This window comes from Nannobrachium achirus (assembly GCF_963921795.1).
Source record: "Nannobrachium achirus genome assembly, chromosome: 6".
Lineage (NCBI taxonomy): Eukaryota > Metazoa > Chordata > Actinopteri > Myctophiformes > Myctophidae > Nannobrachium > Nannobrachium achirus.
In genome coordinates, this window is record NC_137815.1 from 34829770 (window position 1) to 34955786 (window position 126017).

The 126017-nt window shown below is 41.9% G+C and overlaps 1 protein-coding gene across 1 annotated transcript; it reads left to right on the forward strand.

Moving 5' to 3' along the window:
- Positions 1–357: 357 nt before the first annotated feature.
- On the forward strand, positions 358–62867 carry rad18 (RAD18 E3 ubiquitin protein ligase; the record flags this gene model as incomplete). Its single annotated transcript, XM_080728169.1, has 13 exons — positions 358–490; positions 9959–10037; positions 10515–10576; positions 11953–12023; positions 18134–18552; positions 20080–20179; positions 24140–24339; positions 27891–27961; positions 28589–28649; positions 36365–36496; positions 38541–38637; positions 48010–48054; positions 62759–62867. The coding sequence occupies exons 1-13, from the start codon at positions 446–448 to the stop codon at positions 62865–62867; spliced, it is 1491 nt and encodes a 496-aa protein (XP_080584295.1). The 5' UTR covers positions 358–445.
- Positions 62868–126017: the final 63150 nt, after the last annotated feature.

Here is a 126017-nt window from a genome sequence, read left to right on the forward strand (position 1 = left end):
AACGAATGGGGGTAAATTTATTGTTATCACATTTTTGTCTTAGGAATGCGACAAAAAACTAAAAATATTATTGAACTCTAGTCTCCATGGCGTGACTAATCAATAGAAAAAAAGTCATTTTGGGCTTGAACTACTCCTTTAAGAAGACAAGTCTTGCTTCTAAATTCCTAAATTGTAAATTGACAAGTAACCATGATTAGAGAACATACTCTTTTTTATTATAACTAACTGAGGACCCCCATAGGGGTCTCGGGCCCCTTGTTGAGAACAACCGGATGTCACGAGGTCTATAAGGGAAACGGAAGTTAGTTGGCGCCGCCGGCGCGGGACTTTGGTTGTTGTTATTGTTGATGAAAATCTAATTCGACTGCTCTGCTTGCTAAGAGTCAAACGTTACCGCTGTTTGCCAACTCAAACAGCCTATTTTGGCAGTAAAGCCTTTACCATGGCTTTTCGAATGAATGAAGCGGAGACCCCGCCATGCCTCAAAGTAAGTTTATAATAACAACGATAGCATAGTAGTCAACGTTTGCATGCTAAGTGTTGCTAACGTTATGTATTGTTAACGGTTAACAGAACGTTAGTGAGATGGTTTTTGTGTGTATGTGAAAGGCGTGTTGCCGTTTGCTGTTAATTGGTTGTTAAATTGAGTGTATTCAGTGTTAAATGAAACACACTGTGTTCAAACTGTCTGGGATATCGTTTAGATAACCACGATATTAGATAACTTGAGCTATAGCGTGCAGCCACTGCTGCTAGTCAACAATGGGTATTGGGCAGTGGTGTAAAGTAACTAAGTAGATATACTTAGTACTGTACTTGAGTACAATTTTAAGTATATTTGTATATTCGGATTCAATTCAATTTCAATTCAAATGAGCTTTATTGGCATGAGAAAACATGATACGTCATTGCCAAAACAAGTTTCAAAACATAATAAAACTGTTGAAAATGGCGAATATATACAGTTGGAGGGGGTACAGCATTGTGTAAACAGAGCTATGTCACATTTTGTCGTTATGTATATACAGGCAGGGTATGAAACTTTTTGGAAAATATATCAGCATTTCTTTATTTCTCAATACAATTTCAATTGCATGCAAATGAAGGAAAAGAAAAAAGCTTCAAATTTAAAACGTGTTTAAAGGTAGCAGCTCTGTTTAATTATACTGTATGTGCAGTAGCTCTATAGTTGCCTTCTCAGTGGTTTGGATTCAAATATTGTACTTTTACTCTCTGATTTCATACTCTGCGCTGCAGTCCGCTCACAGAGTGGGCGGGTCTATGGGCTGGAGCCAGGCAACTTTTACTCAACTATTTGAACACTTCAGTATAGTTACTTTGTAGATATTTGTTATTGCAAAACACACATTAACCACTTAAGCCATATTATATCAATTTTAGTGATGTGACGCATTGTGAGCTTGTAGATCTGCTATTTTCAAAAGATGTTTGTCCATTTGAAAGCTTGAAATGGGACATGCTGCATAATGAGTACTTTTACTTTTGGTACTTTAAGTGCATTTTGATACCAATACTTTTGTACTTTTAGTCAAGTACATTTTGAATTCTGGACTTGAGTACAATAACAATGGCACATTTTAAGTAGGTCTTGCATTTACGATTCTCCTTTTTTCGTACTACTTTAAGCACTCAAGCCCAGGCAGGGTTCATCGCCATACCGGGCTTGTGGTGGACATCTTTGTCAAAATTCTATTTTTGCAATGGACATGTACAAATATTAACCAGAAACAGAGCTAGCCCTATATGTACTTGTACAGTATACTACTAGTGCTGTGGTCCTCGAAGTTGGTTGAGGAGTAGCCCTAGAATGTCTGTGATCATTACATACAGACTTCGTCAATATTCCATAAAAACAGTCAGCCATAGATCGGTCCTATTGTGCGGCGTTTAGCATAGAATCTCCGCGGCAAGTGATTCGTGTTACTTGTGTACTCACCCCATAATTAATTCCTCGGCCTTGGAGTCGGACATTGTCCTCTAGTTTTATATCCCTTTGAAAGTTCTGGCTGAAAACGTGTATTTAGTCAAATATCTCCACTTTACCAAGAGCTTTCCACACGGACGACTTTCCGATGGGCGAGGGGCTCGGAATGCACAACGCACCTGCCAATTGTGTGCCCCGGACATTTGTGCTTCCCTAAGGAAGTTTTGATATATTCAGTCCAGCAGTCATTCCAAGCCCCTCGCCCATCTGAAAGTCGTCCGTGTGGAAAGCTCTTGGAAAAGTGGAGATATTCGACTACACGTTTTCAGCCAGAACTTTCAAAGGGATATAAAACTAGAGGACAAATGTCTGACTCCAAGGCTGAGGAATTCATTATTGGGTGAGTACACAAGTAACGCGTATCACTCTAATGCCGCGGATATTCTCTGCTAAACGCCGCGCAATAGGACCGATCCATGGCTGTGTATTTGAAACTTGTGAAACATGTGTAAGATCAGACATTCTAGGGCTAGTTGAGGAGCTGTAATAGTCAGCTGTAATAGTCAAAGTAGTGGAGTCCACTAATTGGTTCTCGAGTGTATAAATAATGGAACCAAATGGACGCTACGTGTCCATTTGTACACACTCAGAGTTATGGGGGTCCTTGAAAATAAAAGAGAACCACTGTACCAGACCAGTGGACTTTACTGTGCCATGCATGGTGTCATAGTGAATTAGTGTCATACATATTCTGAAGAAAACCTGGAGACTGACATTCAGTAACTGGCATGGGTCTTATGATCAAAATAAGAACATTATAATGGGCCGTTAACACAATCTACGTATATTGCTGATCCTTGCAGTCAAGAAACCCTCCTGTCTTAGTAGTAAACTAAACCTGAGTTGGTAATCTGTACTTAAACCGCTTTCCCCCCGTCTACACAAAAAATCTCTTCGGCAACATAACCGATTTGAGCTTGTAGATTGGCTAGATTAGTTTAATGTCCAACATTATCTTCTCACTCAACAGTAAACACACCAGTATAAGTGTATAGGTACTTTGGGTAGCATATCTGCACTTTTTTCCCCCTTCTTTTAAGATTATTTTGGGGCTTTTATTTAATAGGACAGTAGACTGAAATGGGGGGGGGGGAGATGGGGAGTGACATGCTTCAAAGGTCGTCCGGATCGGGAATCGAACCAGTGACGCCACCAGGCATCAATGTCTATGTGGTATGTGCCTGGACCAGTAGGCCATCAGGCGCCCCCTATCTGCACATTTCTAAAGTTAGAATTGAATGACTTTGGCCAAATTGGCCAAGAGGCAATAGGCCAGTCAATCTAAATCTCAAAAAAAGGCCCAACCCAATTATGAAATGTGAAACAAAGCATTCTGTGTTCGTGTTTTTTGCCACCGTAAGCCTTATATAGACAACGATGTCATTTGTCAATGTATTGTAATGTCTCGAGTAGTGTCATCTTGGAACCTGGGGGAAGGCAGGGGGAGGGATGAAAGAGAAAGTGGAGAGAAGGTAGCCCTGTACACAATCATAAGGCAAGAGATATAACAGGCAGGACTCAATTTGTGGACGTATTTTCTTTTGTTTCTTTGTGAAATTTTTATTTTATGTTCTACATCTGTAACCTGTATCTGAAATGGTATCGATGATGTGAAAAAGGGGCTGCCCTTTTCAATGAAAAATGAAAATGAATAAAAATTTGGTCACAAAAAAAAAAAAAAAAGGCCCAACCCAAAAGAAATTGCAATAGTAATGTGACATAGTTTTTTGGGTAAAAAAATACCCTCCTGCATCATATGTTAACACTTATGTTGCAATGATTTTTTCTCTTCAATGTCTCGCGTTGCCATGGTTACCATAGACTTCCATGTAATTGTGCAATTGTGTAAAAAGTGCACGCCCATGCCTAGATGATGCACCACGTGTGTAGATGCTGTTCACAGCTTTCAAACAAAAAAATCCGCTTGGAAATCCGTTCAGGCATTCATGATTTATGGGCCATTATGTTTTCTTCAGATGTAAACAAACATGGCTGCCATGTTTGAAAGAATGGGTTGGTATGGGGGTTAAACATGCAATTTCGCGATCGCGATCATGCCTAATACATTTCTGGAGGTCCAAAAAAATGTTTTGAAAAAAAAAATTTGAAAAAAAAAGATTTTTTTTTTTTCAAAAACGGCCCAAACTCGGGAAACTCGGGGTTGGCACAGCGTTGGTATCAATACAAACTCGGGAAACTCGGGGTTGGCACCAGATGTGTTAAAAGTTGTGAATTGGGTATATGCATGTACGCCATTTTGTTCTACTTCCAAGTTCCGGGTGTCTTTCGACTTCCTTCACAGGTGTTACTGATGATACTAATTAAGGCTCTGTTTGATTTATTGTACAGTGGTTCTTTAATTTCAAGGACCGCCATAAACTCTGTACAAATGGAATCAACAAATGGAAGCAAATAGATCCTTGCAGGTCCATTTGCTTCTATTTGTACACTCCCAGAGTTACACACCTGTATGGGGACATTTGGAACCCACTCAAGGACACTTTGAGACCCACTGGTGTAGCAGAGTGTTTCCAGTGAGCCAACATGCACAATATCAGCACCTCTGTTTGACCAGAATGGAACAGACCCTTGATTAGTATCATCAGAAACACCTGTGAAGGAAGTCAAAAGACACTTGGAAGTAGAACAAAATGGCGTATGTGCAATTATTTAGTGGATCAAGGTAAATTCAGGGGGTTCGAGTCTTTGTCCCATTCACTTACAGTATAGGAAAAACAGACCCCCTAAGAAATCTTCTTAGCATGTGAGGGGTCTAACTAGGGGTTTTTCATGATTCTGAATCCAATGCACGCATTTGTTTTGCTTGGAAAACATTCCCAAGGAATGTTTTCCAAGCAAAACAATGCTAAGAATGGACCCCACAAAACTGTGAAAAGTGATGACTCATCACTAAACCTAGTTTTGTGGGGCAATTTTTAGCCCAAGGAATGTTTTACATGCTACACAAAATGCTTGGAATGGTTTCAGAATCATGAAAGACCCCTCACATGCTACTTAAAGAAGATTTTTGTTTGTATAGTAAATAAATGGGACAAAAACTTGAACCCCCTGAATTTACTTTGATCCACTAAATATATAATTCACAACTTTTAATCTTATTTGGATAACTCAAAGGATCATACAAAACCCTGAATGATTACTATTTATTTTGGGTCAAACCACAGATTGACTGGACTTGAGTATTGTGAAAATAGCAGTGCAAGGTAGTATTTGTCCTAGTCAGGGGTGATGGGCAGGAGCTGTTTGGAGCAGAGCCCCAGTGCCATGCGGAAAAAGCGCTGTGGGTTTGTCTTGGTAGACCACTGTTTCTTGCTAGATGGTAGTTGAGGTGATGTTCAGAATGACAAGGTCTTGATATCTTTCCTGCAGTGCTCGCGTCTTGGTAGTTGTACAGTTTGGAATCGAGATATTTATATTATATCCAGTTTCTTCTGGTTTGCCGTTTGACATGAATTGTGGCCTGATTGTGATGGTCCAAATATGAGTAAGCAGACAGGCTCTATTCACTGGTAAGGTTTTCATATCAGGCGTATAACAGGAGGAAAGTTACATTGATCGATGCACAAGGCACCATTATTTTTGTGTGGATCATTGAAGATCTTTGAAGATTGCTTGCATGCTGCTCGGGGGTGTGCTATTATTATATTATGATGTGTTCTTGAGTGTGAGCTTAACAAAACCTTTAACACGCTAGCTAGAAAAAAATATGCTATGCAAAAGTCTAAAGGTTAAAGTTGACAGTAAAAAGTTCTAAAAACTATGCATTAATAGAATGGAAAGAGCACTGGGTTCATCCTACTCCGTTTCGTCAATGCAAAGCCGTTTTCTCTTGTCTGTCCAGTGTCCATACACTGTATGACCAAACGTCAGTCGATACCCTTTCTAATTAATGTTTCTAATGAGTGCCCTTTGTCCCAGGAAATGGAAATCTTAATGCTATAGCTAGCAGTCACCCACAATGACGTTCATGACAATTGTGTGTTTTTCCAATTTTATGGAACAGTTTGTGGATGGAAGGCTGGTTCCTGTTAAAGAATGACAATCCCCATGTGCTCCCCGTACAGAACTGCCAGTGCTTTGTTGAGATGAGTGAGGGAGAACTTTAATTGCTTGCTGGCTCAGAGCCCTGACTGTAACCCTATCAAATACCTTTGGCATGAATTGAAACGGCATGTGTGAGCCAGGTCTCATCCCCCAACAGGAGTGTCTGTCTGACCTCATTTATGGTTTTGTGGCTAAATGGAAGCAAATCACAGGAATTGATATCTGTCGGTCCCCACTTTGCTACGATAACATTCTACACTATTCTTAGGACGTCTCACTAGTTGGGAATATTGCTGCTGCAAATTTGCAAATGTCATTCTGAAATAGCATTTAAGATTGCAATACCTGGCTGGAATAAACAATAAAGGGACATAGAAACAAGGCTGTCCATGACTATGGTACACTATGACTTTTGGTGCACCGCGTTGCTTGATTCATGGTTGTCTGTGCCTGACTATCATTTGCTCAAAGTGGATACAAACTGTAAGCATTCTTCATGTGGGGGTAGATTCTCCATTTGAACATTATAGCCTATATCTGGCACTGTCAGTCTCCGATATTCTAAAATCACCCACATAATTTACTGGGCCAGATTGTATTATCCTGGTTGTATGCTAGGAGGTACTACAGGCATTGACACTAAGGGTTGCCCAAATAAAACTTTAGGGCAGGTGAAGTTTGCTTTCAGGTTGCCCGACCGGGCAAGTGTTCATTTGAGAAGGGACACAATCGTCTATAAACACAACACCAGATATCTGTCTAAACACCTGAACGTGGCCAGCGCGCTCAGTCTTCTGGTCTGTGGAATGTAAAATAATAGCTCTACCTATAATGTGCTGTTTTTACTGCTACACTTATAAATGTAAAATAACTAGTGTGACTGTGAAACCATAGACATATTCAATCATAGCTATGTAGATATTTGGATTTGGAAGTATTGAGGTACAGTATGACTTTTTTTTTTTATCGCAGACCCAGAAAATAAAGAAATGTGTGTTAAATTGAGCGTTAATTAAAATCTTACCTATCATTTTATAATGGACGATTAAATTTTCGGGCAAGTAGAACATGACCTGTACTTGTCCGACGGGCAAGTGCCTCTGAGACCTTAGTGTCAACCCCTGTACTAGCAAGCAATTTAGGTCCTCCCTACATGTTCCCATCTCTTCTCCCTTCTGCACTACTTTCACTGGCTTCCAGTTGCTGGCCCCATCCATCCAAAACACTGGTGAATACTTGCAAGGCTATCAAGGACATGTCACCCCTTTACCTTTAAGGTAATGGGGTGACATGGCCTTGATATAGCCTGTTTGTTGTAATTGGTCTCCCTGCTCTTCTACCGAGACCAAAATCTGATTTCTCCCCAGAGCAAGTAGGCTCTGGGGATCTCAGTTGTTAAAAATGTCATGGTGCAGCTTTCTCCATTACGACCTGCGGTAATGCTCTGAAAGCTTGTCTTTTTAATGACTGTCATCCCGTAACCTTTACCCCCACAGTGATTAAATGCTTTGAGAAGTATGTCATGACGTAGCTGATCAATTGCAGGTTACCCCCCTACCCGCAACCACCAAATGCTCTGCTGTCTGCTCATTGCATGACAAGCTGCCAACCAGTGATGGAAAAAGTACTTGTATGTTTTACCTAAGTAAAAGTATCGATACTGCAATGTAGAAATACTCTTGTTACTCTTAAAAGTCCGGATTTCAAAATGTACTTGAATAAAAGTATGAAAGTATTGGCATCAAAATGTACCAAAAGTAAAAGTACAAATTGTTTGAAGATGGCAGATCTACAAGCTCACAATGCGACGCGTTGTGACTGAGCTTGTACTGTAGATCGACTATTTTCAAATAGCCTAGGTATAAAATGGGACTAAGTGGTTTATGTATGTTTTATATTATAAATTATATCTGCAAAGTAACTAGTTACTAACGTTTTCAAATAATTGTAGTGGAGTAAAAGTACAATATTAGGATCTTAGATGTCGTGGAGTAGAAGTAAAAGTTTGGGAAATTAGAAATACTCATGTAAAGTCAAAATACTTACAGTACTTAAGTAAATGTACTTAGTTACTTTACACTACTGATGACAAGCTGCCAGCACAGTAAGAACTACATCACTTTCACTGCAGCACTAAATCGTTACGGGAGCAGCAGGTCAAGCATGTTTATTTCAGCCCCATTAAAAAATTGTCTTTGGTATTTTATAATTTGTTAAATGGGAGAGCGTAAAGGTTTGAAAATAAATCTGGATCTTGGCACGTCAACATAATTAGGCCAACTGATTTCACTTCACCTAGTGATGTAAACATTCCATTCCTTTCCTGGACACATTTCAAAACCCTTCCAGGCGCCACTGGAAAGAATGTATTTTTAGGCCAATATTGCTTTTTGTCAAAAATCAGCTGAAGCAAAGAGGTGTAATAACTTAGGCAAAAATACTAGTTGGGTAGACGACGACGTATTGGGCATTTTATTTTCTGAAACTCATGTGAGATTTTTCTTTTTCTTTTTTTTTAAGATTTGTTTTTGGGCCTTTTATGCCTTTATTGATAGGACAGGAAATGGGGAGAGAGATGTGGAGAGACATGCAGAAAATGTTGTCGGGAACGGGATTTGAATCCGCAACACACTGTCAGGCATCGGATTATATGTGTATGTGTTATGCGCCTGGACCAAATACCACATTCAGCTAAATATATATATATGAATATTAATCTGCGTTAGTGAAATGAAAATTATGCCAACGCAAAAGTTATAATCAGGAAGTTGTTCATATCAAGGTCTGTTATTTATTCTGCATTTGAGCCACAGACCGTTTGATGAGATTTAGCACCTCAGACCCAACATTTCTTTTGTCCCCAATTCCATGCTTTATTGATGTGGTACACTGGTACCATAGGAGAGATGACAGGCAACTTCTACATTCTCTAATGTAAATTAAGTAATGCAGATGTTGACAATAATTTTACTCTTGAGTGTGCGTGAAATGAAACCAAATCCATTTGGTTTCATTTTACACTCATGAGTTAAAGATCTATCTATAAGGGTCCATTTGGTTACCAACTCCATCATTTAGCTGGGGACCACCTGGCTGGAACCCCCTCAAGGATCACTGGTGGTCCCCGGAACACGGGTTGAAATATCAGCTGAATAGTTAGTTACCACATACCACTGTGACCACTTACATATTATTCCAGTTGTTCGGAAAGGTTACAGTGTCAATCGAGACGTCAATCGCTCGTGTCTTGTATGGTACACTTGTATTATGTATCTATTATTACATTCCTTTAAAAGACGAAACAAGTCTTTGTTTCATAAAAGTCCACCATAGACATTGACCTACTTTCTGTCAATAAATTCCATGCAGTGATTAGTGCTCATGTTTGGAAGCACCCATTGGAAGTCTCTCTGTCCTGCGTCATCTGAATTGATAATGCAGGAGGACATGGATTGCGTTATGTAAACGAGTGCTTCCAAACTCGAACGCAGAAAAGTTATCGCTGCAAGTTGACATTGATCTTTTATGAAACAAACAATGACTTGAAAGAGACAAAGAGGACAAGCTTTCCATATAGGTGCAGCTACTGTCTTTTTACCTGACGATTAATTGTCACTCAAATAATTGTGATTAACGATTTAATTGTGTTTTTGTCATTGACAATTACATTTCTGTTTGGCTTGTAGGCTTTGAAGTTGCACTTGGCAGATATGCCAACCTAAATATACACAGAAATTACTGACATATTTGACAACTTTATACTTAAAAAATAACATTGATTGTGGAAATAGCCGATCAGACGATTATGTAATAATTGTGACAGGCTTACTTGCTGCTATGTTATTTGTCTTTTTTGTCTTTTCTTTTTTTTCTTTTTTTTTACAGAATATGGATGTCCTCCTCCGCTGTCCCATTTGCTTTGATTTCCTCAATATTACAATGATGACAAAATGCTCCCACAACTGTAAGTACAAGTAGTCAGTCATGGTTATTATCCCATCATTTTTGCGAGGTCTTGATGGTCATGCATAGACATGACCATCAAGATAAATAATCCATTGGGAGAGTTTAAAAGTTCCTTACACACCAATTGTTTCTTGTACATCCACACAGGATGTAAATATTAAGCAGTGACAATTTTCATTTGGAATGAGGTACATTTTTATACAGCGGCTAATGAAGGCATCACTGGTGATTTTTGTATAATTTATTGATCATGTCTCTGGTGTGTAGAGACCATAAGCAAGCATGTAAAAGTATTTTTTCAGGAAGAAACAACCTTTTGGGGATGTTAATTTTCCTTTTGGTGGGACTAGGACTCATTAAAACACATGGGCCGTATCAAGGGAATAATGAACTAACATAAAATCATGAATTCACCCAGGTTCGGCCTAACTGATTTAAAGTAATGGAAATCTTGTGTTTTTTTTTTACTTCCCAGTTTGCTCTTTGTGCATCAGGAAATATCTCTCCTACAAGTTGCAGTGTCCAGTGTGCAATTCAGTAAGTATGAATGTTGCTTGAACAAACAAACCTCATTTTAACTTCTTAAAGCTAAAGTGCCAGACATTTCCCCATAGGGCTTCGCTATAACATCCGGGTACCCAGGCACAAGTGCCTTGGGTTTTCACTGCAAACAGTGTTATGAACGTGAACCGGAGGAAGTGAGCTAACAGTTAGCTATCGGCTTTTTTTTTTTTTTTAGAAGCCCGATTTGAGGCTATAGCCGCAAAAAAAACTTTTTCGCTGCCCTAGGAACACAGTTCAGAGAAGAAAGTCTCTAAAGATGTGACAATGTATTGGATTAGGCGGCGCGATGCGGCCGCGTTACCCGATTACGGGCCGGTGGAAAGAGCTCGCGGTCGGCGGCCTGGATGAAAAAATTGAGTAAGGCTTCGTCGAGGCCTCCGATTATTTAATTCATTTTATTGAAGAAACCGGAATTGTTCGGTTTTGGTTTCCGGATACGTCGCGCAAAAATAGTTTTTTTTGGGGGGCTCTAAACTTTATTCTAAACCATTTTCAATGGAATAAATCGTTGGAACTTGTAGAATGGCTTGTTGGAAAGCGATGGACGAGCCAGGACCACCCACGCAGCTCAGGGTGAGTAAAATAGCAAAACAAATATTGGATTGGATTGAAAAAAAGAACCAAAATTGTTCCTCACTTATGTTCCATTCCACATTGGCAGTAAATGTTCTAGAGCAGGGGTCTTAAGTGTTTTTCAGGCCAAGGACCCCTTGGGGGTGTCTGTCCCTGTTACAGATGTTGTCCAAAAATCATGCAGATCGGTACACAGTATCTCTGTAGCCATTAAACGAAACGGGTATTTCTTACATTGATGCTCCTACATATTATCATGCAAGCACCAGTTAAAGTTACTTTCCATCCCTCATATACTGTGTGCACAGTGCACACCCCATAACCCCATTTCGGAGTTCATATCTTTGAACGGGTAAGGGCTAGTAGTATAAAATCACAGATTAAATTCACAGTATTTCATAGATGGCTTCATATACTATCAGTGTTGTGTGAATTAATGTTTTAGTTTATTTCAGACATTTAACCACTTAAACCCTCAATACTACGTAAACTTGACCTTTGGTTTGGTATTTGGTTTGCTCTTTCTTTTCCGTCTACACCAAACCTCTTTGCCTAAAATAGCAGATCTACAAGGGCACAATGCCTCCCGGTGAGCTTGTAGATCTGCTATTTTCGGGTGATACCCCCTCAGAATAGGGATTCTAGGGTTGTAGTAACTCTGAGGACACCCTTTGGGGTCGCAGACCCCCTGTTGAAGACCCCTGGTAAAAGCATTTCTTGCTTGAGGCCTTATTTGTTTATTTTTCTTTAACCGTCTTCTTTTCCCTTCGCTATAGCAAATGACAGAACAGGACCTCCAGAACAACCGGATAGTGGATGACATGATTGTGAACTTTCAAACTGTCAGGTAAGTTACCATTTGAAAACGGCAGATTTACATGGGTAGCCCCGTGCAAATTGACTGTCTTTCCTGTTTAACTATAAACAGTCTTTCCTGACTGTACATCACCATGACCCTGAGAATCCCAGAGAGGAAACTAATGACACGGATTAGCAGATTATTTCACAGGATATATGCCAATTTCTTAACTTTTAAGTGCATTTGAGAAACACTTGTCATCATTATACCTCGATCCACCCTGGGATCCAGGGTCTTATGTGACTCAAATGGGGATTGTATTTTCATCAACCGAGGTCATTCAGTGTTGTCTCTTGTTTTTTTTTAAGCTTAGGGGCCTGTTCTTTCTATACCTATCTGGACCTCTATATCTATCTGGATTTTAATTTAAAGAAATTGGTGAATGTAATTGAATCCAGGGCTTGTGTAGTGGTTAAAGGAATGCCCTAGTATTTTAAATTATAGTTCATATGATCTTCCTTCATTAGACCCTTGTCTAATGTTTGTCCTTGTGGAAAAAGAAGCGCAACTCGTTTGAGCCTTGCTATCCATAGTTAAATCAGAGACCATCTTAACAATAAATACTGACTTTCACACACACACACACACACACACACACACACACACACACACACACACACACACACACACACACACACACACACACACACACACACACACACACACACACACACTCTCTCACTTTAAGTCCCCTTTACGTCCTATTGTTGGATGCGATGCAAATGATTTCACACAGACCCTAGTCCTCCACAATGTTAACCCATTTGGCGACCGCTGTTGAAAGCTCTACAGCCCACCTTCTCCAAAACGTATCTGGTCTGGTAAATTCCTCCAACACAGTCATTTCCGTTTTCTGTATCCGGCAGGACCGGCTGTGAGTCTTGGATCCCGTCTATCTGACCGCGACGTCTGTGATGAAAACTACATGTAAAATGTATTATTCTGCACCTCGCCTAGTATTCTGCTTTGATATCCACGGACGGCTTTGAAATCAGCTGTAATTTCCACAGATTGCGGAATCACAGATTCCTGGGGGGTCTTTTAAATGAGTGTGCTTTCCGCAAGCACTCCTCAATGACAGCAGCAGGGGGTACATCCTAGTGTAATGTCACATGTTGTGTCCGACTGCTAAATATAATGACTCACAACATGACATGTTCTATGAAGAAAAATAGCTGGCTGCACATCATATTGTCCTGGTGGCCCTTTTAATGCTCGAGTGCTAGGAATCAAACTGTAATCTGTGTTGCCTGCCGGCCAAGGGTCATCCCTTCAGAAGAATATCTCCCATGCCTCTGCTTTCTGTGGAACTATTACAATAAAACAGGGGTCTTTTTTTCAGGGCAAGGACCCATTCATTGATTAAAAAGGGAACATTCTCCGCCATTGAAAAGGGTGCCCTGGTGTAATGTTCCCCTCAGAATAGGGATTCTAGGGTTGAAGTTGTTAATGTAATTCTTTTTTTTAATAATTTCCTATAATACAAAGATAATGGCAGCCCCAGCCACACTGTAGTAACACTGAGGACCCCCCTATGGGACCCAGACCCCCCTGTTGAAGACCCCTGCAATAACCTATTAGAGAGTTGTCATCTAATCTATATCATATGTTGCTCAGTGCCTCATAATATACCATACAACACGGATAGTACCTTTGTGACCTCTCGTTTTATGAATGGACGTCAGAATCCTTTCTTCAATGGAGTTCTGAACCGTTGTCAGATTAATCTCCTGTAGTGTTGTCGGCGGTCGGTACCGAGGCTACAATGCTGCGCCCCTGAATCAGCAATGAAAGGTCTCCTTTCAAGTTGCAGGATTTCTGATGACCATCAGTGCTGTTCGGGGTGAGTGCTTTATGGAGCTGCTCTTCTTCCCGCCGTCCTTTAATTTCCTGTTGTCTAGTTCTCTAGTGAGTTTTAAAAGGATTGCCATCGTGGACACACTTCTTCCCAGACATTGCTCCTGCTTTGATGTGTAGCAATACTAGCAAATGTTGCTGCTCTTAGTTTTTTTTTATATTGGTCACCTTGTAGATTCACCTTTTAATTTAATTTCCACAAGTTTCCTAGGCCACTCGTAAAAGAGACTATAGTCTCAATGTGTTTTTTTACTGGTTAAATAAATAAGATAAGTGGGACTTTTGTACATGTAGTACATGACACGCTCACAAGTAGTCAAGAGGTTGTATAGCGATAACCTTTCCACCATTAAAACTGTTTTAGGGTTAGATTTTTTAATACATATTGTTATTTCAATACTCGTTCGTCGCCCTGGCGATACCACTTCCTATGATGAAAGTCAAGAAAACAACCTGCGTTTTTCTGGCACTCTGACAGCAACTGGAGTAAAGCAAGCATTTCATTTCAGTCAAGTCAAGCTGCACAAAATTAAGGTGAAATCCCTAGAGTTCATAGAATTTAGAATTCAAAGGTCCTTTTTCCCCCTTTCCACTTGTTTAAAAGTATTATAATATTAATTTCATGACAACTTTCTAGCCAGCAGCATTTGCCACCTCCGGTCAGGTCAGCTCTTTAGTGCAGCTGATTTGAGCTGAAGGTTCAACGTTGTGGGTGACCAGGTTCCAGTGGCGTAGATCAGTGGTTTTTCAACCCTTTTCAATACCAAGGTCATTATTTATTCAGCATTTGAGCCAAGGACCACCATTTGATGAGATTTAGCCTCTCTGACCCGAAATGTAAAATATTTAATCGTTGGATGCGATTTTGTCCACAATTCCCTTGATGTTGGTACCATATGAGAGATAACAGGCAAACGTTGATCAAAATAACAATTCTTCTACATTCTCTAATTGTGTAGACTTGTAAATTAACTAATGCAGATATTTAACAATAATTTAATGCTTGAGAGTATAAAATGCAACCAAGTACGGGTCCATTTGGTTTCATTTTACACTCTCGTACCACACTCTCAAGGACCACTGGTTCCACCCGGAACCTCCTCAAGGACCACTGGTGGTCCCCGGACCACTGGTTGAGAACCACTGCTGTAGATAAAGAGGGTGCCGCGTGGGGTGGGGGACCCGGGGTGGATTCCCTGCCCTGGGACCACCTGCTGTGCAGAGAGCTGGCCCTTTGCCATCACCTCCTCGAAAGTACACCGGTGTCAAAGACGTTAACAACTCATTAAAACTTTTATGCTGCAGTTTGCTATTTACACCCTTGAAAGTACAAACCCATCACATGGGTCATGGTTTTAATTGTTTTAGAAAAATAGTCTGATGATAATTAAGTAATATTACACGAGAGGGTGTGTGATATCGTGAATATTGGCACGCCTGCGTTGCTGCAGGAACGAGCCAGAGGAGAGTTCCGTAGGCAGCGCAGAAGTTTCATCTTTTGGAACAAACAAAATGGCAAAAATGTATTGTATAAATAAGACAAATAGTTTCCTAGTGGTTTTGTAGAGAAACTGAAAATGACATCAGAAATGATTTGTCCACACTGAGAGTAGAAAAATATATTTGTATTGGTATGACCATGATGGGATGCTGCAGGTTGAATAGCGCTGTTTTAGGCTTAACACTGACTCCATCTCATCGTTACGGGAAGCCTTTTATGTCCTGAGTGCTGTGTGGCAAATTGGCAATACAAAAAGAGAGAGAGGGTAGTCATTTAAAAGTGCTTGATGATAGTAATGGCTCTCGAGAATTACCATCTCCATTATTTAAATGTTTAGCCTGCAAATTAAGGCAAAGAACTTCAATTACTCACTTTTAGCTTTTTTGTCTGACCTATTTAATGCAAAAAGCAAGAGGATTTTCAAAAGAAGTATAATATATTAAATGAGCAATATGGAAGGGCTAACAAGTTACTGAAATACCTGTATCCTCACAGAGAACATTATGTCAACAGTCTGGCCTTAATAAATGTCTAATAGGCTACTCTGGTTCTAATCTAGGCCCTAGATTGCTTTATTGTATATTGCATTTATATTGTTTTCCCCCCATTAGTCCTGTCTTTTGTCATCTAGTAGTGGTGGAGGAATTTTCTTTGAATCTCCACAGACTGGGCCCAAAAGCCATTGATATTCCACATTGCCTTGCTTGAGAGCAACATCCTTAAACTTATAAGTAGTGCAATTCCACATGTACTGAAGAGATCTGGCCTCGGCTTTGCCTCGATTGCCTGGGGAGGTCCAGGTGCGTAATACCCTTTGTAACATCTTATTTTAGGGCTCTATTGTCCATCTGAAGCCATTGGGAGATTTGTTTTTTCTGTGCCAAAAAATGCCACTGTCAAATCCATGTCCTCACAGAAACATTGGCAGAGTTGGTCTACACATGAACGTTTATCCGGTCGGATTGTGCCTCACATGGATAACAGTGAAGGGTCTATTCAATTTGGACTACAGCCTCATTACTGATGCCATGAAAACAGCTTGAATTAGCTAGACACCCTTTACTCTGGTTGAGATAAATAATAGATTAACTTGTTTAGGCAAGCTGTGGTTATGTTGACAAAGACGATCTTAATTCTAAATGTAATCTATCTGTAAATTACGGAATTCTGTGCGTATCTGTGCTTTGCGTAATTCGAGAACCCTTTGACTCCATACTTTTCCGTGTGTGACGCCGTCGAGGACCCAGGGAAATGTGGTGCCCGGGTGAAGTCTGTTGGATCGGCGGTGCTCTTGTAGATCTGCTATTTCCACTATTTTAGAAAATGTTTTAAAATACATGAACATTTTTCATCATGGAAATGAGTGACCTTGATTATACAAAGAATAATTGCGATTAGGCGATTATGTAATAATTGTGACAGGACTAGGTTTTGTTTTATGTAACAACTAAAGGAAAGCTTGGGCGGTGTGTAGAGGCAACACATGCTCCCCCCACCCCCCTGTATTTCCACTACACTACATTATTTCAGGAGGTGATCCATGGCATGCAGGTATGTGTGTGTTTGTGCAGATCTATTCTAATGGCGAGGGATAAGGACAAATACAAAAGTTTTCAATATGGAAAGCAGAGCATTGCACACCTCGTTGGCTCCATTTTATGACCCAGTAATGGCCCTTCTGCTGCAATCTGTTTGCTTTCCACCTCTCCGAAGATGGTGGCCAACTGCTCGCTCTATTCTTCTTTCTCGTTTCGCACAGTTAAGTGCAAGATAATTTGAACATGTGTAGTTTACGTCAAAGAGCTCACATTACTGTCGTGTCGGCAGCATTTATTGCCGGATTCTTGCCTCTTTTTAACAGGACCAGAGACTGTGTGTGTGTGTGTGTGTGTGTGTGTGTGTGTGTGTGTGTGTGTGTGTGTGTGTGTGTGTGTGTGTGTGTGTGTGTGTGTGTGTGTGTGTGTGTGTGTGTGTGTGTGTGTGTGTGTGTGTGTGTGTGTGTGTGTATATGTGTATGTATGTGTATATATATATATATATATATATATATATATATACGCACGCACATATATATATATATATATATACACAAAATATTTTAAGATGCGTCCAAATAAATGTTGGGGTTCCTTGGCATGAAAAGGTTTGAGCACCACTGATATGGAAACATACGTTTTTCAGAAACCTGTCAGGGTTTGTTACCAAGTGGGATTGTAGAGAGGCTTAAAAGTCAGTGAAAACCCATAAAAATGTCATTGATTGGACATGAGGCAGGCTTGCAGGTAAAATAAAGGTATTTATTACATTCCAGGCCTGAACAACAGAAATAAACTATAACTCAAAATATACAGAAACTCAAACAACACAACTTAGAACAAGGCAACTTAACCTTTAACAGAGAGACTAGGTGTCTGTTAGCCTCTCCCCCATGGCAGTAATGAGCTGCTGTATATTTGTGAACGGTAGAATTAGACTGACAGAGGCTGCTCTGTCACAGTTTAAAGGACATGTTTAGAATTGGCCTCTGTTCGAGATCATTTGTATTTGTGTATTTCTATCCACTACAGTTTGTGTGTGAATCTGTTTGAGTGACAGGCAGTTAATATCAGTGAATTCGCTTCATTTGTACAATTCAACTTTGAAAACGGATGTGGAAGAACATTTTTTACTGTCTGGAATACGCACGCACGCACGCACCACTCTAACTAAATGAATTTCCTGTTTTATCTTCATCTTCCAGACAGCAGTTGTCAAAAGCCAGTTGTGACACCCCTCCAGTGTCCCCAGAAACTTCGGCTTCGGCTTTCAAAAGCAGAACGCCTGGTCAGAGGGACCCCACCCCCAAGAAGGACAGCTCCATTCGGAGTCACTTTTTCCAAAAGGGGCCCAAAACCCTTAACACTACAACCGCTCCCTGTGTTCCGCAAGGTAAAGGGAAACCGCACACCCAAATCCCAAGTAATGGCGACCTACATAACCCAACTGCCCCACCTACTATAACTGTGGATGAGGATGAGCCAATGGAGGCAGTGGTCATCCGCGCTCCAAACAGACGGATCGCTGCGAAGTTGGAGAACGTGGACGAACCAATCTCAGCTCCACAACCATCCGAGGCTGAGGCCTTCTCTTCATCAGAAGACCAGAAGCCAGGGACTAAAGGTGAATGTTTGCTACAGCAATGGTTCTCAACCTGTGGGGCAGGTCCCCCAGGGGGGGTCCCCATATTATTTTGGGGGGGTCCCCAGATGTTTAGCTAAATGTTAACATTGTTTTCTCACTCAACAGTAAACAAACCAACATACATTTTAAGTGTATAGAGGGTGTCTGCACATTTCTAAAGTGACAATGTAAGGACTTTTTAATACCTCTGAAATGGCAAATTAAACATTTACCAAATTGTCAAGTATTATAGGCAGACATTGTGAAAATAGCCGTTCTACGAGCATGTAGATTGGCTATTTTCACAATAGAACCATGTTATAAAAATGTAATGCCTCAACTCAGCTCATCAGGGTGTTGTTCAACTATGATTATTTTGGGGGTTGCGGCCTGAAAGTTAGAGAACCACTGTGCTACAGCACCAAGGCAGGAGTGCAACATCTGACGAAGAAGTAAGTAGGTCGGGAGTGGCTTATTGTCGGTATCAGCCGGTAACACGCGGGAGTCTGTCCCCGTTACAATGCGCTAGACCCCTGGGAGATGGACTGCTGAGGTGGAGCGCCACACCTACCATCAGCTCCCAGTACTTGCCGCACGACTTGCCAAGCCGTGCTACTCATACGCTGAGTTGGCGGTGTTCAGGCCAGGGAAGTCGAGCGGGCGGGAATGGGTCATCTTTATTCACTGCATGTGCTCCTATCTGCTGGGGGCCGGTGCCAGTAAGTGGCAACACAGAAATGTGTGTGCGGAGCAAATAATTGGTAAAATGACTAAATTGGGGGATAAAAGGGTTCAAAATGTTTGGCTAATGGCTACACTCCTACGCTGCGAGCTTGTAGATCTGCTATTTTTGAAAAGTCGTGAAAATGTGTGAAAATCTTTGAAAATATGTATTTTTTAAGCGAACATTTGTAACTCAAATTTTGCTTCTGGGGGGTCCCTGGAACTAAATATTTTGAGATGCAGGTCCGTGGCCAAATACATACCATATTGGGGGTCCTTCACATGAAAAGGTTTGAGCTCCACTGACATCGAAACATAGATTTTTCAAAAAACCTTAGAAGGATTTGAAATATTCAAAGGTTTTCATGATTTTTCAAAAATAGCAGATCTACAAGCTCACAGCCGCGCTGTGAGCTTGTATATCTGCTATTTTTCAATGGTTAAAGCACAGGGGCCCCGCAGTGAATCCTTGTACCCGGGGCCCAGAATTTGGTGCGACACCCCTGAGCGTGACCACCTCCAAACAGTGCAGATGTGCTAGTTATACAGCATTGACATACTCTTAACTCTAGCATTACAGATTTCATTCAAATGATTTATACATTCAAGTCCTGCATTTAAGTTAAAATTCAAATTTACATTATGAAAGTTTGAGTGCTGTTGAGTGGTCGGCAGTGGGTGAGTGCTTTGGGAGGTGAAGCCCAGCATCAAAGCTGATTAAAATATTTTTATACAAGAGCTCTAATTTATTGTGTTTATATCTCACAATTTAAATGTTCTTTTGTCTTTTCCCTTTTATTCCAGTGGATTGCCCTGTGTGTTCTGTGGGCATCTCTCCAAACTTCATCAACAAGCACTTGGACGCTTGCCTGACCAGCGGACTGAAGAAGGAGGGCTTAAGGAGGTATTGAGAGGAAGCACTTAAACTTAGTTAGACATTAGCCAGTGGTGGGAAAAGTACTCAAAGTTTTACTTAAGTAAAAGTATCAATACTGCAACGTATTTAAGTACTTAAAGTAGAAGGTACTCACTATGTAGAATGTCCTGTTTCACAAGTATTCAAATATCTAATATGTTTAAAGACCTTTTTGAAAATGGCAGATCTACAAGCTCACAATGTGTCGCATCACGAGTTTAACGAATAGTGAGTTTGTAGATTTTCTCTTTTCAAATGGCCAAATGTATACGGTTGTCATGGGTATTGTATGTTTTGTAATAATCAAAATCTTTAGTTACTAGTAACTAAAGTTAATTGTAGTAGAGTAAAAGTACGGAATATTTAAAATACAGCAATAAAGTAGAAATTCCTTAAATTTGGTACTTAAGTACTTGAGTAAATGTGTTTAGTTACTTTACACCACTGGCATTAGCAGACACTGATGTAAGATCAGATTTGGTGGCGTGAATGAACCCTAGTCGACCAGCCACAGGGTAAATGAATGAACCCTAGTCGACCAGCCACAGGGTAAATGAATGAACCCTAGTCGACCAGCCACAGGGTAAATGAATGAACCCTAGTCGACCAGCCACAGGGTAAATGAATGAACCCTAGTCGACCAGCCACAGGGTAAATGAATGAACCCTAGTCGACCAGCCACAGGGTAAATGAATGAACCCTAGTCGACCAGCCACAGGGTAAATGAATGAACCCTAGTCGACCAGCCACAGGGTAAATTAATGAACCCTAGTCGACCAGCCACAGGGTAAATGGTCAAGCAATTAACACAATTAAACAACACGCTGCCAGGTATTAATTAATTAATTAATGAATTAATTAATCCGCCTCTGCCAGGGTTTTTCAGTGTTTTTGCACCACGTGGACATGATGCAAACAAAAAGCACATGGCCGGGCGGACGATCGTCTTTTCTTTTGCCCGGAAAAGAAAAATTGGATATGCCATCCGTTCTTTAGTTAGGGTCCGTAGAAGAAAAAAAAGCTTGTTTTGACCAAAAACACATCTGGGAAAGGAATCTGAGATAAATGGATTTTTTAAATCTGATAACGTTTTATTAATAGGTTTGCACAACAGCAGAAGCAGTCTATCTAAAGAAATCTAGATAGACTGCTGCTGCTGTACAAACCTATTAATAAAAGAACATAAGAAACTACTCAGGAGAGTGCGGATAATCCTTTCATTGTCGTTTTGCTCAAGTGTGTCATGCTCAAGTGTGGGAAACCTCGCCCTGATGGCGTGTAATTTAACAGAAGCGCAAAATGGCTGCTGTGTGAATATGGTCAGCGAAAATCTGAAATACCCTACGAGCATTCGCTCGTAGGGTATTTCATAATCTAATCCTATAATAAAGCAAGCGGCAGAGAAGCAATTATAACAGACTAGCATATTAACAACAGTTGACAAACGGATAGGGTGTTTTTAAAAGGAGATCAAAATGAACTAAGAGTGCCCGCCGACCTGGCGTTTATATAATATAAGTAGACTATAAATATAATAATTGCGTTGCCTTGATATAGAACTACATTGGCCTACTATGTTCTCATAGCAAGCACTAAGAGGGCGAGATCATTTAGCGACCTCCAACCGGGTTGCGACCTGGTCGGTAGTTTTCAGCGACCGGGTCGCTAAATCTACCGACCGGGTCACTAAATCACCGGCCGCAAAATCACCGACCGGGTCGCTAAATCTACCGACCGGGTCGCTAAATCTACCGACCGGGTCGCTAAATCTACCGATCGGGCCGCAAAATCACCGACTGGGTCGCTAAATCGACCGACCGGGTCGCTTATCCACCGACCGGGCTGCTAACCCTAACCCTAACCCTAAATCACCGACCGGGTCGCTAAATTAATGCCCAGCTCCCTAATTACCAACCGCCGGTCCGGGTCGCGTCCTGGGCGCTAATTCTACCAACCGGGTCGCTAAATCTACAGACCGGGCTGCTAAATCATCGACCTGGCCGCTAAATATACCGACCTGGCCGCTAAATATACCGACCTGGCCGGTAAATCACCGACTGGGTCGCTAAATCTACCGACCGGGCCGCTAAATCACCGACCTGGTCCCGGTCGGTGATTTTGCAGCCCGGTTGGTAGATTTAGCGACCCGGTCGGTAAATCTAGCGACCTGGTCGGTGATTTTGCAGCCCGTTTGGTAGATTTAGCGACCCGGTCGGTAGATTTAGAGACCCGGGCGGTAGATTTAGCGACCCGGTCGGTGAAAACTACCGACCAGGTTGCGACCAGGTTGGAGGTCGCTAAATGATCTCGCTCCTACTGGCCGTGGGGGCATGTTTGGACAAACCGATGTCACTGAAAACGGCCGTGGGGGCGTGTCCGGCCAAAACCTCCGGTTACTTGCAAATTTACACGTCAGCAAAAAGTTGTAAATGTCCTGTCGTCACCATTATGTGTTACTATAGTATAGATTAGGTCCTACTGGAATAAAGTTGTAGAATACAATTACATTCATAGGACATTTATTTCAAAATCACTAGTGTTGATAATTATTATTGTATATTTTGGAATCTGTTTTGGAAAGAAGCTTGCCAGCAGAACACATGGAAATAATATCGACTTGAGCTCCAAGTATACCCTGTTAATACTCACTCAGTGCTAAGACTGATGAAACATTAATAATGTTTGGATGTTTAAAACATTCCAAGTCTTCAACCCATCCAATATTTTCCATTTATCAAGATTATTAAAATCACTTGATTGTATTAGTCCATGCCAGATGTCTTGATGTATTTGCATTGAATAATATCGTTTTGCATTCATCTTGGTTAAGAGGCCGCCTGTGCTGAATTTTCCAGGGAGATTAAATGCGTTCTTTGTCAATTTGAGGTTCGGGTGATGATTGGGCATGTTTGCGTAACGGCACAGCGCACTTGATCTACGGTGGACCTTGATGTCATAATGATGAATCGCACAAGTTTCTGCTCCCTTAAACTGTCTTAGAGGAAGGCATCATTCCAGACAGCACAGAGAAGTTCTATGCTTCTTCCAACCTGTCGTGTAGAGTGCTTTATTCTCTACTTGGACTAGATAACTGAAAAGAGGGCTGCAGACCATTATAAGAAAACCCAAGGGTGGCCAGTGATAATTAGTAGAGCTTTTGTTGTTCATGACTGTCAGAACATCTGGGTTTATATGCCCTGAGTAGCAGTTGAATAACTTAGTTTTCACCACTGATATTAAAAGTCAACAATTTTTATACTTCTGCTCCTCTACATCTCGGAGGTAAATGTTGTACTTTTTACTCAACAATAATTATTTGACAACTTCAGTTACTAAAGTTACATCGCAGATTTACTTTAGTTATTACAAAACATACATTAACCACCTTAGCCCAGCCAACGCATTGTGAGCTTCTAAATGGACTATTTTTGAAAACGTTTAAATAAAAAAATAAAAAAGTGAAGAGACATTCTGCATAATGAGTCATTTAGTTTTTGCTACTTTAATATTAATACAAAGGTAGGCTCCAGGTTGTATTTAAAGTACAATTTTGAAATACTGGACTTTTACTTGAAACAGAGTATTTTTACATTGTGGTATTTCTACTTTTACTTAAGTAACCCATCTGAGTACTTCTGTAACCACTGTTTTAATACTACAGCACATAAATACATTGTTGGTTGATATGATGTGGTCCCGTGTTTTATTTATTATTTAGTTTTAGATGAGCTCAAAACCTGAGGCTTTGTGAGCATGCAGATCTGCTATTTTCACAATAGAACCGTGTTACACAAAATGTAATGCCTCAACTCTTAGTGCTCGTCAGGGATGGGGGGGTCCCCAGTTAAAATATGATTACTTTTGGGGGTCGCGGCCTGAAAAGGTTGAGAACCACTGTTCTAGTGGATGAAATGAACACTGTGCCGTGGTCTTATCTTTGTGCTGCAGCTCTGGAGGTTCCAGGATGCGTCCCAAGGGGAAGCTGGTTTACGACCTGCTGTCCCTTCAGGTGCTGAAGAAGAAGCTGAAGGAGTGTCACCTCTCTGTCCACGGCTCCAGGGAACAGCTGGTCAGGAAGCACAAGGCGTTTGTCCACATCTACAACGCCCAGTGCGACGCCCAATGCGACTCGTTCACTCCCAAGTCAGGTGAGAGAACACTGTCCACAGCGGGGTGTAAAGGGGTTAAGATTAGGGTGACCATAAACTGTATGGGTGTTGCAGCATATAAGCAACCACTGATTAGGGCTGTCACAATTATTACATAATCGTCTAATCATGATTATTACCCGGCTTGGTTGAATGCTTGATTCTGATTGGTCGAGCGCTGAAATCAGCTGTGAATTATGAGCGTATAATGACCGCTCCGCTCTATAATTCTAATCAAAGGCTCAGAGCAGCTGCTGTATTCAGGCTGCACTGCATGGATTTCGTGCCGTATCCAACATGTCAGCCATGTAAACAAACACACAGCGACATTTACAACCAAACGTTGCTCTGAAGAATGTCTTTAAAAACATTTGAGGCGAGAAATAGACGACGCAGTAACAGAAATGGATTCTATTTGATCAGCACTTCCTTGTTTTCCAAGGCGACCGTGTTGCGCTCGGGGGGACGCACTTTCAGCCGTCTGTAAACAAGGAAACACTTTGTTTTGATTTTAGTTTTGAGTCAAATTATTAATTTTATGTATTAGCCGGGTAATAAGTGCTATAAGGTCTTGCTGCTTGGTCATTATGGCTTATATGGACACTTCGGGCTGATAATTCCCCTCGGCTCCGCCTCGGGGAATTATTACCCCGTCGTGTCCATATAAGCCATAATGACCGCGCAGCAAGACCTTATCGCATACTTATTTGACATTATCGCAATTATTTTGTCATAATCGTCATAATCGTGAATGTTGAAAAATGTCAGAAATAGTGGAAATAGCAGATCTACTAGCTCACAACGCGTCGCGATGAGCTTGTAGATCGGCTATTTCCACTATCAATGTTATTTTTTAAGTAGTAAGTTGTCAAATATGTCAGTAATGTATTTGTATATTTAGGTTATGTGTCATATCTACCATGTGCAACTTCAAAGCCTAAAAGCCAAACAGAAATGTAATTATCAACGACAAATACACAATTAACCCTCTAAGGCCCGCATTAAGAAATACTTGAAATAAAAAATTGAAAAAAATCAGATGGTGTTGTAGGAGTCCTATTAAGAGGAAAATGTAATGTTTTTTTCAAAAAAATGTTTTTGTAAGATTTTATAGCCATAAATCAAAAATCATAAATCATGCTCTAATTTACATATGGGGGATATTTTTCACAATAATAACATATGTACATGTTCTAGACATTCTAATGATCACCAAAAAAAATAGTACAGGCATTTTACTTATGTTTTTGTGAGGTATAGCTTCCATGAAAAAGTGAGATGTTGTTCGTCAAAACTCTGGAATTTCAGCGGGTGTGGCGGGTGTGAATGTCAGCCCCTGTGGGGGGTATTTATATGCAAATATTGTGGCCAATGGCATTGTAATACTAAACAATAGAATCCAATGGTGGTGTTTAGGTGGTAGGGGGAGGTAAAATAAAATAATTTAAACCTTTTTTTGGATAAAATACAAACGTTGTAATATTACAACTGTGGGCCTTAGAGGGTTAAATCGTTAATCGCCAATTATTTGAGTGACAATTAATCGTCATGTAAAATGTCATATCGTGACAGCTCTACCACTGATTGACAAAACATCAGCCTCTGCGTTGAATTCGCACACACAATGCATTTGCTCGAAAAGACTGCTTCTTGATTATTTGATTAACCTACATCAGAGCCATCTATTGGAGAGTTGTGCCGCCGTTGTTCATTTCATCAGGCTAGGTCTTCTACAAAGTAGTCTTCTATTGGTGAATAGTGATGAAGCGCTGAACCGGAAGTTCACGTAATGCATTGGAGTCTATGGGTGCTTGACCGTTTGTCACTGTTTCGAGTTACATGAACGAGTTGGATGTCTCTGACCTACATGAGCAAATTGAAACCGTTAAGACCTGAGGCCGATTCTACCAATACCTTCTAAATCAGTAGTTCTTTCAAGATGTACTTTCAAGAGGTTTCAAAAATAGCAGATGTACAAGCTCGCAGTGACGTGCTGTGAGCTTGTGTATCTGCTATTTTTGAATAGCCAATGCTAACCTCTAAAATGACACAGATGTCTTTCCTTTTTGAGCGGTGGTAATAAACCGCGCTCCATGAGAGTGGCTGTGCGTGTGCCTGTAGACACTTTTCCTCGGGGTTTTGCCATAGCAATGTGTTTTCCTCAGCGTTTTGCCATAGCAATATGTGTGTGTGTAGCCATATTACATCACCAATTACCAATTGAAGACGTTATGCAAGCACGACCAGTCACCCACCACTCACTTCACATTGGTGATTTTTATTTTTAAGAGTAGTTTTCTATCAACTGTACACCCCATGAAGCCTTGAATTCATGGAGCACCCAGAACGGCTTGTAAATATTTAAGCTTTGGCCAAAGCTGTAACTTCCTGCTGGGTGAAAAATACATGCACGAGCAAAAAAGTGCGCAGCTGCCATGGTGTTCAGTGGGCGACGTTCGTGACGTATTTACGTCTCGACGTAACAAAGATTGGCTCATCCAGATGAGCCAATTTCCCCCACAATGCACCTGGATTCTGCTTCTTCCGGGTGCTTCAAAACACCACTGAGCAACTTGCATTGAAATGAATAGCTCGGGGTGGGGCTGTCCTTCCTCTATTTTATATATGGTTCTAGCTTATAAAATATCGATATATTTGGTTAATTGCCCAGCCCCCCAGTTTGATTAATTTCTCTTCGACAACAGTAGAATATCAGTGCACAGGCTTGACTAGGAGAGAAGAAGAAGAGGGTACATTCATTGTTAGAACATTGTGTATGTCTGCTTCTCTAATATGTGATTATGCAATCACGGAAGCCCTGAAACTGCAGAGCGTGAACTTAGATAAGAAGAGTGACGAATGTGTGAGTGAAAATCAATCACTCTGTGAAATGCACATTAATCTGTCTCTCAGTTCTGAAGGGAGAAAGTTCCTCTCTCTTCATGTGTTTTTGCTCAGTGATGCTAGGAATTCAAGAGCAGAGATTCTAGAGGCCGATGCCAGGAAACCTTCTCCTTACACCTGATTTATACTTGTCTTGTGCATTTTGTCACACCGTGAAAATAGCCACTGCACGAGCCAGCACGTCACATGCGTTGTTGTGAGCTTGCATATTATGCCCTATTTTTGGTGCGTGACATCGACGCATAACAAAGTATAAATCACGCTATGCGTGCTCATATCAGTAGCTGACGATAAACCCCCCTGTTGCATACACATTTTACACTTCACAGGACCCCGAGTTCTTCTGCGTGCTGCTGGGAATATTCAAATTCTATTATGTCCAGAGTGTGTATGTGTTTGTATAAGCCAGGAATCCGCAGGTTATATGCACAGCTTTTTGAATTTGATCTCGCGGCTTCCTGTTTTTCCTACGTGCATCTCCTGGGATGCCTCATTTCCTGAGCAGTGACCTCGTTGTGGGGTTAAATCCTTTTTGTATGGAGAAAAGCGCTGCCCGATACATACAGTACAAACAGACAATATTTGTGGGTTGCAAGGATCATAAAGCTCTCCTCATACTTAAGTTCTTCTCATACTTTTGTCAACAGCTGAAGATATTGCCAGAGAAGTCGAGGCCAACGAGAAGAGCAGAAGTGAACTGCAGAGGAAAGCCAAGCCTGTGTGTATTTTACTGTAAAACAAACACACCTTAAAGGATTACCATGACATAGAAAAAAAATCTGTTTTCAAATTTCAAGCAAATTCTTTCTTAACATTTACCTTTTTGGATCTGAAAATGGCTCCTGATCACAACTACAGAGCCAACTTAGACCCAAAATGTATGATTTGACAGGACATTTTGATTTAGTTTAGTCTCTTTTGAATTAAAATGCAATTTAGTTTTAGTCATACTTTGGTCATCTGAAAAGTTCTAGTTTTTGTCGTTTTAGTCGACTAAATATATGATTTTAGTTGACTAAATCTACAGCTGATCTAGTCAACTAAAATGTATTTTGGCAGGCTGTGTTGGCATCGTAATGCCTGACATAAACTTAGATATGTACTGAAAATAGCATCTAATCTACAATCTCACTGTGAGCTTGTAGATCTGTTATTTTCAGAGCGCAACCAAACATAAAATCAAATGACTTGTCTATTCTACTGGATCTCTTCTCCACTACCTACTACCTAACATTTTAGTCTAGTTTTTATTTGTCAAAATTGTCAATATATTTAGTCATGGTTTTAGTCACCTGGCTTTTGGCTAACAAGATGCTCTCTTTTTTGTCCTTTCATTATTTAACAGGTCATGGTTTTCTCCAAGAATCAACCTGAAGAAGAAATTGACAGCATGCATTCAAATTATAGTGAGTGACAGTCACATTTTTATCATTGAGACATTGGGGCTTTAATTTGTGTCAGAGAATGATGGATGCAACGGGCATGATTCAATAAGGTGTGCATGCCTATATTTAACATATTCAGCGTAAAGAAATTTACGCAACTTCCACGTTAGTAGTCTGATTCACTAATCTAATTTAATTGTCTGAATTCTGCGGGAGGTCTGCTCTTTCTCATGTCTGCTTGAAGGCTGACTTACATGGAACTAAAGCTTGCATATGTCTTTACAATCCCTTATTCGACATCAATTTCAACAGTGCCAAACCTCAAATAAAATGTGTTTGTACAACACATATAAAAATAAAAAATGTCAATGCTTGGACTATAGACATGCAAATTCAAACTTTTTTTTTCTTTTTTGTTTTTTAGTCAACGCATTTAGAGCCAAATGATTTAGTTCCCTTGGCGTGTTTGACGTTTTTGCAATTGGGATTTCATGCCAACTATTGTGCTATGACCACATCACATGATGAAGCAGTCTTACCTTGATGAGGATGCAGTATGGATGACTGTCCATCACTGCATTTCCATTTCCCGTTCAGTGGAGCGAAGGGTTCGTCCAAAGGCCAGAATCCCTGCAGTAATCAATAAAGCTCTGAACAAAATTATCGGATATTCCACCATCATCTTTTTACCTTGGCTAAGGTGAGTGAGCCATTCTTCAGTAGAAAGGGTTATAATGTCCATAAGTTGGTGAATTTCAACACATTCACCAACCTGCTCATCTGGAACAATTAGGTTCAGAGTCCTGCTCAAGGACTCTTCGAAACTAACTCTGGGGTAGCCCAGGATCGAACTGGAACCCTTTGGGAATCCTCTGTGTTCTAAGACGGCCACTCTACCACTGAGCCTCTGTGCATACTGTAGCTGTTAAAATGCTACACTTAAAGTTCTGAAACTCAAACAAAGAGGCTGATGCTGGGCCAGCCAGGGTGGGTAAAGATAATGAGAATACCAAATATGTTCTATATACTACTTTTGGGAGTGCTTTTTGGTTTGTTTCACATCAAAGGATGAAAAGAATGTTCTATTCTCTTAGGCTACAGTAAAGCATTTCATTTCAGATTTTTCAATCAGTCTACAAGATTATCTTGTGAAATTGGAATTGGACAATTGATGTGAATAGACTGAAAACAGTTGAGTTTTAAATCTTTCTGGAGGAAGACTAGATGGGGGGGGGGGGGGGGGGGGGGGGAAAGAAAACGAGGAAACAACATCCCAAGCCAGTGAAGCCACCCAAAATAGTGTTTAGTTGACATATTATTTTGAGTTCTGGGAAATGTGTAGTAGGTCCTAAAGCGCTGTATATTTGCTTTGGAAGCTTTAGCATCGTTGGAAAATGAAGAATGGTCTGCTAGGATTTTCTGTTCCCCACTTCCCCCTTGAGTGGTGCTCCAGCTTATATTTAAGAGTGCTTCCTTACCAAGAAGCAATTTACCATGCACATTGAGATTGCTAATCTCCAAAGAGCTTACCCAATCGATACTCTAAGGTGGCTCTCTAGATACAACAGGTCCTTGTATTGATCTTACCTCCTTCATTATCAAGCCAACCTCCAATACCCTTTGCAGTGCAATTGCCAAGAACAAGATAAGGCCTTGCTATACTTCTGAGAACTTCACTGACAAGAAAAATAATGGCTTGGTATTACGGTCAATTTATGGTGGGACGATTCACTTATCTCCCGATGCGATCTCGATACCTTGGCTGCTGATTTGATTTAGATTGCGATTTTTAATTGTGTTGCAATTAAGCGGTTGTTGTGATTCGATATTACAATTTTTTTTCATGAAGCCGTCTGCAACCTTACATTTCTTCATAGGTACACAAAATTGTCTGCGGACATCATTGTGCAACATGTGGTGGGCCTTGAACCCTTTAAGACATGGAACACATCCGTGTCACTCTAGATTTGAACCTTTTTAACCATTATTTTATGCTTTAACCATTAAAAAAATAGCAGATATACAAGGTCACAGCGTGGCACCGAGTGCCGCGCTGCAAGCTTGTAGATCTGCTTTTTTTGGAGACGGTACAGGCCATGTGTTTCTTGAGACCAAGCCACAAGAAAATGAAAAGGAAAAAGCCATCCGAGACTTCTGAAACATTTGTATGATGATGATGATCCATGGTGATCTTGCATTGGAGTGTTTTTCTTGGAGGCGGTCGGCCAGGCCACCATGGCTCCGTGACGCTCACAGGACACCTGATTACAAAATCGGTAGGAGAGGGGATAAGGGAAAGGGGGGGGTGCTCAAAAAAAGCTTGCCTAGGGCAGAAAAAAAGTCAGATCCGGGCCAGCACAGTGAAATGCATTTGAGAGTGTTTAATGAGGTGTTTTAGGGTCATTTAAGTCTCTTTAGGAAACTACTAGTTTTGGGTTCATAGGTGTGCACTCAGGCATACTCAGGTTATTGTTTTTTGTCCTCAGGCAGAGGTTGAGTCAGGGCAAGGAAGTTGTGGAACAATATGCAAACTAAGTCCAATGACATGGTTAAGAACTAGCAAGCAAATGTTATTAGGAATACCATGTCTCCTTGACAACAGCTGTTCAATGTTTGGGTGGCAGTTGCTCAGTAGGTAGAGCGGCAGTCCGGGTATCGGAAGGTTCATGGTTTGAACCCTGGCTCCCACGGGCTTATTGTGGAGTTGTCACTAAACAAGGGAATTGCTCCCGTGCGCTCGGTTGGACTTGGAGCAGAACATTGGTCCTAATAGGATGGGTCAAAATTAGAGAAGCAATTTCCCTTCAAGGATAGTCTGGGATCAATACCATTTTTGGGTTTCTGATCCGGTCGGAGCGGAAATAACTTTACATTATCAGGCAGCCCGGAACCACTGTCCAGCACCTCCAAAATTACTCCCCTAGTTTAAAATGTCTTTAGTTTGGTATAATCGTTTCGTTTCTTTTGGTATAATAATGGTTTTGTGTGTCCATCTTCTAACTCGTACCATGACTAGCGAGACTAAACAAATTGATTCGCATTATGTGGGGAACAAAAACAATGCCAACCGTTACTTCAAGGATCACAAAAAGAAAAGTACAATCCAGCAGAGCAGACTGCTTCAGTATTCCGCTTCCGTTTTCCCCCAATATCAGGACTACAGGTCTAATATTTTTTAGATGTGCAGGTCAAAACTCCATGGATTTTTCAGTAAAAACTTAAGCAATAGTTTAGTAGTTAATTCAGCTGCTCATCTGATTTGTTCCCACCTGCAAGCCAGTTAATCTGTGTTCTGAGCTTCTGACTGGCAGATTTCAACATAAGACAAAGTAAAAAATATATATATATTTTGTCAACGACGTCACACTGGTGGGGGAAAAAAAGGAATCAATTGATTTGTGACTGCTCAGCGTCCACTGGAGTGCACGCTTTGCTGTATAGAATTGGTTTTGGGGTTTTGTGTGAGAGTAATCTGTGTACTATGCAAGGCAAAGTTCTTCTTTTTTATGCAAGGATAACCACATTATTTATTTCATCACTAAAAACTTCAAATGGTAGTGAACACAACTTGTATTTTCTTAACACCTGTTTGAATTGGCTTTTAATTAGAATCTTTGTGGTAGGTCAAAATAATGACCTCCCCCCTCCCCTCCTTGCAACACCCCTGCCTTTCAACTCTGTAGAAAGAAATAGTGGCTGAAAAAGGGCAGTGACTCACTGGAGGTAAGCACTATTAATAGCTGCAGTGCTGCTTGCTTTATCAGAGGAGCTTGTGGATGACGCACTGCCATGGGGAGGTGAATGTGCACTGGCAGGAGATGGATTTGTTTGTGTGTGTTTGTGCGCTCATGCACACGTGTACATGCAACATACAGCATGTGTGCAAGTTTACAGCATGTTTTTTGTGTGTGTGGCAAGGACATTCTATCCTCAACGAGCCAGACAAGACAAGTTAATTATGTCATGACAGACGTATGGTCACCCTGGTATTGAAGACAATTTCACCATCGGGTGTCACTACCTCACATTTTTTCTAAAGTGTCCAATCGATCATTATGGCTCAAGCATGAGTGTGCCAGCTGTCAAAGATGTAATTAGCTCCGCCAGGCCAATAGGCCGGGAGGTGGAGATTATCTTTTCACCAGTGCGTGTCTTTCGTAAATTCTTCTTCTTGTTGTGCGCGGCTAGTCTTGGACGGCCCTGGACTGATCAGCGTCGGTCCAGGGTGGCCAAGGAATAACCTCCACCCTCCAGCTGCTGCTATAACAGGCTGCATTATTTTTGTTATTTTCTTGAGCTGTAGGTATAAACAAAATAGTTTCCCCCTGGATTCCTTGGATCATGAAGCAAGCAACTCCCCATATTGCCATGTTGAATTTTCTTCAAAGCACAGCATTTACTACTGCTTCTACAGATTTGACAAACAAACACAAAATATCTACATATTTACATGGTACCTCAGATAAGATATAAAAGTTGCGTAAGCATAGCAGCAGAATGTATTTTGCATGGTTTCGGAGCTTACACGGAAGCCAGCATTCTTCTTCCTTTGGCGCTACCATTATAACTAGCTGGCAAGCCTGGCACGCATGTGCAGCTCAACTATTTCCCCCTTATTTTGCACTGCAGTCTCGGATCAACAGTGGCACTAATATTATTTACAGACCGTGGACCCGTTGGGATTGAATTTTTCTTAACCGATTTGTCTGGGGCACTTCGACACATACGTACACTGGGTGAACCGAGGGCCTCTCCAGCAACGATATAACCTGTAATTATTTCAGTGCATGTTGGCTCCCTCTTCGTTCATAATTCTAAAAATTACCTATTTGGTTCCATGGAGCCTCCCTTGAACACCCACCCAATAGGCCTGTGCAAAAAAATCGATTCACTATATTATCGTGATGTTAATGTTGGCGATTCAATTAATCGATTTTCAAAGTTCAGAATCGATTTTCAAGATTTTATTTATTTATAAAAAAAAAAAAAAAAAAATGTTTTTCTTTTTTTAATGCGAAATTAACCTGATGGTGAAATAACCACTTTCAGTCAGAGTAAGTACAGGTCCTAAAGGTACAGTTTTAGGTCATGAGGATGTCATGTTATGGCTAAAACTAGCACAGTGCTGTAGGCCTGCAGCACAGCGATTTCTTTTTTCTTCTTTTTTTTATGACTGTTTTGTTCTGTGTTTTCTGGCATCTTGACCAGGAACATGTTGTTGTAATGTTGTACCACTGGCACTTTGGCTGAAATAAATGTCAGAAAGATTGACTGACTTGGCTGCATTGATTTGAAATATATGATTCAACTTTTAATGTTTTATATTGTTTAGAATTGTTTTAAAATGTTTCAATATAAAAAAGCTGTAATTTTTGGGGAAAAATTGCAATAATCGTGATTCAAATCGCAGGAAAACGCAATAATCGTGATATAATTGAATCGTCAGCCTATGAATCGAAATCGAATCGTATCGGGAAAAAGTGAATCGTCACAGGCCTACCACCCAACCTATTTTAGTCACCTGTAAGTTCAAGGTCAACCAGGCAGGAACCTGTGGTTGCTAGGTAAACATTAGATAGGGAAACGCTTATCGGCGGTGCCATTCACAAGTTTACTTTGACGTAACCTCACAGTCTGCACAGCTGGTACTACAAGACTAAATCATTTTGTTGGGAAGAAGTTTGTAATATCTTTTTTTTTCTTTTTTCTGTTAATCATTAATCATACACTGTATATGCCCACACATCACATCCGTGGCAGGGTGAAGTCCGCCACAACACCGACTCTCATTGGCTAGCCATCGCCATGGTGACTAGCCTCCCACGCTATGGGACCATATATACGCTAGGACCCGCCCTTTGTGAGCGTGCATTGAATCGAGCGAGCGTGTGTGCAGCTTCTCGTGTTGCACGTCTAACGTCACACACTGTGCTACCGTGAACATCACTACACTACTCAAGTACATTTACTCTGTTACTTCCGAAACACAAGTCTGTACTACAACAGAAGTCCGTTACTTACTTCAGCTCCGCCGGCTATGTCGGAAGTCACGTCACAGAAGTGGAGCCAGTTACACGACATTTCATTACCTATCGAATTGAGTTCCTCTCTGCCTGCATCCATGAAGGCTTGTCACAGAATTGCACGTACCGCAACTGGTGTAACGCCACTTTCAACACCATAAACATCACGCCATAGTTTGCCTTGCTCCGTCTATTTCCCTACTCCCAATACTCAAGTACAGTAAAAACTCCTCAAAACTCTACTTAAGTACAGTGCTTAAATACATTTACTTAGTTACTTTACACCACTGGAGAGAGACTGTGTGTGTGTAGCCAATGTCTTGAGTACACACTACAAGAGTTAAGCGACAGTTATCCACTCAATTAATTTTTTTGGTGCTCAGCGACAATGACCCAGCTCGGAGGGAAATTTGGGTTCACTCTGAGGTTTTGGGTTCGAACACCACAAGCCGAGAGCATGGTACCAGTGCTCGCAGATGCCTCCCAGACTGTCTCGGAATATCTGGAATGCTAGATATCTGGACAATGTCTGCGAAAATCACGCAGTATGAAAGGTTTTGTCTCCAGCACTGAAAGCAGAGACGTGCTACAGCCAATGAGACCACAGGACAGGTGGATGCAGGTGCCTGTTTGATTGTGTAAAGTAATTTTTAAAAACATCTATTCTGTATATCATCTATGTTTCTACTGAGATTTCTTGACTTCATGGCACTATGGCACTGGCAGTCACAAATGATCATGAATGACGGTGACATTCCCTTATTTTTTTCAGCACTGTGCCATGAATCCATGGTCTGTGTTTCTTACCATTGTTGAGCATTCACGATACTTGATGATTTTCTTTACAAAGTGCTTATCTAATCTATCCTGGCATTATCACCAACCTTGCCTTCGTTTATCCATGCTGCTCATCCATGTCCATGTTCCACTTCTGTAATACATCAATGCTGCGCCTGGTCCTCTGTGTTGGCTGAAAATCTGTCACCTGGAAAGCCAAGAACAGAAAAGATAATTTCCCCATATCTGTCCTTGTCTTTTGTGTGCAGCTGAACCCATCTTTTTCCAAGGCAGAATGTGATATTTTAACAACCGCAGAGGTCTTCCTATTAACCTTCTTTTGCATGTGACAACCTGTGCTGCGTACGCTGCCGACTCATAATAGTTTCTATTAACTCTGTGATTATTGGGACCACATCAAAACATGACATATGTTAAAAAAGTTTGACTTCCATGGCTTCATCATGTATTCCATATTTCTTCCATAAATGTACAGTCACTTCTCTAACTGCGTTACAAAGTGCTTTACACACTGAAGCAAAATACATGTGTAGAAACAACAAATACAGTAAATCCTTCTAAATATAAAGAATTTCTGGACACAAGAAATACCTCTGTTCATTTTCTAAGCAAATGCCCAGAAACATAAGGAATTGGTAGTTTTGTGAATTTCAAACATTTTTTTTTCCTTTTTTCTTTCATTGGTTATTTCGTGTTACCCACTCTTCCACCCATTTTATCTTTAAACTACCATTTTGAAATATGTATGATCTGGAATGCCATCAACCCAATAGCTTTAGGTAAAGGACATTTATTTTTCATTGCAGGGGGTGTCCCTTCTCTGTTCTTGTTGAGGTTGTCTCTTCTCTGTTCTTGTTTAACAACAGGATGTATCTTGTGCTTATTGAAACCTTCCCTCATTTGTCTTTGCTGTAGGGAAGAAAAACGGCAGCGAATTCTCTCGGCTGATCTCCCAGGTCCGTGGACGCATGGAGAGCAACAGACGCCCTCAGATCAAACATGAAGACCATAAGGAAGGGGATGAGGTCAGAGAAGCACAGACTGCAGGTACCATAGGAAATATAAAGTGTTTGGGCGCTCCGTTGGCGCAGTGGTAAAGTCCCTGCTCACCATCGTGGAGGTTGTGGGATCGAAATCCACCGTGGTGCATCCAGCTTTGTCGGGTGTCTATGCAAAGTTGTGAATGCAATTGGCCCGTGTTAGGGCAGGGAAACCCGATGGGGAGGTTAATATTGGTCATTGCATGTATTGCTACGGCCTTGGTCGGGCGGCACCTGTCAGCAGGGAGTGTTGTGCGAGAGGAGTAGGACGTAGTCTTCCCTGTCGGGGCTCCTCATTGGCAGATGAGTCAGTAGGATACAACAGACAACATCGTAGACGTGTGTGTGGGAAGGAATCTATTGGAATAAGGACTATATAGGGGAGAAAAGATACTCTAAATAAAAAATACAATACAAATAAACATTGTAGTGTTCTCCAGCTACCATATAGGTGACTTTGCAGCCTATCCAGTCCCCATAAGTCCAGGGCTCCACTGGCGGCGTCGCGTTGCTCTGCGTCGTGACGGCTTCATTGACGGCGTCACATTGACGTCCGACCGGCTACACCGCAGCGCAGCGGCTGTGTGAGTCACAGCCGCTGCGCTGGAAATAGGCTATATTGGCCATGATGAATACCTCACAGCCTGTGACTGTGAGGTATTCATCATGGCCAATATAGCCCATTTCCAAAACAACATGAAAATCACTTTCAAACAGGAATAAAACTATTTGTGACCTGAATGTGAACGTATAGAGCACACTATGTTCACAGCAGAGAGCAGCAATGCACCACTGACCACTTTGTTTTGTCATGATTATAGCCTGTTGTGTTTATACATCCTTTTATCAAAGAAGACCGCTGTAATTACATATTTAAAAAAAATATGCTAGGATTTTTGGGACATCTAGTCACCCTTGTGAATGACGTGAATGGATAGCAAACAGCAGAAAAGCACGTATATAGCCTACATTTAAATATACAATGCATTTAATCATATTTTATACATGACTGGAGGTTGTGGACGCCGCCAAAAAATTGAACCGGGGCGATTTTCGAGTTTGGACGCAGTCACCGGAGCGTCCGACGTTGCCGTCGCCGTCGGCAGTGGAGCACCCTTCATTGATTAAAACGGGAGCGTTCCCAGCGTTGACGTTGACGCGACGCTCGACGCGCCCGGTGGAGCCGGGGGGTAAGCACTTCTCACAGTCATAGCTGTGGGAAGTTGGCAACCCCCCCCCCCCCCCCCGAGGCAGAGGAACAAACTAAATCATATGGACGGTGTGATATAATGAATTGCTTGGCTGCTGTTCTATTCTGAGATCTAGGCTTTGGCTTTACGGACAATAAACATATATTCTTCTTCTTCTCAGCCTCTCTCTATGGTGTAGGCAGCAAATCCTGTAATCTTGGAATTATAATTCTTTGCATTGCAACTGGGGCTTTGCACTGCTTATGGCGATTGGGTGATTTTGATCACTCATTGCTTCCTGCTGACTAATGACTATCTGTGTTGACATGATGATACATTATGTCCAATGGTGTCTAAGTACATTTACTCTGTACTCTGGACTTGGTGCACTTATGAGGACTTTTTACTTTACTGGAGTGTTTTTTCCAATTTTCAGTATTTTGCTTCTACACTACTGTACATTTCAGAGGCAGATATTATACTTTTTTACTCCAATTATTCAAAAAGTTAGCTACTTTGTAGATTCTTATTATTACAAAATATACATTATACCACTTCAACCCTATGTATACTTAGGCTATTCTACAAGCTCACAACGTGTCTCAAACAGACACATTGTGAGCTTGTTGATCGTCTCTTTTCAAAGTATTTTTACACACAAGGAAACTTGTGAAAATGGGACGTTCTGCATAATGAGTACTATTGGTATATTTTTATGCTAATACTTGTGTACTTTTACTCAAGTACATTTTGAATTCTGGACTTTATCTGTAACCGAGTATTTCTACATTGTGGTATTGGTACTTTTTCTGAAGTACAAAATGTGAGTACTTCCAACATTGATTATGTCTCTTCCTTTAGTGCAAGCAACAGAGCTGAAGGACTGTAGCAACCTACCAGACCGTGTATTCATGACTTCAGATGAGACTGGAGGAGACAGTGACGCCTCCATCAGCAGGTGAGCTGAGCCCTGGTTATTGAATCTAGATCAGGGGTCTTCAATGTTTTCAGGCCAAGGACCCCTTGGTTGAGAGGGAGATGAAATTCCATATAGTTTCATCGTTTGACAGCACAATCATCAGTGTATTTTGGGTTCATGTAAATTTGTTGCCTGGCGTTGCCAGCCTCTATCACACACTTCGTTTTGGGAAGAGAGTATGGGATTTCAGGAAGAGTTTTCATTTCTGGGGTTTGCCCCAAGCCTACTGAAACCACATGCCCTAAGCATACAACCCTGATTGGCCAACCCTTGAAGCTGGTTGAGGAAATAGAATCTCAATGGATCGGTGCCAGACCGTACTACAACACCACTACCGCCAGGGGGTGTTGTTGTGTTCAGTCTGGTTTATTAACCAGGAAAGTAAATTTGTGTTTCCAGATATTTAACCACTTGAATCGTCAATACTTAATAAACTTGACCTATCACTTATTCTGCTCTTTTCCCCCTCTACAAGAAACCTCTTTGCCAAAATACTGCGATGCGTTGTGAGCTTGTAGATCGGCTATTTTTGGCTAAAGTTCTCCGAATATGGACGTTAGGCTTCAAGTGGTTAAAAGAAGAAAAAATATTTCTACTAGTAAGAAACCTGAGGGTGACCTCAGGGTGACATGCGCCAATTCTTGACCATCTGGCCAACCACAGCGTTTCTCTGACGATTCTAGTTGTTGTCATTCTGGGGGGAGTTTGTTCATGTAAGCCCTATCGCCTAGGGTGTGGGCGATAGGGCCTTTCTGTGTGGAGTTTGCCTTAACACAGCCGCCCCCATATTTACTTTAGAAAATATGTTAAATTCTAAGAACGTTTCGAGTACCGGTTTGATACAAGAGCGAATAAGCGCTACACTTCTGGAATCCTGTGCGTCGACTTATTGGATCCAGGCCTAATAACTTTATCTGGCCGCCCCGTTGCCACCTCCTTGTTACATTTTCTTTTCTCCAGGTGGATGGACATTCTTTCATAGGTGATCTAAGTCCAGCCGCCCTGTATCAGATCGGCACATTGTACCTCATCCACCCTTTCTTCTCTCTCCTTTTGGTATCTTTATCCTCCTCCTGCTTTTTTTCTTTTTTATTCTTCTCTTTTTTTGTCTTAGTCTTGTGTATCCTTCTCTTTTTTTTTGTCTTTCTTGTCTTGTGTAGCCGCCCCGTACAGGAAGTGATGTCACAACTCGCTTCCTGTACAGAAGGAAGGTCACAGAAGGAAGGTCACTCAAGCGACAAGGTTTTTCAGGGTAAATGCGACCTTCGGTCGCAATCAAACAAAGATTTGGAGGAGCCCTGTAGTAACTCTGAGGACCCCCTAGGGTTCCCGGACCCCCCCTTGAGCTAGATAGATAGATACTTTTTTTTATGATTGGTACTTTATTAATTTGTATCAAATAATAACAACCACACACATTCAAATAAACCGGAAATTCAGATATCCCATAGAGCAGCATGGTGGGGGAGGTTCGAGTTCGATCCCAGGCTCCCCCAGAGTTACTGTCGAAGAGTCCTTGGGCAAGACTCTGTCTGAACCCCTAGTTTCTCCCGGTGTGCAGGTTGGTAACTTGGTGCCTTGCATAGTTTCCATCACCGTCTGTGTATGATTGTGTGTGTGAATGGGTGAATGTAATGCACAATCTCTTTGGAGCGCGGTGGATAATGGCGCCATTTACCATTTAAGTGCACTATGGACACTAAAAATAAAGATGGCCGCAGTCGCCTAGCAACATCAAGACAAGGCCGTTTCAGGGTCCTGAAAGTGATTGACTGCCTGGTGCGTCACTGGTATTATTGGGACAATATCCGCTGGCTGCAAAAAAGTTTTATCAGTTTATCATCCGGCAGCTAGAGTTTGGTGTGACCGTGCCCTTAAACTGTTCATTCTTGGAACAGAACAGATCCTGTTTTTCTGTGCTGCCAGGCTGTTGTGGAGAAGATGACTCATGGCCTGCCTCTCTTATTGTGTGTGTGCATCTCTTCCACAACAGACTCCAGTGAGTCTGGCAGGCCTCTCTCCCAGTACTGATCCATAAATATGCTCTGAAAATGCACAGATGCGTGGGCCATGAACACTAGAGACATTTTCAAGTAAGCCCTGATCCAGAAAAGCTTGGTAATCACTGGTATAGACGCTATAATGACAACAGAGTTAAAACGGACTACTTAAATGGATGTTACGCAAAAATGGCTTTATGGTAGCATAAATTAAAGTGTGTCAGCAATAGACCATTTAGCCATATGCCGGTGAGGTCGGAGAGCCATCTGTAGAAGCTTACCGCAAGCAAAACATTGTAATAATAAACAATACTTCTAACATTTATTTTGTGTCCCTTACACGCCCTTCCTGTCTCTATCCAAGTCCTCCTGCTTCTATGTATTGGTTCGCTATTATTCAGGCACCTGTCTGTGTCTATCATTCGCAATGACATTTTTATTGCTTTGTTGTGGGAAGCCACAGGCCAGGGCAAGGAGTTTCATGCTCCGGGCATAATGTCGTGCAGTAATGAACAGACTATGTGAGCTGACACCTAGTCATCCTAGTGGCAATACCTCTTGGAAACAGGAGAGTGTCGGGGTCATGTATAATACAGAGGAACTATGTTTTAATCTCAGCGAATATCCTCAGTGGGAGTATTTAATCCTTGCTTTCATAACATACAGTATGGACCTTGGACAGAGTTCTTTCGATGTTCATAACGATCTGTATCGTTTACGGCAGGTTGTTTTTATTGGAACTTTGGTTCATTCCTGGCATGTGTCCAGAAGAATAATTACATCTGCAGAGGATTTATTCTGGATGATGGGGGGTGAAGCCTGAGAATTAGTACATCATCTTTGAGACAATACAAATCTGCATCAACAAGACTATGAAGGTTTATAATAAACAGTCGCCAGTGGCTCAGGATGTAGAGTGGCCGCTTGGGAACCGGAAGGTAATTGAAAATTACTATGGAATGAAGTCCAGACGAGTCAAATCAGTAAAAACGTGTACATAAAATAAATTAAAAAAACAATAGTTTGTAATGCATAAAAACACAACAAAGGAGATTTAAAAGTGTTGATTAGCTTGTTTGAGCTGAATTAAAAGTTTGGTGGCGAATGGTGTCAAAAAAACAAAAAACAAAACAAAAGCTACTGCCTCCAAGATCAGTGGTTCTCAACCTTCTCAGGCCGTGACCCCCAAAATAATCATATTTTAACTGGGGACCCCCCATATTAGAGGGGGACCCCCCCCCCCCCCTCTAATATTTGACAATTTGGCCAATGTTTAATTTGTCATTTTAGATGTATTAAAATGTATTAAATTAAATTGTCTCTTTAGAAATGTGGAGATACCCTATATATACACTTAAACGTTATGTTGGTTTGTTTACTGTTGAGAGAGAAAACAATGTTGCACATTAAGTTAATCATCTGGGGACCTCCCAAAATATTTTGGGGGGTCCCGACCCACAGGTTGAGAACCACTGTCCTAGATTGTCATGAAACCTAATGCGCTCAGCAACCCTGCTGATTTTGGTGACCCCCCCTATGTTCTTTACTCGGGTGCCTTAGGCTAAACTCTCCTTCTTAAACAAGTTAGCCCAAAATCTAGTGGATCGCCATGAAACTGCGTCTCACGTACGCTCCCTGGAAGATGGGACCCTCAAGATTCGGTTGATCCCATGACCTCTGTCATCTAGCGCCAGCCTCAGGCCAAAATATTACCATCTCACGAGATATCTCACAATCTAATTACAACATTTCCAGGACCCTAATTAAGTTGCTGTGACCCTATTTCCTTTCCTCTATCGCAGACCTGGGCATTGTATGGCCCGGGGGCCGTATATGGCCCTTTAGTTCACTCTGACCGTCCCGTGTAGGGTTAATGACAAATTACAAAATAAACACATTTTCTAATTTTACCTCATGCATGGACTAAAGCTGCATTGCTTTTATTTTGAAGTTTTTTATTTGCGTACTGTACATATGGTGATCATTGGATCGTTGTCGCAATAACAAGCAGGTGGTCAGACTGGTCAGTCAGTGGTCACAAATCAAGATGACCTGCCTTATCTTACCCATCAAAAATGGCTAAAGTGGCTAAAAAAGGAGAAGTCGCTGCCGAATGCTGGGTGCTAATGTAGTGATGCATGGGAGCGGGAATTGAACACCACTCTCTCACTCGCCAGTCCAACACGCAAACCAATGTACTGCCCATAGAGCTGAGCTCGATTGGCAGGGCTGTTGCAGGTCGGTTTATTGGCTGGGGCTACACTAAGTCGGAGGTAAAGCTGTTGCGGGGAACACATCTTGCGGGGAGCACTGCCTTTTGGCCCGGCCCTCCACAATATTTTCTGTTGTTCATGTGGACCCATGGAAAAAATAATCGCCCACCCCTGCTCTATCGGATCCCTGAGGCAGATTTTTAGTTGGGCGTAAAGAGCAGCACAGACTTGCAGGGATTTTAGACTCCAACTAGGCCTGTCACAATTATTACATAATGTCTAATCACAATTATTTGACATAATCGTCTACCGGTAATCGCATAATTGTCATCGTTTGTTATTTTTCATATATTTTCAAACATTTTCAAAAATAGTGGAAATAGCAGATCTACAAGCTCACAATGCTCGCGATGTGACGCGTTGTGAGCTTGTAGATCGTCAATTGTCAACGACAAAAACACAATTAAATCGTTAATCGCAATTATTTGAGTGACAATCGTCTTGTAAAATGTCATAATCGTGACAGACCTAACTCCAATGCATGAATTCACAAAGATTAGATTGCGGCCAATGATGGCACCATTAATTGTGCATCAGTTGTATCTGATGCACAATTGTATCCCCTTTCTAAGATCCTAAGATGTTGTGCAATGATATGTGTATCCACATGCAAATCCTCTTAGGTAAAGTTAGCCGAAAGTTAAACCAATCTGGGAACTAAATCAAAATCAATATCTTTCTTCACAAATGTGTTCATAAAGGTGTCTACTATCACCTCTGAACTTTCTCAATCACAACTCCCTTCGGAAACTTTGTGGGAGCCAATCAAAGTTGGGGGTATCCCGAGGGCCTGGGATTAAAGGGGGAACAAAAAAATGGCCAATATGAGCGTATGAGGTGTGTAATTGGGGTATTGTGGGGCTGCTGAATCCATTCCAACCATTAGTTTTCAGTAAAAAGTACTCCTTGGCCATAAAATAGGCCACGAGACATATAATATTGGCAATAAAAAAAAAGATTGGAGTAGGGTTTGAATTCATGAAAACTATTCAAGATCAGGCGGGTAAGCGCACATCATGACACACAGGATAACATGATACAATCTGACAAGGAACACTCAAAAGGTTTTAAAACATAGGGACTAACAGGACACAGGTGAACTCGAATGACATGATTGGCTAAGCCTTAGCCAATTAGGCCTATTTTATGGCCAAGGAGTCATTTTAACTGAACACTAATGGTTGGAATGGATTCAGCAGCCCAAACATACCCTAATTACACACCTCATACGCTCATATTGGCAATTTTTTTATTTTGTCCCCTTTAATCCCAGGCCCAGGTATCCCGATACCCCCAACTTTGATTGGCTCCCACAAAGTTTCCGAAGGGAGTTGTGATTGAGAAAGTTCAGAGGTGATAGTAGACACCTTTATGAACACATTTGTGAAGAAAGATATTGATTTTGATTTAGTTCCCAGATTGGTTTAACTTTCGGCTAACTTTACCTAACTGTGTCAACTTTGATTCTTCCCTGTTTAAAACAAATGCTGCTGTGGGTGGTAGGTACAGTAGCTTCTTCCAGCATCCATTGCTAAACGAAAATGCTTCCTCATTTATAATTTTCCACGTGGATATTTATTTGCAATCAAATGCAAAAAGGGGCAAACTGTACTCAGGTTTAATCTGTGTGAGCATATTATCGTATGCCCCAGTTTAATAGCTAAACCTCTGATGCAGTCAGAGGGACCGAATGTGATAAGCTTCGTCTTACTGTCATATAGCTTGAGGTTTATTTTAGATTTATGTTTTGCTCTGCAGCACAGAAATTAACTCCCTGGAGGGCTCCCTCCATCCCCCCTAATAGTTTTTTTGCATTTCGGGGGCACTGAAATGTTATGCTGGAAAACGGTTATTAACATCCTTATCATTTAAAAATAAAACTCTCTCTCAGTGAATGACCTTGAAAACGGATTGACTTAATTGTATTATTAAATTCCACATCACTGTTCCTAGATTTCTTTTGATAGAAATGGTAATTTTCAAAATTAGTCAGAAGTTATTAACAACTGCTGGGTCCAGGTTCGGTTGGGATTTTGTAATTAGTGTGAACTACTACATGTTTAAAGGCCCATTTCCACTGGGCTGGATGGCAGTATCCACACACCACAATGATAAAGACAGCGATAGCCGTAAACAATATTGTTTGGATCACTTTTCATGATGTCAGATAATTATTGTTACAATTTAGGCATTTAGCAGACACTCTTAATCCAGAGCGATTTACAATAAGCAATAGGGGTGTAACGATATAGTAACTGAATCAAAAAATATATTTTAATTTGCAATGATCTACTATATCGATATGCAAAAGCATCGTACAGTTTTGTCTTTGTATCGAATCAGTATCGTTTTACAATGCAGATGTCCTGCTTGTTTATTTTTGCTTTCCCATTGTAACCTGTCAAACAGGTGAATAGGAACAGATGTAGCACCATTTACCTCCCATCACATTTATTACTGCTGTCAGTCGACAGCATTTTGATTCAGTTGAACACGACGTCAATGTCAATGACTAGACTGCTGCGTACAGGGATGAGGTCAGATCACTGAGACTTCGCTGTTAGGAGAACAACCTTGCTTTCAGTGTCATTTTCATCCAGAGAGAACCCATTTATCAGCTTTTAGTGTTCCAAATCCTGATCATGTCCTTCCCATCTCTCTCCTGCCATTTCCTCTCTCTCTCTCTCTCTCTCTCTCTCTCTCTCTCTCTCTCTCTCTCTCTCTCTCTCTCTCTCCACTGTTGATGTCAAATTGACTTGAGGCTATCTTTAAATATAAAAAATAATATTGTACAGGAGATGTACAGGAGATGAGTGCCGTTTATTTACTCCAAAACACATTTCTTTGTGTTTGTAAAAACCCCAATAACTTTTGAAAGTCTGTATGTTACAACTCATTTAGATAAGTTGTACTATGAATTGGTTGGATTAGAAGAAAAGGCTGTCTCCCCTTCAACCCATAGAATGCAGGGAGCCAAAAGAGCCATAGACTGCAAGGTTTAACATTGTCTTAGTCGGTTCTTGCAGGAACATCTATTCATGAAGTAAAATATTTTACGACTATTCATCTCTGAGATGAGAGGTTCTATGTGTGGTTTGGGACTGGTCAGTGTCTATAGGCCCCTTAAACTTTCCCTTGCAAGACCGTGATTTATCCTGACCGTCATATTGGCCCCAGTACCTCTCCATATATGGCATGGTCCTTCATAATGTTTTTAATGACCCCTGTCACTTAAGACCTCAACTTCTTTTCCTTGGATTTTCTTTGCCACATCTTGAGAACGTGGTTGATGTACGAGGGCCTGGCTGGCTGACATGATTTGCTGATATGTTCTTTGCAGTTCTTCATGCTTAAGCCCTGGCTCATATTACAGGGCATCTCTACAGGGGCACGGGAAGCAGTCCTTGTTTCGCCACTCCATCTTTCTCCCAATTCTCACATCTGGTGTTTTCCTCCTATTGTCATTTTAACTGTCAATTTTAGGTCACAGAATGGTGAGGTTAATTAATGTGCATTATCCTGGCTAATATCGAATTAAAGTATATCACAAAAAAATAAGCTGCTTAGGTAGGACTGTTTTTGTAGTTTTTCATTTATAGATAAGAGTATGACTGGATGATAGCTATGGTTTAGCAGATGGGCCAAGTTTGCTCTCTGGTTAGCGCAGGTCAAAACCAGTACCAAGATAAGAGAATTATGATTTGAAAAGGTCTACAATACTTGTAATAACTCCCCAAATGTTAAAGTACTCTGTTTTGATTTTAGAAAAGCCTCACGTCTAAAGCTTAATCCCCTTCCGGAGGGGAGGAAAAAAATTGAAGAAACAGCTTATGTTTTGCTGGTCCCATGTGGTCCCACATAGATTTATGTCAACCTGACGGTCCAGTCAACTCTTGTGAAGCTTATTTTTGCTTCCTGCCGCTTCGATTCTCAGAGTTTCTCCGTCACACCAACCCTTCCTACAAAGTGCCGCCCTCTACTGCAGTGGGCGTCACACTGGTCCTCCGTGGCATGTCTTCCTGAACACTACCTCGTTACCATTCAATGCAACCTGCGACTCTCTCCAGAGTTGTAGCCTTCTTCACCTCCAAGCTGCTTGTTATTGTTCTCCTGCTTCTCACTGTGTACTTAAAGAGATGAGGCTCTGCAGTTACGCGGCCTAGAATGTGGCCGTCGCTGCTGACCCCAACTAACTGCTGTTCTCTGCATCTCCTGTTTATAATGTTTTCCACCTTGAGACACAGTCTGTGGGTATTGTAAACTTGTGCAATTTTCTTTCACACCATCTTTTGAAATGTTTGTAATAACTTTTTCAGTGTGAGTATCACTTTTCTTCTGAGTTGTAAAACTTCCAACGAATAAACAGAGCAGCAGGCACTACCAAGCTCCTCATCCTGGCACGCAGAGCAGGCGGCACATCCAGCCTCTGCTTAGCTTTGCTTTCTGCACTTTTTATCCCATGGTTTACCCTTTCAATAACCAATTACTCATACCCACGTATCACATGCCTTCTGGACAGGAGTGGGTTCATTTTAAACTCCTAGTAAAAATGATGTGCGGTTGATATCAGACAGTAGCTGTCTGCAGAAATGGAGAGCTCAAAAGTTGCCCACAGGTGTCCTGTAATTGTAACATTATTATCCCTATCCACTCGCAACTATCCACTCCAAAGATAGCTGTTTCCGTGTCCACCTCGTTTCCACCACTCGTCCCATAGACTAACACTGAGGCTTTTCCCCCTTTTTTTCCCCCCCAAAAAGTGAAAGCTATTTTTATTTCCGATTACGTCATCAACGTGTCAGGTGACCTTCCGGTTACCCCAGAAATAACTAGTGACACATAAGCTAGCAAAGAGCGCCATCCACAGTAAAAAAATAAGCAACTTGTCCAACTCGTCGGTGGCAGTGTGGCCTGTGGACCATTGGGAATAACTCGTGAAACTCGTTCGGTGGCATTAAATGAGTTTTAAAAGGTGTTGCATATATTTAATATACTGCAGTTTTTATTATTTGTTTTTAGCTTGCCACAAGCTGCAATGAATTATAATCTTTTTTCTTGTTCTCCTCTTTTCCCTTTAGTTCCATTTCAGACATCTTTGGATCAGAGCCTCATCCAAGCATTGAGTGAGTATTTCTATTGTCCTTGCAAGTGTTTATTAAAACCGTCACATTTCTGCTGAGAATCAAGGTCATCTGAATGTTTTCTCCTGCGTTGGCCATATTAGGACAGGTACATGAAAGGTTTCCTGTAGCACCAATTTTTGCTCATGCAGTTGATTGCCTTTGCAAGGTAATTACAGAATATACTGTAATTTGTCCATACAGCTAGCCACTGATTTTTTTTTCTCCAGTTAAAAGCTATAGTAGTGTACACATCATTTTTGATGTACAGGTAAGTATGTTTTTTTTTAAATGTCATGGCACCAGGGGCGGCAGTGGCTCAGGGGTATGCTGGTTTGTAGCCTTTCATGGTTTCCCCTGCCATCAGTGTTCATGAGTATGAATGAATGTAATCTATGTCAATCGCTTTGGTAAAGCTCTATATAAATGCACCATTTACCACCTAGGGGCCGAGATGTCTAAAAGACGGTCTCTCTGTCTGTCCGCGGCTAGTCTTACAAAACCACTAGACTGATCAGCACAAAATCCCTGAATATATTTCACTTATTATGGTGAATATTGTTTTACTTTTTGAGCGGTGCCTGCCGCTCTAACGTTTGACAGAGTGTGTTTGTATAACTATGGATGTGTGTGAGTACGGATGTGTACGAGGATGTGTACGAGTACGGCAGCAACAGCTACAGCCACTCGGCGGTGCTGTTGAGCAGCCTTGAAATGAATTAATTAGTGCTATAGGCAACCACACTATTGTTCTCGGTTCGAGAATGTTTTGCAGGCAAACTGAACCTGCTTTTTGTAAACTTTTGCACAGACATAAAAGTGAAGCTTTTGGTCATGCCTCACACACTGTTGTCGTGCTTCACATAAGTCATCACAATATACCAGTAAGACTCCCTAATCGGGAGATAAGCGACCGTCAGGTCACATGTATGATTGGCTATTTTTGAGTATTTTCCCGGGGACCCCCTGGGTGCCGGCCCAATCTCTCCCGGTCGCTCGGGGGCCAAGTTACGGCCTTTTTTGCGGGCTGCAGTGTCGGGGGTCCGCCGCTAGGTGGCGCTCTATGCACGGCTGTCTCTGCGCTGCCGAGGCAGACGTTTATGCCCATATGGTGTTCCATGATGTCAGTCCTCTCCAAATTTGGTCACTGTTTCAGCATGCGGGTATATCGGATTTGGGCACTGTTTAGTATCAGTGATGTTGGTCATCTCCAAATTTGGGCATTGTTTCAGCATGCGGCTGTTACCAGAGTGGCGACACTGTTTAGTATCAGTGATGTCAGATGGCTGACAGACATTCTGTAAATTAATAGTTAGATAAATGGTAAGACAGAATGAATTTCCCAGTGGATTTCTTGCTGCTTGCATCAGTGCAACCACACTTTCCCAGAATTGCACCTTTCTAGTTACTTGCGCCAGCAGAGCGTGGAAGTACTACTTTCGGTGGCATCTGTTTCGGGATGAGGAAGCACCGTTCTTGGTGACATCACTACTAACAAGTGTGACCTGATATAAATAACAAGGCCCAAGTTGGCACCTTGACAGAGTGCCAACTTGCCCACCCACATACATATAGACAGCGCCGAACAGCACCGAAAGTAGTACTTGCACGCTCTGCTGGCGCACAAGTAGGCCATATATGGCCACGAGTGCACATGGCTTAAGTTGGCACCTCGACAGAGAGCAGTCTAGTTTTACTTAAATTTGATACTGTGCTGAAACGTTGCATCATGCTGTCCACATGACGTCCGAGATACACATGAAAGCCAAGCTGTTATTAGCCCCCGCCTTGTTTTACATTCCGTCTAGTTTAATAAACCATGGCGCTACAGTGTCTAGAAGAGACGTTGGAGTAAGTGTTCATGAGAATCTATTCAGTCAGCTCAGACATGGCTCTGTATAACTTGACACATCTAGTGTGAACATTTATTTATGCATCAACGTCCAACCTGGCACCCCGCTCTCTCCCCCTGCAGTCTGCAGTCCATTTTCTCATTAACACACTGTGTCATCATAACTCAACCCCTTGCAGTGATGGATTATAGAGCTTGACCCACTGGATCATGATTTGATTTGATACTGTATCTGACACAGCTAGTCAAATCATCATATCGACCCTGATGGCCTGAACGCCTAGGTTTTTTTTTGTATACTTTGCAATATGAGACTTCCAAATAATGATGGTACTTACAGTGTTGCAGTTAACTAAATGTTAATGGGGTTGTTTTGATATTGATGCATCAGCTTATTGTTAGCATAATTAACCCAAGTAATGTTTTGGCCAAATTGACATTACTGCCTAACACTGCTGCTTCATTGTGCCTTATTGCCTAGGCCCTCAGCCTATCAGAATGCTTGCCTATCGAAAAGTGATTTTAAGCCAACTTTTTGACTAAGGCAGATTTTTTGGGCAATAAGGCTGCTGTGTTAGCGGAGTTAGGCAGAAATGAATAAAGGAAGATAAACATGGCAAAAACGCATCTGGGAATAGAATCCGAGATTTTTCGAAATCCTCTAACCTGGAAGTGAATGGGGCGAAAGATTTTGGGATGATGTAATTTCCGGTGGTATTCTGGGATTTGTTGTTCTAGGATCACTGACAGGAGTGACCACTATCCTGTACCACCAAAAACACAATTTTGACGAGTGCTCGTCTTTGGCACTGTGGACCTCTGTCGATGGCAGTGAAAGAGTTATACTGAGTCATTTCTTACTGTTTTGTTTGTTGACTGTCAGATGTGTATTTGTCTGTGAGAAGGACCGGGGCTACTACTGTCACCGAATTCAAGTCAAGGTGTAGCTTTCATTTTGGCAGAGGAGAGACAAAGTAGCTCTTCTTTACACAGCTGAGTTCCCCATCATGACTATCTCTTCCAATGTGCTATGGCCATGACATATATTGTCAGGTTTTTTTTCACCTGTCATGACATGACAGTGCCCTGGCAGGTCCTCTTATGACAGGAGCAGAATGTTTTCTTGTAAAATATTATGTGATGTAACCACAGGGGTGGAAATTGATTCTGCACACTTATTATTACAGTATCTGTATAGCTTCGAGTTCCGCTTCAATCGGCCTGAACGTTGAAGGCCTTTGCTGCTGGTGTGGATGACGTCACATCTGTGATAAGAAGCACTGAAGTGTGTCCTGGCAGCCACAATCAAACAATGCAAAACCCAGGCCTTTATGTACAGTATACACAGGCAGGCCTTGTTCCTGTACAGGACATTGGTTTTAAATTGAATACTGTACCCTTGTCTTGGAAACAAATGAATATTATGTCTCCAAGACCACTGGTCTTGAAGTGAGTTCCGAGGGGGCCATTATTATCCGAGGGGGCCATTATTAGGGAGTTCCAGCAAAATGAGGAACTGTTTAAATACGTGTGCCCTGTTTTTATTTTTTAGATGTTCGAAAATAGCCAATCAATCTACAAACTCATAATGCGGCGCAATGCGACACGTTCATAACTCTGTATGTTAAAGGAACGAGTCACACAACACATTATGAGCTTGTAGATCTGTTATTTTTGGAGCGGTGAAAGCGCTCCCAATAGACAGGTATGTCCGTGGGTATGTGGGTGGCTGGGTGGCTGGGTGGCTGGCTGGCTGGCTGGCTGGCTGGCTGGCAATACCTTGAGTGGCCACACACAACACACTAGTTAAAGGAGGGGCGCTGTTTTGTGCAGGCCAGGCACACTCACCACTCACTCACAGGCACAGTTTACAGTTTACAGTTTAGGCATTTAGCAGACGCTTTTAATCCAAAGCGACTCTCACACACACACACACACACAGGGTATAGCTGCTCAGATTCACCGCTCCACTTCGAACCGAGGTTTGATTTTTGAAAAACGATGACATATCTTCTTAGCCTCGTGAACCAGCCTCCTCCGGAAATCAAAATCTTCATTTGTGAAATTCAGGGCCAAATACATGTAGGGGTGACGGGGTCCTTGACATGAAAATGTTGGTCGCATCCTCTTTTACAGTACACTTTAAGACATAATAAGACAGAATAAAGCCATAATAAGAAATAATGTGTTGGTAATTAGAGCTAATATATTTTATTAGACAGAAACAAAGACAGAATAGTAGAAAGAGAGAATACATTCTCTGGCACCGTCACCTGCCGCGGAACTGCAGCGGCAGACACTGCCGCACGACCGCTAGTTCGACCAGCAGTCGCACTGCATCGCCGGCGATAGGACCAGCAGTCCCGCCAGTAGGACCGGCGGCCGCCGCACGGACTGGCAGGTCCCGTAGCGGTAAACTGCCCGTCCGTGCGGTGGTGGCTGAGACAGAATAGCAGAAAGTGAATACACTATCTGGCACCGGCATCGCTGGTAACTGCCGCGGCAGCCACCACCGCACGGACGGGCAGTTTACCGCTACGGGACCTGCCGGTCCGTGCGGCGGCCGCCGGTCCTACTGGCGGGACTGCTGGTCCTATCGCTGGCGGTGCAGTGCGACTGCTGGTCGAACTAGCGGTTGTGCGGCAGTGTCTGCCGCTGCAGTTCCGCGGCAGGTGGCGGTGCCAGAGAATGTATTCGCTCTTTCTACTATTTAAGTGTGCCTGCTATGCAATAGCAAAACACTTATTGTAATCCGCCATACTTAAGTCATTAATTAAGTCTTTCGCCACGAATTTCTGCACGTAATAACTGCCGCACAATTTACGCCACCGCCGCAATATATACATCAAAACGTGCGGCTCGGCCGGGAATAGGTTGCTATTACTTTTCTTTCCGATCCGCGTTACCATTGCGACGTAATTCGCAAAAAACGACGCCAAAAAACCCCATTGACTTAGAATGGGGGAAACTTCGGCACGTAATAACTGCCGCACGATTTACGCCACCCCCGCAATATATACATCAAAATGTGCGGCTCGGCCGGGAATGGTGTGCTATTACTTTTCTTTCCGATCCGCTTTACGATTGCGATGTAATCCGCAAAAAACAACGCCCAAAAACTCCATTGACTTTGAATGGGGGACTCCGAAAAAAACCCAGAAACTTTGGCGCCACATAACTCTGCCATACTTTTGCCTAGCAACGTCATTTAAAATGTAAAATGCTCACACAACTTTGGTCTTTTTCCGACCAATAGGGATGAGCTGTAATTGATTAAGCCCCGCCCCCTCTTTAACAGGAAGTGCCCTTCACCAAACAGGAAGTGCCTCTATAACTCATGAACCGTTTGTCGTACAGACTCGCGGCTGGTGTCATACCTTTTCTTTTTTTCTCAATTTTTTTTTCTCAAATTTTTTTTTTCTCAAATTTTTTTTTTCTCAATTTTTTTTCTCAAAATTTTTTTTCTCAAAAATTTTTTTTTCTCAATTTTTTTTTTCTCAATTTTTTTTTTCTCCAAATTTTTTTTTCTCAAAAAATTTTTTTCTCAAAAAATTTTTTTTCTCACATTTTTTTTTCTCAAAACATTTATTTTCTCAAATTTTTTTTCTCAAAATTTTTTTTTTCTCAAAATTTTTTTTCTCAAAATTTTTTTTTCTCAAATTTTTTTTTCTCAATTTTTTTTTTCTCAAATTTTTTTTTTCCCAGAAACTTTGGCGCCACATAACTCTGCCATACTTTTGCCTAGCAACGTCATTTAAAATGTAAAATGCTCACACAACTTTGGTCTTTTTCCGACCAATAGGGATAAGCTGTAATTGATTAAGCCCCGCCCCCTCTTTAACAGGAAGTGCCCTTCACCAAACAGGAAGTGCCTCTATAACTCATGAACCGTTTGTCGTACAGACTCGCGGCTGGTGTCATACCTTTTCTTTTTTTCTCAATTTTTTTTTCTCAAATTTTTTTTTTTCTCAAATTTTTTTTTCTCAAATTTTTTTTTTCTCAAATTTTTTTTTTCTCAAAATTTTTTTTCTCAAATTTTTTTTTCTCAAAAAATTTTTTTTCTCAAATTTTTTTTTCTCAATTTTTTTTTTCTCCAAATTTTTTTTTTCTCAAAAAATTTTTTTCTCAAAAAATTTTTTTCCTCACATTTTTTTTTCTCAAAATTTTTTTTTCTCAATTTTTTTTTTCTCAAATTTTTTTTCTCAAAATTTTTTTTTCTCAAATTTTTTTTTCTCACATTTTTTTTTCTCAAAATTTTTTTTTCTCACATTTTTTTTTTCAAAATTTCTTTTTCTCAAAAAAGTTTTTTTCTCAAATTTTTTTTTTCTCACAAAACAATTTTTTCTCAAAAAACTGTCGTTAAAGTGCGACCCGTCATAACGGCCAAAAATGCTCCAAAACGCCACTAATTAGTCGAAATGGCTGACTTCCTGTTTGGTTTCTGATTGGCTGCTGGCCTTGTGACGTGGGTAGAGCTGCGAGGGCCCGGTCATCGCTGCTTGCAGCTTTAATTCATTAATCGTCCATGACCTTAATTGGGGCCTATTTCGCCAAACAGGAAGTGCCCCTCACCAAACAGGAAGTGACCCTTGATCTCGTGAACCGTTTGTCATACAGACACGCGGGTTGCGTCAAATGAAATAACGCTAATGCTAACACCAACCGCTACACAAGGTTGCACAGACTTAGCGAGCTGCAGGCACACTTAAAATTTCTTAGAAATTTTCTCTTCTAGTCTGTCTTTGTTTCTGTCTAATAAAATATATTAGCTCTAATTACCAGCACATTATTTCTTATTATGGCTTTATTCTGTCTTATTATGTCTTATTATGTCTTAAAGTTGTACCATGTAACTTTTTTTATAAAACAAATCTTAAAATTGTCCTAACTGTTAAATCACTAAAGTTTTAGAACACCCACTCCGTTATTTTCAGCTTCTGAAGCCTTCTCTTTATATGTTTTCTATGATCCTGGCCGTGGACCGGATTTCGCGCCAAAATGACGTAATCTGCATCATCTGTATACGTTGTGTATACGTTGCCCAATCACATCGCCGATCATGCACACATGGTACACTACCGGCCAATCACAGCTTATCTGCTCTGGTCTCCAGGAAGCGCCTCCGCTTGGCTACAGTGTTTACCATGGTGAAGGATTTTAACCTCTTAATCCACAAATCCTGGCCAGAAAATTACGTTCTACCATGCGTTCTACCCCTCCACGGATTACTATCGGTCGCGGTGGTTTGCGGCGCCGCTCCGGTGGTCCGCGGCGGTGGTCCGCGACGACTCCGGACGAAAAACGGCCAAAAAAAGCAATACCGCTACTGACCACTAGTTGAACTTACACAGTATAGCTTTAAAGTGTACTGTAAAAGAGGATGGGACCAAAATGTTTGAGAACCTCTGTCCCTGGTACCCCTTAGTGTTTTTCTGTATCTTTTGAAACCGTAGCCAGTTTCATAAACTTAAAATTGCACTGTTCACCAGGTTTAAGCTCTTCAGTCATATGTAGTCATGAAGCCGCCACCTATAAGCCAAGCTCCCTATAAATGTTTTGACAGCTGACGTCCTTCAAAGAGGACGTGGTGAAGGATGCCCATGCCAAATTGGCTTCAAGGTACTGTAGGTCATTTCACATGCGCTAAAGGTTCAGTGAAGGGCAAGTAGGAACATAAAACATAATGTCCAATTGCTGTGTGTCTGGCTGAGGTCACTGTGTTTCTTCTCCATTATTGTGCTCGCAGAAGATCAAGGCTCCTCCACTCTGTCTCTGTCTGTATGACCTTTCGGTAACGTTCAAACCTGCCACTGTTTATTCCTAATGTCACAGTTCCCCAGAACACATTTTCCATACACCTATTCATATCCCTGTTAGTGCTTGAACCTTGGAATGCTGTGTTGATTCAAAAGGGGGGGAAAGGGGGGGCGGGGGTATGATTTTATTGTCTTGTGATGAGTGTGAAAGGGAATTTGGCCAACAAAACCACTCTATAATCCTCTAGCTTTTTGTCGAACACTACGAGGAATTTGGCTGCAGAAAGCTCTCACCTTTAACGTGGTACCCAAGGGCACATCTTTACCTTTTTGTGTACGTGGATTTTCTGACAGGAATTCCAGTGGTGGAATTTTGTTTTTACTATCCATCTAGTCAAGATAGGCAAGGCTGCCGGATTTAGTCATTGACTGCAGGGTAACATGTCTGCAGGGTAAACAACTGTAGAAAGCCTTCATGTCGAGCTCTAAATGGTTCCACATGCAAGGGACTGAGGGTTGGTGGGGCCCCCTCCTCGCTCCTGGGGGAGTTATGTTATCTGAGCATTTCCTTCAGAGGAGAGTGAGAGAGAGCGAAGTTGTTCTCCTCTGTCGGAGCAAAGTAATTCCATTCCACTCTTTCCTCGTCCTCCTCACCTCCATCAAACGCAGTCTGCCTCTCCCTGTGAGAGTGTTGTACACGGGGCCAAACCAAAAAGCTTCACCCAGTGTTTGTCAGTTCATGTGAAACGGTGCCATAACTTAGCACTAGTGAGACACTTGAGAGGCTGACACCACTGCCTCACACTGTGTGTGTGTGTGTGTGTGTGTGTGTGTGTGTGTGTGTGTGTGTGTGTGTGTGTGTGTGTGTGTGTGTGTGTGTGTGTGTGTGTGTGTGTGTGTGTGTGTGTGTGTGTGTGTGTGTGTGTCCCTTTGCCTCTCACTCCCACTGTGTTAGCATCTTTTATTCTCGTGTCAAGGACGTCCAAATTGATACATACTTTATTTGACCACGGACCCCTCCATCTGTAAGGACTTTGTACCAGAGGCACATAGACGATTTGTCTTTCAAAGCGGCATGATTATTCCCATTTTAGTTTTTCATTTTCATTTTGTTCGAAATGTATTACAAATAATCGATCTACAAGCTCCAGTCAGTCCAGTGAGCTTGCAAATCGGCTATTCTTGAATGGCTACTGAAGCATAAAATTGGTCAAAGTGATTTTAACTAATTTAGCTGAGGACCTCCCTGGAACCCCTTCAAGGACCCCACTGGTTTATTTACCATCCCATGATATCCATATCCTTGAATTTTATTGACTTGTCCCAACTCTCCACTGAGTATTAAAGAACTTCTGGATTTATGGGCAAAGTAAGGGCATGAGTGTGCTTCTGAACTCAAGAAACTTGTAATATTTTCTGCTTCCCTTTGCAACTTGCAGAGGGGTGGCATTCACTCAAGAGGATTTAATAATGATACAGCCAAGTCAGGTATTGGCAGAATTAGCTAAACCACAAACTTATTTGGCTTATTATTACAAATTCCTTTGAGTTATATCCAATATATTATGTGGCTGCCTTGAGTTTGTTTGAAAAAAAAAAACGGTGTTCCTTTGTAAAACATTTAATTTCATGTAAAGTAAACTGTAGCGTAACTATTCAAGATTTACGGGTGCTCCCGATGGGAAGCAACTGAAGCTAGGAATAAAGGACATGGTTACTGTACTGTTCTCCTTGATGTTATAATCTAAACCTCTCCTGGTGGAAACGGCCTTGCAGTGAGGTGGAGAACAAGGCCTTTCACCTCTGACCATCTGGCCACTCGCCACATGTGCACAAAGTTGCACCGTCTTTTGTACCAACACTTTTTCCCGGCCGCTGCTTCCTTGTGTCCCGACGACTGACACAGCCCTGGGTAGGCAACCCGGCCTGGCAGAGATTTACGCTTCGAGGAGTGCACTTTTCTAGTTTTAGCACTTTTTTTTAAAGCAAACTTTATAATTGATTATAATGTAGGATTGAGTTTGACTTTCTATGATGACTTCTGAAGTCATTTCAGACACCCAGAAGGATTTATTTTTAATGTTTTAAATGTTTTATTAAATGTTTCACTTAAAACGATAATGTGTGATGATTAAAGAACAACTATGTACTGTGTACACTTCAGGAATATTTTTGCCTTTTTGATGGAGAGATTTCTTGTCAGAACTTATTTTAATTGCTCCATCTGTAAATTGTTGCTCCAAAAAGCAAAATTCCAACAAACTCAACCTGTGTGTTGCTGGAGCTGCATGATAATGCAGTTGTACCACGGCCGGCCTGTTTAGTTCTTTTGCTTACTGATTAACCCATTTAGGCCTAGGATTATTGACTACTTTAACCATTGAAAAATAGCAGATATACAAGCTCGCAGCGGTGCCGCGCTGCGAGCTTGTAGATCTGCTATTTTTGAAAAATCATGATTTTTCTTTGCAAGTCTTTGAATATATCTATTTAAAAGAGAACATTTGTAAATCAAATATTTGCTTCTGGGGGGTCCCTGGTGCAACATATTTTGAGATGGGGGTCCGTGGCTAAATACCTGTAATTTTGGGGGTCCTTGACATGAAAAAGTTTGAGAACCACTGATTTAGAGGAAGGATTTAGAAGTCGGGTCAAAGATCGGGTCAAAGATATTCATAGACTTGCACACATTTTCACGATTTTTGAGCGGTGGTCACAACGCTCCTATACGTGGCCGTGTGTGTGGGTATGTCTCCGTGTCTGTCTGTCTGTCTGTCTGTAGCCTGTCAGTACCTTTTTTGACCACACATGTTAAGGGAGGGGCGCTGTTGTTCAGGCCAGACCAGACACACACACACACACACACACACGCACACGCACACGCACACACACACACAGGGGGGAAGGGGGGGGGGGGAACCACCGCTCAGTTCACACGGGTGTGATTTTCAAAAATAGCAGATCTACAAGCTCGCAGCGCGGCACTCGGTGCCGCGCTGTGAGCTTCTATATCTGCTATTTTTCTAAGGTTAAAGCATACAATAATGGTTAAAGTGGTTAAAATCTAACGCGACTCGGGCGCGTTCCAGGTATTTGAGAGTTAAGCCCTAGTCGTACGATGAATATCCAAAATAGCCTATCTACAAGCTCACAACACGTCACGGTGCAACACATTGTAAGCTAACCCTAACTAACCCTGTGAGCTGCTGTTTTGGAAACCTTTGCCTTTAAAGTTGATTGCAGTCACACAGGGACTGTGAATGTTACTGTATGGCCACCAAGTCATACAGTAACATTCACAGTCCCTGTGTGACTGCAATCAACTTTACAGTAACATTCACGGGTACACACCTCCATTCCATTCCGAAGATTGACTTCCATTATTCGGAATGGTGGGGTTTCCCATTGTTCTATAAGACCCCACCATTCCGAAAATCAGAAACACCACCATTCCGAATATGCAGTTTCATTTTCACCCACCTCCATCCACCCCCACCAACCTCCACCCACCTCCACCCACCCCCACCCACTCTCAACCTCCACCCAATTTCACCCAACTCCACCCATCTCCACCCACTTCCACCCACCTCTACCCACTTTCACCTACCCCACCCACCCACCTCCATCCACCCCACCAACCTCCACCCCCACCTGTACCCACATCCACCAAGTTTCACCCAGCCCCACCCACCTCCACTAACCTTCACCTACCTCCATCCAGATCCCTCCACCCACCCCACCCATCTCCACCCGCTTTCACCCACCTCCACACACCTCCACCTACTTTCACTCACATCGACCCATTTTCCCCACCTCCAACCATTTTCACCCATCCCCACCCACCTCCACACATTTTCACCCACATCCAACCAGTTTCAGCCACCCCAACCTACCTCCGCTCAATTTCACCCACCTCCATCCACTCCATCAACCTCCACCTACTTTCACCCAGCTCTATTCACTTTCCCCCAACCTCCACCCAGTTTCACCCAGGCCCACCCACTTTTACCCAACTCCCCCCACTTTCCTCTGCCCCTTGGAGTCGGGTGAAAGTGGGTGGAGGTGGGGGGTCCAAAGTGGGTGGATGTGGGAGAAAGTGGGTGGAGTTGGGTGAAAGTGGGTAGAGGTGGGTGGGGTGGGGTGGGGGGGGGGTAAAAGTGGGTGGAGGTGTGTGAAATTGGGTAGAGGTGGCTGGGTTAAAGTTGGTGGAGGTGGGTGGGTGGAGGTGAGTGAAAGTGGGTGGAGGTGGGAGGAAGTGAGTGGAGGAGGGGAAAAGTGGTTGGAGGTGGGTGGGGGGCTGAACGTGGGTGAGGTAGAGTGGGTGGAGGTGGGTGAAAGTTAAAATAATATAAATTTCGGAATGGTGGGGTTTCGGAATGGTGGTGTTTTGGAATGGTGGGGTTTCGGAATGGTGGGGTTTCGGAATGGTGGTGTTTCGGAATGGAGGGCCCGTCCCCGGCTGGGTTATAGGGAGCCCAAAGGGGGATTTGTATTGGTTTGTAAACCTTGTTTTCTCATATCTCTGTTGGAGTTCATCCACCTGAAGTAATGCACAGTGAAAAGTCTGTTTGGCAACCTAGAAACAGTTTATTTTTCCATTTTAATTAAACTGGAAAGTTTCTTTTTTTCTCTCTCTTTGTCTCAAATCCTTCATGTGACTTTCTTTTGGGATTACCACCCTGGTCTGCTAAATACCAAGAGTAAGGAGAGGAAAAGGCAACTTAAACAAGATTTGGGAAATATAAAATACATTTAGGCAGACACCTGAACATTTTTTTCTCTGTGTTTTCCCCTTCTGTGTTGCCTTGAACTGGAGGATTGATTGTGGAGTCATGTGATCAGTGACATCATGAAGATGTACTCTTTGGCTTGCAGAGTACATCTTCATGATGTCATTGATCACATGACCCCACAATCAATCCTAGGCAACACAGAAGGGGGGGGACTTTTTTTCTTATTTCCAACACCTCTAAGGTATACTAGTAAGACACCTCAGGGCGACATAGGGCGAGGTCGCGCCAATTCTTGGCTATCTGGCCAGTGATGTATATCGGACCAGTTACCCAATCTCAACAGTGCCTGTTGAGATTGGCAGAACATGCCCATATATGGGCATTACCAAATATGGGCATTCCAAGATATGCCCTTAATATTGATGACATCGGGAGAGGGATCTCCATAGAAAGGACAAGGACGTAATTAATTTGCAAGTGTGATCTGGGAATGCCCATATATGGGCATGTCAGAACATGCCCATATATGGGCATTCCCAAATATCATATGCCCCTAATATTGATGACACTGGGACAGGGTTCTCCATATATGGGCATGAAACGGACAAGGATGTAATTAATTTGCAAGTGTAATCTGGGAATGCCCATATATGGGCATGTTCTGACATCACATTGTCGACTATATAGAGACACACGGGCGCCTACAAATATGGCCGCCCTATTGTGATAGCGACCCCACTTCGGGTAAGGATGAAAGGTGAACTGCAGCTGCCAATGCAATCCCAATGGAGGAATTGTGAAATATCATAATTTCAGTGGTTGACTACTGAGTCCATAGCGATTTTTTTTTGTGTTCTAATAAAGTGTCCCATGAGTTTAATTTTGCCCTTTTAAAGTGGCATATCTGTCATCTTGACACACTACCTACAATATACTTTAATATACTTCATCTGTGAGTCAAAAGTGCTAGCATTGGAAATCTTAAGTTTAGGTGGTCGCATGGTACATACGTCATGAACGCATCCCTTGAGGGTTTCAATACCCAGATATGCTTGTCTCTCATGTATAATTAGGCTGTTTATTTTTGGAAAATGATCGCATCTCGCTTCTTCCAAACGGAGTCTTGCAGGTTATTTTTGGATTAATACTAACCTGGAGAATCCACTCTGTAGTTGAAAAGGTTGGGATCTTCAAAGTCGGCGGTCATAAACGCACAGCAGAAAAGACAGTGTTGTCACTGAAAAGCGACAGGTTTTCTCTCTGCCGTTTCCCCTCTTCTCTGTTAACATTATGGGTAACCCATTCAAGTGGCAAATTAAACGTGACTCACATCATGTATTTAGCAAACAAGAAGATATGTTATCAGGGTCAGGCCATACATTTGAAAACACTGAATTGCAATGACTTTCTATGGGCTGGCTTGCAGTTCACCGTTCTCCCTTACCCGAAGCGGGGCCGCTGTTTCAATTGTGGGTGTGAATTTGTAGGAGCCCGTCTGTCTCTATGGGCATAGAAGGGACATCAAGCCAGAGCTTGAGGTCAGAGCAGTAAACCCATTCTGTTAAGAGTGGTTCCCCTGACATCACTGTGACATCAGAGCATGATGTCAGAGTGATGTCACAGTGACAAGGGAACCAATAGACTGTAAAAATGTGTACTGACTGAACAGACAGACAGACGGAGACAAGCTGTGACATTTCTATTCGACAGTTCTATCCCTGGCCAGGTCATACCCAAGACGTTAAAAAATGGGACCCAGTGCCTCCCTGCTTGGCACTCGGCATCAAGGGCTAGCATGTCGCATGGGTAAGTCCCTGCGACATACTAGCGCCATGTCCAGGGGGTGTACTTGTACATCAAGCTGACTCACGCTACATAAACAGGAGATGGGCCTCATGGCTCGGCAAGGCTTACTTACTTATATCTGCAAAAACAAGCTCTGAAGGTTCAAGTTTGTCTGTACATTCTGTCTGTGTCTGACATACTGTGTATATATACATGAGGCGGCAGTGGCACAGGAGGTAGAGCGGCCACTTGGGAACCGGAAGGTGTCCAGTCCGATCCTGGGCTCCCCCAGAGTTGGTGTCCTTGAGCAAGACGCTGAACTCCAAATTGCTCCCGATAAGCAGCTTGGTTTCCTCCTCGGTGCGGTGTATGAACGTGTGTGTGAATAGGTGAATGTAATGCACAGTCATTGTAAAGCGCCTTGGATAAAGGCGCCACATAAATGTACCATTTACGTTCACCAAACCACAGTTGAGACCATAATCTGTTTGTATTTGGTTGGTAGTATAATTTAGTACATTTCTGCTCCGTCAACATGAGTCGAAAATATTCTCAACTGTGTTCATTTCTTTTCTTTTCAGAAATGTGGTGAAGACCCGAAAGAGAGCCTCTTGCTCCAGAGAGGAAGATGCAGAGACTCCTTTTGTCCTGGGGAAACGCAAGTGCAAAACACTAAGAGAGAACCGCTGAGTATAGACGTCAAAATAAAACACTGAGAGGAGCGCTGAGGACCGTCAGAATAAAACACTAAGAGTGGACCGCTGAGGACAGACATCAAAATGAATGTCTTTTTGCGTTGTTTTTTATTATCTATACAGTTGTTTTATACATTTTGTTTATGAAACAAAGTCACTTTGTTATTTAACACAATAAAAAAGACACAGGTCATGTTGAAAAACAGATGTGCTCTGTTCTGTCATTCCAAAGCTTCAACTGAGGTACTTAATGAGCATTAAGAAGGAAAAACAAATGTTTGAGCTAATTACCTATTAAGTAATGCGCCAAATGGAAAATAAAAGGTGAACAAATCAACTTGCATGGATCCACACTGGGACTATTAGAATAGCAGCTGTATAAATGAAAAAACACTTTACCTTTATATTTTGGATGTCGGGTGAATGGCTTTCTACAATACCATCAAGTGTTTGCTTCATGTGTGACTTGTCTGCTTCCCCAGATTATCACAGCTGTGACACATAAGAGACGTGGCAATTGTAATTCCGACCAAGCACCTCCTAGCAAATAAAAATAGCTCCCCAATCGATTCATTGTTGTGCACGTAGTGGGGTGGCGGTCTAATTCAATAAACTGGAAAGGTTTCTTAGAAATATCCAGATAAAAAGGAGTAAACACTAAACAGGAGGGGGAAGGTTGCATCTGCGTGTGAGGGAGAGTGAATTGGAAACACTTTCGGCTACAAAAGTGTGATTGAAAACAGAGCTTTGCCTGGAGCCTGAATAGAACCATCGTGTTGCTGCTGCCGGCAGAGACTCAAGAGTTTCTGACTCCCTACTGCAGCAGGGACTCACTGACGAGACCATCCACCCAGTCAGAGGTTATAGAGAGGATTTCCTTGCAGCATCACAGACGCCACTGGACACATCACCGTGACATGCACATTCTATCACACACCTCTCGCTTCTGTGCCTCCTTCCTTCCCACACACAGCTGCAAAACTGGTTATCCTGGCTCTAGGAACACAGGCATGTCACTGTTCAAACGACAGCAGAGTACGATGCTTGGCTCAAGATTCCTCTCTCTTGGGCTTTTGGGGGAGCAGTGGAGGCAGGCTGTTATCTTGGGTACCAGACCTAGGAACGATCCACACACACTTTTTCCACTCCACAATAATTGCGATAGTACTCACCCTCACTCTATTTGTCTACTACCGAACGGAAAAACGTTGAGAGGTTACTGGGAAAAACACTTTTGATCGAAGGGGGATAAGTTTACCGCTCTTCAGCAAAGTGAAACAAACTGGAAGATTGTCAATTTTCCATGGTAATTAAATCAAATGATTTTGCCAGGTCTCTCAGCCAAAACAAGCACTCACTCCATGAGCTGAAAGAAGCTGGAAGCCGCTTTGATGCCTCTTGGTGTCAGTGCAGAACTTGGACTTAATGCAGTACTTTCTTTTCTATTTGTTGCTTGGAGTATTGGTGAACTTTACCACCATAGCATAATACATAATAGTTGCAGGATCCAATGTAGTTAGTTAGCCACAAGCTCTTGTAAATACTTTTCATTGGTTCAATGTTTATTTAACCCACAGGCACACTTAACCACTTTAAAACGTTTTAAATGAAGAGAAAATGGCAGATCTTTTGAGCCCCTTTAGATTGTCTATGTTCACTACTGTTGTACGACACTGTAAGGCAGGGAGGGGTCTTCAAAGTTTTTCAGGCCAATAGCCAAGGACCCCTTAGCAGAGAGAAAGATGAAGCAGGGACCCCCTCTAAATTGTGCTGCAGATTCAACTTTTTCATAGATAGCTTCGTATGCAGTATACTTTTGTTTGACAGCGCTATCATTGTGTAGAGTTGTGATGGATTCACAACTCACAGATGTTGGCGTGACCACCACCCTCAATAATTAGAAAACCTGTACTTGGTCTGCTAATAATTTTAACACTCATCTTTTATATTCTTTAATTACAATCTAAAATATGAACCCTTGTTGTAAAGGACAAACTAAAGTTGTCCTTTAAGTTGGCAATCACAGAAGAGTAAACTACAATCGTAATTTATTAAATCCCACCCATCTGGCACGTAACGAAACTAAAGCTTGCCATGAAAAGTATTTGCAAAATAACAGCCACTGTTTGATCCAGGTGTGCAAGGATTTAGATTGTGTTCTTATTGAATAAATCCCTTTTTGTTTCCCTTTTGGCAACAAGTGAATATGAAGTGATGGAATACCTCATTGTTGTTGGAGCACAGAGGGAGGTCTAGCTCCATTAGTGCCTGTATGCATTCCACAATCGTCCCTCTTTCAAAGGTACTGTACAGCCATGACAGCCTTTTGTCCCAGTTAAGATCCAGAAAGTCCTAAATGATTGAAGCTCCAGATGTTCTAATATACGGATGACCAATCTGAATGACATGGTCAGAGAGCTACTTAATCTGTCCTTCAGGGCAGAATACAGAACTCCTGCAAGAGGAAGCTGAAAACACATTCTGTCCCCCTGACTGCAGCAGTTCCTTTTACCCATGACCCGAGGCCTGTTCTATGAAAGGTTGCACACACACACACACACACACACACACACACACACACACACACACACACACACACACACACACACACAGTCTAACCCAGTGGTTCCCAAACTTTTTAGCCTGAGACCCAAAAGACAAAATTAGATGTTTGCCTGGGACCCAAAATTAGTGAAAACAGCAGATCTAAGCTCACAACGCGGCATGACGTGACTTGTGAGCTTGTAGCTCGACTATTTTCACTACTTTTTAAATTGTTGTTTTCTAATTTCTGGAATTTCTTTAAATTATTTTGTATTATTTCTTCATGAAATTACTGAGAAAATCTTAGAATTGCTTTTAATTCATGAAAAATGAAGCTTTTTTGGGAAAGTTTTTATAAATGCTTTGAAATAATAGGCCCAATTAAAAACTAAATGTAGGAAACAAAAAATTAAGGGACCCATAAAAATGTTTCTGCGACCCACAAATGGGTCCCAAAACGGTGTTCTAACCTCTGGTAAGACTGTTCCTCTCTTCAGCTTTATCAACGCTTCAAAATTGACAGCTTGTCACTTAGGCCTGTCACAATGATTACACCCATTTGCAATTATTTAAATGTGCACCTTCTTGTGTAAAAGCCTAATTGTGACTGCTCTACCTGTCAGAATTGTAGAGGTAATAGTCCTACATGTGACTGGATGATGAGCCATGATCAATTATGCAGAGTGTTGGCAGTGCCACATGTTTCTGAGTCACAGCAATCACAGCTGCAATGCTGTGAAAAGGGATGTCTTGTTTAATGTATGTAATTATCATACATTTAATGTATGTAATTATCATACTATTGAGCTAATAGGCTATAGCTAATCATTTTCAGCAATGAGATAATCGTTTTTTGGATGGGTAGATGTTGTTGAGTTGGTCATTTTCCAAGTAGTTCTCAAGTCAAAACTGTGGGCACCCCTGGACTACTGTATCCCGATTCCTCACAAATCCTGTACTTAAAGCAGCAATGTAACTTATAAACTACATAGCATATTCTGTCCCACAAAGTTATTATCTTTGGCCTTTGTATGTTTTATTTCAGATAGATCAGCGTAGAGATGAGAGAAAACATAGTATGGTCTGTGCACTAACTGGCTGAGCCAACAAATACTCAAGACCAGGTTCATCGGATCAACCACTTTAAACCTGGCGTCCCTATTAAGTAGCCTATATTGGGCATGCTGTTAGGCACAATTCATTTTATTTTGTATTTTGAATATTTTAGACATTTGTTTTAATATTATAGATCTACAAATCCTATATTATATTATAGATCTACAAGCTCACAACATGCTGTTTTGGCTATTTAAAATGGTTAAATTCCTTGTGTTTCATCCTGCGTGTACTCTATCATTTTGGAAGGCCTCACAGCAGCCTATTTGAATGAATCCCACCCAGAGAGCTGAAATAGATTTTTCAAAAAGTACGGGACATTTTCATGCAAAAATTCAAGTATGTTTACATATTTTACCTGCTTTACTTTTTTTCCTGATTTATGTTTCATGGCTGTCTGAACTGCCTTGAGTAACATTTGACCACAAATATACTGTATTATTTATTATTTATTTCATTTCTCAGTGATAAATGACATGGCAAACGTCTCTGTAATCCAGAGCAGTTTTATGACTTAATGGAACATTATGGCGTGTCTGGGGGGGCAATAGAGGCTGTTAATGGAACAGCCTCTATTGCTGGTGGGGATTTGTTTTATCCCTGCTTGTGGTCAGACTGAACTGAATTCAACGCATATGGTTGTTGTCAGGCAGGAACCTTATTTCCATATTTTAAGTTTGTAAATGAATGATCTGGGAGGTCGGGGTCGATACCCGGCCGGGTCATACCAAAAACCATACTCTGAAAATGGGACCCTCCCTGCTTGTCACCACTGCTTTGAGATGCTTGCTCTTTTAACTAAAGCAACTCAGCTGCCTGGTGTGTGTCTGAACTAGGGCTGGGCAATAAACCCCAAATATATCGAAATGTAGGGAAATAATAAGAATAATTGAGAATTAGGGTTTAAAAACGAATAAATAAAAAGAATATTTATAATATATTAACGAATCAATACAGATTTGAACAGATTTTTCTGTGTGTGTGTGTGTGTGTGTGTGTGTGTGTGTGTACTGTACACACACACACACACACACACACACACACACAGTATATGTGTGATATTCTGTTTGTGTGTGGAGAGAGAGAGAGAGAGTCTTTATTTTTTAAGGCATGACCCCTACAGGGCAATCTAGAGGTCTGTCTGTCTGTCTGTCTGTCTGTCTGTCTGTCTGTCTGTCTGTCTGTCTATGCGTGCGTGCGTGATCATGATGAATATCTATCTTACCCCACATTAATTTAATCAGCTCAATGATCTCGCTGTCACGGTGTCACCTCCAACAGGATATTGGCAAATACTAGACTTCTTATTACGAAGCTATGTTTGGAATGGTAGGCGACTAGCATAAAGTGGTCAACTCTTCTTTTAAAAATAATCTGGAAGGGGGGTGTGCATTGGCCAAATTTTGAACTGTATACAGTATGTATCACTGGGCATTTGTATTAATTTGGATGAAGGAGGATAAAGTTTACTCATGGACAAATATGGAAAAGAGCACCATAGCCCCAATAAGACTGAAAGACTTTCTCCAGATGTGTATGTCTGCCAAAATCTGTGGTTTCCTCAATACTATGGTCTATTTTCTGGTGTGTTTAGAGCAGTAGAAACAACTTCTAAATGGGAGACAACTTCTAAATGTCGATTAAAAGCTGCCTCCTGCTGAAAAACAAACATGAAAAATCGGTCTGGAAGGACTGAAGGCAGCCTAAGAGGATTGGACCGCTGGAAAACTCCCCAAGACATTTCAAGTACTCTTTGGCTTTGAAACATTGCTTACCTGGAACTGTCTTCAGCAAGAGTTAATGTACGACCAGACACAATTTTGTTGTGGATAATTCTTTATATCAGATTTGAAAGATGTTCTGGATAAATAATGATCCAATGAATCCACTGTGGGTGTAACGAAAATACAATTTATATTCCTCTTAGGCTATTAATTTACAGATTATTGATTTATTATAAATGTAGTATTCATCTTGCTTCAGTTATATTAATATAGGCATAATGACTGATATATTTTAATGTATTATCAAGCAAGGGAAGTAAATGAGTCTGATAATATGTCTTGGGAGTTTAGTAGACCCTCTGTGTACTTATTAAGCAGCAGGCTCATACAGCAAGGTCAAGTAACTACAGTCAGCAAGACGACAAGTTATAAGGTTTTATGAACGCAAGGAGAATGTTTCTGGTATCAGGCGTCAGTATTCTGGCTAGGGCAGTGACTATGGCCTCTGCGTATACCAGTGGGCCTCTCCGTTCTCAGTCGATAAGAATGGAACACATGTTCATGCAGTATTTGGTTCAGGGTAGTGTCACCTGCTGCTCTCGGACACTGAGCGTGGAGCAGCACATTTCATAGTGAGTCAGACAAGACATGATACTCAAGTGCTGAGAACACATCTTTTGGTCAGACAGAGGAATACGAGTCAGAAGTATCATAACGCTTATGTGTCCATTTTCTTTGGTTATTGATTTTGTTAATACCTCTGAAATTACAAATTAAACATGGGCCAAATTGTCAAATATTAGAGGCAGAAATTGTGAAAATAGACGATCTACATGCTGGCGTTGTGAGCATGTAGATCTGCTATTTTCACAATAGAACTGTGTTATACAAAGTGCTCGTCAAGGTGCCGGGTCCCAGTTAAAACATGATTATTTCGGGGGTCACGGCCTGAAAAGTTTGAGAACCACTGGCATACACTACCTGTCTTTGGGCATTGCGCAATGCGCATAGGAATAAGCGACCTGTTATTGAGCTGAATTATTGTTATATAGTCCTGGAAATTGGGTTAAATATTCTGGAAAAGTTTTGGAAAAGTTTGGGAAATTAATTGGTAAAAATGTGTGGGAACCCTGCATTTGTCATTATTATATTACATAGCAATTATTGTTGATTGATTAAACCTTCTAAAATGCATATTAGAATCAACTCTCCATTCTCTCACAGAGGAAATGTTCAATGTCCACAACAATGGGTATGATTATCTATCAGGATGGTGGAGGGATAATTTGAGATTACCACTGAAATGGAATGATTAAAAAGGAGGGGATTAAAGCGTTTCACCCCACATGCTTTCTTGCATGTGAATGTGCCAAGCAAATAATTTTGAACCTACAGAGTATAAATTAGGCTTAAATGCCTTGATCCACGCGTTGCACAGACCGAGTACATGTGCACAGTTCTTCTGACAGCCGCTGACTTCTCTGTTGGGGTTAAACTACTGTCTATTCTTTTCAGAAGACATTTCATATTGTGGGGAGAAAATGCAGAACAACCTCACCTAACCCCTGTGCTAATCTCTCAGACTAGAGGTTAATTATGGTTTAAAGCAAATATCATCTCCTTAACTCTCATGATTGATCTAGATGGACACAGACTTCACATTACATTCATTAAAGCCAGTACAAGGTGCAATAAAATGTTCATGGATCATGAATGATGATACACCCTTAGTTAAGCCATTTTATTTTTACACGCACTGGTAATTCAGTGATAATATTCTAATGGCATCATATCTTGTCTGACACTGCTCCCCGTGTGGGCTAATTGCATTCCATTGTAACTGATTTACAGAGGCAAAGCTGAAAGATCTCACCTACACTGTAGGTTCACCACCAATTCGATTTGGATGTGCAAAGAAAAAAGTCCTGGAAGCTTAGCTTATAGACAGTATCTTTAGTTGATGATGTCAAGGGTGACCAGCCTCAACCTGTTCACCTCATGCATCCTAATACATTTTCTTTTTATGACCTCGCTTGATTGTAATGTTGCACTTATGTTGCTATTTAGAGTGAGGAATTGGCGCCATTCCTTCCACAGATTCCACTAGCTGATCAGACTTACATGTAGCAACGTGACGCATTATGAGCTTGAAGATTGCTGCCGAAGAGATTTGGTGTAGAGGGGGAAAAAATAGGAGGCCAAGGATAGACCCCTGCAGACCTGCTGAACTAAGTTTAAAGGGTTTAAGTGTTTAATTTAGAGCAATCACAGCTGTATATCAGTGGTTCTCAAACATTCACATCAAGGACTCCCAGAATGATGTATGTAGCTGCAGATGTCCATTTGAAAAGAGTTTGTGCCAGGGCTGACAACCTCTTAAGCCCCAGGGGGGTCCAGGGGAAAAATCCGCCTAAAATGTATGCCCAAATTGGAACAGTTGTGGACACAAAACTACAATGATTGTGGCTACTCTTGACCCACCAAATGTCAGCTAACCCCTGAAAATTCACAAATGCAGTGTAAAACATCACATTTCTCTTACCAAATTGTCCTGCTGTGATCATTAAGCTAGGAAAAGATGATTGAAAAAGACCTCCGCCTATGGAAATGTTGCCTTCTGAATAGTGAATGAGCCTCAAGACCTCATTGAAAACATATATAGTGAATAGAGAGATTGTTCACCAAGGTGTCATCAATTGATAGGCAAAATTGTATGAATATATTCCAAACTATGTAAACTCTACAGATGTTTTAGTGAGAGTAGTGCTGTAATATTAGTAATGTTAAAGTATAGGGTGAAAAATGATAAAAACGAGTAACAATAAGTAGTAATAATACTGTAATATGAGTAATGTATGGATGAAAAGTACAATGGCAGCTGATTACTATGCTGTAGGACCACTGTAACAATAACCAACAAAGAAATTGTTGTTTGATTTGGTCTCTATTGATTTATTGACATTTATTGACAGCTGTTCAGAGGTCAACACCTTTTGCCCCCGCCGGCGGGGGCAATGGGGTTCAAGAGGTTCTTTTCAAGATGTTTTATTTAATTTATGAAATAGTCAATCCATAAAAAGTACAGTACGAGCTCACAATGTGTTGAAGCGACACGTTGTGGGCGTGTAGATAGGCTGTTATAAATTGGGGTCAAAGTGCTTAAATTGTTCCTAATTTAGCTGGGGACCCCCAGGAACCCCCACTTTGAGACCCAGTGCTCTATATACAGTATTTCTTATTGTGAAAGATGTCTAGGGCCTCTGGAAAGGCATTAAATCAATCACAGACTGGACCAACAAGTCCAGTAGCCCTGGCTCTGGGATTAATGTTAACGAGGCAAATTCTTTTTTTGCTAGGTTTGATACATTTGATTTCTCTGCTGAAATTCCCATTACACCCTCTACAAATTGTGAACCATGCACTCGATAGATATTACATTTCTTCAAGTGTGAGTTCTGAGTACTTTATGGTGCAATTTCCCCTTGAGAGTCACTAGCTCATCTATTTCTTCACTATTTAAATATTTAATATAACCTCTCTCATATCTCAGCTAGGTCAAGACAAACTATATAAGGTAATTTCAGCCTTTCTATTTAGGGAAGATGGAGTTGGAAAGCAGTACATGCTGCAGAGCCGTAAGGATGTGCAGTGGTCGGCAGCTTCTTTAAATTAAATCTAAATGGCAAGGGAGCAGACCTCAAGGGATCGCTTTCGGATTTAATCTATTTAGCGGTTTAGCGGTCAATTCACTTAGGGAGAACCGTAGATATTTAACACCTTAAACATTTTAATCATTCTAATTGCCCAAGACTTGAATATCTCTAAACATGTCGACTTTATTTATTTTTGAAGCGGTGAAAGCCGCTTCCAAGGAGTGGCTTTGTGTGTCCCATGTGTGTCCCCCACGTCCATATATGGTAATTTCAGTCCAGAATGAACAGGTTTTATCTATATATATATTTATAATACGATAAACTATAATTTGTTCTTAAATAGATGAGTTCCTCCCAAATGCATCATTCACCACACATCACTTATAAACAATAATTTTAGAGCAAAGAACAGATGGGTTACCAGATGCTAAGTGCTTTATAAGCGTGTTTTGTTTTCTAGCTGTGTCTCCTTAATTCTGCTTTTAAAGGCGGAGCGCCTGATAAAAGGGAAAGGAACTGTTTGGAATAACGTGTTCCTTCCACGCGCTACGTCCTACCGGGAAAATTCCCCCTGTCAGGTGAAAAGCATCGGCTTGGACTCCTTATGCATTGAAGGAAGCACAAGCTCAGTCCGTTGCTCTCCCCAGGTTGGCAGAGGGAGAGTATAGCGCCCAGGATTACAGCTTAGGCATTGGCACTGGGTGATAAAATGGGTTACAAAATTCGTGGGATAGCAAAGAAAAATAAATAAACAAGCATAGCCCCTAGCTCCAACAAAAACGAAATAAAATAGGTCATTAGGTTTGCTTGTGTTGTTAATGTAAACAGAGTAAAACAGACATAATGATTTGATTTATGATGGGGTAAGGACGTTCCACGTAGCTAAATTCCAAAGATCACTGTGTGATGTTGAATGAAACATTATCCATCACAGACGTCTACTTAGCTCTAAGATTTCCATGTTTTTGTTTTTTTTTTATCATTGAAGAACTTAACCAACATATCAAGGTGTGCCTGACAAGCTGTGATCCCTACTGGCAAGCAACCTACTGTATCTACTTACTTACAGTAATCTTTGAACTTAGTATTGCGTTTCTGGCTTTGTATGTAATTCTCTTTTGCTGACCACCACCTCATACAGTATCTCAAAGGCACGTCTTTTTAAACCACGGTTTCATTCCAGGACAGGATTCAAGACTCATGAGGGTTTTATTTGTCACTTACTCATACGTATGCTACTGCACGTACAAGCAGCATCATATTAGATTCAGATGTTGTATGACCCTAGCCTATAGGGTCATAAGTGTATACACTTACACACTAATGTGTAGTGTACTATTTTGCCTTTACCTGTGCTTTTCCGTGGGATTGAGTGGTGAATTGTTTCAAAGGACAATTTTTAATCTGCACACAAAAGATGGCTGAATGAACACAGGACCTTTTCATAACTATGCCCTATTTGTAATATCATCTAGATATATCACTTTTATATACAGTACATGTTGTGCATGGAACCATCTTCGAAAGGACCACAATGGAAATAGGCCTGCGAGTTTTCTTGTGTTCATCCTTTTGACTACTGTATGCATGTATTTTCATAATATGCTTATGTGTCAATAAACAAATCAATCAATCAAAAGATGAGTGACTGATTGAGTGCTATAGTTGATGTGATTGTGTGGAAGTGGGAGTGTAGGCTACAGTAGGTGGAACCAGGCTAGGGATTGGCTTCCCTGGGGATATACTGGAGAATATACTGTAGCTGCCTGCCGTCAGTTGCTCAGATGTCTCTCTTGCTGACCAGCCTCCAAACTCCAGCACTTCTACAAGTCATCTCTTCGACAACCAAACCTAACCCTAACCTCCGTGGGGTGAGCAGCGATACCTGCCGACGCTCCGTTGTCGAAATGGTGTGCGTTCGAAAAAGCGAGATTTCCCCCACTACTGTCTGTGTTAGACTGACTGACCATAAATGGTAAATGGTGCATTTGTATAGCACCTTTATCCAAGGTGCTTTACATAGATTGTGCATTACATTCACCCATTCACACATATTCATACGATGGCAGAGGAAACCGTGCAAGGCACCAACCTGCTCACCAGGAGCAACTAGGGGTTCAGATTATTGCTCAAGGACTCTTCGACATGTGGACAGGAGGAGCCGGGATTGAATCCGCCGACCCATGTATCATTGGCCAACCTGCTCTACCCCCTGAGCCACAGCCGCCTCTAGATGGGCTAACGTTCCTAATGTAATGGTTGTTGTAGGGGTGGCGACCTTTATTTTTGTTACCCATTTGTTCTCGTTTTTGGTTATGTTAACCATATGTAAGAGTTTTTGGTTTCCTTTAGGTTATTAGGTAAGAACAAACTTAAAAGGTATTTTTGTTTGTAGTTCTGAGTTTTGATCCCCACCCTGAGGTAATATCCTGTTAAATGATGTCCAGTGTGATGATACATCCAGTATCCAGTTTGACAAGGGCATTCATGTGTAATTTAATATGTTGTAGGGGTCCATCAGCAGCATAATCTCATTGCCTCTGGTTGGGCTCCAGCAGGTGAACTGTGATCCAGTTATCCTTCATGTTGTCCATCCTCTCTTGAATCACAAAAATGTCTTCTTTGAGAAAATATTTTGTACAACCTAGCTAGGCAAATAGTCTACTTGCCAGCCCCTAGAGCCCCATTGTGAACCCGGACATATTGAGTACACCAAGGTTTTATGTTATAAATGTTGAGTAAGGGTCCCCAGCATGTAGAAACTGCCGGATGCTAACTTGCATATGTTGAGCAATTTTCTTAATTTGCATAATTAGCTTTAATTAGCATAATCCCCTATAATAATGGATAATATGTCAAAAACTGATTGGCCGATTTGAACAATATTGGAGTGGTTTTGGGGGTTATTGAGGATGCTGAATCAATTTTCTAAATTCAAAATGGCCGTTTTAAACTGGAAATGGCCTTATACCAACTTAAAGTGGGGTGATTTTGATACTTTTTTATGTTGTATATGGCCATTTCCGGTTTAAAACGGCCATTTTGAATTTAGAAAATGTCAGAAATGGATTCAGCATTCTCAATAACCCCCAAAACCACTCCAATATTGTTCAAATCAGCCAATCAGTTTTTGACATATTATCCATTATTATGGGGGATTATGCTAAATAAATCGAATTACGCAAATTATGAAAATTGCTCAACATATGCAAGTTAGCATCCGGCAGTTTCTAAATGCTGGGAACCCATACTCAACATTTCTATAAAACCTTGGTGTACTCAATATGCCAGGGTTCAGATTCTGGCAAGTGGACTAAAACCTGACTGCAAGTTGTCGGTTCTGAAACAATTAATCATGCCCTGAAATGCCTTTCAAGATATTGACATAACAAGTATGTATTTATTTCATCTATATAAAGTTCAATGTATGTCTGTGGTGGACAGGCCGATTAAGTCGAAATAATTATGGACATGCTCAACATCAGTGCATATTGGCCCCCAGAGGCTAAATGATTTGATTTAGTTTTATGAACAGCCGAGTATAGTGATACCACATGGTCAAACGGACTGGTCAGTGTTAATTTAACTGTGAAAGTATAAGAAATTGAACTGTACATTTTTACAATTCCAGTTAACAGTTGGAACTCTGGAGAACCAAACAAATCAAACGACATCATGAAATGGAAGATCCCTCGGGCAGTATTTCTGTAGCAGCGGTTTAGAAGTGTCAAGACTGTCTCGCAAAAGGTAACCAAAACTGTGTTTGGGGTAATGGTTCTAGAAATGGTTTCAGCTGTACAATTTCTAACCTTCCCTCTCACACAGCACTCCAATTAATCATCAGTACGTATCTGCTATTTTAACTAGTTTGGGTCACGGACAAACATCTAATTTCTCTTTTGGGTCTTGAGCTAAAATGTTTGGGAGCCACTGGTCTAGAGGCTTTGATGTTCCTTACATCCCACTAGACCAAAGTGGGTTGAAGTGAAGTGTAGAGGGGAAAAAAGGAGGGAGCCTAAAATAGGCCCCTGGGGTACTCCAATCAACTGAAAATATACTGTAGGGTTTAGACTAGGGCTACTAAACTTACATTGCTCAGGGACCACACAGCAAAATACAGCTGTATCCGAAGGCCTTAGCCTAAAAAAAATGTTTTTGGTTTCAAGTTATATGGCTTAGGGATGTCCGCAGTGACCTTTTTCATAAATGTTTTTGTTACAGAATACACAGAAACACACATTAAACGACCACATTTTAATCTATATGGCCAAACCTTGTTGGACAAAAAACTGTCATATATATAGTATGAAATTATCAAGTTACAAAATGAGTAGGCTTTGTTCATAAAATGCGAATGGAACAGACCGTGGACAGATTGCTGTTGCAATAAATCAGAGGATAGATATCCCTATTTTCTCTGGCCAAGAAGGCACTTTGCCTTGTTATTTTCCTCGATAAAAGAAAATTCTTCCTCTCATGTTTGTCGAAATGTTCTTAAATCATCAATATTAACGATTTGTCTTTGTTTTGATTTAACAGACCTGTCCTCAAAGAAAGTAGAATAATAATATTTTTATTGGCAGTTCCTATGACAATAAAGACTAGGAAAGGACAAGGGGCCACAACTCGAGGTCATACTAGAGCAGGGGTCAACGATACAACACTTAATAAACTTGACCTTTGGCTCTGTACTTGGTCTGCTCTTTTCCCCTCTACACCAAACCTCTTTGCTGAAAATAGCTGATCTACACTGTGAGCTTGTGAGCTTATTTAGTCCACTAAACCTAGACTAAAACTGAAACATTTATTATTATTAAATCAAAATCTGTCAAATATTTGTCCAAATTAACACTGGTTTTTCATTGTGTCTGTGTCTGACAGTATAGCCTACTCCAAAAATGCACAAAGATGTAGGGAGACACTTGGAAAGTACATTCTAATGTTGGGGAGGGGGGAAAGCAATTCATGTTGATGGCCAGGATGACAGGTAACATATAAAAAGTAATTTATATGTTGCTGTTAAGTCCAGTGAGGCAGGCAGCAAAGGGTGATCCATTTCATGACATGCTGTAAAACAGTGTTGTGAGATTTGCAAGATAATAAAACACCACGAAACATTAATAACAATGCTCGGGAGAATTTTGGAAAAAATAAAGCATTTCTTAATTTTACGAAACCCCGTGGCATTATGTCATATTTTCCAACAGCTAAAGATTAAGTCACTGAGGTGGGAGGGGCTGAGGAGGATGTGTTTGGCCTTACCGTATACAGGTTGGTGCTGTGTGTAATTGAATCACTGCACTGCGTGTCTGGTAGGCTGACATTTTGACAGTCAGTTTTATTGCCTGATTCTCACCTATTTCCACATTGAGTACCTGAGACGAATAACAGTCTAAGTCCGTATTTAAACATTTTGGATAAAGACGTTTTTTTTATTTACCAGACTGTAAACCACAAACTGAAAGTTTTTAATTTCTTAAAGTCCCCCTCATTTTGTTGAGTTTGATATTTTTACTTAAAGGACAACTTTAGTTTTTTACAACAAGGGTTCATATTTTAGATTGTAATTAAAGAATATAAAAGATGAGTGTTAAAATTATTTCATTTACTTCTTTCTATTGTTTTAGTGGTTGGGGGCATGCGTACAAGTGGCTAAATATGTCATTTTACACAGAATAAGCCCATTCCCAAGATACAACACAAACTTTCATGGTTGGATGTGACTTATGTGGGCTAGTAGTGTTACTGTAAATAGCAATAAAGAAACTGCTGGCTTATTGTGTCTAAAAAGACATATTTAGCCACTTGTACGCATGCCCCCATGCGTACGCATGCCCCACATTTTAGCACGGTAAACACGATAAAATAATTGAACGAAGCAAATGAAAATATTTTAAAACTATTTTTTTCTTTTCTCTAATTACAATCTAAAATATGAACCCTTGTTGTAAAAAAACAAAGTTGTCCTTTAACTCATATATATTAGGAATTATAAGATACTAGTCGGCGACCTGGCCAACTCGGGAACGATGTAAATAGGGAATGAATGCCCCGCCCTTTAATGCAAACCCCATTATACAGTTGTCATAGGACCCGTTTTGACCATCTGTTTGCCTGTGTCCATTTATGCCCATTGATAGTAAAATATGTTATTGTTGTTTAACATGGTATAGATATCATTCTCAGTGTTAAAAGTCAATGCCATGATGTTTTGATCTGATAACTAATGCACGAGACGAGAATCTGCCCCACTCCAGGGACAGAAAGATTGACCAGAAATGTCAAAGTGTCCAGGACACGGGATAATAAAAACGCCAAAACATTCTACATCCTTGGCTTCTGAGTCCATGAGACTCAGTCACAACAACATCCCATCCATGTTATGTTTAATTGTCCAATCAGAATGTGACTAATGTATTCTGTAAACTCCATATATCTGTGAATCATTATGCTTTGTCACTCAGAGAAACTATGGGTGAGAAAATGCTCTATACTGTACTTGTACAGTACTTTGAACTCTGACTAAACTTCAACACAAAAACGCATATTCCCTGGTGTGGACATTCATCATTTCTTGTGTGTGGAGTATTTTATTATGATTGGGGAAAACTGTTTATCCATATGGAATATGATCCAAAATTACATCAAATGGTCCATTCGATTGCCGGATTAGCTCCGAGGAGATATTGGTCTCTTCCGCTGCTAGAACCAGTTAACAACCAGCCGGGGATATTATCAGACGTTTCCCCTGACTCCCACGGAAAGGACTATCTCCCACACGTTTTTTCCTCCTGCGCGAGGAGAAATTACCTTGGGACGCCCCGAGCACAGGGAGGCAGAAAACACCTGCCGAAATCTAAACAACCTTTTTACAAACGGAACAATTGCACCATTTTTGAGCTTGAAGCCTCTCTCCAAAGCTTGGAGAATGAACTGATAACAGCCGTAACGGCTAAGATAGACGATGAGGAAATGAAACAGTTGTTTCTAGGTGCCCCACAATTGCACCATTTTTGCCCATATGGAGAAAGGAATTCGGATATGATGACTCTCTCCCACATCAACATATCGATAAAATCTCACAACGGTCTGAAGAAAGCCGAAATGGAGGCAGCCAGGGTTGGCTCTGGCACAGCGTTCCACACCAGGGACCGGACACAGACAGTTTCTCTCACAGAGACTTGAGAGGCGGGCTTCATTCTCACACACTGTCCTAATTCAACAGAACCCAGGTCATACGTTTATACCTGCTGTCTTAAGAGTCTAGCTAGCTCTTAACACAGCTGCATTTTTATTGTTTAATGTTTTGTAGTCTATTGTTTTATCGCTTTTCGTTGCACGTTTGAGTAACAGAATAGGGACTGCGGTTTCCTGTTCTGAGGACATAGCAGACTGTTGGTCACAGATTCATGCTTGTCCATATTATTAGTTGGTGTTATTTAGCACGAGACTCCAGTTTAGTGTTGCCAGGACGAAAGTTATTTCTGTCCTGAAGGAAATCTTTACACGATTTTGTTTAGTGTACCCAGAACAAAAGCAATTGTTCTGAAGGGAGAATCTCTTGGCCAGTGCATAACCCAGCCACTTAACCACATAACAAATCGCGTGGTTATTTTATTAATAATAGCTGTTTCCAGCTACTTAATCACATAAGAAATAGCGTGGTTATTTTAATTGGTAGATTTCCTTTATGTTCCAGAACAGAACGTTCTGACGGAAATCTTCATGCTTTACGCTTACACGTCTTCGTTTTCGTCTCAGTCTTATCTTATTTTATTTATTTTTTTATTTCCGTCTCAGGCGACTCTGAGATGTTGAATACAGGAGCTTTTTATCTCAACGCTCCCAAGAACATTTTTAAGAAACATGACCATTCAAGCTAAAAAAGCCCCCTGCTCCGAGAAGCAGTGTTTTTATCGTGTAAATCCTGGACACACACGGATGAGATGTTACAATCTAAACCTAGAACCTTTTTTTTTAACCCGGACCTCACATCACTCTGGAAGATCATCGGGAACTCCCATTTACCAGCAATACCTAAAACCTTTCCCGGAACATTTCAATGGATATGTGCGAAGCTGACATTATTGCCACTGGATGTGTTGCTGGATACCACTGGATGTTCAAACCTCATTAGGAAGGAACAGAGGACGCAAACCATGTTTTCAAGATGCTGAAGGGCTTGACAGAGCCCCCCCCCCCCAGCCGAACCTGGCTGGCATTGCCCTTTCACTCACAATGCGATGGGACGCGTTGTGAGCTTGTAGATCTGCTACGTGACTGTCATGGATTACAATGTCCCGAAAAGAACAAACGCTCTTTTGACCCTGGGGACGCCCGAGATAATGGTACTATATATTTTGTTTACTTTTGACTAAGTACGACTTCTGAGAAAAAAAAAAAAAGAAAAAAAAATCAAGTTCTGACTGACAAACCCATCTGTTAAATGTTTTTGATATATTGTCTGTCTAATCATCTCTAATCCAATTTTCCTCCCCTGGTTACATTTCGGTTTGTCTATTATGAAAGCAGGAAAATCAAACCAAGTATAAAGTGAGCGGTGCTGCTTCTGTGTACAATATGGTACAATATGTGCTTGGCTTATGCTGCTTGCTTGCTCAATGCCTGCTGCTCGCGTGAGCTGCTTACGCTGCTTATAGGCTGGCACGGCCTATGTGTTATTATTGTTTTATTTTGGAAAAAAAACTATGAGGGGATTGCTGGAATTGTTTTTTATTTCATTTTTCTTATTTTTACCTTGAGAGGCCACGAGCCGATTCAGTTTCTGTGTGACCTTGCTCTCTCTTTCTCTCTCAAAAATGGGTTTCATTCGCTCTTGTTCTGTATAATCTACTGTTTACATTCTAATACAGGGCTTGATAACAATGTGCTGGGGTTATATTTGAATCTGTCTTGGGTTTTTCTCCCTCTGTATTGTGTTCTAACTCACTTGCCTGGTTTGCAAAACTAGGAATTATTTACACATATGACTGTCTCTCTCTCTCTCTCTCTAAAAAGGGATCTCATTCACTCTTGGTATGACTACACTCGTACTGATAACAACCAACGCTTGGGTTTATTTGAATGTTTATATATGATGCCCCTTAGGGAGGGGATTGGGCTCCCCGAACCTAGGGGACAACAGGCGGCGGCGGAATCGCGAGGTTCCGAGGGCACGATAAAGACTGTATATAGTGCTGGGGAGTTACTGAAGGCCCCCGTGTCTAGTGAAGGGTGAGTTAACATCCTGCCGTGGTACCGTCTAGTCGGCGTGATTGTCGCACATCGTGAGACCCTGTGAGGCAGTGTGGAGGCAACACGTGGTACGTGGATGACAGTCCACACCTAGCAGAGGGTGCGGTTTTTGGGACGACCTCTGTGAACAGGCAAGGCTGGTGAAAACGGTCAAAGTTTCAATTCCCATAGCCAAGTGGGGTTGGGATCAGACCGTCGGCTTCCTCCCTGGGTGACCAATCATCACTACGGGGTCAGGGGTCGCTATCGACTGGGTCACCGGCCGGTCGGGTCACATATGGCAGTAAGACCATGCAGTGCCTGTTGAGGACTGATGGCCGCTGTGCTCGATCCAATGTACAGTCAGGCCACAGTAAGCCAAAAGCGAATGCGTCAGTAGGCGAGCTGTGTCTCCTGTGATCGGTGGGCTTTGAAAAGAAGACACCGGGAAGCAGGAGAACTTGAACTCTCTGTCCAGGGTTGCCTGGGCGCAGACCTCGAGTGGAAAGGGGTCTCTGCCCGGGACTGCGCCTTAAATGGAGGTCCGAAAGACTTAAGTGAACGTCTTAATAATTTTTTTTCTCTCCCTAATGTATTAATTCTTTTTCACCAATGTGGTAGGGATTATTTTTACTTTATTTATTTCATTTTAGGGGACAGGACGGACTCGACCTGGATAGACAGGTATCGTGGAAGGAACTCCACTAACTCGCTAACCAACTTGACTGACTAACTGACGGACTGACGGTTTTATTTCAATTTTATTTTAACCAGTTTAATTTCATGACTGTTTATTTTATTTTAACCCATTTTCTCCTGTCCTCCTGTTTTGTCGTGAAAAACACCATATCCTGAAAACCGTTCCTCTTGCAGAGAACGTAAACAACTGGCTTGATAGTCTGCTAGAAGACAGGCCTTCAAGGTCAGAGGGTCTGTGTGTGTGAGATTTATTATTTAGTAATCCTGTTCTTTTAAACCACATCTTATGGACATGAACCAAAAACATTTACTTTTACCATTCTTAACACATAAACTGCAGTATGGGTTAAGGATGGAAGAGGCCTAGCCCTGCTTTACTCAACCTTTAATTTCTCATGTTGGTTTATTTTTGGTAATACTTTATCCTCTTTACTTGAGTAAAAGCAGGCTGAGACGGTTCCAAAAACAATTTAGATGGCTGGGCTCCATTCAAACCTTTTCAGTCAAATTCCACAATTATTACAACCCTACTGGGCTTATACGGGATTACACATTATGGAAAAGAAAAAAAAATGACATTATGATTATGTTATGTATTTTTATTATTATTATTTTACTTCTTTAAAGTCTCTCTCTCTGAGACACTTTCAGTAGAGAGCCTTTCAGCAGGCCTCGCTAACTATTGTTTTGGGAAAACCTTATCTTGTTATGATACACTTCCCCCCTCACAGGCCTGGAAGCTCACTCTAACTCTGACAGTGAGCAGAGTCATTGTCCTTTACTGTACCTCGGTACCCTACTGTACCTCGGTACCATCTGTTTCTCATTTAACCATATTTTAACAAATTATCCTCCAAACAAAACAATTTTTGTCACACCCAATATTTTTGGCTGTGGCAAACGGGAGGGAATGTGTTTGGAGAATTAATATTTAGAATTAATATTTTTTCATTTAATTTTATTTCTTTCATATTTTCATTTTCTGAATTCATATTTCATTTTCTGATTTCATATTTTCATATTTCATTTTGTTTTCATTTCATCCCATTTAAATATATTTCATTTTGTGAAGTTGATTCCAATCCTCAACAGGGTTAATCTGTTTCCCCTAACAGAACAAACTGACACAACTTGTGTCCCCTTTTTGGTGATGTATCTAAACATTTCAATTTAATTTCTATATATAAATACCTTATTGCCTTACAGTATGGATTGATTTGTCCCTGTCTTTTCCCTTGTCTTACAGATAAAGATATTTTGAGATGATAATTGAGAATGATTTGACAGACACATACTTCACTACATGTCTGTCCAAAGTGGAAATGTCAAAAAGGATGATTGAAAAGTCCATATGTATTTCGTGAGTATGAAACTGCATCACACACGTTTTCCCGCTGTAAAGTGTTTTCTTTCAGACCTTGACTCGGACAAAAGCCAGTAAGGAGGAATAGACAGTTGGCTTTAAGGCGGCTCCGGTTTGACACCTCACTATAAATGTCCCCAACCTGCAGGGACAATTAAGACCACTCATTACCTAAAGGTAACCTCGGAGGTGTACGAATTATGACCGCCAAACGGCTGATTTTCGGATGCTGTCTAAATACATTTTGAATGCTTTTGTCTTTAACCTAAATTATGGTAAAGAGTCAAGTTCGTCTTGTTTTGACTAAAATCGGCCCCAAATTGTAATAACCACCCGGGAGCGTGATGCTGATGTGTTTTTATCTTGCTTGACATGGATAATTTCCAATCAATCTTGGACACATTGAACCTTTGTAAAATACATATATATAATAATTAATAATTAAGACAATAAAAATCTTTTACCTCTACTTTAAAAAAAACAAAGTTCAATTATGATATTCTGACTTAAATACCTTTGGAAAATATACAGTTCTTTTGACTCTCCTCTTAAAATCTATCGAAATGTTTTTGATTTAAACTGTTCAACTATTATGTTCTGTTTCAAATACTAAAAAAAAAAAGGTTTAACCCATGTTTTCTTCCCTTGTTGTTTTGCTGCCTTGACATTTAACACTTCAAATGCTATCTCAGGAGGGAATTGATAGTAAAATATGTTATTGTTGTTTAACATGGTATAGATATCATTCTCAGTGTTAAAAGTCAATGCCATGATGTTTTGATCTGATAACTAATGCACGAGACGAGAATCTGCCCCACTCCAGGGACAGAAAGATTGACCAGAAATGTCAAAGTGTCCAGGACACGGGATAATAAAAACGCCAAAACATTCTACATCCTTGGCTTCTGAGTCCATGAGACTCAGTCACAACAACATCCCATCCATGTTATGTTTAATTGTCCAATCAGAATGTGACTAATGTATTCTGTAAACTCCATATATCTGTGAATCATTATGCTTTGTCACTCAGAGAAACTATGGGTGAGAAAATGCTCTATACTGTACTTGTACAGTACTTTGAACTCTGACTAAACTTCAACACAAAAACGCATATTCCCTGGTGTGGACATTCATCATTTCTTGTGTGTGGAGTATTTTATTATGATTGGGGAAAACTGTTTATCCATATGGAATATGATCCAAAATTCCATCACCCATATATGGAGATATCTGTCTGTCTGTCAGCGTCCATTTTATGTCCATATATCTTATGTTTGTCTTTGTCTCTTTTATTTTCTTTTTTGGAGCGGGAGAGTGAATTCAGCTTGAGTTTTTTTTGGAGAACTTGTTTTTTTTTCTCAGTCTTGTGCTGTTGATTTAGCTTAGTCTTATGTTTGTCTCCTCCGTCTGCACCTCAGCCAACCCAGATCTCCACTACTGATCCTTGTTCTCTTCAGCAAAAGCTGTAAAGTAATCTAAATCTGCATCATCGATGTCCTCCCAGTCACACTCTGTTGCTTGTCTTATGTTTGTCTCCTCCTCCATCTGTTTGTCTGTGTCCCTTTATGCCCATTGAGATCTCTGTATCTGTCTGTGCCTCCGACTGTGTTGCAGACACAGTGCTGGTTCCCCCTTTAATGCAAACCCCATTATACCTGTTGTCATAGGACCCGTTTTGACCATCTGTTTGCCTGTGTCCATTTATGCCCATATATGGAGTATCTGTCTGTGCCTCCGACTGTGTTGCAGAAACAGTGCCGGTTCCCCCTTTAATGCAAACCCCATTATACTTGTTGTCATAGGACCCGTTTTGACCATCTGTTTGCCTTTGTCCATTTATGCCCATATATGGAGATATCTGTATCTGTCTGTCTGCGTCCACTTTATGCCCATATATGGATATCTTTGACCATCTGTTTGCCTGTGTCCATTTATGTCCATATATGGAGATATCTGTATCTGTCTGTCTGCATCCATCCATTTTATGCCCATATATGGAGATCTATGCAGACACAGTGCCAGTTCCGTAAAATCCTGATGTCAGACATCAGAATCCGAACCTTTCGTGCTGGTTCCAGAAAATTGTGTATCGGGTCGGGTCGAGGCCGAGCACTGCACTACCTGCTGCGGTGGGGAACGCGTGTGCCGAATTTGAAATAGGGAATGAATGCCCCACCCTTTAATGCAAACCCCATGAATGCCCCACCCTTTAATGCAAACCCCAATAAACCTGTTGTCATAGGACCCGTTTTGACCATCTGTTTGCCTTTGTCCACTTATGCCCATATATGGAGATCTCTGCACACACAGTACCGGTTGCGGAAAACTCTGATGTCAGACATCAGCTCCGCACACGGGCATTCATTTTATGCCCATACGTCTAAGCTGGCAGTCGGCCAGAGCAGTCGCATTTTCGCAACGTCCAGGGACAATGAAAAGGAGGGATACTTTTTCTTCTTTTTTTCCTATTGTTCCTTGTATGGTTTGCCGACTCGTGGAACGCTCATAATTGTATATACGGAGAATTATGTGCGGAATGGAGAGGAATCACGCAGTGTTTTTTTTCCTCCACGTTGGATCGGAGCCAACGTGCGGAATGGAGAGGAATCACGCAGTGTTCTTTTTCCTTCACGTTGGATCGGAGCCAAAACATCTCGGCTTCGGTAAACTGACGGTCCTTGGGTCGCTGCTGCTGACTAAGAACAAACCCCAGATGGGCAGAATGGACAGGCGGTCCATCATTTACTTTATTCTGCTTCTTTCTGGTGATATTGAGGTTCATCCAGGGCCCGTAGTCACTCGGCAAGCCGCCCGTCTCACGAGGGAACAACAACTGCTTTCGGAGACAAAGAACCCCAGCGGTGGTAACATCGATACGGGTTCTACTGGTTACGAGTGCTATGGCTGCCCACGCGGCTCTCTACAGCAAAGCCCCAACATTGAGGCTACTTGTGACCAGCTCGCGGCCGTGGTTTTCGAGCCGCCGCCCGATAACAACAGCGCCGACGTGGACCTGGATGTCCCCCTGGATGTCCCCCTGCCGCCCCCCCTCGTCACCGAGGATGTCCCCCTGCCGCCCCCCCTCGTCACCGAGGATGCTGGTGCCCAGCTCGCAGCCGCTGGATCGCCGGAGATGTCCGTCGAGCCGGATGCCCCCCCGCTGGTCCCGCCACCCCCCAGGGATCGTGATCAGTCGTGGCTGGCGCAATATCTTGGCTTTGAAGCTGTCGGCGCCGCTACACCGACCCCCCGTGCGGTCGAAAAGGCATGGATCTCCTCCTGTTTGAGCTCACAGTCGACACAGGAACCTGAGCTCCCCACCCCCACCCCCGCTCCCCCACTTCAGCCTCAACTACAACCGGACTATGATGACCACCTCCCCCCCACGACAAACTTTCCTGTCTCGGTCGTAGACAAAGAGCCCCCCAGCTACGACGATGGCTCGATTACTACAGAGAACATGCACTCTGTTGTTTTTGCCAAACCAGGACTTCATCATGTCCATTTGAACATCAATAGCTTGAATCCCAAAAAACTGGAGTTAATTAAGGGAATGTTTCATGACGGTAAGGCAAAGATTTTATCCTTCTCTGAAACTAAACTTGATGACTCGTTTACGGATGCTAGCATTGAAATTGCCAACTATACTGTAATCAGGAATGATAGAAACAGGTATGGAGGCGGAGTTTGCATGTATGTACACAATGATGTCAATTTTGTCCCCCGTCCAGACTTACACCACAGTTCACTTGAAACTGTATGGATTGAGGTAATCTTTGAACATGCCAAAAACATACTAATATGCGCTGTCTATAGACCACCTGATCAGAATGATTTCTTTGAGCTGTTTGATGAGAGCTTAGCAAAGGTGGACGGTACCGAGTGTCACATTTTGGGCGACTGGAATGTGGACATTTTGCGTAAAGACGCACCCATGTTCAAGTCCTTTGATGGGTTATGCAAGCAATACAGCCTCACTCAGCTTGTCACAGTACCCACCAGGGTGACAGAGCACTCTCAAACCCTCATAGATCTCGTCGTAACCACTGACAAGTCCAAAGTCACCGCTAGCGGGGCTATTGTATGCGGTCTTAGTGATCATTATATGATCTACTCTACCCGAAAAATACACAAACCCAAAGCTAGTGGCCACAGAACTGTCGTTGCTAGAAGCCTGAAGAACTACTCCAGTGAGGCTTTTAATCTCAAACTAGCGGGTGTAGACTTTTCCCCAGAGCTGCAGTGTACAGATGTCGAGGAAGCATGGTGCGGTTTTAAAACCAAATTGACCGATGCTCTAGACGACGTGGCCCCCTTGAATACCACCAGGGTTAAAGCCCGCCAAGAGCCATGGTATAACTCAGATATTGCAGAATCAGCTAGACTCAGAGACAAAAAATACGATGAAAAACGAAAGTGCTGCAAAAAGCTCAAGAAAAAATTCAACCATGACCTCAAAAAACACATTGAGCATCTTACTGCTCAATGCAAGAGACTTAGAAACCAGACAACCGCCCTAGTTAGATCCGCCAAAAAAAACTTCATCGACGACAAAATCGATGAATACAAAAACAACCCACGAGACCTATGGAAGTTGCTTAACAACCAATTAGGCTTAAAATCAAAAACCATATGCCACAACATAAACATCAAAACGGACGCCGCTCTCATTTCTGACAAAGGTGAAGTGGCTACCCATTTTAACAAAACCTTTACCACCACAGCCCGTTCACTGGTCAAAAGACTGGTCGCCCCATCTGGGCGGTATGGTGAAGAATTTGTTAATACATTCTACAAAAAACTGGGCGTCAGTAAAGACAGCTTTAAACTTTCCACAGTGACAACTGATGAAGTGTTTAAAAAATTGAGCGCCCTACCTCAACACAAGGCCACTGGCCTTGATAAAATCCCAGCTAGATTTCTCAGAGATTCAGCCGCCACCATTGCTCCAATCATTACCCACATAATTAACCTTTCCATCGAACAGGGTCATGTCCCCCAGGACTTCAAACTAGCAAAAGTAACCCCCCTGCATAAAAAAGGTAGCAAACTAGACCCTGGAAACTACCGCCCCGTTTCCATTCTTAGCTCCATATCCAAAGTCATGGAGAAAATAGTCTACGAACAGATTGCAAGATATCTCGATGAGAATAATCTGATTTACGAGTTCCAATCTGGATTCAGAAAATCCCATTCCACTGACACATGCCTTCTCTATTTGACTGACCAAATCAAACGCGAAGCGGATCAGGGCAAGTATAGTGGCATGGTCATGATGGACCTCCAGAAGGCATTTGACACCGTGGATCATGCTATTCTGATTGAGAAACTAAAAGCCATCGGTCTTGACAGCGCAGCAGTGAGCTGGATGCAATCTTACCTGGTGGGGAGGGAACAGGTGGTGGAGATTAACGGTACCCTGTCCCCCCCCCTCCCAGTAAGCTGTGGAGTTCCCCAAGGTAGCATACTGGGACCTCTGTTGTTCCTAATATACGTGAACGACATGGCATCTGCTTGCGACTGCAACCTGTTCCTGTTCGCGGATGACTCGGCTCTCCTAGTCTCGGGCAAGGACCACTTGCAGGTTGAAAAGACACTTAACTCTGAACTGAGTAAGATCTGCACATGGCTTAACGACAACAAATTATCAATTCACCTGGGCAAAACCGAGTCCATCCTCTTTGGATCAAATCATAACCTCAAAAAGGTAGAGAACTTCACAATCAAAGTGGGTGACAAGGTCATAACACGAAAAAACGAAATCTCCTACTTAGGATGTATCCTTGAAGCTAATCTTTCCAGCGAAAAGATGACTTCAAAAGTAATACAAAAAATCAACCAACGAACTCGTTTCCTACAGAGGATCGCCCCAATGGTCAACTTCAACACACTGAAGACCATAGCTGGTGCAATAATCCAGCCCCTCTTTGACTATGGAGTCCACGTATGGTATCGTGACGCCCCACAAGCCCTAAAAACTAAACTCCAAACAGCCCAAAATAAACTAATTAGGGTCCTGCTTAACCTTCCCAATCAGACTCACATCACCGCTACTCACCAGTTAAGAGTGGGGTGGCTCAGAGTAGATGACAGAGTACAGCAACTTGCAATGGGCCTGGTGTACAAGATACACTACACCACTATGATACCCAAGTACCTGTCAAAATACTTTAAAAACGTTAAGGATGTCCATAATTACAACACCAGAGGCAGTGCCACAGATCACGTTCAACCCAGAGTCAACTCAAAGAAAGGGTCGAACTCGTTCTTCTGCTACACCACAAAAATGTGGAATGCCTTACCGAAGGCCATAAAGGAGTGTGGATCACTAGCATCCTTTAAAATTGCCCTAAAAAACCACTTACAGGCAGCAGCCGTTCACAACTGGTAAAAACCTAGCCCAACCCTACCCTCCCTGCCCCTTCCTTGTATATACTGTACATACTGATTGTTTAGACTTACTGTTACCTGCCCCTTCCTTGTATATATTGTATATACTGTACTTACTGATTGTATAGACCTACTGTTTTCTTTTTTTCTTTACATATCTACTGCATAGTACTGTGTTCTATTTGTCTGTCATTCAATGTTATATGAGATACTTTAATGGTTTCCTGTTGAAATAAGCTTAGTCTTTTCATGGATCTCCTTTTAGTAGACCTTGTACCAGTGAACTGTACCGTCATGAATCTGTACATTTTCCTATGCAAACTTCTAATAAAGCCTTCAATCAATCAATCAATCAATCTGGAGAACGCGCGTGCTGGTGGGACGAACGGTTCTCGAGATACGCGGATTACATAAATACATACACACTAACAGAGATTTTTTGTTGACTCATGTGGCGTACGTGATGTCAGAGCCTTTTATGAAGTGATGTCACAATGAATCAGCGCTTGCGCCGATTTCCTCCGGAACAGCCTGATGTCAACAATCAGCTTCGCATATGGAGATTCCGAACGTTTTGCACCGGTTTCGGAAAACCGCGAGTCGGGTCGGGTCGAGGCCCGGCACTGCACTCCGTGCGGCGGCGGGGAACGCGCGTGCCGAATCTGAAGCCGGTGGGACGAACGGTTCTCGAGATACGCGGATTACAGACAGACAGACAGACAGACAGACAGACACGCAGAGACTTCTCGCATTTATAGATGGATAGATAATACTTATGGAAAGTGGAAAAACAGTATATCTCCAGCAGTTTGTGGAACAACAGTCTAAGTCTGTGCAAGCAATATTCAGCAGACAAAGGGAGCAGATAACATTAAAACCGACAATTAAACAAAATGAGGGGGGATTGCATTAACAATTTAACAGATTAATAATGACTAGTTTGTGGTTTACAGTCTGGTAAATCCAAAAATATCCACGAGTTTCCAACGCCCCATTGCGCAGACGTCTGTACCGAGCTTCCGGCGCCGATTTACAAGCTCACAACGGGTTGCATCTGCGAAGCGACGTGAGCTTGTATGTCTGCTGTTAAACCCGGAAGTTTGGTCCAGATGGTCTCCAGTAAACTCCCGCGGAAACTTGTGGATATATATTAAAAAAAAATCTAATATGGACTTATACTGTTATTCGTCTCAGGTACGGTATTTTCGCCCCTTCTTCGTGAGGTGTCCCAGGATGATCTTTGACAGAGGGTGAAAGCCAAGAAACAGACTGAACTTGGAATGTGTTTTTAATGGACTCTCGTGATTGCAGTATAACTTCAGTTGTCTTGGGGATTAAAAAAAAGCATAATGCCTTGGGAAGGAGTGATCAGCACTTCTGTTAATAATTTCAGAACATTGTGCTAATCATTTCAGTGGCTCGGAAATCAAATGGCTCCTTGGGGATGGCTCACACGATGTTCACTCTGTTAAGTCTATTAGTCTGCTCTGTGGGGCTCTGCCACGCAATATTATGACTCTGCAATCAGTGGTGTAACTAATTACTTTTAAGTAGGCTACTGTACGTAAGTACATGTTTGAGGTGATTGTACTTTATTTCCATTTATTCCACTGCATCTCGGATCCAAATATTGCATATTCACTACATTTATTTGACAACTTTAGCTACTAGTTAGTTTGTAGATTTCGATTATTATTACAAAACCTACATTAACCACTTCAGCCCTATATGCATTCATTTCCGGCCATTTGAAAATAGCCGATCTACAAGCTCACAATGCGTCGATGCAACTTCAAATAGGACATTCTGCATAATGAGTACTTTCTACTTTTGGTACTTTAAGTATGTTTTGATGCCAATACTTTTGTACTTTTACTCAAGTACATTTTGAAATTCCGGACTTTTACTTGTAAGTCTTTCTACATTGCAGTAGGCAATTGGTACTTTTACTTAAGTAAAATATTTTATAACATTTTCCACCACTGCTCTGCAATTGGTCACAGTCGACTCGTGTGCTTTTAAGCGTTATTAAATAACGCTTAAAAGCACACAAGTCGACTTTTTTTGTATTTGTCGCATTCCTAAGACAACATATATACTGTATATATATTAGTAATTTACCCCCATTGATTCTGGACCCAAATGCATGGGCCTGAATGGGGACCCAAATGAGGCCCTGGATGGGGACCCAAATGCATTTGGGTCAGAATCAATGGGGGTAAATTTAGGGTCAAGGGTCAAGTAAATGTAACCCCATTGATTCTCACACAAATGCATTTGGCTCCCCATTCCAGGGCCTTGTATTTGGGTCCCCATTCCAGGGCCATGCATTTTGGTCCCCATTCAGATTCAATGGGGATAAATTTACTATAATACATATAAACTCAAGTCTCCATCAAAAGTCATTTTGGGGTGAATATACTCCTTTAGCCTATTTTGTTGCACTCTGTGTTAGCACTTAATCATGCTGCGGGAGTCATGATCTCTACTGTCACTGCAGAATACTGCTGCCAGCCGGTGTGAGAGATGACATTCACTCCTAAAACACCCACTTTAGTATTATATTTAAGCTCTTAAAGGAATAGTTCACCCAGAAAATTACTTATTTTCTATCAATATTACACACCCCATGAAGCCTTGATGTCATGGAGATTGTTTTCCTAAAGCCAATAATTTGATGACCGCGGAGTCAATTAAATTCAATTCAAAGGAGCTTTATTGGCACGAGAATTGCCTAAGCAAGTGTCAAAATCGAATATAAAATAATAACAGTTGAAAATGGGGAACGTACAGTTGAAGGGGATACAGCTTTGTATAAACAGAGCTATGTCACATTTTAAAAACAAATAGCAGCAATCTTTTGCGGTCGCTTTGGAACAAATAGAGGGTATGGCGCATGCATAAAGTGAATGGCCAGTCGAGTGGCAAAGTGAGTTTAAAATTGTTTAATGTTTCTTTTTGGCTGTATGGGCTGTCAAAGCCAGAACGTAGTTTTTTGCGTTCCTGCTTAACTTCCGGGTATGGTGATGATGTCACATTCAGATCTAAAATGTGTTTAAAGAGACAGCTCTGTTTGTACTGTATGTGCAGGTCTAGATGGAGGAGTCAATGGAGACTCTTTGGCCGGTCATCAAATTATTCCATGACTATGAGAAATATTTGTTGGCTTTTTCTGCTGGGGAGTGACATGCAGCAAAGGTCGTCAGGAACGGGACTCGAACCCTAGGTGACAACACCGGCCAGTCATCACATTATTTCCTTCAGAGCCCCAACAATTTGGAACTCCCTACCTGTAGAGATAAGGCTCGCTGAATCTTTGCCCCGGTTTAAATCCCTGCTGAAAACCCACCTCTACAGAATTGCCTTCAACCCTTAGCAGTCTTGATTTTAATCTCTGCCTTATTACACATTTTCTATATTACTTCTTTTTATTATTACTATTAGTATTATTACGAGTACTAGTACCAGTAAGACTCCCTAATCGGGAGATAAGCGACCGTAGGTGGCTTATCTCCACAAATAGGGCAAACATTTGTTTTTCCAAAATCTTCCTGATCCATGTTGATGACATGAGTGTAGACATGCTGTGTAGTGATATTCGTGATTTTAGGGCAAAAACTGTAGGAGCAGTGTCCAAAAATGTGTTTTAAAAATCGGCCTGAAGGTGGCGCTAGAATAGGGCCATGTGAGAAATGAGGGGCGGGGTGCCCGTGTTGCCTTGGCGGACGAATAGGTACCGGCCCCGGCTCTCCCGGACGCTCCTAGCCCAAGTTACGGCATTTTATGTGCGCTGCAGTGGCAGGGGGTCCTCCACTGGGGGCGCCACCACTTTTGCATCCGTTCTGGAGCAACAGGAGTCGGTGGTCCCCGGGAATTCACTGTGAGCAGCCCCGTTGCGGTGGTCATTTGGTCATTTTTGCACATTTGGTCATTTTTTTACATCTGGGGGTCCCCCAGGGACCTGGGGGTCCCTGGGGCTCCGGGGGTCCTTGGAGGTTGTAGTTTGGCAGGCAAGGAGTGTGTGTGCAAAATCTGGCATGGATCGGGTCAACGGTTGCGGAGATATGAGCAGGGAAAAAGTGTGACGTGTGACGTGTGACCACATTTGGTCATTTTTTACATCTGGGGGTCCCCCAGGGACCCGGGGGTCCCTGGGGCTCCGGGGGTCCTTGGAGGTTGTAGTTTGGCAGTCAAGGAGTGTGTGTGCAAAATCTGCCATGGATCGGGTCAACGGTTGCGGAGATATGAGCAGGGCAAAAGTGTGACTGACTGACTCACTGACTCACTGACCCACGGACAGCCTGTGGAGGTTTTGGTAGTAAATGCGACCTACGGTCGCAATTACTACGATCCTGTGATGTGTTATAACTTTGCGTTGTTATTGCATTTGTGTTGCCGATTCTTTGTATTATTGTTTCTTCTGTCAAGCACTTTGTGACTCTGTTCTTAAAAAGTGCTATACAAATAAAGATTATTATTATTATTATTATATTATTGACAAAAATATTGGATGAACTAAACCCTCTATACAAGTAAACTATAGTAGCCTACTATAGTTTACTGGGGTCACTCCGCACTTCATCCACTCCCCACTCTACACCAAATCTCTTTGTCGAACTTAGACGATCAACACAGCGTTGTGAACTTGATTGACTATTTTCAGGGAAATTTCCCCCCCAGAATAGGGATGCATGATTTCATCCAGTTTGGATCTCAGCCAAACATCCTGTTGACAGACAACCTCATGAATCTAAATCTGAAAGTGTCACAAAGAAAAACAGAGCCGTGTCTACTAAATATCTTTCTTGCCTGTGCAAGTATGTTCAGATAATTAGTGTTTGGATCTGTGCAAAGTCCACACAGTAGGAGCAATGTTGTTGTTTCTGCTCAAATTGATAGCAGGAAAGGGAACTGGAGTATGAGTATGGAAAAATATTGCAAAAACAAAGTGAGACACAGCTGGGTTTTCATTAATTTCTCTAATTTCTGTACTGTGTTTTTTTCTCCCCAATGTTGGCGTAGCTTCATATGGTGCTGTTAAATTTAAACTGTTGGGTACTTGGCACAAACATTCCAGTTAAAATGTAAGGGAATGTAATAATAATGCATGGAAAGAGTCTTCCGTTCCTTGCTTGCTCTGAGCGATCTGAGAGTTTGAACTGGGGAACTTTGCAAAGAAATCATATTATCATTATTCAGGATGCTTGGTTGTTCAGCCAGTTAGCGCACGTGCACAGACCATGTACTCCTTGTGAACCGTGGGGACCTGAGTTTGAATCTGATTCCCAGTCTTGTCTCGCATGTTTCTCCTCTCTCTGCCCTTGGTTTCCTGTGTACACTACATCGAAGAAATGAAGCATAACAATTGCAGGGGGGGAAGTACGCTCCAGAGGTTAGCCAATATAAATAAAATGCAATCATGAAAGGAAATTGTCAAGTGCCAAAGAGACAGAATTATTTATCCGTAAATTCACAAGATGTCTGTCTGCGTGTGTACCTGTCCCGGGCATAACTCGGGCACCGTCCAACTGATTAACTTCAAACTTCGGCGTTTGCATGTCACAGATGACTCTGGGATGTGTTGTAGGCCTACCGAGTCGGAATTCTGTCGGACCGGTGGTTCCGGAAATTCAAAAATGTCTCTGTTTGTCTTTCTGTCTGTATCCACACTTTGTTTCCCTGATTGGCAAACCCGGATCACAGAGTGATCACAGATCAGCCAAGCTTTGCTTGATCAGCCCGATCCAACCTCCACTGAAATGACAGTTAAATATTTCAAAAAAGATACATTATGTTGCAAGATTAGTCCCAGACAGACAGACAGACAGACAGACAGACAGACAGACAGACAGACAGGCTCAGGAGGTGGCCGCTTAGGAACCATAAGGTTCCCAGTTTCGATCCCGGGCTCCCCCAGAGTTAATTAGTGAGCAAGACGCTGCATCCCTAATTGCTCCTGATGAGCCGGTGGGTGCCTTGCATGGTTTCCTTTTCCATCGGTGTATGAATGTGTGTGTGACTGGGTGAATGTAATGCACAATCATTGTAAAGCACCTTGGATAAAGGCGCTATATAAATGCATCATTTAACATTTATTTACCATTTACAGACATGGGAAGAAAACATAACTTCCCTGTTGCCCTGGGCCTGGTGGTGGTAATTATGGCTTCACACTGACTGCAACATTAGCAGACACAGCATGTGTCAGACTAACAGAATGCTGCCCTCACTCTTATTACTCAAACCCTCACCACATTCAACATTTTCATTGCTGAAGGCAGCTCAAGCTATGTTGGATCAGGTCTGGCGGGGGGCCGATGGTCGCCAATTGAAATAACTGATTCAATTTGTATTAATTATCAACGCACAATGTATATAGAATCTCTCTTTAAATATAAATAATGAGGATATTTCATATTTTTGTCTTATCAGACCTTTTCCTTTGTATTGATTAGGCCATGCAGACATAATAGTAGCTTTCTGTAGGGTAGGCTGCATCATGTTAACCTTAGTAATTCACTTCCCCATGCATTTAAGCGCTGGTGCTCATGATGCGTGGCCTGCGAAGCTAGCTCAGGCAGACAACTCAACGCCGTGTGCCATCCTGATCAGGTGACCAGTCACATGCACTCTCGCCTGATCAGGGCCTGCCTGGTATTTAAAGGTAGGGTATGCCTAAGTGAATTCATTTGAGTGTCAGTCTCAGATTTCATGTAATTGACAGGTGGGAGCCTTCCTCCAATCATGAATGATCAAGTGGGGGCAGGCCTTGGTGCGCATAAGGCCCACCCCCACTCAACCATGATTGGAGGAAGGCCCCACTCTATCCTGATTGGAGGAAAACCTGTATCCTCCACCAAAACTGAAACTGCATTTTTCTTCTCACAGGGATAAGACTGAAGTCCAAATATGGACCAAACACGCTATAGTAACTAGTATCATCAGAGCATAGACCCATTTTGTTATTATTTTAATTTAATTAAATCACTTTTCTGCCTACCTGTTTTTTCCTGGCTTCTCTCACTCTCCTGCTGTGCTGATGTTGCTGCCTCTCTGCTGTCTCCCTGCTGTCCGTTGCCTCTCCTTGCCCAGCCCATGAAGTCTTGCAATCCCACCGCCTCCCCAGCATACACCTAGGCTCTGTTTCTAGATCCCCCTTGGGGGGACTTTCATTCATTCGTGTAATTCTATTTGGCATATACAAGTGTAACTTAACTAAAATGTTCATGCTTACAGGGAATGAATAGAGACAGAGCCTTGACGCCAAACTATGCTTCATATATCTATGCTCTATATGCTCATTAAAGGACAACTTTACAAGGGTACAAGGGTTCATATTTTAGTTTGTAATTAGAGAAAAGAAAAGATGAGTGTTAAAATGTTTTCATTTACAGTACTTCTTTCTATCGTTTTAGCGATTTTGATTTCATTGGGTGGGGACATGCGTACAAGTGTCTAAATATGTCTTTTTAGACACAACAAGCCGGCGATTTCTTTATTACTATTTACAGTAACAATACTACTAGCACGTAGCACCCATAAAGGAATATCTGCCCATGAAAGATTGCGGTGCACCTTTGGAATGGGATTATTCTTATTGTGTCTTAAAATTAAAACTCCTTGTCGTGCAGACTGGCATCACAAAAACCACCAACAAATGGGGCCATGAACCTTCAAAGGTCCACAGACCACATGTTGTGTAGCTAGTTCAATTAGGCGTTGCTACTAGTGCTCTGGGGACAAAGACAATCCCCTGCCTCCCATCCGTGAATACTGATAGTTGTGTTTGTTATAGTGCTCGGAGCCTCTGCGTGTGTTTTATGATACCTATGTTGATACAGGCCTCTCATATGATATGGGGAAAAAAAGGGAATATCCGCACTCTCTGAAGTAGTTTCTTTCTTGTAGATTAATTAAATAATTTCACAACAGCAGTCTCACCGATATAGACGGACCGGTTTCGGCCTGTGGCCTTCCTCAGTGTCTCAAAACAGACATTTTGAGACGCTGAGGAAGGCCACAGGCCGAAACCGGTGATACTTTCCAGAATCTGCACCCAGTAAACAAAAAGACTTTATTACTCTCTCAGAGAGCACGTCATTTCCAGACGGTTTTGTACCGGCTAGGAGATTTGTCCCTCTCATATGATATAACAGTAATCCTAATATAAGCTCTATGGAGCTCATTAGCACCCCTGAAATGAGCCATGTCAGAATTTGGCTGTCGGTTCATCTCTGCCTCAGAAGGGATCAAAAATATTCTGCTTCTTTCTGTCTCTGTCAAACACATTTTTTCAACCAGTCTCTATATTAAGGAGCCTCCTTGTAGACAGACTAGTTATATGCAGGGGCACGAACATGTTGCATTATACATGCTAGAATTGTTTGCTTTAATATACACATGGAAGATGTAGCCTACTGTATTGAAGGAGAATAAAATCACCTCCTTTGGAACTCCACCGAGACAGAATTGAAACAGAAACGGCATAGCAATCAAGCTTCCACAATCCACATTCGTCACTGTGGGATATAATGGAAAATGTTCCATTTTGCACTGAGCCATGCAACTACTGTACTGTATTCTGCCAAACCGTAAAATCATCAGGGATAATTGAACTCTGAGAGTGCACTGTGCACTCTCAAGAGTTGCATGTGGATAAATGAGCACCGGGGATTTCATTTTTCTGTGCTGTGGAACTAATCCAATTCCTCGAATGTGAGTAACACACCGAAGATAAAGAAATAAGGCTGTTTTCCTTGTGATAGCCTAGCTTTTTAAACATCCCAGGAATGTGTTGGACATCAGTGATTTATCACTGTTAACGTTGTTGATTGTCAGTACAGTAGGTACAGACAGACACTATGGATTTTATGAGGTCAGAAGCAAAACATGTTTAAATGTTACAGTCGCATGCATTTTATGAGGCTGTCTAATTGCTCTGTGATTGCAGTTTCAATGAGATTAAATATTGTAACTTGGCTCTAACAACAACACTCCATATTTAGATGTTATGTGGCATCAAGCCCAGGTTCATTAATAGAACTGTTATCGCACAGCTTAATCATTCCACCTTTGGACCATGAAACAATTTATACACACACACACACACACACACACACACACACACACACACACACACACACACACACACACACACACACACACACACACACACACACACACACACACACACACACACACCTGTTTTTCTTTCTTTATTATCTCCACCAGCCGAAGGCATGGGGGAGAGTATGTTTTCGCCCCTGTCCGTCTGTCCGTCCGTCCGTCTGTGTGTGCGTGCGTCCTCCAGTTTGTTACCAGCTCCAGCTAATCTCCGCTCCGGCACCGTTGGCCTGGTCGCTGCCAAATTGAGTACATACACTCCCTGGATACCAATTCAAAACCTCTGCCCCACATTTTGTTTGCAAAACACATTTCTGTACACCACTCTTAGAGATTTTGTACACAAATCCTACAAATCGGTAGACAGTATCTCTGCAGTCATGTGATCAACATGGATCTGTCCGATTTTCCATATTCCAACCTGATTGGCTACAATTGGCTTCCAAAGTTTGCAGGATTGCTCCGTTTTGAACAAAATGCCTCAAATCATGAACACAGCCTAACTAGAAAACTTTTTATGCACACTTCCTAGAGACTAAGGATAAACCTTTGCCCTGCATTTTTCACATTTGCCTTTTATAGCGCCACCAGGAGGACAACTTATGTAAAACACATTCTTTGCTATTACTCCATCAGATTTTCTCCAACAATCATGCAAATCAGTACACAGTATCTCTATAGTTATGCGATCAAGTCCGATCCGTCTGATATTCATATTCCATCCTAATTGGCTAATATTGGCTTCCAAAGTTTGCAGGATTGCTCCGCTTTTGAACAAAATGCCTCAAATCACCAACGCAGCTTGCGATTACCGTGAAATTTGCCACACATATTCCCACTACGCCAAGGAACAAATGCTACCCTTTTCACATTGGCCTGTGCCACCAGGTAGACTTTAGCAAAAAAAAAATTGGAACACAAAGCCTCAAATCATGCATGCAGCTTCTGACAGCCATGAAAGGTCTAAGATTGGCGAAGAACACATGCCACCCTTTTTACAATGGCCTATTATAGCGCCACCAGGACGCCTGGCCTGGTGGAGACCTGTGCTCGGAAGAGCACTGCTTCTAGTTTTTTCTCTTCTCTCTTTATTTTGTTGCTATTGCCAAAACCAGCTTAAAATGTATTACACTGAAACCTACAGTATGTGAATGTTGTATATGGGCCCCACTGAAAGATATGTTCATAGACTTCAACTAATAATTATGAATTTATAAAAGAAAATCCATTGATCAAGATAAGAGCTGACAGAACAATACAAAAACACAAAACAATTAAATGCCGTTAGTTTGTTATCCATATTTTCTGTTATCCATATTTTCTGTGCAATAATAATACAATAATATTGGCTCACATGAAGCTTCAAACTTAAAGGGCACATTCAAAACCTTTTTAATATGACTTTGACCAAAACTACTGTAATTACTTTGCAATGAAATAAAGTACTTGACTTCACCATCATTGGGCCTATACTTATTCTAATTAACTTGTTTTCCCTTTTTTTTTTTTGCAACTCAATTTAATGAAATGCCATTTTTAACCTTTTTAGGTGTGTTTAGTGATTGTTATGGAATCTGATGGAAACAATCTAATCATGCATGGGCAGTCCCATTTGGAACATAAGTAATGGATTGTACAGGACACACAGTTATCAGAGAAGAAAGTAGCCTAAGTAAGTAAGTAGCATTGGGAACCAATGGTTCCTGCCATATTATCATCCAATTGTAATGGGCCAGTATGACCACGCTGTGCCAACTGAGTCTGTCAGTAGGCTGTCATCAGCGATTATTTGGAATGATAAGGGCTGCGCTTCATAAGTAATGCAATTGCACCTTATAATGGTCAAAGAAAAAAAAGGAGGTTGCTTCTCGGCCTTATAGGGCGAGGTCGCTTCTCGGCCTTATAGGGCGTGGTCGCTTCTCTCGCCCTTATAGGGTGAGGTCGCTTCTCGCCCTTAGGGCGTCTTACCACTGCTATATGGTGTCTTTTTGTAGTTTTTTGTGAAGAGAAATATCCCTGAACTCCCGATCTCTCAGTCTCAGGGAACACGAAATGAAACCACTGGGAGCTGGTTAAAAAAATATCAGAGAAGCAACAAGTAAAATACTAATCGCAGGTTGTTGTTGTTGTTGTTTTTACATCTTGAGGCTCAATTCTAATTTCAGTTGTCCTTCAGGATAGATATTCATTGCACATAGGAAACATTTGGAAAGACAGCTGAAATCAATATGGGCTTGGTTCCCAAGATCTGTGCAATCTGTGTACAAAGACTTACAATACATTTACTGCATCTTGATGCTGGGTCTTTTTCCTTCCGTGTGTGTGTGTGTGTGTGTGTGTGTGTGTGTGTGTGTGTGTGTGTGTGTGTGTGTGTGTGTGTGTGTGTGTGTGTGTGTCCCACTTGAGCTCATCCTCGATGTGTACTCAAGGAACTTGAACTCGCTGACCCTTTCCACTGCAGCTCCATCGATGAAGACAGGCAGATGCTCCCTCCTCGGCCTCCTGAAGTCCACGATCAGCTCCTTGGTGTTGGTCCGCCGCCGCGTTGAGGGTGAGGCCGTTCTCCTGGCACCAGAGTGCCAGTAAACCGATCTCATCTCTGTAGGCAGACTCATCGTTGTTAATAATCATGTCATGTCATCGGCATATACTTCAGGATGATGTTGGAGTTGTGTGTGGCTGTGCAGTCATGCGTGTACAGGGAGTAGAGGAGAGGGCTCAGCATGCATGATAAGCGACCGTCAGGTCGCATACACAAACTTTGGAAGGCAATATAGCCAATCAGGAGGGAATATGGGAAATGGGGAGCAGCATTCTCGGTGACGTTACCACAAACAAGTGCGACCTGATATGAACGCACATCACCGAGACACCACCAACCAACAAGTGTGGTCACATAGCCAGCACCCACCACAGATCACTGCCATACAACAAGCAGGCCAGGGGTCTTCAATGTTTTCAGGCCAAGGACCCCTTAGTTGAGAAAGAGATGAAGCAGGGACCCCCACAACCTTTTCGGAGATTCCATATAGTTTAATTGTTTGACAGCACTATTCTCAGTATATTTTGGATTCATGTCAATTTCAGATATTTAACCACTTGAACCGTCAATACTTAATTAACTTGACCTTTCACTCTGTACTTAGTCTGCTCTTTTCCCCTATACACCAAAGCTCTTTGCCGAATCTACAGCCGAATCTAGCCGATCTACAAGCTTGTAGATCTGCTATTTTTGGCAAAGTTCTTGGAATATGGACACTAGGGTTCAAGTGGTTGATATAAAAAAAGAGAAAAAAGGTTTCTATCACACAAAGATTTGGAGGACCCCCTGTAGTAACTCTGAGGACCCCCTAGGGGTCCCGAAGACCCCTGAAGTAGGCCATGGCCATGAGTGCACAAGATACAAGTTGGTACCTCGACAGAGCACAGTCTAGTTCCACCCTGCTTTTCCCTTCGATAGACTAACTTTTCATTTGACAGATTGGATTTTCCACCAACGTCACATCTGAAATCTTTTCCACCGGTCCATGGACAGCACAGGAAATCAAAGTGTTCTTGGCAGCATTTGAATGATGATTAACTGCAGCAAAGCAGCTATTATTGCTCATCTAAAATCCTCCCTCTGTCATTCCCTCCGATAAACTTGCTTCTTAAAAGTTACACAGGATGGAAGCGCTAGACGCAGAGGAGTCGCCTTCAGGCTACTTTAGCGTGCAAAGGCAATAGCAATTCTGAGCTCAGGCACTAAAATCTCAATGAAACGGCTCATTATCTTAAGCTATACAAGAAGTTGACTCCCATCGCCATTACTTTGGAAAGTTTGGTAGCAATTACCCGTTCTCACCCCCTCTGCTTCACCCTCCCGACGCATTCCCAACTCGCTTTCTGCTTCACCCGTGCGACGCTTTGGAACGTCTACTGCGTCTACGGTCGGACGAGCACGGAGAGTTTTAGGATGAGAACGGAGAGTCTTAGTACGCATGCGCCAACATGTGTTTACTGGAATATTTTACACTCACGGCCGTGACGGGGAATCGAACCCGGGTCTCTGGATTAGCGTCATCATGCTCTACCGACTGAGCTAACAAGACGATTGGGAAATTCCTTTTTTTGAGCCGTATTCGGACGTGGAAGCAGTCCCCTGGTCAAAATGTACTATTCTGTCCATAACGGCACATAATTCGGTAACGCCGCTGAGTCGGCTCATGCGCCGTTCACACCGTTCGCCACGGCGACTCGGTCGCTACCGCTCCCTCGGCGGCGTCTCTCGGCGTTCATTGGCGCCTGAGACGGCGCAGCTCTGTCGTTTATAGTGGCGTGAGCGGTAGCGACGGGTGGCTGGTAAACCGGTAAGCCCTTCAGAGTGGTATCGAATCCCGCTTTGGGAACTACTTTTTTTTGCCATCTCACCGCCTATTATTTTCTCACCTGCAAAAGAAGCATTCCGTGGAATTAAAGTGAGATATTTGGACTACAGTACAGGACATTATCACAGGCAAATCAGAGGACATTCATTCATAGTGAGCATAATCCTTATTCGTTGCTTTTCTGGGCTAATAGAAGGCAGACTAATAGGATAGAATAGATTCTACGTTTCATGTTAGGATTAAGCTTTGTCTCAATTAAATGTGATTAGTAGCCACTGATTGTATATTCTTTGATGTAAAGTGGATGGTCAGGCAAAGTAATTACCCCACTGCCTAAAAATAACATAATTACACTCAAATGCCTTCTGAGACATGTATGGATTTAGAACGTGAATAATCTGAAAGCAGTAGAAGTCATAGGTTGAGCCTATAGAATAAGATTGCAGCGCAGTTGCATAACAATCTACACACCCTTGACCTTTAAGTGGTGTAATGTATGTGTAATATATGCACGCACAAGCCCTATAAATCCTCAGGTTTCCTATCTGACACGTATGCTTTGCCTTACGATTGATCCTGTTCAATCTCAGCTCTGTGAAAACAGGAATGATTACAATTGCCCTGGTGAAGGTTTACTCAGGGGCGTCACAAGGGGGGAGAAAGTGGGACTGAGTTACTAGGGCCCAAGGTGGAGGGGCCTTCATTATTTTACATTATACAAGCTCACAGCGCAGCACCGAGTGCCGCACTGCGAGCTTGTAGGTCTGATATGTTTGAAAAGTTGTGAAAATGTGAGGGGGGGGGGGGCGCTCTGGAACAAAATATTTTGAGATGGGGGTCCGTGGCCAAATACAGATAATTTTGGGGGTCCTTTACGTGAAAAGGTTTGAGCACCACTTGACATAGAAACGTAGGTTTTAAAAAAACATAGAAGAATTTGAAATATTCAAAGACTTGCACAAATGTTCACGATTTTTCAAAAATAGGAGATCTACAAGCTCGCTGTGAGCTTGTATATCTGCTATTTTTCAATAGTTAAAGCACAAAATACTGCGTAATAAAGCGTTGTGAATCCTTGTACCCAGGGCCCAGAATTTGGTGCGACACCCCTGATCTCAGCTCTGTCAAAACAGGAATGATTAAAAATGGTTAGGTGAAGGTTTACTGCAGACACAGAATAACAGGCCTCACGCCGCCCCATGTGAAGGTTGTGCCAGCCCAAGTCAAACTTGAAAAGTTATCTCAGGACAATATCAGATTCTCATTTTGTGGCTCAGTTATAAATAGTTATTAATAGTCTGTAGATTGCCAATTCTCCATGTTTTTTCTTTGATTGATTTGCTGCCACAGCTGTCGATTGAAGCTTTTACTATCTGATATTTAAAGTTCAAGTTGTGGCGGTGTCTGTGACGGCGGGTGGCTGGATTATTCCCAAATATGGCCATGACGCCGAGTCCCGTGTGTGTACTGTTGCCCCTCGTCTTCTGCTATTACTGTACAAAAGCATTTTTAAACCTGTTCAGTAGTAGTGTTCTGCATGTTTTTTTCACTATACTGTCCATGCCTAACAGAAACAAAATCTACAGTATTACCCGTCCAAGATCATCGGACTTCCCACACCCACACTTGCTGATATGAAAAATAAGGCCATCATAAACTTAGCACTTTCAACTTCAGCGCAACTCTGCTGTGTTAGATAGACATCATGGGCAAATCGGCATGCAAACAACATCGCCACTGCTACTGGAGGTAACGGACGGTTGACGGCAGGGCAAATCACTGTTATTAAGCAACTAGTTTACTGTTGTGTGTGACGTCGTGGGACCAGAGCTCGATCAGCGAGAGAGAGAGGGCTAGGAAGAGGGGAGATAGGGAGAATGAGAGGGGAGGCATGTTGTCAGTGCAATAACCCTGCTGACGGCAGTCAAGCTGATAAAGTATTTTCTGCATGCATATGATCTACTGTACGTATTCCTCACTTACTCTCTCGCCCTCTCGCCCTCTGTGTGTGTGTGTGTGTGTGTGTGTGTGTGTGTGTGTGTGTGTGTGTGTGTGTGTGTGTGTGTGTGTGTGTGTGTGTGTGTGTGTGTGTGTGTGTGTGTGCATATGCGTGTGTGTGTGTGTGTGTGTGTGTGTGTGTGTGTGTGTGTGTGTGTGTGTGTGTGCGCGTGCATGCGTGTGTGTATTCATAATTTTCACAAACCCAACACACATCCTTAGCTTTAAAATGCACAGGCACATCCCCCCCCACAGAAACAACATGCTTCACTGGTCATGTCAGCTTCTTCTAAGTGGTTTGTTAACCCGGCGTGACTTTGTGGGTAATAGTCTAGGGGTCTGACATGAATTACATCTGAAAGGAGAGCCATGAGACTTTGCCCCCTGGCACACATTTGAGCTATGGATGCTGCTGCCAAGAAGGTGTGATTTATGAAGGATCGCCAAACTCCTCGATCCCCACATCATTTCACACAGCACCTCCAACCAACGCCCACGCACATACAAAATGACAGCTATTCCTGTTAACAGGTGTGTAAGGTAATGGTCCGAGGCGAGGGCAAGGGGCAGCTATTGTTTAACCCCACTTATCATCCTCACAGGAGCTAATGGTGGAGAAGGATTGTCAAGGCAGCACAGAGAGGGGAATATGATAACTTTAGATGCTGGACCACTGGCTTTAAATCACGCTCTTATAGGAGCCACATCATATTGAATTTTCATGCATGTCATCTGCAGCGTCCAGTACAGCTTCTTTACAAAAAAAGCTAGCAACAGAAGCTAGCAACTAGGGATGCACCGATATGGACATTTCTGTCCGATACTTATGTTTAAAATAACAATTTAGCCGATAGCTGATATTGATGTTTATTTCGGTTTTGTGGCAGGGAAACAAATACGTTTGTTTCCCATCTTGGGAATCTTGGTAAGTTGCAGACCTTTTATGATCATGACTTATACTTTAATAGCAAAAAAGTGCACAGCACACCAGTCCTTGTGAGGTGCCGGCCAACGGGACAAATACTATGAAAAAAGAGTAAAGCCGCACACTCGTAGCTGCCGATGCACATTTATTAGGACGACACAGAATGAGAAACCAACGTTTCGGACAGACAAGCTGCCTTCTTCAGGGTTATACGAACAATGGTCAAGGAGACAATAAATACCCGAAAGGCACCATGGCCGATCTGGGGGAGTGACACTCAATCAGATTGTGCATACATGGAAAAGTACTGGGTTGAGAAGGAGCGCACACACAGGTGAACGATAAACATTACATCCAAGTCAATCAATCTCTAATTTGTATATATATACATATCTGGCCATTCGAATTAGAGATTGATTGACTTGGATGTAATGTTTATCGTTCACCTGTGTGTGCGCTCCTTCTCAACCCAGTACTTTTCCATGTAAACGTTGGTTTCTCATTCTGTGTCGTCCTAATAAATGTGCATCGGCAGCTACGAGTGTGCGGCTTTACTCTTTTTTCATGACTATTTGTCATACGACCTTGTTGCTCATTAATGAAAAATCACACCTGTGCGAAGTGAGCGGTGCAAACATATTTAAGGAGTATGATATATTGTGGATTTCGATTTTCAAGCCTTCTTCTTTTCTTTAAATAATCATATATGCTTTTCCCTTTTAAATTGAAGATTTTAAATAATATCTTTATTATTACACACATTACATATAAATATGGTTAATATATTTGTGTGTGTGTGTGTGTGTGTGTGTGTGTGTGTGTGTGTGTGTGTGTGTGTGTGTGTGTGTGTGTGTGTGTGTGTGTGTGCGTGCGTGCGTGCGTGTGTGCGTGCGTGCGTGCGTGTGCGTGTGTGTGTGTGTGTGTTTATATACTTTCTTTAAATGTCTTCAATCAAATGGCCGTGATCAATCAATAGCTGTTCTAACCATAAATTAGCCAAATTCAACACTAGCAGTTTAGTATTCACAATCACCAAGTCAGCATTTATCAGCATCGACAAGTTAGCATTCACAATCACTAGGTTAACATTCACAATATACACTGTACATCATAAATATAAACCAATTCTATTCAATCATGTACGGTACATGATGTCATTTCTACATCAGAATAGATGGTACATACTAGTAAACATAATCACAAATCCAAACACAAAAGAAGGAAAAACCAATTAGGATGTCTACATCTACACGTAGTAATAACTACCTGTATAGGCCTATATCTATATTATGTCTATGTTGACTCAACCCGGCGCCACCTGAGATATGAGACAGGAACCACAATCTGTTGTTGGTGTTGTTAAACCGGCGTCAGTCCAGCTGAAGGTGTGGAACCTGTTCCAGCAGATCAGGTTGAAGGCCAGCTCAGTGGTTTCAGTCGCTAAAGACTGCAGAGACCATGGAAACAGGCACTTCTCCCTGCCTGTGAGCCAGCAAGAGGAGCCTCAGACAAAGTCTCTGCCAGAGAGAGACCGGAAGGCAGGGGCTGGGACAGACAGTGGCTCGTCTGGTGGAGCACTGTCATCATCATTAGTGACATAACATCATCATTATTCTAACAAAAAGCGGGGCATAAGCGGTTTGCACCGCTCAAAAATGTTAGATCTGTGTATCCACTGCATATTCATGTTGTATGTGTGTTGCCAAATAATTGATGTTTGCTTTTTATTTTTCTGATTACTTTCCCATTTCTATTGTATTTGTGTTGTTAAATGAGGTGAGATTAACGTTATAAACCCCCACAGGTTTGTAACTCTGTAATGTTCTACTAATTACAAACCCCTTTAAACTCTCCCCCTCTCTCTGCTCCATCGTACAACAAACTATAAATTGGACATTGCTCTTGGATTTAGGGATTCATGGAGGGTGCTCACACTAGCCGGGCAGATAACAGAAATAATCGTTCACTTGCGGATACAAGCACCAAAATTGGCACACATACTCCTTAGGGATTGCTCTTTTCATAAAACCATCTGGCCAAATCAAATTTCAAGATGGCGGCCATTTTTCAAGATGGCCGCCATAAAATACCATAGACCTGTCCTATTTGAATGATCTTGGTGTCAAATCATACATTTTTCACTATGTAGAATCCAAATTTGGACCCATGGACTTACTCACTGGCTTCCTTGTACCACATATCAGTCCCGGAATCCTAATATTCTGCTAAATTAGAGGTTTGTGTTATGTCTGACTCGGATAAAATGGGTGGTAGTGTATATCTTAGTATTGTTAGAGGTTTATAGTGTGTGTGTGTGTGTGTGTGTGTGTGTGTGTGTGTGTGTGTGTGTGTGTGTGTGTGTGTGTGTGTGTGGTGGGGGGGGGGGGGGGGTAATGTAGTAATGTAGTAACTCAACAGAGCGGATTTCAATGCACAGCGGCTGACGCGGCTAAAATGCATGGTAGATATAATAGCGCCGTGGGATCACTCTTTGTCTAGTCTATTCTTCGAACTTTTCGACTTGGGTAACCCTGCCAGGAGTACAGGAGTACAAGACTCCTGCCGACATAGCTCTGGGGGTCATGGAGACACGCAAACTGCCTCACCACGATAAGGTGATGATCCCGTCGAGGCAGGAGGTAGTTTTTTTTTTCTAGGGCCTAGGCAGTATAGTACAATAGTATAGTAGGCCTATACTACAACGCTTCTAAACCTCGCACCTGCAGCTGCACAGTGCCGTGCAGGTCAGACCAAAGTGGTAGCATTTGCATCGACTGCAGCATTCCAACTTGCATCCACACTTGGTCAGCTGCTGGCAACTCTCTGCAATGGGTGGGAGCTCAGTCCAATCAATCTGCCACAGATCTCCTTTCTTGGTCCAGCCCCAGTTGTCAGGAGTCTGCATTTCTGGTTGACATACTGTTGACTGACTCCAGATGCAGGCCGCTTGATAGGAAGCGCGCTTCACATGTTGCTTCAGTGCTGCTTGCGTTGGAGGAATGGCTTCGTATGGCCTCTGCTTCCGAGCAAACAAGTCCAACCTCGCATCATTGACACCTTCAGCTGTGCTGGATCGGTCGTACATCGTGACCACAAACTTCTCCAAGGTTTTCAGGTCTTCATCATCCACTACAGGTGGGTAATGGCTGAGTTTGCTGAAGACACCAGAAGCCTCATCACAAACATTCCAGGTTTGCCACGCAGACTTCTTCCCCTTTACGCGGAATGCTGAAACAACATCGCAGCCAGTGAAGGCATGGAAGAAGAGCATCCCTTTGCTCTTTTCTGCAAGAGTGCAACACAGGTCATGAACAGAATCCACTTTAACACTTTGACTGCCACAATGTTAAGGGTTTTAAGGGTAAAACCCTTGCCACCATAGACGGCCATTCATTTTTGACGGAATAAATTGAAAATGGTAGGATGTACGAAAATTGACAAAAATTTCAGAGAATATAGAGTCGGAACCTTAGCTTTCACCATAAAAATTTCGTCCTGCTGTGGTGTTCTGCTGTGGAGAAACCTGAGGGAGAGCGAAAGCTGTACAGATGAAAAAGGAGCATCAGAAATTTACTTTCTGAGATAATTGAGGTCAAAGGAAAAAAACTTTCAGAAGCCCTAGAAACAAATTGGTAAATGGTACAAGAACACACAGTACCTCTAAATGAAGAACAGGGTGCAGGCCATAATAATGTAAAAAAAAAAGTTAAAAAAAGTTGTACCGTGGTCTAGTTATAAGGCAGGAAAGTGGAAGAAGCCAGGAGACTGACAGAGGCTCTTTTTTCATCTTCCCAGGATGAAGGAGAGACAGAGTAGAATCCACTGTTTTGACCTGGGATTTTTTATTCAAGCCTTCAGTTAGACATCAGACATCTCAAAAATAAAGATAAAAACTCTGATAAAGATAACAAAAAAAAACTTTACATTGCTGTTTCACTTCAGTATAGTTGTAGATGTGTTCCATTGCAATCATCATTTTAGTCACTTCAAACTAAAACGGTCAAACTACCCTGAGCAATTCAAAGTCATAATACATAAAATTAAATAAAAATTGATGTACATTCATATGGAAATGTTTGTATTGACAAAGTCAAGCCAACTGCGACAAACTTCACCATGTTAGAATCCAGACCAGGCAACTGCAATAAGAGTAATTATGAAAAAAAAAAAACATAATTACCATAAGGTATATATAATTATTTGCTATACATTTTATATACACAGGTACATATATTTCCAAAATAGCAGATCTACAAGCTCATAGCCCGGCACCGCGCTATGAGCTTGTAGATCTGCCATTTACATATGATGCCTAATAGCCGATCTACAAGCTCATAGCCCAGCAAGGCACTATGAGCTTAGTATTTTCATGGCTCTCCTTTTAGTAGACCTTGTACCAGTGAACTGTACCGTCATGAAACTGTACCTTTTCCTATGCAAACTTCTAATAAAGTCTTCAATCAATCAATCAATCAATCAATCCCTTCTTTGTATTTACCTACTGTATGTTTTTATACTGTTTTTTATTTCCCCCTTTTTTCCTGACTATATCTACTGCATAGTACTGTGTTCTATCCGTCTGTCATTCAATGTTATATGAGATACTGCAATGGTTTACTATGGAAATAAGCCTAGTCTTTTCATGGATCTCATGATCTCCTTTTAGTAGACCTTGTACCAGTGAACTGGTACAAGGTCTGACCAATCCATCTCGCTGGATTGGTCAGACTGCGACGTTTGCGAGTGACTTATAGTGGTTGTTTTGCTGGGATGTGTTTGTTTTGCACTAAATGGAGCATCTGTCCTCCTTTCTCACCAAGCTAAGCTAAAGAGGCGTCAATTGGGTATGGCAAGCTATGGCAGCTGCCATACCTTGGCTACAGGGGGAATATAATAAAATGTACTGTAATCGTGCCTGTTGTAAAGGTATGTAACATGACTGGTGTCTTGCACGCGAGCCTCGCGCGCGTGAAAGACACCAGTCAAGTTGCCATAACTTAGCTTTTTCTGAACTGACGCCGCTGAGCTAAACGCCCTGCTCGATCGGTGGTCTGCGCGCGGACCACCTGTTGTGATCCGAGATGAGCATAATCATCTCTCATCTCATGCTTGCTCTCGGAGCGACGTCGCGACCCCCCAAACACGCCAATACACCACTGTATGTATCAATCAATCAATCTAGCAACAACCACTTACTTTATATAGCAGTTCTTTTCGCTGCGACGCCGCGGCTCGGTGGTCCCTGGTGGCCTGGTCGATGAACCATGACGATCCAGTAAAACTTTTCAGATCACATGTAACGGCTGTAGAAGTAGTCCTCAGTAGTATAGTAAAGCACTAAACTAAACCCCCCCCCCCCAAACACATGGCTGCTGCTTCTTTTCGCTGCGACGCCGCGGCTCGGTGGTCCCTGGTGGCCTGGTCGATGAACCATGACGATCCAGTAAAACTTTTCCGGCTGTAGAAGTAGTCCTCAGTAGTATAGTAAAGCACTAAACTAAACCCCCCCCCAAACACATGGCCGCTGCTTCTTGCCAAAGTTGCCGTCCATCCAGCAATCCCAGGCCTGGGGAGGACGGTCATGTACCAAATCACCATGGTAACACAAGGTAACACAAGCTGATTGGCCACACAATGGTAACCATGGTGATTTTAGTCATTCCAGGGCCCAGGACGGCTGAATCCAAGCGTCAGTGATACATATGCTCCTAATCTTGTGTTAATTAAAAAAAAGACATTCCGGCGTCATATGACGCCGGTGGCAGCGCGGGGGGTGTAAAAGCCTGACGTCATATGACCTCCGTGGCGGTCAAAGTGTTAAGTTCTGTCTTTGGCCAAAGGCAACCCACTGCCCAGCCCTGAGGCTCATAGGGCAGGAGTCTATGTCCTGTTTCTGTGAGGCTGCTTGATGTACATTAAGTACCCCTAGTGGACATGATAATAGTTTGTCACAGGGACATACCCCAATCCAGCCTTTGATGCTGAGGTCATAGATTCAAGATGTATGACAAGGTCCATATATGGAGTTCCCTGATGTCTTCAATATTAAGCCCATATCTAACAGGACTTCATATGGGAATGCCCATATATGGAGGCCACATTGGCCACATACCACACTAACAGAATCCATATATGGCCAAGACAGATGGCCAAGACAGCCCATATCTGTGTGACTGGTTCTACAGACAGGGATCTCCATGTATGGGCATAAAAGGGTATGTTGTCAGTTGTCATGGACATCATAGTACTTTCACATAACAAATAACTGAGTAAGCATGTTTGGGCTCTCACAGCATATCTCCATATACAGTACATGGACCTCCATATATGGGTACCAGGGGGTCTCCATATATGGGTAAACAGCCGTTTGGATGGCCCCCTGTAGTAACGCTGAGGACACCTGGGGGTCCCGGACCCTGTGGAAGACCCCTGGTATTAGCTACAGAGCCCAGGTACAGGTACAAAAGCTTTTATGCTTCAAGTATGATCTAATTGTTCTGGAGCAGGAGCAGAGCAAGGACTGTACTGAGATAGGCTCAGGGGTCATTCCGGGGGTCCCAGGTGAGGAGAGACCCCCACCAAAAGTCATAAAGGTTATTCTGGCTGCTTCAAAAGTGCAATATATGAACTTAGAATGTTTTAAAACCTTCAAAACAACTCTAATATTATGAGAATTGGACATTAACTGGGTGACATACTGTTCTGCGAGGTCCTAACATAGATGACCCCCCAGAAAGGGGGCTGGGGTCAGGAAAATCTGACACCCATCATTTTCTGACAGTTTGGTCCCTATAAAAGCCAAAGCAGTAAAAAAATACATTTTAGCAAAGAAATCCTTAGAAGTACACTTCTTATCACACTAGGTAGTAACTCCGAGGACCCCCAGGGGTCCCGAAGCCCCTGTGGAAGACCCCTGGTATTTGTTACTACTTTTTTTTTGTTTTCAGAAAAAAAGTTATGATCTAATATGACATTGTTCTGGAGCAGGAGTAGAGCGAGTACTGAGAAAGGCTCAGGGGTCCATCTGGGGGGGTCCCAGGTGAGGAAAGACCCCAACCAAAAGTCAGAAAGCTTATTCTGGCTGCTTCAAAAGTGTAATAAATGAACTCAGAATGTTTTAAAACCTACAAAACAACCCTAATATTAAGAAAATTGGACATTAACTGGCTGGCGTACTGTTCTGGCATGCAGGTCCCAAACTAGATGACCCCCAGAAAGGGGGTGGGGGTCCGGAAAAGTTGACACCCATCATTTTCTCATAGTTTGGACTCTATAGAACCAGGATCTGCAAAAAGATCAATTTTAGCACAAAAATCCTACGGGAGCTGTTTTTTGGACGCATCGCACCACACTATTAGCAGAATATTAAGATTCCGGGACTGATATATGGTACAAGGAAGCCATTGAGTAAGTCCATGGGTCCAAATTTGGATTCTACATAGTGATAAATGTATGATTTGACACCAAAATTATTCAAATAGGACAAGTCTATGGGATTTTATTGCGGAATGCAAGATTACTGTATATTCAATGGCGGCCATCATGAAAATTGGCCGCCATCTTGATTTTTTTTTTGGCCAGATGGTTTTCTGAAAAGAGCAATGCCTAAGGAGTATGTGTGCCAATTTTGGTGCTTGTATCCGCAAGTGAACGATTCACCTGTAATATGCACTTTATCTGCCTCGCTACACTGGGCCACAAAGGCAGCCCACTGGCAGCCAATTACTTTTCGGTACTGCTGAGCAGGCCGTTTCGAGCCAATAGGCTCCAGCTGTCTTATTTCTTATTTCTTCTTATTTGTTGTTGCTTGTTGGTGGTATCAATTTCTGGACCGCTATAGATCGGTTGATTTACAGCACACTCAGCCATACTATTACCAGTAAGACTCCCTAATCGGGAGATAAGCGACCGTCAGGTCGCAGCGTGATTTTAGGCCAAAATGTGTAGGCGCAGTGTCCAAAAATATGTTTAAAATGATTGGCCTGATGGTGGTGCTATTTGGGACAGATCCATGTTGATGAGATGAGTGTAGACATACTGTGTACCGATGTGCGTGATTTTAGGGGATAATCTGTAGGTGCAGTGTCCAAAAATGTGTTTGAAAAAATCGGCCTGATGGTGGCGCTATATGGTACAGATCCATGTGGATGACATGAGTGTAGACATACTGTGTAGCGATTTGCGTGATTTTAGGCCAAAATCTGTAGGAGTAGTGGCCAAAAATGTGTTTTAAAAAATCGTCCTGAAGGTGGCGCTAAATGGGACAGATCCATGTTGATGACATGAGTTTAGAGCAAGTGTGTACCGATTTGCGTGATTTTAGGGCAACATTTGTAGGAGCAGTGTCCAAAAATGTTTTTGAAGAAATCGGCCTGATGGTGGCGCTATATGGGACAGATCCATGTTGATGACATGAGTGTAGACATACTGTGTAGCGATTTGCGTGATTTTAGGGCCAAATCTGTAGGTGTAGTGTCAAAAAATGTGTTTAAAAAAATCAGCCTGAAGGTGGCGCTAAATGGGACAGATCCATGTTGATGAGATGAGTGTAGACATACTGTGTACCAATTTGCGTGATTTTAGGGAAAGAATTGTAGGAGCAGTGTTAAAAAATTTGTTTTGCAAGAATGGGCCTCATGGTGGCGCTATTTGGGACAGATCCATGTTGATGAGATGAGTGTAGACATACTGTGTACCGATGTGCGTGATTTTAGGGGAAAATCTAGGTGCAGTGTCCAAAAATGTGTTTGAAAAAATCGGCCTGATGGTGGCGCTATATGGTACAGATCCATGTTGATGACATGAGTGTAGACATACTGTGTAGCGATTTGCGTGATTTTAGGCCAAAATCTGTAGGAGTAGTGGCCAAAAATGTGTTTTAAAAAATCGTCCTGAAGGTGGCGCTAAATGGGACAGATCCATGTTGATGACATGAGTATAGAGCAAGTGTGTACCGATTTGTGTGATTTTAGGGCAACATTTGTAGGAGCAGTGTCCAAAAATGTGTTTGAAAAAATCGGCCTTATGGTGGCGCTATATGGGACAGATCCATGTTGATGACATGAGTGTAGACATACTGTGTAGCGATTTGCGTGATTTTAGGGCCAAATCTGTAGGTGTAGTGTCAAAAAATGTGTTTAAAAAAATCAGCCTGAAGGTGGCGCTAAATGGGACAGATCCATGTTGATGAGATGAGTGTAGACATACTGTGTACCAATTTGCGTGATTTTAGGGAAAAAATTGTAGGAGCAGTGTTCAAAAATGTGTTTTGCAAGAATGGGCCTCATGGTGGCGCTAGAGGAGGGCCATGTGAGAATTGATGGGTTAGGGTTGTGGTTTGGCAGGCAAGGAGTGTGTGTGCAAAATTTGTCATGGATCGGGGCAACGGTTGCGGAGATATGAGCAGGGAAAAAGTATGACGTGTGACGTGTGACTGACTGACTGACGGACGGACAGCCGGTGGAGGTTTTGATAGTAAATGCGACCTGACGGTCGCAACCAGTAAGACTCCCTAATCGGGAGATAAGCGACCGTCAGGTCGCAGCGTGATTTTAGGCCAAAATGTGTTTGAAAAAATCGGCCTGATGGTGGCGCTATATGGGACAGATCCATGTGGATGAGATGAGTGCAGAGCAAGTGTGTACCGATTTGCGTGATTTTAGGGCCAAATATGTAGGAGTAGTGTCCAAAAATGTGTTTTAAAAAATCGGCCTGAAGGTGGCGCTAAATGGGACAGATCCATGTTGATGACATGAGTGTAGAGCAAGTGTGTACCGATTTGCGTGATTTTAGGGCCAGATCTGTAGGAGTAGTGTCCAAAAATGTGTTTTAAAAAATCGTCCTGAAGGTGGCGCTAAATGGGACATATCTGTGTTGATGAGATGAGTGTAGACATGCTGTGTACCGATTTGCGTGATTTTAGGGCAACAATTGTAGGAGCAGTGTCCAAAAATGTGTTTAGCAAGAATCGGCCTCATGGTGGCGCTAGAAGAGGGCCATGTGAGAATTGATGGATGGAGGTTGTGGTTTGGCAGGCAAGGAGTGTGTGTGCAAAATTTGGCATGGATCGGGGCAACGGTTGCGGAGATATGAGCAGGGCAAAAGTGTGACGTGTGACGTGTGACTGACGGACTGACGGACGGACGGACAGCCGGTGGAGGTTTTGATAGTAAATGCGACCTGACGGTCGCAATAAATATCCTATAGTGTATAGCAGGGGTCTTCGACAAGGGGTCTGGGAACCCTAGGGGGTCCTCAGAGTTACTACAGGGGGTCCTCCAAATCTTCCAATCCTTTTTATATTAACAACTCGAACCCTAGTGTCCATATTCTGAGAACTGTAGCCAAAAATAGCAGATCTAGCAGATCTACAACGCTAGATTGTATTTTCGGCAAAGAGGTTTGGTGTGCCGTGCACGTTTGTTAGGAAAGGTTGTGTCTGAATCCACTTGTCAAGAGTCTGTATTTACGCCCAGGAGACTGAGACTCTCAAATCAATGTGGCTCTTTCAGAATAACTCTGTGTCCACTTTTGGTGCCCTTGGCTTTGGTTCCATTTCCCTCAGCTCCAACCTTTCCCGCCCACGGATGCATCCATTAGTCAGGATCACAAGCAACACCTCGCCTCATCTTCTCCCAGCATGTCCTTGCATTACGCTTCAAGGATGATTCAGCAGCTAAGTAGGACATGTTGTGTTCATTTCTAAAGGTACAACATAGATTGTATCCCTCTGGGAGCTTTTTAAAATGCTGCTCTTCGTCTGAAAACGATCAAACAATGTGATGGGAACAATATCTTAACTAAAAGAAGTTAATAGGCTACGTTTTCTGGGGAAATTTATGGTCTTGCCTAAAGCAGCAAAAGAATATTTGGGTTTGAAAGTCAAAGTCAAAACAACATGACAAAGAGACTGGGCCGCTCCTTATATACAACTAAAGTTGTTTAAATTTAGCTTATATTACCATTTGTAGAGCCCTATACTCTCATTAGTCAAAAAATGGATTAGGCAGAAGCAGATAGTTGTGTGTTTCATAGTCCTATGCTTCCAAATCATACACTGTAAAAATATATATGGACAAAGCGAAGCCATTGGTTTCTATGCAGCGCAAATGACACATTTTGGGTCCTTGGCATGGGTGTCGCCATCATAGATTGTAAAGGCCCCAGAGGATGCTATTGGCTGCCAACGGTCACGTGCAACCACAAGGATATTTGGGAGAATGTGGTCGGAGGACTTTTTTCTTATTTTCACACTCTAAGGTATATTAATGACATTGAAAACGAGTGGTATTCCCCTTTAATACTTTACATTTGACCAATCTGTATGGTAGAGTATATTAACAATATATATATATTAGCTCAGGCACTCCTCGCAGTCCCTGCAACATACTAGCCTCATGTCCAGGGGGTGTTCTTTTACATCAAGCTGCCTAAAGCTACAGTAGATATGCTCCTATGCCTTATGGGCCTCATGGCTCGGCAAGGCTTACTTACCCCTCGCAGGCTATACCATGGTTCAAATCTGGGGTGGGTCAAGTAAGTTACAGATTGCAGTTTGAAAAAGTAGCCCAGCTTAACACATTTTTAAAACATTGTTTTCGTTTAGGTTTCCATTATTCTTCATGCACCAATTAAAGTAGATGATGAATCGGTGATGCTGAAGTCCATTCATTGTAACTGTAAGTGCTTGTGCCACTTCAAACAACAAAGAACAAGAGGGATTCCGTTCTCTCTCCCAAATTGAAAAGGGAGGGATTAGAGAGGTATGGTTGAATGTGTTTCCATTAGGCATCCAACACTGCTCACAAATGCCCCTTAGAGTGGGCAAGCCCATTACGAAAAGGACAAGAATAACACCTCTTCAAGGGGAACCAGGGAGGCTCTATCCTGTTATTGTTTATGAAGCAGATGCTTTGGTTCTCGGCTGGTTTAAAGGAAGAATTCAGGAAGGCCACCTACCCAGAGGGTTCAGTCTGAAGTGAGGCCCTCCAGCAGGAAAGGAGACATGTTCTGTGCAGGGGTCTGTCTGAAGGTGATATTGTCTAAATAATCCATTCTTGGCATCTATCTGCAATTTACAACTCTCTGATGCTTCAGCGGGATATGTCTCAGTGAGGTGTGATGTATTGCTTAACTTCTCTTATAAACACCCACCCTAAATCAAACGAGTGGTGCTCTTCTGACAAGTAGAGCAACAGGCTCAGAATTGAATGGCACCATGTCCTTTAAATGGACTAATGACCTGCATACCGCTTTGAAATGTTACAGGGACAAACTGACTGACAAAATCACAACACCAGAATAGTAGCAGTGTCATGCTGTACTACAGGGACGTGCAGAGAATGTAGCAGAGAAAATAGCAGACCTCCAAGCTCGGAGGTCGGCTATTTTCAGTACATAATACCACTCTAAACTAAGCATAATCAAGCCAATATGGAGATGTGGCATAACAGCATTGACAGAGAAGGCAATTTTTTCAACATAAGATCCTGCATTGAAGTTCAGGAGAGTTTGGACAAGGCAATTCTCTTCATGAATGCTGCCTTCACGTATGGCATGGAAAAAGGGCATTTACATTTCTTTCACCCTAGTAAAAACAGCATTCATGATCTGGAGAGGGAACTTTTTACAGACGGATAAAAGGGCAGGGGCTCAAGCCCCCTTTGCTGTCTATGTGTGCACGTGCCTGCTGTACTACACTCTACAAAGATTAATCATCTGTCAACGCTGTGCTTCTTACATTTCACATGTATACCAGATGGCTTTGAGGAAAGTGGTAATCTCAGAATGTAATATATGAATCCGTAAAGAGTAGCACCAGAGGTATTTGACTACAATGACATCAGGAGCTTTTGGGGTTCAAGTTCAACTGCGTCTCTAATTAGATCTGTCAATTCAAAGCCCAGCATCTGAGGGAATGCCAGACAGATACGTGCTGGGCGACTGAAAAGGGATACAGATGTTCACCAGGTTTCTGTAGCTGTTAGAAGTCACAGCTGAATTCATTATACGGGTAAATGTCAGTGCTGAATCTGATTATTAGCAAACTATTGACCATATTCACATCACGGCGGACATTTTGGCCAGCGAGATTGATGAAGAGGTGGACTTCATTTTTTTATTTTATGAGGGTCAACGGACAAAATGTCGCAAACCACTGGGTTTTATCCTATTAATTAATTCCTGAATTTCATGACTCAATGGAACCAACATCTTCATGCCATTCTTGAAACAAAATCTATTAATACTGGTATTGCTGGTCAGCAGACCACAGCCACATCACTCTGATAGGCCCATATACAGTGTATATATAGGCATATAGGCATGTCACTATGACTCAGACATAACCATAAACAAACCTGATATGCTCATATATAGGCATGTTGAGATCAGCTGTCCAGCCACAGTTCCGACCGCTATGTCCATAAATGGTCATACATGTATGTATGTATGTATGTATGTATGTATGTATGTATGTATGTATGTATGTATGTATGTATGTATGTATGTATGTATGGGACCGACCGACTTCAAACTCTGCAAGTGCATCGCCAAGGACTCGTGGAGAACCACTAATCTATTATTCCTTTCCCATAGTTGCCCCTATTTTGTTCTCTTAACCTTCCATATTAAACTTGTTTACTGATTCATTGCAACTTATGTGTGAAGAAGCAACATGGCACATTGCCCAATAATGATGACTCAGAGTTTCCCTTGAGATTCTAACTCCCTTTTCTGTGGGAGTTCTTCTTCACGTTCCAACTTCCCATTAACTGACAACATTGACGCGTCGTCACATACCACAAGGTCATATATACACGTATATATATATATATATATACTGTATATACTGTACATATACTTTACTAAAAGCGTGGTCTGGGGCCACATGCAATACCTTCACGGACCACCCTTTGAAAATATGCGGGGATGTGCGGCTGTCCAGAACCGCTGATTTCTGACCGATATGTCCATATATAGGCATATGCCCATTATGAGCATGCCAATACATGGGCATATACTGATGACATCAGGGATCTCAATATAATAGGGACTAAGCCTGACAGATACAGCTGTTACGACGGGTATACTGACAAAGCCCTCAACACTCAGGCGGTCGGATCGGCGGTGTAACCTCTAGTAATGTAAGTGGGTGGGTGACGTGACGTAACGTTTTCGCTGTCCTCGGTGTCAAACATGTATAAATAAAAAATATATTTGTCAAAAACCTTCTGAATATTGTGCAGGACATTAAGCTTTATGTGAACTTACTCAAGATTAAAACATTTCATTCCTCATTTCTTCAGAATCTTCAACCAAACATGGCAAAACTCATATGGTGTGACTGTCCTGACCTTGTTTCTCAAAGTGGGAACTTGAATAAAACTAAGAAAAATAATTGCTAAAAATCATTTGAAAATGAATTTAGGCTAAAAAAAAATGTCTATTTTGAGCCTATATCTTTTCAAAGTCAAAGCATAATGTTTTCAGTCATTTCTGATCAAAAACATTTTGTCCCCCAACCCAAAATCATTTGGTGTGACACTAGTTTGGAAAAATTAAACAGGCAATTATTTGGACACCTATTGGCTAGAGAGGTCCTTCTTCTGTAAGGCTATTCAGCACTCGCAGCACAACTGCAAGACAGGTGTCTGAGGTGAGTTATGATTTTAACATTTTCATGAAATGCCATCTTGTTGAAACGTTGACAAACTCACCATTCTGGATGTCTTTTGGTGTGACACCTTTTCTTTAAAAAAAGCTTAAGTTATTTGAAGTTTTGGTCATATTTCCATGTAGATCTAGGCTGCTTTGTTATAGCTAGCATGCTGTTAGCATGCTAATGTGTACATAGTAGCCTCAAGGTAAACCTAAATGGAGAAAACAGTAATATGGTGTGACACTTAATCATATGGTGTGACATGTCTGCTTGTCACACCATATGACTTGACTGTCACACCATATGATTTATACTGTATTTAACTACAGATATAACAACAAATAACAAAGTTCCATGTTTCTTTTGTACATTTAAACATTTGTTTTAAACATTTTTACATAAAATGTAATTTAGCTTCATTCAGTGATACTTCAAATTCATCAGACAGAGCAGAAACCCCTTCACAGAAACCTTAACATATTGTTTCAATCTAAACAATATTTTCTCTTTGTCTTAAACTATACATTGCATTTTCTTTTGTCAGCTGGAAAATGACAAGTGCTGAGAGAACGAGAAAGTACAGGGAGAAACTAAACAATGACCCAGCAAGGAGAGAGGAGCCAAAGGGGCGAGAGTGCATTTTCTACGAAGAGCAGGAGGTTGTCTGTGGCATAGCAGAACCGCAACAAGGCAGCCGGTTTGCTACCCTCACCAAATACGACTGGCTGATGTACAATACAGTCTAAATGTATAATCTAATCTGATCTAATACTTTTGTACTTTCACTCACTGGACTGGACAGTGGACAGTGTTAAGGTAGGACCCGAGACAAAACTAGCGAAAATAGCTGATCTACAAGCTCTCAACACGTTGTGCTGCGAGAGCTTGTAGATCAGCTATTTTCGGAGTTGCGCAACCCAGCACTCTTTAGCTAGTGGAGATGTGGTGTAATGTCATGATTCCTAATTACATTTGTTCAACACAAAATGCTGTGTTCAAGTTCAGGAGACTTCGGAAAAAAGCAATTTACCTGAATGCTGAGTTCTGTTTCCACTAATTGGTGTTAATAAAATGTTGCCTTCAATGCCTTGGCTCCAAGTGTGGCTATGCGCCTTATTGTCCCTTTAGGATCCTTCTGCCGTGGGCCGGCAGAAGACTTAGGTGTGCGTAGCATTCCTGTGCACATCCTCATCATCCATCTACTACTACAATTCTTTCTTATCCCATGTTAAAGCCCTACAATAATATCCTGTTCAGAAATATTAAGGCCATGTTATCCTGGGTAATTGTTTAATCAATCAGTAGTTCAGTTCAGTACTCACTAATAGGTAGGTTAAAACACAGTTTGCTTTGACACATGAAGATATGATCATACGGTGTGACACTAAATCATTTGGTGTGACATTCCAAATAGTGAGAAATCATACCTTTATTAATGATTAAACCAAAAAAATGTTTATGGATTACATAGAGAATATTATCAGGAAGAGTCACAAATATTTGTGTAATTTTAGAGAAAGTTTTGACAGAATACATTTAAAATATGTTGTAAGATCATGAACATGGACCTCACACAGAGTGTCGATTATGAAAGAAATATACAGATATAATTAATTTTCAAAAAACTATAGTGGATCACTGGTTAGTTATGATAAAGGACTTTGATAAAGTGAGTAACTTAAGAAAGATGTACTCCATTTTCATTTTATGAACAATTATTTTCATGTCACACCATATGACGATTTTAGGCACAAGTACAACAAACTGCTGAATAAAGTCTGATTCCAATAAAATATCTAAAAACAAAATGTATTTCCATAAGGTTGAGAGTGAGTAGAACAAAAGTAAATAACTTTTATGCCTGCAATTTAAAGTTTTTTTAAAAACACATTTTTTGGGGCGTCACGTCACTGACCCAAATACACAGTGACAGAATTCAATAACCCTATAGATTTTATTCTACAATGTGAATTGCCATCTCCCATCCTTTCAAGGCCTTCTCAGGCCTTGTTTCATCGAGAGTCTAGATGAGGTTATTTGTCTAGATTCTAGACAAATAACCTCTCTTCCCTTTGGCTTCCTGATCCTGTTCACTTGACAAAAGGAACACAAATCACAGTCAACTTTCTTCCCTGCTTCAGTGTATGACACGCCTTTCCTTGCTTTGACCTTCTGGGCATTCCCTCTTTGAACCTTTACGTGTGATATTGTACTGACCTCACTTTGAAGAGATGTTGAACAATGAGACCATCGTGAATGGAATCACTGCTGCTTACTAGATCACAGAGCACACAAATAACAGCGGCACTGACTCTGTCTCACCCTCCAATATGCACTTGAGCTTATCTAATTTGTTGTCTCCATTTGTTACCAGCTAATCTCCGGCGCAGTTGGCCCGGTCGCGTCCAAACTGCACACAAACTCCCTGGACATTTCATACATGGCCCTGTTCTAGCGCCATGAGGCCGATGTTTGCGAAAACAAATTTCTGTACACTACTCCAACAGATTTTATCCACAAATCATGGATCTGAATCAACATGGATCTGTGCCATTTTCCACATTCCATCCTGATTGTCTACAATTGGCTTCCAAAGTTTGCAGGATTGCTCAGTTTTGAACAAAGTGCCATGAACACAGCGTGCATGCTTGATGAAATTGGGTGCGCACGTTCGCACTAGGCAGAGGAAGAAATGTCACTTCAAATGTCTCAAATCAGACCCATGGTGACTCTATAACAGGCCAATTTGTGTTTTTACCTTTAACTCCACCAATCAGTGGAAAACTTTGTATGCGCACTCCCAAGAGGCTAGGGAAAACCTTTGCCCTGCAGTTTTCACATTTGCCTTTTATAGCGCCACCAGGAGGCCAACTTATGTAAAACACATTCTTTGCTTTTACTCCATCAGATTTTCTCCAACAATCACGCAAATCAGTACACAGTATCTCTATGGCCATGTGATCAAGACCGATCTGTCCTATATTTCATATGCCATCCTAATAGGCTAATATTGGCTTCCAAAGTTTGCAGGATTGCTCCGTTTTTGAACAAAATGCTTTAAATCATCAACGCAGCTTGCGATTACTGTGACATTTGCCACACATATTCCCAATAGGTCAAGGAACAATGCCACCCTTTTCACATTGGCCTGTTATAGCGCCACCAGCAGGTAGACTTTTGCAAAACAAATTTTTGGAACACAATGCCTCAAATCATGCATGCAACGTCCGATTGCTGTGAAAGGCCTAAGTTTGTCGAAGAACACATGCCACCCTTTTCACATTGGCCTATTATAGCTAGCACCACCAGCGCCTGCCCTGGTGGAGACCTGTGCTCGAAGAGCACTGCTTCTAGTTTTAACTGCATGTTTTGTGTAAATGCATAATATTATTTGTTGATGCTCTGTTTTGTTTTATCCATTGGTTGCCGTAAATATGCTTTATATATGTCATGACCTTTAATGAGGTTGACTTCAAATAAATGCATCAACCTGAGACACAATGAATCACATAATATGAAACACTCATCCATGCTTTCATCTCATCCTGGCTCGACTATTGCAACGGTATCCTCATGGTAGGGCATTAGCGAAAAAGTCGACAAGTCGACTCAATCGACTTCATTACACAAGTCGACTGCCACCAGAGAAAGTCGAAGTTGAAAAAAATAAATACTTTCTATTGTGAAAATAGCTATTTTCACAATTTCTGCCTTTCTGCCATCTAAATGCGTGCGTGCGTGTATGCGTAGATGTAATTCGTGTATCTCGAGAACTGTTTGTCCCACCGGCATCAGATTCGGCACGCGCGTTCCCCGCTGCGGCATGGAGCGTCGTGCCTGGCCTCAACCCGACACGACGCACGGTTTTCCCAAACCGGCGCGAAACGTTCAGAATCACCGTATGTGGAGCTAATTGTTGACATCAGGCTGTTTCGGAGGAAACCAGCGCAAGTGCTGACTCATTGTGACATCACTTCATAAAAGACTCACGTACGCCATATCACGTACGCCACATGAGTCAACAAAGATGCCATGGTTACGTATTGAATGTCATCAGTATGACTTGTTCTGATGTCACAGATCTAGCTGCTGACATCTGCGTATTCTGCTTAAAGAAGAAACAAACAAAAAGCGACAGAGATATTCATATAGGCCTATGGGTATAAAAGGACACATACAGACAGATACAGAGATCTCCATATATGATATCTCCATATATGGTCATAAATGGACAAAGGCAAACATATGGTCAAAACGGGTCTTATGACACAGACAGATACAGAGATCTCTATATATGGGCATAAAATGGACATATCTCCATATGGGCATTCTGACATCACTTCTGCTGACTCATTCTGACATCACTCCTGTACTTTGCACTCTACAGAGATCGCCTATTGATTCCCACTCCCATTGATTCCCTGCTGATTCCCACTCCCATTGATTCCCTAAGGATTCCCTATATATGGATTCCCTATTGATTCCCTATCTCTGCCATTTCCAATGGCAGTGGAAAGGTTACCCTAGAAGTCTATAAAAAGTTACCCTAGAAGTCTATAAAGTTTCCCTAGGACTATAATGTGTTGCCCTGTTGGGCAACCACACAAATTTTTATCAATAGTTTATTTTTCTTCAATCTTTTGGATTGTTTATTCATCGCAAGACCTTAACCTCGTGACCTGGCCACACCTTGCACATTGTAATTTTTCACATATATGCTCGACACATGCTTTCATTATAATCATGATCATTGCTCACCGTGCTGACACTTGTGACACCTAAGTGGAGGCCACTCACGCAGTCTCTGAGTATAACTGACACCCAGATAAACTGGCCAATCTACAAGCTCACAATGCCTCACGAATGCGGCACATTACCAGGTGTCGATCTTTAGTGTGTGACGGTCAGGGGCGGATTAACCCTCGAGAGGGCCCCTGGCCATAACCCCCCCCCCCCCCCCCCCCCCCCTCCAGACGCACACTTTTCAGCTCGGATTTTAAGCCATGATGATTATCTGCGGGCCAAGAAAGCACCTGTAGACAACAGAGGAGGGGGCCTCTGTTGTATTTTAATGTATACATTTAATTTTAGTAAATTGTTAATGACCATGCAGCCCAGTTCCCCCAAGGGCCCCTTAGAGCCAAGGGCCGCTGGCAACGGCCACACCGGCAAAATGGTTAATCCAGCCCTGGTGACGGTGTCATATGAGGGAGCATAAATTAGGCATTATACTCAATCCACCCTCATGAAACCATGCTAATCATCAGTCTTTCAATGCCCATTCTCTCAATCAGTTCCAATTTGACATTATTCCAATCAACTTGATTGCAACAATTGTAACTGTTCCACG